The sequence below is a fragment of the Ammospiza caudacuta genome, chromosome 25 (genome assembly GCF_027887145.1).
Source record: "Ammospiza caudacuta isolate bAmmCau1 chromosome 25, bAmmCau1.pri, whole genome shotgun sequence".
Taxonomy (NCBI): domain Eukaryota; kingdom Metazoa; phylum Chordata; class Aves; order Passeriformes; family Passerellidae; genus Ammospiza; species Ammospiza caudacuta.
This window is the reverse complement of record NC_080617.1, coordinates 1,212,461-1,354,355: the sequence shown is the minus strand read 5'-3', so window position 1 is coordinate 1,354,355 and position 141,895 is coordinate 1,212,461. Positions and strand designations below refer to the sequence as shown.

Below are 141,895 nucleotides of genomic sequence, written 5' to 3'. Positions count from 1 at the left end.
GCCCTGCACTGTCCCTGTCCCTGTCCCTGTCCCTGTCCCTGTCCCTGTCCCTGTCCCTTCTCCTGCCCCTGCCCCTGCCCTGCCCTGCACTGTTCCTGCCCTATCCCTGCCCCTTCTCCTGCCCCTTCTCCTGCTCCTACCCTGCCCTGCCCTGCACTGTTCCTGCCCTATCCCTGCCCCTTCTCCTGCCCCTGCCCTGCCCTGCCCTGCCCTGCGCTGCCCTGCCCTGCACTGTCCTTGTCCCTGTCTCTTGTCTCCGTCCCTGCCCTGCCCTGCCTGCCCCTGCCCCTGTCCCTTCTCCTCCCCTGTCCCTGTCCCTTCCCCTTCTCCTGTCCCTGCCCCTTCTCCTGCTCCTACCCTGCCCTGCCCCTGCCCTGCCCTGTTCCTTCCCCTTCCCCTGCCCCTTCTCCTGTCCATGGCCCTGTCCCTGCCCTGTCCCTGTCCCTTCCCTTCCCCTTCTCCTGCCCCTGTCCTGCCCTTCCCCTTCTCTTTCCCCTGCCCCTTCCCCTGCCCCTGTCCCTGTCCCTGTCTCTGCCCCTGCCCCTTCTCCTTCTCCTGCCCCTGCCCTGCCCCTTCTCTTTCCCTTGCCCTGTCCCTGCCAGCCCCGCTACTCGGCCGCAGTGCTGCAGAGGGGAGCAGGGCCATGGGGGATCTCCAAACTAAACTTCTTCTTTTTAAAAGCTTTGAGGCCCAGGGCCAAATTCAGAGCTGATGCTCTACCGTGGCACAAATTTCAGTCTCCCCTTCTCTCCCCCTTTCCCCACACAGAGGTTATTTTAGGCTAGGAGTTATTTTAACGCACACCTTTCCTTTGGTGCATAAATTACACTTATTTATATTGCTTTCTGCATCAGCAGCCAGGGGTAAGAAGTGCCCAGGGAGCCTCAGCAAACCTGACAGGCTCTGAATCGTGCCACCTTCATCAGCAATGCTGAATTTGCCCCGTGGCATCCCAGGCATGCAAACATCCTGACTGCAAGGGCCAAGACAGGATATGGATGTGCTCAGCACCCCTGTCCTGCAATGTCAATGGTCCATGGTGCCCTGGCCAGGCTCAGAAAGCCTCTGTGAGGTTGTCCTGGGGTTGGAGAGGGTAGAGCAGAGCCTGTGAGGCTCTTGCAGGGCTTCTGCCAAGGGAAGGGTGGAGATGTCACCAGACTTCTCCATCACAGCAACATGGGCTCCTCAAATATCCCTGCTGGAAGGGGCTCCCAAATATCCCTGCTGGAAAGGGCTCCATGAATATCCCTGCTGGGAAGGGCTCCATGAATATCCCTGCTGGAAAGGGCTCCCAAACATCCCTGCTGGAAAGGGCTCCATGAATATCCCTGCAGGAAAGGCTCCATGAATATCCCCACTGGAAAGGGCTCCCAAACATCCCTGCTGAAAGGGGCTCCCCAGATTTCCCCACTGGAAGGGCTCATGAATATCTTCATGGGAAGGGAGGGTGAGAGCTGCAGGGTTGTGAGCCAGGCTGGGACACCTTTCTGCCATGGCAGGAAGGCTTTGGGTCCAGCAGATGGTTCAAAGCATGGCCTTTAACACAGGACTGCTGTTTAAACAAACTGGGAGCTGGCTCCCAGCTGACAGCTCCTCTGGAGCCCAGGTATCTGTGTGCATCTCTTGCAGGAGCAGTGTAAGTGCAGTCAGCTCAGCCTAATTAATGAATTGTGCCCCTGCATGTGCATCTTGCCTTCAGCTGAAGGTAAAGCCCAGCTCTCAAGGTCTAACCAGGTGGTTCCCAGGTTAAACCCCACCTGGGTTCAGCCTGGTTAAAGCTTCTGAGGGTTTGACCCTGGGATGAGGATGTGCAGCCCACGCTGTGTCTGGGCTTGTTGGATTGTGAGTGACAATTCCCAGGCACTGCAGTGGACTCTGCACTGAGCCACATTTCCTGCTCCGAGCGCTGCCTCCATCCTCTGCTAAGTGTACCCAAGTTTTAGTGTTTAATATTTAAACATGAAAGTTCTTTTGAGACATTTAAAGCGGAATTATTAACAGCCCCATGTAGAACTGACAGGTTAACAGTGCGACAATTAAAAAGAAAGGTTAAATACATTTTCTTTTCAGACCAACTGCTGTTGCCTAAGACTAATAAATCCACCAGGAGATGGTTTTTAGAGAGTGTGAGTGGCTGTGTGTCAGCTTTTATAGGCTGGAGTTTTTCAGAAATCACCACACTTCTCTTTCCAGGCAGCTACAGGTTTCAGACTATATTTAGCAGACGGGGCTTCTTCCAAAGAGTTGTGTGAATCAAGCTGGAAATTAAAAAAAAAATAGAATATAAAAAAAGCAAACCCTACTGGCTGTGGGGCTTTAAACATTCAAGCTCACAGTTTGCTTGGCTTTTTTAATGTACCATGATCCTCTTTTGTCTTGATGGCTCTGAAAACACAGGGGCTGGAGAGCAGCAGGAATTCTGCCTCTCTGAGGGATCAGTTCAAGTACTGAACTCCTGCTTCTCCTTTGGCAAATTGCTGTCCCCCCTGGCTGGCAGGACACGGCCTTGGGAAGAGCCAGGGTGACTTTCTGGGGACAGTGAGGTGCCAGCGGGGACATCCAGGCCGTGGAATAGCCCCCAGCCCCTCCTGGGTGTTTGTGGGCAAAGTTCAGCCCTTTCAGAGAGACATTTTCCACCTCTGCTGTGTGCAGTGACATGAACATTCCCTCAGTGTGATTCCCCTGGGACTGCACAGAGATGTGTGACAAGCAGATTAAAGGTGACCCTGTGACAGCTGAGCCAGGTGGCTCTGGGGGAGCAGGTGACCCTCAGAGGCCCCTGGAGCTGCCCTGGGACTGTGGAGTTCGGGATAAATCCATCTGTGCCTTTGGAAGGTGGGGACAAGGACTCAGCTCCCTGCAGAGCCTGGAGTTGCTGCAGGCTGGGGAGGGGCTCTGGCTGTGCCCTTCCCCATTCCCTCCCTGTCACAGGGCTTGCAAGAGTCTTCAGGGTGAAGAGAGAGACGAGAATGTTGACCTCATGTTCAGAAGGCTTGATTTATTAGTTCATGATATATATTACATTATAACTATACTAAAAAGAAATAGAAGGAAAGTTCTCAGAAGGCTAGCTAAGCTAAGAATAGAAAAGGAATGAATGACAAAGGAGCTCTCTCTGATTCTGTCCCAGAGAGAGCTCGGTCCTTGATTGGCCGTTAATTGTACACCTCCAACATGGGCCAATCACAGATGCACCTGTTGCATTCCACAGCAGCAGATAACCATTGTTTACATTCTTTTTCTGGGGCCTCAGCTTCCCAGAAGGGAAAATCCTAAAGAAAGGATTTTAATGAAAAGATGTCAGTGACACCCTCCCCCCAGGAGTTCTCTCCTGGCCCCCCACAGGACCCCAGCCCAGCCCAGCATCTCCCTCCCTACAGTCACATCTCCCTTCCAGCTTCTCTTCCAAGCTCCACGAGCCCCTGCTGGCCCAGGCTCCTGATGGACGTTGGTTGGGACCCAAATTTGCCACCATGAAGGGCCATGTGACTTACAAGCAGAGGGGAATATTTACTCGCCCTGTGCTTTTAGCATGTTAAAAAACACTGCCTGATGTTTTAAATGAGCTCCTGACAGCAGCACTGGACGTTCCAGACTATTAGAAGCACATCAGAGGAAGGCATTACAGGATGGCCACAAGCCATGGTTATAATCAACCTGGGCTTGATTTATTAAACTCTATAGCAACCCATATAAATTGATTAGCCATTTATTAAAATGGCTGTTAATCATGGATTATCCCTTTGTACAAATTTAGAAAACTGCCTGGGTTACGACCAGCCTGAAAGAGGGGGAGAAGCCCAGGGTTAAAACTTTGGGGAGAGCACCAGGCTCCCTTCCAGGCTCCATCCTCTGGGGTTTCCCTCTTCCTGCCCTCCCCCAGGCCATGGAGTGAGCATGGAGAGTGAGACAGCAGTGCCAGCTCTGCCCGGGGGTCCCAGCAGTGTCCCCATGTCACAGAGGGACACCCCACGGCATGGGCAGCACTCCTGGTCAGCGTTCCTGGGGGAACCATGGTGAGTGGCAGCTCTGCAAGGATCCAAACCATCCCTGGGCATTGAACCACCCTCGGAGCTGCTGCTGTGCAGAACCTGGGAGCAGAGGCTCCTGGAATGGTCCAATGTATATTTCTGAAAGGTCAATGTGACAGCATTAGAGGGGACCTGGGAAAGCTCCACTGCCACCTCAGCTCTGCCCTATCTGTCACCAGCACACTCTGGTGTCAGCTTTTCCAGCCTCAGCACATCCCCAAACTCCAGCCTGATCTGATCTTCCCTCTTCCCACATCCCCCACGGATCCACAACACCAAATGTGACAGGAAGGAGCTGCTGCTGTCACCGCAGCACTCATCCCATCCTCCCAGCCAGGCTGTGTGAGCACCAGGGCTGCCCAGGGCTGCCAGGCTCCCCCTGAGGAGCTGCACTGGAGTCAGTCCCACGGTGTCTTTAACTCACTGTGTGCAGGGAGCAGGCAGGGCCATCCCTCGGGGCACCAGGGGGGCAGTGTGGCCATTCAGGACACCCTGACCCTGCACTGGGGCCATTCAGGACACCCTGACCCTGCACTGGGGCCATTCAGGGACACCCTGACCCTGCACTGGGGCCATTCAGGGACACCCTGACCCTGCACTGGGGCCATTCAGGGACACCCTGACCCTGCACTGGGCCCATTCAGGACACCCTGACCCTGCACTGGGGCCATTCAGGAACACCTTGACCCTGCACTGGGCCCATTCAGGACACCCTGACCCTGCACTGGGGCCATTCAGGGACACCCTGACCCTGCACTGGGGACATTCAGGACACCCTGAGCCTGCAGTGGGGACATTCAGGAGCACCCTGAGCCTGCAGTGGGGCCATTCAGGACACCCTGAGCCTGCACTGGGGCCATTCAGGACACCCTGACCCTGCACTGGGGACATTCAGGACACCCTGACCCTGCACTGGGGACATTCAGGACACCCTGACCCTGCACTGGGGACACTCAGGACACTCTGACCCTGGGTGGTGCTTTGGGCATCCTCAAATGGCAGCTGGAGCTCCAGAGTGGAGCTGCTGTGTCCAGGGATTCCGGGCAGCTGGAGAGCCAGGCTAGTTTGGGACACAGAGAACTCCTGGATGCTCTGATTCAACAGGAGTCAGCCCCTGCAGAGAGAGGAGTTTTCCCAGCCTAAATCATCACACAATTATTGGATGGTTGAGTTGGGAGGGACATTAAAGCCCATCCCGTTCCACCCCTGCCATGGGCAGGGACACCTCCCACTGCCCAGAGTGCTCCAAGCCCCAGTGTCCAACAAGGATCCTCAACATTGTTCCTCAGCATTCCCTGTGGTTCTCACCCAGCCAGTTTATGGCAAACAGCCTTGAGAACAGTCTGGGAAGGCTTTGATGATGCCTGTGCTGGGTCCCGTCAGTGCAATTGCAGCTGCCCCAAGCTGGCAGGAGCAGGACAAGGGATGTTTCCACGGGGTTTCGTTGCCAGGAGCAGGACAAGGGATGTTTCCATGGGGTTTCATTGCCAGGGTGTGCAGAGCAGAGCTGACACAGACCCACAGGGCTCCCAGTGACTTCATTAAAGTCACTCTGCAAACAAATCACCCTGGAGGCAGGAATGGGGTGAAGCTCAGGAGAACAGCACTGCCCTGCAGTGGGGCTTGTTTCTTTGGAGATGCCATGGTTTCCAGCCTGGGATCAGAAACATTCCCATGAAATCCCTTCTGACACTGGATTTCATGGCAGCTTTGTCACCTTGGAGCTCTGGTGGCTTTGCCAGGTGATCAGGCAGAGATGCAGGAGCATCTCCCACCCCAATTGCTCTGGGCTCAGCTGTGTGACCCCACTGTCCCCAGCCATGCCCAGAGCTTTCACTGGGGTGTGTGTGAGGGGAGGAGCACCTGGAAGGGGTTGGTGCAGCTGGAATGGATTGGTGGAGCTGGAAGGGGTTGGTGCAGCTGGAAGATCTTTGCCCATCATTCAGCTGAGAGCAGGAAAGAGAGTAAACAAAACACATCTCGGCCAATTCCAATTCCACAATTCCAGTTTGTCCCTGTGGCCACACGTGGCGAGGCTTGGCTGCTGTCAGGCACCTCAGGAGATTTGTCCATGCAGGGACTCTCTGCAAAATTCATCTGAATTAAGCAAAAGCCGAAATTTCCAGTGGATTAGCCAAACTGTATTAAGCCCCAGTGTGAGTTATGCTAAATGAAATGGAGACGATGTTCATTTTAAGAAGGCTCCCGTGCATGTTTGAGGAACATGTAATCATCTTGGTTATCTCCCTGGGGGAGAACCAGGGGGAGAAGCTCAGGAGCTGGGGGTATGTGAGTGCCTGCTGCTCATTCCACAATGCGGGAGAGGGATGTGTTTTTCCCACCCTGAAAAGCTGAGGGGGGCAGGAAGGACAGTGGCCATGGACACTGGGCCACACTGGGGTTCAGGGCTGGATTGAGGAGGGGTCTCTCTGGACCCCCCAAAGCTGAGCCCCCAGCACAGCTCCATGGCAGCCTCTGAGGAGCAGCAACACAGAGGATTTGCCATAAGAACTCCCTTCCCCTGCCCTAATCCGTGTCACTTTAAGTACAGCAGAGAACCAGATCTGACAGCTGGTTGGGTTTACCCCGGCACCGAAATCTCCATGTGAAATACTCTGGGCTTTGAAGCCCTGTTCATGCCCCAAAGTGAGAGCAGCATTAACTCCCCAAGTGCAGCAAATAACCTGACTGACACAAATGCACTTATGTGGGGAAGAGGAACAAGCTGTGCTACCAGCAACGGCTTTGTACCTCCAACTAAATCCATTCTTGCCTTTGTGCTGATACAACTAATCAGCAGTTAATATGCAGTCCCATCAGCACACGGAGTAACAAAGCTCTGTTTCCCCAAGATCTGCATTTCATGCTTGATTGCGAGCTCCGATCAAATCCTTTCCTGCCGTTCCAATGGGTTTTGCTAAATTCTCTCCCCTGGTGTGGAGTCTTTGATAACTGGTGAGGTAGAAGCCCACGCTCTGGCCTGTTGTTCAGACAAGAAATGCTGATTGGGAGCATTTAGGGGCTTTCTCTCTTCAACCTGACCAGTGTTTTCACAGTGTGGATAAAACCTTAATTGTATGTGAGACTGCTTTCCTCCCCCATCAAATCTGCTTGAAACTGCCAATGGCTTCAAAAATTATTAAGGTCAGAATAAACATGCAGGAACACTCACGCATTCATTCCATCATCATATAAGCTTAATTTCCTTAGGCAAGCAGGCTAAAAATATCCCCTGTGCCCAGAAGAGGTAATTACACCGCACAGAACTCCGTAGGGTCGAGCTGGTTTGAAGTGGTGCCCTGACACAGCACACCCAGCCATCCCTGCCCACCCCACACACCTCCCACAGCCACTGCAGCTCCCACCCAGCACGGGGGAGACGCTGGATTCTGAATTCCCCCTGGCATGGGTCCCAGTTCCCTGTGCCAGGATGGGCAGGGCTGGCCAAGCCTGGCCGTGGCTGGGGAAGGTGTCCTCTGGGATCATGTCCTCACAAAACATTCCTGTCAGGTTGGGTTTGGGAAGCCAAGAGCTGTAATGGTGACAGACAGCTCCAGATATTCCCCTGCAGTGCCTCACCCCAGAGCTGGCACCCCCAGGGCTGTCCGAGGGCTGGCACGGACCAAACCCAGCCGTGATGTGGGGCAGCTGCAGCTGGGCTGGCCCCGTGCTCCAGCCCTCCTGCTGCCCTCCCTCCTCACAGGGCACGGGCTCCTGGCCAAACAAAGACAATTCCCACCAAAGACAATTCCCACCAAAGCTCCAGATCCAGCTGGCCTCTCTTTGCAGGGAGAGAGGAGCCCCGTGGCAGCTACACCTACACTCATGCAACCCCTTGAAAATACACTTGATGGCCACAGGTGCAGTCTGAGTGTCCCTCTTCCCAATAATTCATACAGAAGCCACGAATTATAATTGTTCCTAAAATGACTTTTCACCAAAATAAGCCCTCTCACCCTGGGGTGTGCAGGCTGCCCTGGGGCAGTCAGGGGCAGCAAGGGGGGCTCCCAAGGGGGTGGTGACTCCACTCCACACACCCAGCTCCAGACACGAGACTGGCTTTGCCCAGTGACCCCAGTGAGTTCCTGCAGCCAGTCTCCTCTTGGCTGGAGTCAGTTCTTTCCCTGCAGGGCTTTGTGTGGGTGATCTCTCAGGACAAGTCCTTCCTGCCAGGCACAAGGGACCCTTCCCCAGCTCCTGCAACTGTGAATTCTCCACCCGGGGCCAAATCACATTTCCCATTTGAAGCTCTCCACACAGGTAACTGGGTTTGGCTGTTTGATGCCATTTCCTCTTAGACAGTCCAACACAGAGTAATTAACCCTTTAGGAGGAGCCCCTCTCCCTTAGCATCTCACTCCTGGGCACTGCCATTGAAACACATTGGTTGCAGGAGGAGCTTTTCCAGTTGCCTGGAGAAAACAGCTGTGGGAGTATTTTCTTTTAGCAGGGCATTTTCACCATTCAAAGAAAGCAGACAATTTAAAAAAATAAACACAGATCTGCCACAAAGCTGAGGATGAAATTAAAATTGGACAGGTTGATTATAACCTGTCACAGCCACAAGCCAATTAAATTCCTGCAGCAGGGCATGGAGGGACCTGAACGTCCCTGAGAGGAGTTCCAGGGCCTCTCATCCGAGCTGCAAACTTTGGTCAGCTGTGCTGGGTTTGCTGAGCCCCAGCAGCGGCAGACAGGCTCATTCCTGAGCTCTGGGGCTGCCAGGGAGGGTCAGCACAGCCAGGCCAGGCTGGACACGGCCCTGGGGAGCTCCCTCCGTGCCAGGGATGCTCTCTGAGCTCAGCTTCTACCACCTCTGCACCTCCTGAGCTCTGCTGTTCAGTGCCTTGGGGGGAACCTGGGCCGTGGCTGAAAACCACCCTGAAGGAAAAGCTTCCCTGCACCTCACAGGGAACTGCTTAAGGAAGATAAAGCTCCAACTCTGATCTATTCCTAGGGAATTTCCATAAATCATGTTATTTCAGAATGTTTCCCTCTGAGAATGAAGGCTAGAAGGGGTCCTCTGGTTTCATCTTTTTCCTGGCAAGGGATTTTTGCAAATCAGCTTTTCGATAGCTGGATCAGTTTGTGTGAATTCACAGCTTAATGCAAGGAGGATGCTTGGATTTGTGTGTGCAGTGTGGGCAGCGTGTTAAATTCTGAAAGAGCTGGAAGTTGGATCCATCTCAAGGAACCTCAGACCAGCAGAGCCCTGCACACTCCAGATCCTCTTTAGCCAGGCAACTCTTTCCATCCCAAGGTGAATTTAATCCCAGCCATGCCATGGCCACCCCATACACAGCAGAGCCCTCAGACCCCATACCTGCAGAGAGCCCTCAGGGCCCAAACTGCTCCTGCTGCCCATCAGGAATGGCTCTGCAGCCCCAATCCCTCTGTTTGTGTGTCCTGGGAGCTCTGTGGGTCCAGGAGGGTTCCCTTGCTCCTTCCCCAGCGTCCCTCACGTTCTCCTCTCAATGTTTGGGAGCAATAATGGATGTGCAGAATGCAAGAACTAATTAGAGTGTCTCCTGCTTTCTGAAAGGAAGCAGAAACCACAGCAAATGAAATTCCAGCAAAAATGGGGTCAGCTCAGATTAAACTCCCTTCCCATTTATCTTTGGTCTTTAGCATTAAATTTACCATACATATTAGAAACAAATTTTAATTTTCCACAGCATTGGGCAATATCTTCTCCTTAAAGCCTGGCAGAACATTCATTAGCATCCTCTCCCTCCAGTTCAGTGTGACTGTCTCCTCATTTGCACATAAATGTGAACTTTGCTGCCTGCACAAACTTGTCTGAGTGACACCAAAGTTCTGTATCAATACTCAGCTCACACCTCCCCACACACTCTGTGCCTGCCCTCCACTCTGCTGGCTTGAAATAATTCACAAAAGCTCTGGGAAGAAGATGCTGCTGGAAGCACCAGTATGGAGAGACAGAAGTGAAGGTATCAGTTGGACTTCCTGCCTAATTAAAGCAGAGTTCCCACCTTAAAGTCAGGCTTTAGAGTTAAGCCCATGGCATGAGAAGGTATTTCCAGAGGGCAGTTCATCCCTCTGGGCAGCTGCTGGGAGCAGGAAGGGCAGCCAGTGGTGAGGATCTGTGAGGAGCCAGCAGGGCTCAGACCCTGCTCCTTCCCAAGCTGCCCCGAGCCTGTCAGACCCCAGAATCCTGGGAATAGCCCAGGTCTCATTCCCATGGTGTCAGAGTCATTCATCTTACCCAGCCTCAAGGGGTGTGGGGGCAGGACAGCCCTCCATGGGCAGTGGGCACACAGACATTGCCAGGATGTGGCTCCTGAGGGCTTCAGGGATGATCCACACCTCAGCTCTGCTTCCTCTCCAAGCACAGGGCTCTCACTCCTATGGCACACTGACACACGATGAATTTCATGCCCATCCCTCCATAGACTACTGCATTTTGATAAATAAACACTGCCCTGTGTATCCTGCAGCTGGAGGAGGGGATGTGAGCTGTAGAGAGGCATTTCCCACCTGCAGCAGAGATAATGGCACGTCCCTGTCCCCAGCCCCACGAGGACAGGACCCACAGAGGGCAGAAATGCCATGGAAATCAGGAAATCAGGAAATCAGGAAATCAGGAAATCAGGAACATCTCAGCTCACTGGGAGACAAGGGCTGCAGAGCACTGAGGGCATTCCAGCTGCCAAGCCCTGGCCCAGCTGTGTGGGGTGGGAGCTGCCTCAGGGCAGGAGCTCCTGGCTCTGGGTCCCCTCACACACCTTTGTCCTCTGCTGTGGTGCCACCACAGTGACAACCCCACAGCACGGGGGGACAGCTGTGACAACCAAGGGGGCTGTGCCAGGAGCCTCCAAGAGCCTGACATTCACCAAGTACTGACCCTGACATTCACCATGTGCTGACCCTCTCAACAGCATCCAAATGCTCCTGACTCCAGCAGGGCAAAGAGGAAAACAGCAGCAGGTCTTACCTGGCACTGCCAGGGCGTGAAGTCTTTCCCAGTGGATCACAACAATCCCCAGCAGCAGCAGGGACCCGCCTGACTGGGGTAAAGTTCAGTGTCAGCAGCTCTAATCCTAATTTCACTCCCCAATCCTCCTGCATATGAGAAAGAGTGAGAAGAGGTCTCAGTATTGGGATTCTTCCCTTGTAGAAGTGAGAGAAGTGAGGGTGGAACACAGAGGAATTATGAGAGGGCTTGATGGTGCTGCAGATATGGGGAGAGAAGAGCCTGGGAGGAGATGGGGGGTAGGAGATAGATGAGATAAGCAGCCCTGTGCAGAGCTGATGGATAGAGAGGGACTGTGGTTGCCTTTCCTACCTCACTCTCTTAAATATTGATCTGGAAGGGTTCTTGGATCCGTGTCAGTGAGCTCTGATTTAATCTCCCAACTCTGGCTGCCTGTGCTCTTTTCCCAGTGGAAAATCAAAGGCCTTGTACCTACAAATGCCCATTTTCCACTTGGCCAGAGCTCTGCTGAGGGGGAGCCCCGCTGCCTGCAGCTGTGCGCAGATGTGCAGGGGCTGTGCCCTGCAGGATGTGGGATGGTGCCATGGCACAGGGGTGGGGACAGGCACAGAGCACTCCTGGGACACCAAAAGGAACATTTTAAAGTTTTCTGCACCCACTGCCCTTTGATGTGTCTCTGGTTCAATCCCAGCCCTGATGTGCCATTTCTGCAGCCTCTCTGAACCCGAGGAATTGGGATTTTCCCCCAGTTCCTGTCACAGACATATTTTCATAAAAATCCTTCCTTTAGGATTTTTTCCCCCTTCTGAGAATCTGTGGCCTCAGCAACAAACTGTAAGCAATGGTTATCTGCTGCTATGGAATGCAACAGGTGGATTGGTCTTGGGTGGATGTTTGGATTTACTGACCACTCACGGCAGAGCTGGGTCTCACTCTCTGCCAGGACACAGACCTTTGTTATTCATTCCTTTTCTATTCTTAGGTTAGCTAGCCTTCTGAGAACTTTCTCTATTTCTTTTTAGTATAGTTATAATGTCATATATATCATAAAATAATAAATCAAGTCTTCTGAACATGAGGTCAACATTCTTGTCTCTCTCTTCACCCTGAAAAACCCTTGCAAGCCCTGTAACAAGTTCCCAGTTCAGGTTTCCTGGCTGCAGAGCAGCACAGCCAGGGCGCTGCAGGCGCTGAGGGGCTGCCAGGGAGCAGCAAAAGCCCCCATGGCAAAGCAGGGCCCAAGCCCCTGTGCTGGAAACAACCGTGCCTGCTGCTCTCAGCACTGCCTTCCCCTCACCCTGCTGCCAGGGCTTCCCTGGGCTGGGATGCTTTCTTATCTGCAGGGAGGGGATGGGGAGAACAAAACTGTTCCCCCAAGATAAAGAGTGCAAGCGCCTGCTTTGTTTTCTGCTTTCCACATCAATGAGAAGCAGTTCTCCTCCAGGGACAGCCCTCCCCAGCCTGCAGCACAAAGCAGCCCTGGACGTGCAGATGTGAAGCTCCAGAAGATCAGAGCTGGGGCAGGAGGGGAAGCAGGGCCAAGGCAGAGCCCGAGGCCATGGACAGGAGTTACACCAAGGTCAGGCCTTGAAGTTGTGGCTACAAAAGCAAACAGAGGCAGAGCAGCTCTGTTAAGATTCCCCAAAAGAAAAAGAAGAAAGAAAAAAAAAAAAAAAAAAAAAAAAACATAGGGAAAAGAAAAGAAGATGGCACAAAAATCCAGGCAGAAGCTGTCACTTGAGAAAATGATTCTTTTTAAGCCAAAGATAAATAATATATAAATAAGGCTTTCTGCTGCTTGAAGATACTAGAGTTGATCAGAAGCTCAAATACCTCAAGGAAATGAGCTTTGTTCACTTGATTTCTTCCTCTGACTGCTCCTTTTATCCCTGTTTCCCCCTTTTACTCCAGCTCTCAGTGTGCTGTGACACTGTGCCCTTCTGAACAAAAAGCTCCCCCTCCAGATGGGCCAGCACTGACTCAGGTGTTGCTCAGATTTCTCCTAAGCCACAGTTCAGGAGACAAAATCTCCAATTTCCCTTCAGTCCTGGGATCCCAAGAGGTCAGGGAGCAGGTGAGGGTATGACAGGCTGCACCAAGGTCCTCCAGGGACTCTGTCACCTCCAGGGACAAAGGTGAAGATCAATCCCCGGAGCTGCTGCAGGGCTGGAGCCCCTCTGGAGCCAGGCTGGGAGAGCTGGGGGTGCTCCCCTGGAGAGGAGAAGGCTCCAGGCAGAGCTCAGAGCCCTTGCAGGGCCTGAAGGGGCTCCAGGAGAGCTGCAGAGGGACTGGGGACAAGGGCAAAACTGGTACCTGCCTCTGTTTTTCTGCCAGAGTCCCTTTAGGCTTCACAGCCTCCCCCTAGTCTCCTTTTGCCCCCCAGTTGCTGTTATCAGCAGGATGGGGCTCAGAGCTCGTGACACACCATGAACAGCCTCGTGCTAAATGCCAGGAAATTCTGCAGCAAAAGCAGGCAATCACTCTGGGCAGCTTAATCTTTGACTGCTTAAATTAAGATCTTTTACAAGGGCTTTATTTTCAAGGAAAGAGTGATCAGCTTGTCCTGAAAATGAGATTCTTTTAAAGTGTTTCATCTGCATTACCCACGTTTGACAAGTCTGACATGATGGAAGCCCTGGTGGAGGATGTACTTAGAGGGCTTGGTGTAAATTCCAGGCAGGGAATGGATCTGCAGCCTACTCCAAGTCAATTACTGCCAATGCCCCACCTCTGCTGCTTCCCACAAGCAAATAAATCCTGAAATTTTTGCTACATTCCCATCCCTGCATTTTTCTTTGCAATTAAGCGCTGCTTTATTTCATGCTGTGTCTGTGCCCTTGTGTGAAATACATCATCCCAAAGCAGGAGTGAGGCTTTCACTACGTCCCTGGGAGCCACCAACCAGCCCAGGAGCTCTCACACCAGTCAGACCAGTATGGCATCACCTGGGGCTTGTTAACCATGAAAGCAGTGGCTCCCCATTCTACTAAGGGCAGGGGAAATTCGGCATTTTCCTGTTCAGTAAGGAAGTGACAAAACCAGTAATGGTGCCCTTGGTGAATGGCAGTGATGGACACCCCAAGGAGCCCACTGGGAGACCAGCCAGGTGGGACATGCAAGGAAGGAGCATTTTACACATTCCAGTTTGTTCTGCCCTTTTCCCTGCTCAGTAAGGGAGGGAGGCTCGCGGTGTGGCATGGGAAAGAGCAACCAGGAGGCAATGGGGCCATTCCCAGTGTCACTGCTGTGCTGGATGGAGCCCCCATATCCCACTGTGCTGGATGGAGCCCCCATATCCCACTGTGCTGGATGGAGCCCCCATATCCCAGTGGGCACCGCTGTGCTGGATGGAGCCCCCATGTCCCAGCAGGAAGGGCAGTGCTTGTCACCAGCCATGAAACCAAGGGAGTGAGCAGTGAGGGTTCCACCATCTTTCACTTTCAGGCAGTTGGCTCCTGTTTAAATGAGAATCTTAATTTTTACCTTGATTTGGGCTGGGCTTCCTTGTATTTAATTCTAGCACAGAGATGCAGGACCAGGGCCCAGAGTAACCTGGTCTAGAGGAAGTTCCCTGCCCATGGCAGGGAATGAGATGGGATTTAAGGGCCCTTCAACCCAAATCATTCCATGATTCTCTGACCTTCTTGGGCTAAGCTTAAGCACAGGAGCACTGATTCCTCAAGAGGAAAGCTCAGACTGCTCCTAGAAAATCACAACCAGGCCCCTCTCTGCACCCTGGAGCCATAAATTATCCAGGTCCTTTTTTTCCCTTCTCTTTTCTTGCTCTTTTCCTCCTGGATTAAATAAAAGCTGTGACAATGAGCTCAGACTGTTGGTAACATTAATCACACCTGGGTGCTGGGTAGAGCTCCTTTGTCACACAGCATTTGACACAAATCCTGGCACTCCAAATTTCAAAGTGTCCTCAGGAAAGACTGGTCTGGGGGGAAATGGAAAAGGATGGTGAAGAAGAGAGGTGGAGGGGGCGATAGAAGGGGGAGGATGGAACATGTCAAGAAGCCCAAATATTGTGTTTCTGCCGGTCCCACCAGGTTCTCCCAGTCCCACCACGCAGCCGAGTTGTTGCCATGCTGGTGGGGCTTTCCCAACTTGCCCTGGCCTCCAGGAAGCCCACCCAGGTGTGGAGTGCCCAGCCCTGAGCCCAGGCAGGGTGAGGGTCGTGAGGAGCCTTGCCCTGAGCAGAAGTGCAGAATTTCAGGGGATTAGTGGGGGTGGAGAGGATCACAGGAGCGTGGTGGGAGCAGAGCACTGCCTGACCCCACTCCCCATGGACAGCGTGGGAAGGGGAGTTGTCCTAGGGCGAGGTTATGATGCTGTATCCCCATTCCTGTGTTCTGTTCATGCTGGATATCTGTTCTGTGCCTTCCAGACTGGCTCTGAAGAGCGAATGTTTTGTTTTGGTTTTGCTCTCAGCCGCTCCCCCATGGCTGGTGGGACACACAGACAGGGCAGTGCATGGTGCTGCTTTTGCTTTTTGCTTTGCTTTTCCCTTTGCTCTTGCTTTTTTGCTCCTGCTCATTAGTCAGTTTAGCTAAGCAGTCTAAATTTTCCCTGGACTGTTTCTCCTTTCCCTTTTTTGGACCCACTCGAACCTGCTCTGGGCTGGGACCTGGGAACACCGAGAGTTTGCACCTTGTGGCTGCAGCAGCTGCCCCAGCACAGGAGGGACTGAGAACAGAGCGACCACCCCCAGAGAGACTTTCTGACTTTGTCATCTTTGTCAGAGCGGTGACAGAGTGGTGTCACCTGCTATTGTTCATTCTGTGTGCTGGGGGTGCTGTGCCTGTTCAATAAACAGGTTCTTTCCACTTCTCTCTGAGGAATCCTTCCCAAACCAGTGTGGGGAGGGGCTGTGTGGGTTTGCTTTCTGGAGGGGCCCCTTTGGAGGTTTTCTCCCAAATTTGCCCTAAACCAGGACAGGAGTCCATCATTCCAGCCTGGTGGAGCATCACCAGCTCTCCTCAATGAGGCACCTAACAAAAGAGGAGGAGCATTTATCCTGCTCAGTGCCAGCCACTCTGTGACAGCTCCTTGCACACAGCCCTCACTGTGCTGGGCTGGGATGGAGCTGCCAGCCCCAGGAACGCTGGGAATGCAGGGCAGGAAGCAGCAAAGTGGGAAAACCCAGCTGGGAGAGACAGGCAGGGCTGGGGCACAGGGCAGAGTCACCAAAGCAGCACCAAGGGGTTTGGGCCGTGTCCTGCACTTGTGGTGTCTGTGTTTAGCAAAAATTCAGCAGTTGAGCAGTCACCCTGCGGGGCTGAAGAGAATTTTAAATGAAGCAGTAAGAGATATCCACAAGCTCTGATTTTCCAAATAATTTTCTGAATTTGGCCTGTTTCTTGCTGTGGGCTGTGCAACACCTGTGGCTGGCAGCTCTTAATAGCAGCCTTCTCATGCTTCCATCGGGATCTTGGGATGAGCAGTGGGAATGTCCCATCCACCTGCAGTGCTGCTGGAGATGGGTGGAATACAGCTCCATGTGAACTCACAGCAGCTGGAAAACATCGCCCTCCAACACAGGCTGCCACTCAAAATAAGGCTTAAATACCTTATTTGCAAATACAAAGAACAGGAAGAAAAAACTCCCAGCTGGAGGGAAGCAGCTACTGGATAAGAGATGTGTGTCCATTCTGACAATTCCTGCAGGGAAACAATTGTTTTAATGAAATAAATCAGAGAAACGCAGAATGGGCTGGGTTGAAAGAGCTCTTTACAGAGCCATAGAGCCTCCTCACAAACCCAGCAGGTTTTTACAAGTCCCTTCCTGCAGCAAACACTTCAAACCTCCAGCACCTCTCCCTTGTCACCATCCTGCCCTGGGCTGGGGCAAGGTCTGACAGCAGCAGAAAGTGTGGATTGCGTTTCCTCAGCGTGCAGGAGAGGGAGGGAGGGATGAGGGAATCGTGCCTGGTGGCCCAGGGAGGAGCTGCTGGGAAGACAGCAGTTTTCACACGAACCCACAGGGGGTTTATTTGCCTCCTCTGAAATCCAGTGTGTAATTAACTGATCTTTGATAACATTTGCCTTGTCAGGAGAGAATTCAGATTTTATCTTGTCTGACAGCAGCATTTATGGTGTTAATGCTGGGAAAGAAAGGGAGACGCTGTAATTGTGGAAACCCTATTTAATTTGAGGATTCTGTTATCTTGTCACCAGGGCTGAGATTTCACTAATAGATTCTGACTCTGGCAAAATTATACGCTCAAATAGATGGGATTTTAACAGACAAGATCCCATTGATATTTCTGTGAAGATACAGTGGCTGCACTGAGTGTTTAGAGTCGTGGTTTTGCTTTGGGAAATCATGGGAGGAAAGGGGTCAGAGCAGAGCTGGATCATCCTGGGATGGGAGCAGGGCATCCCCAAAGCAGGCAGGGCACAGAACCCCTCTGGTAAAGTCCTCAAAGCACCAGCTGTGCGTTGGTCATCCCTGGCGTGACCAGGGCAGGAAGGACGGGCCCTGGTGTGCTCCAGGCTAGATCTATATGCAAAGGTGTTTCCCTGGAAGGACAAATACCCACAGAATTTTCAATACCCTCCCCAGCAAATGGGCAATCAATTATTTCTACTCATGGCAAAATCATAAACTCCAGACTCCAGGAACCCGTTGCATCTCCATCAAGATTATTGATTATCTTGCAGTTTGCTAACAACTGCTCCTGGGAGATCCTCTCCCTTCAGCCCAGCCTGATTCCAGCACAAATCCTGCACAAAGCCATCACCGCTGCATGTTGGGTGTGCATGTGAATGTGCAAGGCTTTGCAAGACCCTGCTTGCACTTGAAAACATTTGCCTGGAAGCCCAAAGGGGCTAAAGCTGCCTGAGCCCGCTATCAGGCAGGAGCAAGGAGCAGGAGTCTGCTCCCCAGCACGGAGCACTCAGCTCCAATGGCATTATCCAGCCATGCTGGATTTACCCAACGCTTTTATCTGCCTCGCTGCTTTTCCCCCCTTCCTCTGTGTAAGATAAGAGCAACACTAAAAAAATAAATAAATAATCACAAATAGCCTTGTTAGTAGATATTGGAGAGGTTTTATCACTTTTACTTATTTATTTATTTACAGCTGATTAATTCTTATCGGCGATGCCAGCTGTCAGCAAGACAAATGTGACACCCCATTAACACCTGATTCCCTGGGAACGCTGCACGGATGAGCGATGTTGTTTTGGTGAGACACCCGCTGCTTTGGCTCAGGGCCCCGAGGTCCGGGATATCTGCCTTCCCCAGGAGCATCCCAGAGCATCCCGGGCGCCGAGGGAGCGGCCCTGCCTCCCCTTCCCTCCATCCCTGCCTCCCCTGTTTTCCCTCGGGATGTGAGAGCAGCGTGTGCTGTCTGCTCATCCTGTGCGGGATTTTTGCCTCCTGGAGAGAGTTTGAAGTAGCCGTGGGCTGCAGTTATTTCCTTTATTGCCCTGTGGAAATGGAGTTCGGGGTGGGACACGCATCAGGCTCGGCAGGCAGAGCTGGGGAAGGAAGGAGCAGCGACAGCACCGAGAGCTCGGGCAAGAGGAGCTCCCATTTCCCTTGGAAACACATCAACAGTGTGTCACAACATCCTGCTCAAAACACATAAAACATCGACTGAGAGCCAAGAAGCTTTTGTTTTCCTGATGAAATATTGAAATTTGCAGCAGGAAGCAGGCAGAATTCATGGGGGAAAAAAAGATAAAAATCATTCTGCCAAAAACTTAACAAATTCCATCCTTGGCAGGGAAACCTCCTAATCACAGTTCCCTCTCAGGTCAGAATCCTAAAATGGTTTGGGAAGGGACTCAGAGACCATCTTGTTCCGACTCAGGGACACCTTCCACTGCCCCAGGCTGCTCCAAGCCTCATCCAGCCTCGTCTGGGACACTTCCAGGGGCAGCCACAGCTTCTGTGGGCACAGCTTCTCCTCAGTACAAGTTCTAAACTTCCACTGCCCCATGTCCCCAAGTGCCACAAGCCTTGTAAACCCCTCCAGGGATGGTGACTGCACCACTGCCCGTGGCAGCTGTGTCAGCGCTTGACAACCCCTTCCAATGGGGAAATGTCCCCACACATCCAGTCTAAACTGCCCCGGTGCTTCCTGGGGACGTTTTCTCTCATCCCATGACTTCTTACTAGGGAATAAAATCCTTTCCTTGGGGAATAAAAGGCTGTTTGTTAAGAGAGTTCCTTCTAATTCCAGTGAGACAAAAATTAAATTCCCAGAAAGATCTGTTTTGCTCCATCTTGCTTGCTTTCTACCAGTTCTGTCTATAATGGAGTCACTGGGATACTTTTGAAAGCACAGAGTCTTATCTTAACTTCTGCTCTCTTTTTGGAGATGATTTAGTGCAGCTTTCTTATCTGAACAGAATTAAAGGTCTTAGAAGGTGCTTGTAATCCTCCTCAGCCCTCCAAAAATACTACAGACTTTAAATAAGTATAATTAAAGAAAATTAAGAAAAAAGAAAAGAGGGATGGTAAAATATTGTTCTTTTGTGAAGGGGGGTCAGAAAGCAAACAAACCTTCCACAGGTGGTTGGCAGAGCAATGAGGAAGGAACCAGAGCTGCTTCCAGGGCAGATCTGTTGTTATTATATTTCCAGAGTCCCAGCTCTCAGGCTGCCATAGCTCTCAGCTGTCCTATCTTCTATCACATTGGGGTCACCAATTGTTGCATTCATATTTTTGTTATCTGATTTCTAGAGTCCCATACCTTCTGGGTGCTTTTCTCACACACAACTCTTCACAGCAGTGTTGCTCCTGCTGCTTCATCAGGGCTGCTCCAAGGCCCTCCCTGACCGGCCAACCCACCCCCTTTTATCCCAGTTATCTTCATTAGCCACAGCTGCCACCCAGTTAAGGACATCACAGCTGCAGCCCATTTAGAACAACTAGGATCGGGGCAAGGCCACTTAATACAATACATAGATTTTACTAGGACTCCTACTATACAGATCTTGGGGCAAGTCTGTGGAACCCTGCTCTGCAGTTGGCTCTGCTTGGTTTGTGCTGGCTCTGTCTCACTGCTGGCCATGGGGACAAGGCTTTGCCCTAGCACAGAGCCCTCTCTTGGCTGGGCTCTTGTGTCCCCAGGACCTTCCACGGGGACACCTCTGTTTGGGACCCCTCCATGGGGGCTTTTTGCTGCCAGTCTCAGGGATACACCCGACAGTCAGGCTGAGCATAGGATCTGCCCCTCCCCGTGGGTGTTTCTGTGCCTTATCTGAGGGGTCAGCTCTGTTATTGCAGGGCTGGAGCTGCTCCTGCTGCCACACTGTCCGCTCTGCAGGAACACTGTATTAGTGAGCCACAGGACCCTGTGATCCCCACCCAGCCCTCACCTGCAGCACAGCTCAGGTGCTGTGCTCACAGAGAGAGCTCACAGCTCTCTCTCCCCTCCTTCCAGTTCCACTGGGACCAAAGCTGTGTTTGTGCCAGGCCTGGTGCCCTCCTGGCTCCAGGGAGAGCCCTGAGCCCAGTGAGGGGTGTGGAGCACAAACCCCTCGAGGAACTCATGGGTCACTGCTCCCTCCCTTGAGCACTGGGGAGCCAGGCTCAGCCTGCAGCAGGGCAGATTTGTGTGAACTGGGGCTTTGTTCTCCACACCAGGAATGCTCTCAGTCTGCCTCCTCTCCTCTTGGAACAGCAGAGCCAGGACAAGGAGTAAAGGTTTTGTCCTCCAGGTGGAAAAGCAACCAAGAGTTAACGCCACACATTGGCAAACATTTACTGGATGAGATTTAGGGAGAGTGGCTGAGTGTGAGCACCCCAAATCCTCACAGAGCCCTACAGGTACCCACTGCTCACCCCAAATCCTCACAGAGCCCTACAGGTACCCACTGCTCACCCCAAATCCCCGTCCTCCCTGTCTGCCCTCTCTTCCCCCATAGCTCCTTGCTGGGAGCACCATTTTTGTAGGTCACAGAGGAGAGTTGAGGTCACTGGCAGAGGAGTCCCCCCGTTATTTGGTAACCCCTGCTGGCAGAGGAATCCTCCCGTTTTTTGGTAACTCCTGATGGCAGAGGGCTGCTGGGTGCGGAGGGTTTCACCCCGAGGGCTGATCCGGGCAGCCCGGAGCGGTGCCTGGTGTGTAGCAGGTGCCAGAGGAGCTCTCCAGCAGCTGGGGCTGCTCCATGGAGGCGTTACTGGTTCATGGAATCGTGCAGCCCTAGCACCAGAAGAGGAGAGAGGGAAGGGCTGATGTGAGATTTGGAAAGAAATGAGGATTTAATGAGGTGCAAAGAGGCCACGAGGGAGGTTTCTGCTCTAATGGGGAGAACGTGGGGTGGGAGAAGGAGCCGGGACCGCCCCAGCCCAGGGGTGCGAGGGGAGATTTGAAGCAGAGCTGAAATGCTGGGGGTGCCCCAGGGGCACTGCAGGGGGACAGAGCTCCGGAGATGTGAGTGGAAAAGGGAAAAAGGCCACATGGAGAGCAAGCAGAACCCATTGCCTTAATGGGATCAAATCTTCTGCTCAGGATGACTGAGCAAGGCTCCTGTGCACATAGTGAATTATTGGTTTTTTTAAGAACACATCTTCCCAGGCACACAAAACCAGGGACAAAAGTTTGGAGCTATTTCCTTGAAGAGTCCCAGCGATCTGAGTGATGATGAAAAGATGAAGGGCACAAGTGCAGGTGGTAAATCAGTCCAGAGAGTGCAGCCCAGTGCTGCAGCCCTGCCCTCCCTTTCCCTCATTAAACACTTTTATAGCCCAGGCTGGGGGCAGGTGAATTTACATTTAAACTTTCCTTCCCCCTCCGTGGTGGCACTTTCTGCCTTCTGCTTCTTTGAATCAGGAGATGCAGAATTGCCAAAGGAAAATAAAATAAAATGTCATCTTTTTTATTTAATATTTAACTGCTGCTTAGACTCCTCCAAGAAAAGACCCTGATATTACTGTTTGGATTGAATTATGATGGCTCTGCCTGAAAGTTATATATTGCTGGTGCTCCACTATTCATTAATTGCAGCTTTTCCTGTCAAGATCTACATGTACTTCTCAGCTGGTGCCTTGCCTGTGCAATGCCTCAGATAGGGAGGGAATGCAAAAAAGATGCCTCTTAATTGTTTGGGGATTTCAGACACAGCTTTTAAAATGTCACTGTCGGCTCCTGAACGATGGCATCCTTTTCCCTGTGAGCTCTGGATTGCCAACAGATGTTCCCAGCCCCGGCTGCAGCAGCTCCAGGAACTGCAGAGGAATAAACAGCAGCAGGCCCAGGCAGTGAGCCCTGGGGATGGTTCTGTCCTGGGGAGCAGGGACAAGGCCCAGGCTCGGGGACTCGGGGCAGCCTGAGCACCACTCGCTGTGCCAGGGCTGCACGAGGGGCTGGGCTCTCACAGAATGCTGGAGCTGCCAGCAGGCAGGTAAGTCTGGGGGAAGGAAATCAATTTAGGGAATTTTCTGTCCGGCAGCTTGAGGGTGAGCGTTCCTGGGTCACATCCTCCCTCTCCAACAGGCCTCAGCTGGGTCTGAGGGCACCTCAGCTCCTGCTCTGGGGGATGGAGGTCAAGCCACCGTTCCATGGGATGGGGCCCTGCTCTCCTGGAGGTCCTGAACACCCACCTGCCCATGGGAAGCAGGGAGCTGATCCCTTGGTTTGCTTGGCTTGTGGGTGCAGCTTTTGCTTTCCCTATTTAATGGAATTTATCTCAACCCACGAGCCATCCAGATGTTACTCTCCTGCTGTGGGTAGTGAGCGAGAGGCCATGAGGGCTGGGTGTGGCTGGGGTTAAACCATGACATTTCTGCAAGCAGGACACTCCTCAGGACCTGAGGTGGTGCAGTGAGGAAGGAAAACCCACAGGTTTCAGCAGAGTTGGAGACAGTTAATGCCTGTACTGCGGAGAAATTGCTCCCAGAGCAGCTGCAGCTGCCCCACGCCTGGAAGAGTCCAAGGCCAGGTTGGACACTGGGCTTGGAGCACCCTGGGACAGTGGGAGGTGTCCCTGCCACGGCAGGAGTGGGACGAGGTCCCTTCCAGCCCAAGACATCCCGTGGTTCTATGAAGAGCACACAGAACAATGCCATGACAGCCCCCAGAGGCACCCCAGGGTCTGGGGGAGCAGTGGGGACATCCTTGGGGCACGGGGCTGTCCCTGGCTGGGAGAGTCTGCCCTGGAAGGAGCCCTGCTGCGAGCTCATTCCCCTGGCCATGGTGCTGCCAGATCTGCCCTGCCCCATCCTCTGTCCCTCTGTCCTTGTTCCCCTGTCCCTGCCCGTGTCCTTGTGTCACTGTTCCTCTGCCCCTGTCCCTCTGCCCCTGTGTCACTGTGTCCCTGTCCCCCTGTCCCTGCTGGCAGCAACAGAAGGGCACAGTTCAGCTGCACTCCCTCCCCAAGGGAAAGCCCAATGTCCCCAGATGTCCCTGGGACATCAGAGCCATTTCCTCAGTCACTAAAGGAGTTTATTATGGGGCAGGCAGGACCCCAGGGTGCAGGGACAGCCCTGCTCCCCTCGCTTGTCCTTCAGTTTAATGGGATACAGACATAAATCATAGATCTGATACTGCACATGAGCTCTGGCTATATTTTTTTTATAAAGAACATTTGCTCTGATTTATACAGCCCTGGGTTTTGAATTAGTCTAGCTTGAAAACTGAATCAAATCTTTCCATCAAGTCTGGTTTTTTGCATTATGAATGGCTTAGCTGTTTAGTAATGGAATGCCAATCAGCCATTGCTGCTCTCCATGGGCAATGCCGAGAGGATCATTTCGGAACATAGACTCTGTGATTACCTGAAATGAACTGTAAAATTGTATTTTGTTTAAAGCTTTCTCTTCTGCTGGGAGGTTCCTGAGCCGATTGTGGAGTCACCGTGGCGGTGGCGGGATGGGGTTAGAGCAGGAGGGGACACGGAGGGAAGGGGCATTGCTGGAGCTCCTGCCGGAGTTCCCTCAGTATGCAGCCTGCAGGATCGCAGCCTGAGCCGCAGGGATGGCCGAGGAGCTCAGCCCAGTCACCTCTCTGGATGGACACACAGTGGGATCATGGCTTTTCCCCACGTCCTGCCTGCTCTCCCTGCCTGGGGAAGGAGAACCAGCAGGAGCAGCTCTCCTGGCCCAGAGGCTGCTGGAGCTGTGGATCCAGCCACGAGCCTGGATCCCCTTACAAACCTCAGCTGCCCCAGAGCTGCTCTCTGCCTTTGCAGGCAGGAAAAGGCGCAGCAGAGCCCCCAGTCTGCACAAAGCTGTGCTGGGAGCGGGGCCCCATATGGGGCTGGGGCAGCTCCTGGCACAGCTGGAGACCCCCGGGGACAGGCAGGAGTTAGGAGACAAGGAAAACCCTGGAATGCTTGGTTCCCATTGCCACCAGCGTCTCAAAGCCTGGCCGGACACAGAACAGCCTCCCATGGACATGGAGCTGACACAGGACCCTCAGCCAACACCCCGAGCTCAGACCCCCTGAGCCCCCTGAGCTGCTGCACCCCACCAGGGCATGAAACATGAGAAATACTTAAAAATCCTCAGAGTCAGCCAGGCTGACCATCCCCAGCAAAGCCCACCCTCCCTCCAGGCTGAATTTGTCAGAATTCAGCTTTAATGAAGCTTCCTCTAAGGAAGGCCCTCGACACCAAGGTGACAGAGCTCCCCACCTTCAGCTCATATTTTTACTTTGTCACATACACAGGAGCATAAAAAATAAGCTGTTTTTCAATCAAACAACCCAAGGTTGTCCAAATCTTTCATATTCAAGCCGAGTGAATTATTCAGTGAATAATTTTGCTGTATTTAATGAGTTCCAGTTTGATTTGAGGATGTGTAAGTTTACAAACACTCTCTGTCTGCTCCCATCCATCTCAATATGAGCCATTCGCTGAGGTATTCCTTTAAAGCCACGTTTAATGGTTTTGGGTTAGGTCTCATTAATACAGAAATGATTTTACTAAAGAGCTCACACACTAAACCCACTCTGCAGAATACATCAGCAAAAACACTTTAAATGGGCTGAAATAAATAACTTTCTGGAGCTTTCATATGCAGCTCCAGAACATCTAAGCTGATATATACTTGAATGGTTACATCAAATCCTTGTTTTGCAGAGAAAACTGATGCAATTCCACGTGAGATCATGTCAGGCCAGGCTCAGGGGCACAGTTCCAGGCTGGCAGTGGGGAGGGAAGGGGCCCCTGTCTCATCTCAGCTGTCCTCATGTAAATTTGGGTGTTTTGGCTGGTGCCTTGACCCCCTTTTCCAGCCTCCCTGCATGGCTTTTGCCCAGTGCAGAGGAGTCTCCCCTTCACACACACAACCACAGGAATTCAGAAAAATCAGAAGGAAAAAAATAATATTAACGTGAGTATCAGACCCAAATTGGCTGTTTGCTGCAGCTTTGGGTCTCATGGGGGACTGGGAGTTCTGGTTGAGGCTTTTCCTGCCATTAAATCTCGTTTTCCTCCCCTGTCCTCTGCCACTGCTTCCCCATCTGATGGGGCTTCTCTCAGGTCATCCCTGGAGACTTTTTCCTCTGCTCAGCTCCTCCTGACAGAAGCATCGTGAACCTCAATTCCTCTGTCAAATTCTCTGAAAAATAACTAAAACATTCAAAAATTACAGAGGTGGGAGAAAGCAGAGATCCACACCCTGTATTCACAGCGTGGAGTTTCTTTAGAGCTCAACTGCCTTCAGAAAACGAACAAAACACCTGCAGGAAGTTTCCAATTTACAAATTGTGTGCAGGATCTCACCAGGAGTGCGTGCCAGTGGTCAATGAGGGGCACAGCAAAGAGTGGGGCTGTCCCTGCCTCAGTTTCCCTGCTGGAAACCAGGGCAGGAGATTCCAAACCCTTTTTAGTTCAATTCCCTTTGAGGGTAACACACAAAGAGCTGCCCAAGAGCAAAGCAGTCACTATGAAGCGGCAGATTCTGTACCTGGGAACAATTCCCGGGTGTTTGATGGTGCCAGGAGATTGCCTCCCCGGGGCTGGGATCCCTCCCAGCGGGACGAGTCATGGGCTGCGATGGATCGCTGCACTCTGGAATCAGCGGCAGCGTGTTCCTCACAGTGGGCAGCTCCTTAAGCTTTTATCACAGCAGGGCGATATCGACAGCCTCTGAGCCTCCCCTTCCCGAGCCCTTGCAGAGGGATGCGTTCAAATCCTCCGCCGCTCAGCTCCCCGCAGATTTCCATCCGTGCTGAGCTGCTCACGGGGCTGTGTCCCAGCAGACAGGGGCTCTGGCTGAGGGGCTGTGCCCGAGGCTCAGCAAAGCAGCTACAGCCGGTGGATATCGGGGGGCAGCGCCTTTGGATGGGGAGAGACACCCAGGGATTTCCTACAGCTGGGAAAATCAGTGGGAGCTGCAGGATGACACCCCAGGACCCCACAGCCTGCCCACGCTGGTGACTGTCAGGGAGGGTCTCATCCTGGGACCAATTCCATGGGGATGAGGAAGGGGCCCCAAAGGTTCCCTAATTCCTAGGGACTGGCAGGCTTGGCGCTGCAGTGTGGTAGGGAAGAGGCTAAAAGATAAATCTGGACAAACACAAGGTTTGATAGTTCACCCCTGCTCCACCGGCCTCCTCCTCTGGGTCTCTGCTCTGTCTCAGAACTCCAGCCAAGGGTCATTAAATCAATGATTTCCTGGTATCCAACCGCTCGGGTCAAGACCTTGTAATGGCCGGGCCGGGAGCGCAGCCTGCAGCACAGCCGCTATTCATTATGGGATCGTTGTTATTGACGGGGCACTCACCATCCCCATCGATCCTGGCACACGGACAGGGCCGGGCTCGGGGCCGGGCTCGGGGCCGGGCTCGGGACTGGGCTCGGGGCCGGGCCGGGCTCGGGGCCGGGCTCGGGGCCGGGCTCGGGGCCGGGCTCGGGGCTGGGCTCGGGGCCGGGCTCGGGACTGGGCTCGGGGCCGGGCTGGGCTCGGGGCCGGGCTGGGCTCGGGGCTCAGGGCTGGTCTCAGGGCTGGTCTCAGGGCTGGGCTGGGCTGGGCTCGGCTCGGGGCTGGGCTCAGGGTTGGACTCACCTCACAGCTCCCCACTGACGGGCAGGAGCACAGGCCCTTCCTGGAACCGCAGGCTCGGGGTGGAACGGCGGCTCTGACAGGGACGCGCCCGGATTTTGGTAACTGCAGGGCTTGGGAAGGGCTCTGCTAGAGGAGAGACGCGAGCTGGGGAGCTGTGCCCGGCAGGGGCCTGCTGGAGATGCCCGGAGGGCACTCAGGGCCCAAATGGCCCTGCATTGGCACCGTGCACTCATGTGGGGTCCCTCCGGACACGGAGGGGCCAGAGTGAGTCCAGGGAAGGGAACGGGGCTGGGGAAGGGCTGGAGCCCCAGGAGAGGCTGAGGGAGCTGGGCAGGGGCTCAGCCTGGAGCAAAGGAGGCTCAGGGGGCCCTTGTGGCTCTGCACAGCTCCTGCCAGGAGGGCACAGCCGGGGGGGTCGGGCTGTGCCCCAGGGAACAGGGACAGGAGCAGAGGGAACGGCCTCAGGCTGGGCCAGGGCAGGCTCAGGGGGGATTTGAAGGAAAATTTCTCCATGGAAAGGATCGTCAGGCACTGGCTCAGCTGCCCAGGGCAGTGCTGGAGTCCCCATCCCATTAGGGGTTTGAAAGCTGGGTGTAGGTGACCTTGGCAGTGCTGGGTGATGGTTGGACTCGATGATCTCAGAGAGCCTTTCCAACCCAAATGATTCCATTACTCAATCCTTCCTCCTAAAACATTGCTGAACGTACTGTTCCAAAGCTCCTGGGTCACTGGAGCAGGGCTGCCCACGTCCCACAAACCAGGCAGAGCTGAGGTCCTTGCAGAGGAACTCTCCCCCTTGCAGTCAGCTCCTTGTCACCTGCAGACATCTCAGGGCACAACAGGGCCCTGTGTGCCCCTGGGAGGAGTGGGGTGCACAGATTCCATCTGTCCAGCTTGATTCCTGTGGCAATTCCAGAGGCTCTAAAATCTGGTGTTATTTGCACAGAAAAAGCCAAAGCTTTGGGTTTCACAGTGACTTTCACAATAACTTTCTGTTGAATGATGCTGCATTCAGGCCCCAGGAAAGGGGACATGAGCAGCTGGAAAGACAAAAAAAGCCAAAAGATACTTCTAATTGTAGGGTTTTTTTCACTGCTCTGAAATGTTTCACCTCTGAAGGCAGAGCCTGGATGGGTAGGGAAGCACAGCCAAGGTTATCAGGAGCCCTCAGCATGGCCTGGGCAGAGCTGTGGCCTCGCAGGGAGCAGGGTAGGGCTGCAAAAACAATGTCCTGTCATTGTCACTGTCCACACTCAGCTTTTGGGGCTGAACAAAACCTCTCGGTCTCTCCACTCCACCCTAAACTCAGTCCCTGTCTGTCTCCCCGCTGAGGCCTCCAGCTCCTCATGTGTGTGCATCACCAGATGAGATAAAGATTGAGGTGTAAGGACAGATGGAGATGGATTGGGGGAAAGCTGCCCAGCCATCCATCTGCTCCTGCACCCATCCATCCTGCCTCCTGAGCTCTGCTGCGCTGCCCACGGCCGGGAGGGAGCTTTCCTCCCGGATGAAGACTGAGAGGAGATGGATAAATGGCTGAGTGGATCTTTATTTAATGCATCCATCTCTCTTCTCCCAGACTGACCCATCAGACCATCTCCACATTTTTCCTCTGCCTGTTTATGCTCAGAATGCCTGATCCATCCAGCTCCCAGTTAAGGATTTTACAGCTCCTCTCATCAAAGAGCAAATGTGTTTGACCCTTCTCAGCACCATAAAATTACTTGCATCACTCCTTGGGTTCGTTATGGTTTTAATGGAGAGGAGCAGAGCCTGAGAAGGAGCAAATACCAGGTGCTGTCCCCAATTAAATGTCAGCTTCATCATCCCCAGGAAGGCATGAGCAGCATTCCAACAGTTAGGCAGGGTTCAGCAGGGGGTGCATGAGAGACCCAGCCCAAAAAATCCCATAAAAGCCCCATAGCTCCCCTGGCATCACATCCATTGGGATGGCTCCAGCTTTTCCATTGCTGGGGAGCAGCAACCCCCACAGGGGAGGAAGGGCTCGAGATTTGAGTCTGACACCTGGAGTTGGGGCTGATTTAAGCCCCGCTCCCTCCCCTCTCCAGGCCATGTTGGGTAACTCAGGATGGCTCAGAACACATGGCTGGGAACGTTCCCAATGCTCTTCCCTCCCTGGATCCCTGCTCCCACTCCAGAGAGAAATGAGCTCACTGAGGGCTGCTGCCCTGAAAAGGTTGCAGCCAGACTTTATCACACCTTAAAAACCAAGAAAATTAAAGGAAAAAATATTGACTTGGAGGCCACTGAAGTCCTCAGCACAAGACTGGGGCTTTAGAAAATGTCTATTTGGTGAAAATGAACTTCTGCAGAGGAGGCTGCATCCAACCCCCTCCTTTTTGGCTGCCTCTGGCACATTTTTGTCTTTGTTCGTGTTTCAGCCTTGATATTTGCAAAATAAAAGACATTTCTGGTTTGAAATGATTCTGCGTTTCACAATGTCGAGCTGATTATCGTGAAATTAATTATTACAAACAGAAAGTTAACACAGTAGAAACGGATACAAAAACCTCCCCAAAATTGCCGAGGGAATTATTTGCACAGATCAAAAGCAATTTACTCTGCCAAGCTTTTATGTTGCAAATGGTTTTTGAGAGCTCCTCTTCCCAGCCCATCGTGGTTGGCAGGGGAGCTTTGCTGAACCTAAAATATTTGGCAGGGCAGGAAAATTTTCCCTCCTGCAGTGTAAGTGAGGTCAGTCCCTGGAAGTGGAGGGATCACAGGGAGCAGAACCCAGGGCAGCCCCAGGAAGGGACTGAGGCGTCCCCCTGTTCCCAGATCCACATCTAATACCAACCCTGCTAATGAAAGGTGAGGGGATGAGGGTGGGAGCACCCGGCTGGACGATGCAGGAGCCCTGCACAGCAAGGAGGGTGCCTTGGGTGCAAAATATTTTGGGAAATGCCCTGGCAGGCAGGAGGGGCCGGCAGGCATGACAGGGCAGGGAAAGGGCAGCTGCCTGTCTGCTCATCTCCTGTCCCAGGCAGTTTGTCCTTCATTTCCTGAGCTACAAATTCACTTGGACACATGTTCTGAATTTAGAAACAAGCACATTCAGTGGAATTCATATTTTATGAGGCTCCTTTTAGGGGCATATTGTAAAAAAAAATGACTAAATCTGATTTTTCCATTCTCTTCAATCTCTTAAAACTTTCTAACGAGTGTCAGGGAACATAAAAGGACCTGCTTAGGCTGTGCTGTGAACCAGGATTCAAGAGCCTGTGAACATCCCAGAATTTACCTGTATCAAAGAGACATTTAGAATTGGAACATGGTTTCCCCACAGCAGCTCAGAAGAGCTTTGCCATTCCCCCTGGCTCAGATCTGGGGAGGAATCCAGTTAAACATTAGAGACCTGCAGCTCCAGGAGTGTGTTCTAGCCCTGCTGGGTGGTCCTGGGCATGGGGTTTCCATCTTCTGCTTTATTCTTCATTTAACCTCACAAACCACATACACAGAATCACATCCAAATGAGGTGAGGCTGTGAAGTCCAGCACTCAGACCTCTGAGAGCTCAGATTTGCCGTTCTAATCTCACAGATAGAGGTACCTGCACATCCCTGCACTCCAGCTGTCCACGGGCCTCCCCCCTGCAGGTGTGGCTTTCCCAGAGGATAAACCAGACACAAGATGTGCAGCAACCCCTCTGCCTTGCCTCAAAACCTTCTCCCCAGAAAGGGAGGGTCCCCCAACCATAGCTCCCCTTTGGAAATACAGGCAGGATGTGTGTCTTGGGCTGTGTCTGCATTAGCACCAATGTCAGCAGAGGTTGGGAGGGTGCTCTGCAGTGCCCCAGCCCTATCCCATGCTCTGGACATGGCTGGGGTGCTCCCAGAGAACCTTCTCATCCAGGAGCTTGACAGGAGCCAGTTCAAGATCTCCAGGATGGCTCCAGAGTGTGGACAAAACTGAAGGAGATACATCTCAGTCCATGGAGATGCCCAGGAGGGCCAAGTCCCCATCCCTCACCCCCAGCCAAAGCTCAGAGGTTTGGGAACTCAAGTGTGCAAACTTTCTCTCTACCTTCTCCAATCTACAAATCACCCTTCAGACATTTGAGTTGGGGAAATAAATAGTCCCTGCCACAAGCAGCAAGAGATAAAGTTGTAAGTGTTCAAACGTGTGTCTAATCCCCTTAATAGATCTCTTGTTATTAATATCAGCACTTGCTGTGGCTCTGCCAGGCTCTGTCATCATTCCTGGGGCTGACATCTGCAGGTGGCCTATCTGCCCCATCCAAACACTTTTCATATTTCAGACTCTGGCCAGTCTTTGCATTCAGCACAAAGGAGCCAAACACCATGGGAGCCACTGAGACATAAATCTGCCACCCATCCCATGGGGAAACAAAGGGCTGGAGGGACAAGGGAGAGGGCCCGGGGTCATTTGGCAGTGACAACCTCCCACACAGCTCCAGGCTGGCACAATTCTCCTGTTCACTGAATGTTGGAAGGTGCATTTGCTCAGGATCTGTGTGGGACGGTCCTGGGCGCAGGATCTTGAGACCTGGAGAGGCTGGAGAGTGTCCAGGGCAGGGAATGGAGCTGGGAAGGGTCGGGAGCCCCAGGAGGGTCTGAGGGAGCTGGGCAGGGGCTCAGCCTGGAGCAAAGGAGGCTCAGGGGGCCCTTGTGGCTCTGCACAGCTCCTGCCAGGAGGGCACAGCCGGGGGGGTCGGGCTGTGCCCCAGGGAACAGGGACAGGAGCAGAGGGAACGGCCTCAGGCTGGGCCAGGGCAGCTCAGGGTGGGCACAGCAGGAATTTCCCCATGCAAAGGGGGCTCAGGCCTTGCCAGGGGCTGCCCAGGGAGCTTTGCAGTGCCCATCCCTGCAGGTGTCCAAGGAACAACTGGTAGTGGCACTCAGTGCCCTGGGCTGGAGACAAGGTGGGATCAGCTGGGACTCGATGACCTTGGAGGGCTTTTCCAACCTCAATGATTCTGTGACAATTTGGAAAAGAGCAGCGTTGACCTGAGAGTCTCCAGAACAAATCTGGCCCATTTGTGCCCTTACAACCACCCTCCCTGGGCACTCTGAAGGTCAAGTGGCCGAGTTTCCTGTTCTGCTTTAATCACCACTGGGTTTTTAAGAGACAACAGAGAGCAATCGAGGAGCCTCCATGTCCTTCCCAGAAGTTAACGGGCCCTGACACCTCATCGTGGCACTGAGAGCTCCGTGAGGAGCTTCCAGGCTGAGCCTGCAGCTGCCACAGCCCCGGTGCCCCCGTGGGTGCCCAGCTCAGCACCTTCCACCCGCGTGGAACGTGGGAGCTGCTCGCGGGGCTCGCAGGGACTCACAGCCCCCCTTCTGCAGCTGAGCTCGGAGCTGTGCCCAGCAAAGGGCAGCGCTGCCCAAGGAGAGGGCAGGGGACAGAATGCAGCGAGGACATCGGGAATGCAGCGTCCTCCGAGCACATTCCAGCCTGCTTGAACAGCCACGTGCGCTGTCACCAGATGCTGCCCGCAGAAAACTGCTCAGCATTAATTCACAGCAGCTTGGCTCATAAAGCTGGGCCAGGCTCAGGAATTGAGCTCTGTATCCACTTTTCATGTCCCCTGTCCCTCTTTCCGTGCCTTTGTTGGGATGCCAAAGCCAATCAGGAGGTGCTGAACCTCCCTGGCTCGTGTTCATTTCTGGTAAATAATGACCATTAGTATTCAGGCCAAAGACCTCACAGCATTACCCAGTTCAATATTTGCTGCCCTGTAACAAAGGCAATCCATTTCACATGCAGAACGTGGGAGTGCAACCTTTTGTTACTTGAGTTTCTTAAATTTTTATCTCAGAAATCAATGAAGGAATTGGAATTCCACATCTCATTTCATGGCCCATAGAAAAAGAGGGACAGCACAAGGGAAAATTATGAAAGAGAGGGAAAGGAATGAAAAACAACACCTGAGCTTATCCAGATATCCTTATAAATTCTTTAACAATTTAATTACTGGGCATTCTCTGCTTTGGTTTTAAAGCTCTGAGTGAGTGTTGGGGTTATTTTGTTGTGGGTTCCTCCCCCCACACACAGAATCTATAAAATTGCTTGTGGTTTGTAGTTGATCTTCTTGAAAAAAGAAATTATTCTCCACCCAATTAATCTAATTAGAATGTAATCAAGTTGTAGAGATCTGTGCAGCAGTGTGAGTGATTAGGAAAAATTACCTTTCTGCAAAGAGTTTAAATTTAATTTTAGTTCCACAATCTGAAGCCCAAATAAAGGAAAGTGTAACTTGCACTGCAATCATTCGTGCCACGCTGCCTCTTTCCTGGGAGAGCAAATTCCAGCTGGACCCAAACAAATTCCCCTCATGTTCCATGGCTCAATCCATGCAAAACCAGTGGGTTCCATTTTCCCGAGGGAAGATGCTCAGGATCACACGAGGGTGGATGAGAGCTGCACTGAGGGGGGACAGGGTTTGGGTGGGGGGTGCTCCAGAGGTGACTTCTGTGAGAAGGTTCTAGAAAATTCCCCAGTGTGATGAACCCAACATCAGCCTCCAGCTTATGGGGCCTGAGGGAGCGGCTGGAGCTGTGCCAGGGGAGGACAGGCTGGGGGACAGGGACAAGTCCTGCCCCCAGAGGGCTCTGGGGCACTGACCAGGCTCCCAGGGAATGGGCACATGGCCTCACCTTCGGCCTTGAAGGAAAGGGGTGAAGGAATAAGAAAAAGAGATGGTGGGAGGGGGGGTGAGGGGGGAAAATGAATTGCTTAAAACTCCCATATCTCTTCATTACCTCCTTCATTACCTCCTGCTTGCTGCAAGTGGCAAGGTTCATTTCCCAGCTGGCAGGGCCCCATTGCCTCGGTGTGCAAGAGCTGCTGATCCCAGCAATGTTCCCTGGAACCGCAGGGGGCCCAGCCGGGGCTGTGCAGCCAAATCAGCATGACCAATGTCCTCATGCAGGAAATCCAAAATTGTCCAGGGATGGATGGATGGATGGATGGATGGATGGATGGATGGATGGATGGGGGATGGATGGATGATGGATGGATGGATGGATATATGGATGGATGGATGAATATATGGATGGATGGATGGATGGATGGATGGATGGATGGATGGATGATGGATGGATGCGTGATGGATGGATGGATGGATGGATGGATGGATGATGGATGGATGATGGATGGATGGATGGATGGATGGATGGATGGGGGATGGATGGATGGATGATGGATGGATGGATGGATGGATGGATGGATGATGGATGGATGGATGCGGGATGGATGGATGGATGGATGGATGGATGGATGGATGGATGGATGATGGATGGATGGATGGATGGATGGATGGATGGATGGATGGATGGAAGGATGGATGATGGATGGATGGATGGATGGATGGATGGATGGATGGATGGGGGATGGATGGATGATGGATGGATGGATATATGGATGGATGGATGGATGGATGGATGGATGGATGGATGGACTTGGAGTGTTGGCTGGGAGCAGGGGCAAAGAAGGAGATGGCATCTGGTGGGAGATGGAATCACAGAATCCCAAAATTATTGAGGTTGGAAAAGCCTTCCAACACCAACCTATGGCTGACGCCCACCTTGTCCCCAGCCCAGAGCTCTGACTGCCACTTCCAGTTGTTCCTTGGACACCTCCAGGGATGGGCACTCCAAACCTCCCTGGACAGTCCCTGCCAAGGCCTGTCCATCCTTTCCATGGAGAAATTCCTGCTGTGCCCACCCTGAGCCTGCCCTGGAGCAGTCTGAGAATCAAAGAGGAGATCCCTCATGCAGAGAGAGCAGGAGGGGAGGTTGCAATCAGAAATCACATGAAAACCTTTCCTGTTTTTGGTGACACCTGGCCAGGTGATGCTGCACCGGTCATCTGAGGGGCTAATTTGTAAGAATAATCTTTCTCCTTTTTTGGTAATAATAAAATGTGCTTTTTGCAGAGAATCCTCAGAATTCTTTTAAAATCTGCTGTGTCTCTGCACACCCCCTCAGGCTGGGTATGGCCAGAACAGCCAACACCCTGTTCTGAATGAAAACAGCAGTGAGGTGAGGCAGCATAGTCTGAACACAGAGAATATTCTCCTTTTACCTCAGGGAATATTACTTTTTATGGATTTTTCCTGGCATGTATTTGTAGCTTGTTCATGTTCTGTGCTCCGTTTCCACAGGAGGCAACTTGCAGGGTTTTTCCTTTGGCCTTCTCTTGAAAAAAATAAGGATTTAAAAAAAACAAGTTCAATATTCCAGTGACAAAAGGAAGGTGGGAGCTGCTGGCAATGATGAAACAGCCTGGATGTCACAGACACCCCATTTTTATTGAGTTACATGTTGTGAACTGAGATCTTCATCCTGCCAAGAGCTCCCCAGGGTTGGCAAGGTCTCGGTTGGTTTCCCAGCCTCCTGCTCCAGGAACAGCCTTGCTAGAAATGCACTGGAGTGCCCTGATTACAGCCCCAGAACACATCTCCAGAGAGCTTCACTCCTGCCTCGGGATGCATGTTTCAGAGAAGCGGTGTCAACATTTGGGATTTCCATTCACTGAATCTGTGTTCCTTTGGAGCTCACTGGGAGGTAGCTTCAGGCATGGTCTGTGGGTACCTGACCTCTGCTTTTGAGGAAAACTCTGACTTTTTCATGTTTCTAGCCTGTTCTCCTGCACACCCTCCAAGGAAAGGCTCTGTGACAAGGCATCTTTCCTTCCCTGGCTGGAGCTGTGCTCACACGTGCATCTCACTCCTAGGGACTCTTTCGGAAATCCTCAAAATCCAATAAAATTGGTCCCTATCCCAAAAACCTTGAAACCTAAATCCATGAGAAGTTCAGAGAGGGAAGGAGAGACAGGCACTGAGAGGACAATGATTTATCCAAGGTCACCCAACAAATCAGTGGCAAAAGATGTTCCAACCCCCACAAAAGTCCCTCATAGCACAAAAATATTTTCTTGTAATGCAAAAAATCCTCTTTCCTATATTTAGCTGCAGAATTACTCCTAAAACACATTAGTTCTCCAGGCTTCTTGGACAAAATAATGTTATTAGACCGGATGCCAGTGGAGGAAAAGAAGATTTGACATTTCACTGAAAATTGCACCCAGGACTATTAAGGAAGGGGAACTTATTTGGATGCACTGCAGGCACGAACTCTTCAGATTTACACTTTTCAGTCAGAGCTGCCTGCAACCCTTCTGCAAAATCTGAGGAGAATTTCATATTTTTCCTCTCCTCTCCTTCTCTTTACTCTGAGACAAATCTCCAGGAAAATTCATTACACGGTTTAAGCGATGGGATTTATCATTCCATTCAGCTTTCCCAGCTCGCAGCTCTCCTCGCTGTCACACCAGCGAGGTAATTCTAATTTGTTTCTTTCATATTTCACCCGTGATGTGCGACTCCGGATGACGGGGAGAAAATAGAGATGAGAGCAAGGAATGGCTCAGGGCTGCACGGGACGAGTTTCAGCAGCTGCGTCACTGTCTGGGAATGGGGAGCCTCAGGAACAGGGGAGACGCTCCAGGCCAGTTCATGGGGACCTAATTCCAGCCTCTAGAGGGGCTCCTGCAGAGCATGAGGCAGACTAGGAGCACAGGTGGGTTTGTCACCTGCCACAGAGGAGGTTTTTCACCCCAGAGAGGGGCTCTGTCCCAGCTGTCTGTGGGGGTGCTGCATTCTCTGGCATCTTCACATGGTCAGAGCCCTTCTTCCCACCTGGTGTCTCCTCCCTGCTCCAGGGTGGAAGTAAAGCCTTTCACTCCAGGAGCACTTCACACCTCTGAGTGATGGGGAATCTCTGCTGGGCGCTTGATATCACCAGGACATCATTACCAAGACAGCGTCACCAGGACAGCGTCACCAGGACAGCGTCACCAGGACAGAGTCACCAAGACAGCGTCACCAGGACAGTGTCACCAGGACAAGGTCGCCAGGACAGAGTCACCAGGACAGTGTCACAACGACAGCGTCACCAGGACAGCGTCACCAGGACAGAGTCACCAAGACAGCGTCACCAGGACAGGGTCGCCAGGACAGTGTCATCAGGACATCATTACCAGGACAGGGTCACCAGGACAGCGTCACCAGGACAGAGTCACCAAGACAGCGTCACCAAGACAGTGTCACCAGGACAGCGTCACCAGGACAGAGTCATCAGGACAGTGTCCTCCTGAGACAGGGCCCCCTAACTGAGAGTAGACAGGGCAATGCCAGCAGCTGGCTTGGTCTCAAACACCCTGGAGCATCAGGGAAAAGCCACCAGAGCTTGAAGGCACCCAAGGCAGCCGTGTGCCCAGGACAGACACAGCATCCTCATCCCTGTCCCCCATCATGGCCCAGGCTCCAGGTCCCATCTCAGGGGAGGTGACAATCCCTGCAATCCTGTCCCACCTCCCTCCTTCTCCCAGCCCAGAGGGGACCTCCACAGGTCACTGTGCAGCAGGTAAAGCCTCAAGTGGAAGGACCAGTTTTGGACAAGACCCTAAATCTGGCCCAAGTACCATTTTCAATAAGTCGTTGATTAGGCTGACCTTTATCCTGTGCAAATAATAAATTGATTGTGTTTCCTATTAGCCTTGTATAAATACATCTTCTAAAAAAACACCCTGGCCATACACCCAGAGAGTTTGTTCCTCTCTGCCTGGAGTTATCACCCCATAAACAAGAAGCTGCTCTACACGATCACCTAATTGATCCATTTTGCCTGATTCCCAATAAGCTATAAAAAGGTACATTTGCTGTGGGGAAAACTAGGGTTTTTATCATCTTCTGCCTCATCTCAAGGGAGGATGAAAGGAAGAAGCCCACTTTATGTTTGCTAAAATATTTAGAACAAGCTGTGAAAGATAGAAAACATTTTAGAACAGCTGTAAGTTATATTAATATGAGAGCCCGTCCTTGAGAATAAACCGCAGTCCCAGGCAGGTAAAAAAGCTATTAAAGAGATAAAGAGATCTTCCTTTGAATTGACACGTATCTGATTTGATTGCAGCACCATTCCCATGCAGTTCCAGTGTTCCTTCTCCACTAATACCGAATTAATTCATTTTGATTATTGTTATTATGGCGAATGGCAAACGGAATTAGCGGTGATGAATCAGGCGCTCGTGGGTTGGGTTCCCACCTCCCGCCGGGACACGCCGGGCCCTGCGCGCGCTGCGGGGCCGTAAAAATGATGGAGGGCAAGGGGAAGGGAATCATCTGGCAGATTAAAAAGATTGCTTGCAAGGTAATGCCTGCCAGCCTTTGTACAAGACCCAAGATCATCCCTGTGATCTGCAGTGAGAGGCAGAGGAGGTTTTTCCCTGTTTTTCCCTGTTGAACTCTAGTTTTGGCTCGAGGGAGGGTGGTGTGGCCGGGGCAAGTGCCAGGGCTGAGCCTGGCCTAGCAGAGCAGCCAAGGGGCAGCTGCTGCACCTGCAGGGGTTGGCATTTGAAAGGCAAATTTCAACACAGAAAAGGGAGCAGGTCTGGGGAGCAACTCCAGAGCTGCTGCATCGCAGGGTCCCTTCCTCTTGCCCAGACCAGGTTTGCAATCAGCTCCTGGATTTCTCTCCTGCTTGACTTGAACAGACTTGGGGTTTTCGCTCCTCTGCATTACCAGGATAAGGGAGAATCATAAAATGAAAAAAATATTTGAGTTGGAAGAGACCTTTGAGGACCATCCAAGTCCACCTTCCAGTATCCCAGGTGCCTCCCAGCACCTCCTACCTTCTGCTGCAGGCTCATCCAAGCCTGGTGGTAGTGTCTCTAAACCTGGTCCTTTGCATAGTCAGGATCAGCTCTGTCCATCCCAGAGCTCCAGAAGCAAGGACAACTTTGAGGTGCTGACATCCCCATGGAACAGATGCCATGCCTTTGTTCATTTGTTTGTTTGCAGACACAGGAATGGTGCAGAGCTGTTCAGCATTTCCAGTCCTCCCATGCTGAGCTGGAGAAGCAGTGGAGCTGTGTCTGCCTGTGTTTAACCCAGCAGGAGAACAGGGAGGGCTGTGGAGGTGGATGTGCAGGAAGGAGCACCAGGAGCACAGTCCTGGGTGGTACAGGATGGGGTCTCCCATGTGCCACAGCCACCACCTGCTCCCATTCCATATCTGAGCCAAACTGGGGAGCTCCAGGGATGTGGGAACACGGGGAGGGTGGCAGGGGCAGTGAATAGGGGCAGGGAAGGTGCATTGCTGATCCCAAGTGTGGTGGTCCTTTGGGGCGAGGTCTGGGAGGCATTGATACCTCGGGGGTGTTTATTACAGCAGCAAAGCAGAGTTTGGGGCTGAGGGAGGGGGTGGCTACATCTCCCATTTCCCAGTCTCTCACCAGTCTCAGCATCACCCCGCCTGCTTCAGGAGGGGTTTTCTCTCCCTGTTAACCACTGCAGGGCTCCAGCATCCCTTCCCTCTGTGCATCCATCTCGGCCCCCCTTTCCCGTGTCTGGGGATGCAGCTATTTCTGTATTACAGGGAAGTTTTAGGAGCAGAATCCATTAGGGGCTCATTTACAGCCGGAGCCCTAAGGCAGACACAAACCTCGCCTCAGTGAGATGATGGACTCATCCATCAGCAGCTCCTCGCTGGCCTGCTCTGCCTGGGAGCAGCTGCGCTGAGCACCAGCACCAGCCCACGCCTGTCCTCTCACTCTCTGGGCAGCCTGAGATGCTCCAGCTCTCCCAGACCCCTGTGAGCAGCAGCTCCCACAGAAAACCCCCCAGCACTGTCCCCACGAGCTGAAGGGAAGAGGTTTCCCCTCCATGCCCTGAGCTGAACTCTCTGCAAACTCCTGGGCTGGGTCCTCCCAGCTGGGTCACAGGGATGGAGTTTTAATCTCTCTGGGACAAGGGGAAATACCCAAATTGTGTCCAAACCTTGCCTTCCTGCAAGGAGCTAGCAACAAAGTCAGATCCAACTTGAACTTCCTCCCAGCTCCCATTTTGATCAAACTCTTATCATTTCTCAGCGGCCATTTGTGATAAGGGTATAAGAAGAACTTCCCAGATCAGATCAAAAGTCCATCAAAGCCAATCTCCTGAAGGGCTGGCACGGAACAGGACAGGCCATAAACCATTCCCAGTTCTGGGCATTTGCAGATCAGGGCCTTCCTGAGCCAGATGGAGCTGGGAGTAACTTGTGTTTAAAAGCCCTTGATAGCCCTTTCCTGGCCACATTTCTCTAATGACTTTCCAAATCCATCTCTGTGTTTGGTGTCCCCTGGCCCTGCCATGAGTTTCACAATTGGATCAGGCATTGTCTGAACCTCCTTCCTCCAGAAGGGCACAGATAAAGTTATCTTGCATTTCATCTGTTGCTGGCACCAGTCTGGACTCTAATCTTTCTTAAATCTTTGCCAGGAAGTGCAAGTCATGCCTGGCCAAAATCTGGTCTGGGGCAGGGTCCGGGTGCCCAAGGGACCCCCAGATGGATCCCCCTGGAGTCATCCATCTCCATAAGGTACAGCCTCTCCCTAAAATCTCCCTAAATCTGAGTAAAGGTGATCCTATTAGGACCATCCCAAAGGTTTGTACTTTCAGACCTCATAACTTTTCCTATTACTATCAGGTTCCTGATCTAACAGGACAGAATAAATTATTTTCTTAAAAAGATGGAGAAGCAAAAGGAATTAAATTACATCTTTCAAAGTTGTGCCTCAGGAGAGGAGTTTGTGCTTCCCTAATCAGGCATGAAGAGAAAGCCAACCCTCTCCAGAGGCTGATGTCCTTGGTTCATTTTCAGCTGGAGGTGGCACAGCTCTGTCCCATCTGGCTGGTTATGGACTGGCTCTGATTAGATAATGTCAGTCTGGCTTTCCAAAATTTCCATCAGGCCTGGATGAAGTAAAACACAAACCACAAGTCTCTCCAATCCTGTTTTCAACCTCCATGGGCGGAGATGCTCATGTAAGAACACTGGGCTGTTCCCCTGAAAATTTCCAGAGGGAAATTGAGGACTGAAGCCCATGGGTGATGTTCCCTGCTGATCCAGACCTTGCAACCGTTTGGCCATGAACAGAGTTTTAGTGCTGAACAGTGACACTTTGGTTTATTGGTGCTCTCTCCATGCACCCCAGGTGGTGGCAATGTTCCTTCTGGTGTTTTCTGGAGTGGATGACAAGAAAGGAAGGATTGCAAGAAATAAAAAGAAGTTCCTAACAACGAAAGGGATCAGCACGCACCTCGGTCTCCTGATGTTATACACTGCTGACACAGGCCCTGCACTGCACAGATCTGTAACTTCCTTTAAATTAGCAATTCCACAGACACAGTAGGAGCTTGCATAAGAATTGTCCATAAAGGGAAGAGAGTCACAATATCAGCCTTGCATGAAACCCTGCTTTCTGCTTTTTAATTAAGATTTCAAGCTTGTGTCTCCCCTGAGGTGCTGCGGGAGGTTTTGCCAGATACAAGCAGCAGCCGGGGTCCCTCTCAGTAAATTGGCTTTCCCAGCTCTGCTCACACACTCTTCCTCACCAAATTCCCAGTGCCAAACTCGGGGTACAGCAGCCACGAGAAGGCAAAGCCCACAGGTTGGGGCTGGACCCTTCCCTGCAGGTTCAGGTCCTTTTGTGGCTCGCCTTTCCAAGCAGGGTCTCTGTGGAAGCAGTGGGACGTGGGGTTTGGTCCATGTCACTCTCAGTATTGGACAGAAGTGCAGCAGCTCCTAGGATGACATTTCCAGTGTCAATACCTCTGTTTATATATTTTTAAAACCATTCTGCATTCTGCTGTGTTCTCTCAGCATTCCCTCAGAGCTCCTCTTTCCCTGGCTGCTCCTGCCTGCCGTGTATGCCTGAAGCTGGAAAGGGAAATCAGAGAGACATGAGCAATCAAACAAGTTATCATGCAGAATTAAAGGCAGATGTTGGCATTTCCATTTGTCCTGGTCCATTTCCCCATCATACATCCATTCCCTCCCCTCGAATCCCAAAGCAGTGGATTATGAACACCTCAAAGGCGAAGCAGGGAACCCAGGGCTCCCTGTGGAGTGCAGAGCGGCCCCACAGACACGGGGGTCACAGCCAGAAATCCCCGCCTCCCTCCCTCCTACATCACTGCCAGTTTTGGGCTGGTTCAGGAGGCAGCAGACGCACCCCAGGCAGCCCAGCCCGGCTCTCCCCGGCTCTGGCAGCCGCAGATGTGCCAGGAGCCTTGGCTGTGCGCATCCATCCATCACCGTGCGCATCCATCCATCACTGCCGCTAACGCTGCCCCTCCCGAGGAAACCCTTCCCGAGCGCACAGCTCACACCCGGCAGACAACACCAACCACATCCCTGCCGGCTCCGCAGCGGGGCAGGACCGGCCCTGCCCGTGCCCCAGAGCGGGGATTCGGCTGCGATTGCACCGAACCGGGTCCCCACCATCGCCACCTGCGACACACAGCGAGAGGCACAGCAGCGAGCCGCTGGTGCCAGCGCTGGCTGTCACCCGGAGGGGACACTGACAAAGGGTGCCCCGGCAGCGCCTCTGAAGGCTTCACAATTACACCCATAAAGAATTTAATGCGCAGTAAAAGCAGTGAGTGAGTTATCGAGGGCTGCTGTGGAGTGGGAAGCGAATGTTTTGCCCTACAGATGTTCATAAAATATTTAGTAACTTTAAAAAGAGGAGGTAAAAATGCAGCTCGATAAACCACTGTTCCAAGCGGGTCCGCTCTGGAGTGCAGGATTCCTCTCAGACTCATTAGCTCCCAAAGCGGCGTTAATGGGGCAGGGGCCGCTCGTTCCTCTTCCCCCACACCACGCAAACAGCTTTATTTAGAAGCTGAGATTGGAGCCCGGCTCCTCCAGTAACGCTGGCCTGGATGCAATTAGGCATCAGCAGAGCAAAACTCCCCAGTCAAGGGAGAGTGGAAATCCAGGTCAGGCAGCTTCCTGCCCACGGCTACCTGCTCCCAGCTGGAACAGAAATGAATCTGGGGAATGAGATGCTGCAGTGTGGCCTTTCCAAGCGTCTGGGTTTGACTGGGGCCAGAGGTAAATGTGTGGAAAGTTTTTTGGAAGAAATGAGTTGGCTGTCCTTTGCAGCGAGCTGGGGGCTTCACAGAATCCAGGAGTGGTTTGGGGTGGAAGGGACCTTAAATCCCACCCAGTAACACCCCTGCCATGGCAGGGACACCTCCCACTGTGCCAGGCTGCTCCAGGTCCCAATATCCAACCTTGGGCACTGCCAGGGACCCAGGGGCAGCCACAGCTGCTCTGGGCACCTGTGCCAGGGCCTGCCCACCTGCCAGGGAAGAACTAACCTAAACTTCCCCTGTCAGTCTGAACCCATCCTCCCCTGTCCTGTCACTCCAGTTCCTCATGAACAGTACCTCTCCAGCTTCCCTGGAGCCCCTTCAGATGCTGGAGGGGGCTCTGAGGTCTCCACACAACCTTCTCTTCTCCAGGCTGGACAGCCCCCACTTTCTCAGCCTCTTTTTGTGCCCCCCTGCCATGGGGACGGACCAGTTGCAGCCACATGAGGAAGACCTGTCAAGTGCTTCATCCCCTTCCCCTGCTGGCCTTGCAGGGGGTTTGCTCGGGCAGTGCCTGCCCCCATTTCCAGGTGTGGCAGCTGAGCTGGGAGCAGATGCCAGTGGGCCAGCCCTGGCAGGCTGAGCTGCCAGCCCTGGGCTGGAGAAGCCTCAGAGCATCTGCCTTCCACAAATGAGGGAAGAGCAGGAGATCTCCAGGCTGTGTGGAAAAGCCCTCCTGGGAGCAGCAATGGTGTCACTGCCCCGAGTGTGGGGGCACAGGGAGCAGGGCAGAGCATCCTCACAGTGCCTCAGAGAGACAGGAGCAGGAAAAACCCCAAACTGCTGGTTTGGCATCTGCTCATCCCAAACAAGGATGAAAAATTCAAAATACACAGGGGAAAAAATAACGCGAGAACCAGAATCCCGTGCAATTTCCATTTGGATGTGTCAAAACAACTTCTTTGGCACAGCACCAACCTGCCTCTGCCCACACTGCTGGGGGACAGCCACCAAGGCTAGGGGTGGCACCCCAGGAGCCACAGAGGGAAAATGATCCAGCCTTCCTTGAGAACATCGTGGTTCTGAGCATCTCCCTTGGGGCACACAAACACCTGAATTCTCATTTGGCTGCAGAAAATACAAATAATCAGGAAAAAAGCATTTTGACAGGAATAAAATATATTCTTTAGGCAGAAAATCTTTTCCTTTAATACAAGTGTGTGATTTGAGTGAAAGGGAATTAAGTGCCTAAAAAAAGAAGTTCTTTGAATTAAGACTCATTTCAATTTAAAGCTGTTGAAAGGCAGAACGCCAGGTGTTGTGCAGAGGTTTCTTTGTTCATTGTCACAATTCAACACGGATTTGCAAAATACTTTGACTAAATCTGTTCTGATTTTTCTGTCAGAAACCTTTCAGGTGACAATTTTTACCCCAAAATCTCCACTTGAGGCAACTCAGACAAAACAGTTTAACATCAGCCTGGAGGGAAGAATTTTGTTCTTACTTCCCTAAAGAAATGTACACTTCAAACACTTGCAGGAGATATTTTTCAGAAATCTCCAGTTTTACAGAAACCCGGTAGAGCAAGGATGTTTGCCTGGAAAAATCTTGGTCAAATCCAATGTATCCCATGGTCATCCCCAGATGGCAGCATCTGTTTTAAGGTGTCACCACTCCAAAATTCAGTCCTGAGCAGAGTGCACCAGAGCAGGTGCAGACTCCCCAGCTGCAGACATGCGGACCTCACTGCTGGTGCCCAAGCAGAGCCTGGGTATAGTAGGAGTCCTAGTAAAATCTATGTATTGTATAAGTGGCCTTTCCCCGATCCTAGTTGTTCTAAATGGGCTGCAGCTGTGATGTCCTTAATTGGGTGGCATCTGTGGCTAGTGAAGATAACTGGGATAAAAGGGGGTGGGTTGGTTGGTCAGGGGGAGTCTTGGAGGAGCCCTGATGAAGAAGCAGGAACAACACTGCTGTGAAGAGCTGTGTGTGAGAAAACCACCCAGAAGGTATGGGACTGTAGAAATATGATAACAACAATATGAATACAACCATTGGTGACCCCGACGTGATAGAAGATAGGACAGCCAAGAGCTGTAGATGAACATGGCCTTTGAGTTAAGGAGCCGTGAGAATATGGCCTTTGAGCAAGGAGCTGTGTGTGTTGTAAATGGCCTTTGAGTCATGGGGAAATGTATGTATTGTACTTGAATATCTATATTGTATTTGAATATCTGTAAGTAAAAGAAAAGGGGGAAATATAGTAGTAGTCCTAGTAAAACCTATGTATTGTATAAGTGGCCTTGCCCCGATCCTAGTTGTTCTAAATGGGCTGCAGCTGTGATGTCCTTAATCAGGTGGAAGCTGTAGTTAATGAACATAACTGGGATAAAAGAGGGTGGGCTGGCTGGTCAGGGAGAGCCTTGGAGGAGCCCTGATGAAGAAGCAGGAACAGCACTGCTGTGAAGAGCTGCTTGTGAGAAAACCACCCTGAAGGTATGGGACTCTAGAAATCAGATAACAATGATATGAATACAACACCTGGGGAGCTGCAATGCCCAGGGCTGCCCGCTCCAGGCTGTGCCCCTGACACTGATGGGGCCATGTTGAACTCCAGCAGCTGAGCAGAGCCTGGCCCAGACCCTCCCTGAGCTCAGCACACCCTGGTGAACCCTGTGCTGCCCCTCCCTCTGTCCCTCCAGGAGGGGTTGTTGGCTCAGATGGGATGGAAGGAGGGTGGAAACATCTGTGTACAGCCACAGCCTTTGCCTCAGGAAGGATCAGCCTGCCCTGTAGGCTCCTGTGAAAGGCTGAAAGCTGATTTATCATCAACAAGCCCCTTTTCCTCACAGCCATCCTGAGCTCATCCCTCCTGAGCAAGGAACTCCCTTTTTCTCCTTGGATTCTTCCAAGGTGACAGGAGTGGCTGCTGCCTTCCCAGTGGTGGGTTTCATGTTATGAGTAGAAAAGTCGTCCATTTTTTAAAAAAAAAGTTGTAGAGTTAACAGGTTAAACCAAATGCTGATAAGTTGGAGTTTTAACTATTTGTTGTTAATAATTTCATGTTGTAATCACCTGTTGTTAATAGTTTTTTCTTTAATTACCTGTTGTTGATAGTTAGAAATCCCCCTTTGTCGAATATCACCCTGCTGCTTCCTGGAGGATGGCACCCAGTACTGTGAGGAGGAGGTGGCATCGGGGTTGGCAGGCAAGCGAGGAAACCCCTCACCAAATCTAGCAGGAAAAACCCCTAAAACAATGAGCCACCATGGAATTAAGACATCTAAGTGATGTCTGGAGGTGAGGAACAGACTCCAGTGTCCACTTAACCAAAAATATGTTGGCTGGACAGAGGACCTCGAATGTCAAATTGAAAAACCGGGGAATCTCCTGGTGCTCTGGTGAGCACAGAAGCCCCAGCTCTGCCTGCACACCAGTGGACACAGCTGCACTCTTCCTCCTCCTCCATGCCACTCCTGGGAGCACCGGCAGCGTGTGCACCACCCATCTGTTCTCCCCACCCGAGCTGATTTTTAATAAAGGTGTTAAAAAGGAGAAAGATCACCTGCTCTATTTATTTCAGGTCAGACCTGCTCTAATGGTGCCCAAAGCCACCCTGAGCTGGGGCCAGGGGTGCTGCTCCTGCAGGACCTCAGGGTAAAGAGACCTGAGGGGTCCAGAACTCTTAAAGTTCAGGCCTTCCTCTCACACTGTTGGCTTGGCATAAGTTTGTTTACTGACGTTTAGATTATTTTTTTCTTTTTCTGCTTTTTTGTTTTTAATTGGAAAAGCTCGATTAGACTTGCCTTGTGCTTTTCCTGGATGTCTGCTTTGGTACACCTCGTTCCTGGAGGCAGCCCAGGTGTCTGTGGGTGAGGCACTGAGGGAAATCCCTGCAGCCCAGAGCGAGGGGGCTGCAGGACTTCACTGAATCATTTGTGGAGCGTTTTCTCCTGGCAAAAAAGTGCATTTTGGATGGCAAAGCAGGAGCACTTCCAAGCTCACTGGTGGAAAAAGGGGGCTGTAGCCAAGCGCTATAATTCAAAGCAGACCCTCAGCTGGCCTGATTACAGCAGAGCTGCCACCAAACCTGTGCTGGCTTAGGGATTGAGGCACCATCCAAGCAATCCCTGACAGTGCTGGACTTGCTGAGCTCAGCTCAGCCTATCCAGGTTTGCAGGATTTCATGCCACATTGTCTTAGTTTGAAAAGCCAGGTGTCTGTTAAGGAAGGCAGAGCCTCCCTTGAAATGGAAAATGTAAACCCTCTCCCTCTGAATTATTGTAATTTTGAAATTATTTAAATTTGAATTAAGGGGCTCTCAGGCAAAGATATGGGAGCAGGAATAACAGTTTTTTATTAGAGATTTTTTTTAATATTTAAAAATTCAGTAATAAAAAACAATGCTCCCAGAGTGAGAGCAGGCCCTGGCACGCTGTGGCTCAGGCTGGTGGCACAGCCCCATGCCATGGGGGCTCAGCCCTCCTGCAGTGCCAGCTGTGGCTCTGCTGCAGCAGGGATCCTGCACAAGGGGGGAGTTTTCCTCTGCAGCTCCAGGGCTGCTGCAGATGGGCCTGGGCTCCCTCTGGCCATGCAGGGCAGCAGAAAGCTGCTCCTCTGGCAATGCAGGGGGCAAAGGCTGCTGTGCTGTGCCAGGCTCAGATTGCATCCAGGCAGGAATGCTTGGCTCCTGCCCTGGGCGCAGCATCTGCCCATGGGATGCTGGAATTGGATCAGCCCTGCAGGGACACTCAGTGGCCATGGAGAGCAGAGATCTCCTGGAGGGAGGATTGGCCGTGGGAGAGATGAAGAAAACTGCCCCAAGAACAGCAGAGAACTGCCCCAGCTCTGCCAGGTGGGCACAGAACACACAGCCCCAGACACATCATGGTGGAGAGATCCACCAGTGAAAAATGGGGACTCCACCTGCTCCAAAACCATCAATTCTGAATGTAAAAGCAAATGGAAATGTTAAGGTTGGCTTGTGTTCAGAGCACAACCACAGGCCATCCCTGGACCACTAGGAGCTGTCAGAGGAGGAGTCAAACATCCCAGCTTGGACTGTGAGCTGGGAGGAACCAAACTGGCCGTGCACATCTCAGGGTCTTGCCATCATTGTTGTTGCTGTTATCGGCATGGCCTTGAAGCAATGCAATTTTAAAAACCCACGAAAACATGAATGGTCCTTCTAGAACGGGTTCACGTTTTCCTTGGCTAATGGCCCATCCTGTGATTCCTGTTGAGCCAAATCCTAAATTCTAAGAAAAACTCCATCATCTCCCTTCTGTTTGAAGGGAAACTGCCAACATGTCTCACCCATAATCGTCTGGATCTGAGGAGAGACGTTCAGATTTCTGGCAGGAGGCAGGGAGCCAAGTCCCATTGATCTCCAGTGGAAACCCTCAGTGAGCAATCCCTCGCTCCCTGGCTGGCAGGGAGAGCCAGGCTTTGCCTGCGTGGCTGGATTTGTTCTGCAGCTCTCACACCACCCAGTCAGAATTCCGGTTGCTACCCTGTTATTATCTCTGATTGAGGGGGATGGGAGAGGGATTTCAGGCATTCCACTTGGAGTGATGTGCCTTTACAGGCCCTTTTTCATTTGTTGTCCTCAAAACTGAGTTTCCTGGGAGGGTTTTCACCACTGGAGCAAAGTCTCACCCTCCTTTACTCGCTTTAGGCTCAGGCACAAGTGGGTCAGGGTAATGACTCACTTTCAGTATTTAAAGCTAGCCCAATAAATCCCTAAATGACTTTCTAACGGTGCAGTAAACATAATCAATGCACATTAACAAAGCACTGGGAAGCCAAGAAATTCTTTGGGGGGTAAAACACATACCATGAATCTTTCCGTGTTGTTGTATCAGGCAGGAACCACTGACTCCCTCATTGTGTTCAACAGAGACAGATGGGAAATATTTTCTAAAGCCATTCCTAGGCCAGCCCAGGTTTTTCAAAGAGAATTTTTTGGAGCAGAAAGGTCTAGGCCTAATTTTTTAGATATGTAAATTATCTAAGATTCAGGTAATGTACATAAAGGGGGTTTTTTACAAATGGCAGAGAATTTGAGGTTTAAAGGACCTCTGGAGGTCTCTGGCCCTCCTGAGAAGACTTCACTGTTATCCCAGGACCTTGTTCAGGCTGCCTCTGAATACCTCGGGGACGACAGCTCCTCCCTCCAGCTCTCCCAGGGCTGCACAACCTTCCAGGGTAGGGAACTGAATACTGGGAAGATTTAGGGGCTTCCAAACTGAGAGTATTCCTTTTACACCCAGAGGGGGAAATGGGCCCTTCTCTCAGAGCCGGATTCTGGGTGGGTTTCACTCACTCTGACACAAACACAGGAAAGTCAAACACATTTATACACCTCCAGCTCTCTCCATAATCCTTACTGTGGAAAAAACCCAAACAAATCATTCATGCTACACCAGCTCAAAGGGAGGCTGTGGAAAGGCTTGAACACGAGCCAGTCTCAGGTCAGGACACAAAATCCTGCCCCTGGAGCACCCTGAGCTCCAACCAGCACCCCCAGTGACTCCTGACCAGCATCCCCAGTGACTCCTGACCAGCATCTCTAGCCACTCCTGACCAGCATCGCCAGTCACTCCTGACCAGCATTTCCAGTGACTCCTGACCAGCATTTCCAGACACTCTTGACCATCTCCAGCCACTCCTGCCCAGCATTTCCAGTCACTCCTGACCAGCGTTGTCCCAGGATCCAGAGGCCCTGACCACCAGCCCCAGCCCCTTCTTGTGCTCTGAGCTGCACAGACACGTAGCCAACTCCCTGCCCAAAAAACCCCACAGTAAAAATAGACAAGACAGATGGAGGCACAGATTTCTGGAAAGACACACAGCAGGTCAGGAGCAGAGTTGCAATGAGAGAGCAGGGAAGTAGCAGGTCTGAGATCCCACAATTTAAGCTTTTCCTTTGGCTCTAAGGCACAAACCATGCAGTTCAAAATGCCCTGGCCCAGATGCTCCAACCACCTTGAATTCAGAGCCCAGAAAGCTGCAAAGCCTGAGTCCGACACAGAGCTGAGACGCCCCAAAACAGCTAGAGGCCCAAAGTGCTTCTCCCAAGACCCATAATTCATTAATGTCTCTGGTTTTTAGCCTCCTGAGACAATTTTTTCTGAAGCTGGGCATCTTTTCCAGCTCCCTCAGCTTTCCCTGGGCTCTGACTCATCACCCCAGCCCTCTCCCTTGGAAATGAAGATGTGTTGCCATTGCATCATTAGCTGTAATGGCAGATAGTGTTACTGATAGCTACCCTTAATTAGCAGCCCAGCAATCACACTAACTCTGCTTTGTGTTCCTTACTCCAGCTCTGTGTTTGGGTTCACAGAACACTTACAAATATTATTAATAGTAGTTGCATCAATAATAACCACGGTTGTGAGATGTTTATGTAGCATCCATCTGCTCTGAGATCCATGGTGACAGATAACGCCGCAGCCATCTGGCCTTGCTGGGTGCGCTTGGCTCCTGCTTATCAGGATGGCAAATCAGCCAGCCCCATCTCCATCCCGGCAGCTCCCACTGGTTCTGACTTGCCAGCAGCCCTAAATGACCTCCTGAACTGCAGACACTCCTGAGAGGAGATGGGAACCCCCAGGCTGAAGTTGGGAGCACCAAGATGTGAAGAAAGAGCTTCTCACTGTAGCGTGCACAGAGAGGGGGATCTGCAAACCCACAGTGAAATAGGGACAGGCACCATTGCAAACCCACAGTGAAATAGGGACAGACCCCACTGCAAACCCACAGTGAAATAGGGACAGAGCTCACTGCAAACCCACAGTGAAATAGGGACAGAGCTCACTGCAAACCCACAGTGAAATAGGGACAGGCACCATTGCAAACCCACAGTGAAATAGGGACAGGCACCACTGCAAAGGCACACAGTGAAATAGGGACAGGCACCACTGCAAAGGCACACAGGCACTCCCAGGGCAGTTACAGACTTACTGAAAGCGCTTCTTAAGGTAACCCTGGCTCGGGTGTGCCTTTGAATGGACTCCCCATGCCCTGGGCCCTGGGTGCCCTGCTGTGAGGCCCTGGCACAAGCACAGCGTCACAGGGGTAAATGTAACACCTGGGACACATCCCATAATGTCACCCATCCGTGTCACTGCTGAACAAAGGGCAGCATCTGTCAGTGCACCTGCAGGGAGGCCCAGGCTCTGCTCCAGCAGGCCCAGCAGTGGCACAAGATGATGACACACAAACGAGCCCAGTGCCTGCTGGAAATGGCTAAAAACACCACAAAACTGGATCTTTTTCAGCTTCTGTCTTATTTCTTCTCCCCTGTGCCCAAAGCAAGAGCTCCAGGGTGAAAGGAAGAGCAGTCCCCGTTCTCCCAAGAAAGGAACCCACAGGAAGGAACCTCTGGAAGAAGCACCAAAGCTGCAGCAGTGACATCTCAGGAGCTTTGGCCTTGAGCACTGTGTCCTGAGCAGGATTTCCATCCAGCTCTTGCTCAGGAGGTCTCCAAGCAGAGCAGGTCTGAAAACCACGGCTCTCAGGAGCAGCCTGGCAAAGGATTAATGCTCATTCCTGCTTCCCACAGAGCCCCAAGTGCCCCTGGATGGGAGTTCTGCTGTGGTTGGGCAGAGCTGCAGGAAATGACTTCCAGAAAATCCCCAAGGGCAGATCTGGGCTCTCAGGCCCTGCAGGGACAGACAATGTGGCAGCCAAACCAACCTCCCAAAGCCTTGGGATCTCCACTTTGGCTTCTACAGAGCCTTGGGAATCTCCAGTTCCCTTCCAGAGTTTTGATCCTCAGTTCCCTGATGCCATGCACTGATTTCCCTGCTGGAGGGCAGGGATGATGTGTTTGCTGCCAGCAGGAAGCTCTGCTCTGCCCAGGAAGGCACTCAAGGAGCACTTGCAATTTTGGAGGAGTCCCTTTGGTTTCCTGCAGCCAAGGCACCCCAAAGTGGCCGGGCTGCTGGAGCCCTGCCAGGTCCTGGTGGCTGGAAACATTCATGGCAAACTGGGCATCTCCTTTGGACAATCTTGACCTCCAGAGAGCTGTACCAGAGCAAATTCCCAGCAGAGCCTTCGTGCCAGCTGGAAAGAGATGCTCTCTGATCCAGGAGCTCCAGAGGATTTGCCCATGAAGAAATCCAAGGCAATGCAGCCTAATTCCAACTCAGACAATCAGCTATTTCTGTGAAAATAGCAGAAATCCTCCCCAGAAGCCTTCCATTTACAAACCTCACCTGAATTCCTTTTCTACACTCTTTGAGGGAATTTTACAAGTTTTGAGGGCTTTCACAACACTTTCTGGTTTCAGCCAAAAATATCTTTTCTCATTAGAAACTGCATTTGAAGGTAAAAGTGCTCATTCCAAGATAAATATCTGTCAATTCTTCTCATCAGACAAGGAAAAAGATTCAGGAAATTTGGCACTTTTCTCTATAGATAAGAACACTTTTGACCACACAATCTTTTTACCAATGGGAAAATCCTTCATGTAAAAGTGTGTCTCATTTCCTGAGCCACATTCCTAAGTGCTCCATATTCAGGAAAAGCAGCAAGATTTGGTTTACCCTCACTCCCAGACACACAAAAATCTCCACCTAAAATAAGGGGAAATAACCACATATGTTTAAAAGGGGGAAAACTTTCAAATAAATTCTCCTCCTTTTTTTGCTCCTACCAGCTCAACTGTAGCTCTTCAAAGTTTCTCCTCTCATGGAGTTGAGTCATTAGTCTTCAGATAAGTGATGCTTGAGCCTTTGATTAAAATGACTGGGGAGCATCTCTGCGCGATTAAAGGGAGATAACACAATAAAAGGAAGAGGACTTTGCACCATTATTATGGCAAATAAGTGCAATTCCCAACCTGGGAGCAGCATCAACATGTCTAATGTAATAAATGCTTCCCCTGCTGGAAACATGTTAAATTAGACTTTGAGATGTCAGCCTGAGTGTCCAAAGGCCTCAGAGCCCCTTGGGGCACTGTGTGACCGCCAGGCTGGTGTGACACACACGGAGGTGGCACTGCCCATGGGGCACTGAGGGAGCAGCTGAGGAACACCAGGGCAGTCTCTGCCAGCTCTCAGATAGACCCACAGATGGATGGAGAGGAGGAAAGAGTCTGGGGAGGCCGAGGGACAGATGGGAATGTGGCACAGGCTGCCCAGAGCAGCTGTGGCTGCCCCTGGAGCCCTGGCAGTGCCCAAGGCCAGGCTGGGCATTGGGGCTGGCAGCACCTGGCACAGTGGCAGGTGTCCCTGGGCTGCAATCAGCTGCCATTGAAGATCCCTTCCCACCCAAACCACTCTGGCATTCACATTCCTCAATCAAGGATGGAAACCAGCACCAAAACCCATTGCAGCAAATGGAGAAAGGAAAGGAAAGAATGATTGCCTGGCTGGTTCCAGGTGCCCCCAGTGCCATTTGCCACAGGGGGTTTGTAGGCTGGCAAGGCCTGGTTAGAGAGGTTTGGGCTGTGCCAGGGTGCCCAGAGCAGCTGTGGCTGCCCCTGGAGCCCTGGCAGTGCCCAAGGCCAGGCTGGGCATTGGGGCTGGCAGCACCTGGCACAGGGGGAGGTGTCCCTGCCATGGCAGGGGTGGGACAACAGCTCTGAGGTCCCTTTCACAGCCCATCCTGATTTCATGATCTGTGCGCCAGGAGAGGCTGGCTGCACCTGTGCAATGCTCCTGCAGGTCTGCCCAGGTCAGAGCCACTGGCCACAGGTCCTTGCAGGGAGATTCCCTGGGGCTTGGGCAAACAGCGGGGGAACAGCTTTGTTTAGGCAGAAGAAACACCATTTCCATCTTAGCCAAACTAGAATTAGGCTCTGAAGAGGGATAAAAGCCACTTTTTGTCCAAAGAAAATGTCTACCCAAGGATTTAGCCAGACCTACCCGATCTGGCTCCCTGATGGAGACCAGCCAGGAGTCTCTGCTCTCTTCTGGCAGAAAGAATCATTCATTCCCTCCCCAGGCACAATGTGGGGCTCCATTCTCTGATTCAAGGAGCTGCTGTAGTGCTGTAGCTTGTAAAAGTGCAGACAGATAGTTCACAGACACATCCTATTTGTGACTTAAAATACACCAGTTTATCATGCAAATGATATGTCAACAGAATAGCTGCACTTGGCAATACTTCCTGGAGTAAATTAAGCAGTTAAACATACCATGTGTAATATTAAAGAGGTTATGTGTTACATATAATAAGCACTCGAAGCCAAGTTGTCAGGAAGCCAAGTCTCCTCAGAAATCTGAAATTCAGCTCGCAGGAGCCAAGGTGCTCCTTCCCCCTTGAGCGGGCAATGTTTGGGGAAATGGGGGCTCTGCCAGAATGCCTCAGGCACTGTGCTCCCAGCTGGGCTCCATGGAGGGTTTATCCCTGGGATGAATGGTCCACTCTCAGCTCCCTGGTGGGCATTTCAGGAGCTGGGGCACACTCAGGGCTTGCTCTGTACATTTTTCATAGCTTGTGCTCTGTGCATCTGGGAACTGTTTGCAACGGCAAAAATATTGCAGGATCCAGTCTTCTCAAGGCTTTGCACTTCCTTCAGGGTGGGAATACCAGGCAGAAAAAAAAAAAAAAAAAAAGTCTTGGATTGTTTCAGCTCTGCAAATTGCTCCCTGAGGCAAGTAATTGTTGTAAAAAATATACACAAATATTCAGATTCAAGTTTAAGCAAATACCAGGACATTGGGATTTATTCAATGTCAGCAGCCCCCAAGCTTGCCTGCTTATTTCAGACCCCTCTACATCAGCAAATGTTTTCTGTTTCACAGAAATTCAAAGTCAAACCTGGGGGCTCACAGGGCTCAAAAGGGTAAAATAAAAATGTTCCTTGCATGCCCCATGAACTAGCTCATTACGCTCTGCTCTCCACAGTGGGAACAGCTCTGGTGATTTATGGGGAATCAAAGCTAAAATCCCATTTGTTTACCGAGGTGATGCCTGTCTCCAGGCTGTTGTTTTAAAGGGATGTAGTGGAGTGAGGCATGAGGAGTTCCTCAGTTCCCCTTGCCTGGGCTCTGCCCCACCCAGACCCCAGCCCAGACCTCCCCTTCCCCAGCCCTTCCAGCCTCTCCCAGCTCCCCACAACCCAGTGCACCCAGTGTCTTCATGGACACCTCACTTTGAAAGAGAAGCTCATCTCTGCCTCAGACTCCAAATTTCAGGACTGCTGTGAGCATTAAGGGTAATATTTTTCACACATCCTACAGGCTCATCCCTCCTCCTGCACACCCATGTGCACATTCCTTATGGTTTGCTTCCTGTCAGGGCCGCAAGGGCCTGAAGAGATGATAAAGTTTCTGTAAAGTAGGTGTTTCTCAGCCATTTTCCACAGTTCATGACCCTGCTTAAACCCCTGTGAGAAACAAAGAATAATGCATCATAAACCCCTGCAAAAGGCTTGGTTTGAGTTAATTGCTTCAAAAACACGCGGTGATGAGAGATCCAGAAATACAACTGGACAAAAACCCCTCTGCTGTTAAAAACACCACCCTGCTCCCGGGCTGGGCTGTGCTGGCAGAGCCCCCCAGGCACTGCAGCTCCTGCAGCCTCTCCCTGCCAGCATGGGAAGATTTGGGAAAGGATGTTCCTCCTCCCTGCAGGTGTAATGAGGCCATCAGCCAGATACTGCTCTTGCTTTGCTGAATTAAACCATCACACTCCTTGATTTTCCCTCCTAAAGGTGTCATTTCCTATTCATTAGTGTTTTTCTAGCTCTTCTTTGAATCTCCCCCAAGGTTTCCGTGCCCTTTTGGAACCAGGGCTCCTGAGCCAAGCTCAGGTTTATTCCGGCCTTCCTGTGCAGAACTGGCTGGTGGATCACAAGTTGCTCATCAGGGACCTTCTGTCCCCAGGGCTTTCCTGGACCATCAGTTTCCCAGTCCTGCAATGATCCTTTGCATTCTCTGGCTCCACAGCAGGACATCCTTCCCCAGATTTAGCCATGTGGGAGTTGTGTGAGCTGCTCATCCAAGCTGTGTCGCTAGAGAGAAACAGAAACAGGCATTTCCCAGAAGAAATCCATCCCACTTCCAGGGTTATCTAAGGTCCAGTGAATAATTCCTGCTCTGGAGGTGCCTCCTCTCATCCCAGGACCAGCAGTGCCCCCCCTGCCTGACCTTTCAGTGGCCTCAGCTCAGGGAGATGAATTATCTGACATTTGGCCGTATCAAATACTGTGTTTACTCGACCCAAGGCTCAGTGTCATTAACAGGGCTCTGAGAGAGCCCCTTTTCCTCCCCAGCCTTTGTGTCACTCCAACATTTATCCATGGAGATTTTACAGCTTCTTCTCTTTTCTCCCCCTGGCTCCTTCCTGGAGCCATTAAATGGGATGGGGTCAAGACCAGCCATTTCAGGTCTCCAGGAGAAAAAAAGCTCTTTGCCTGGAATCTCCTTTTAAGACTCCATTTGGAAACCAATTACAAACCCCATTTATTTGATGTGCACCGTGTTGATTTTGGATGGCCTCACTTTATCCATTATGATTGTCCTATGACATGAAGCCAAATGCTTTTGAGAAGTTTGGCCGACGTAAGAACCAGTGTAGAGGTGACTGATGAGCCTGAGCCTGCTGGGCTGGGAGGACACAAAGGATTGGCACACCCAGGGCTCCGACCCCTGAGCGACATAACTGCAAAATTCCATCCACTAGGCTCCTTTGAAAATCCCAGCTATAAACCTTCCAGGCCCAATTCTTTCCCTGCAGAGCTCCCCTGGCAGCAGAGGTTGCTCAGGAACCTCATTCAGATGCTGGTGGGGACAGGGAGGGAAGGGTCCATCTCCAGCTGCACTCGGGTCTCTCCTTCCCAGCAGCAGACTCCCAAAAGGATTCATATTTTCCATGTTGCTAGTTTTAGGCTTTAACTTTGCAACACCCCCAGACTTGGAGACACAGCCCTGCTGCCTCTGCAGCTTAAATGCTTCCTAATGGCCTCAACCCCAAGATTTACACTGAGCCAACTCACTTTGAAACCCTTCCATAAAAACGCCTTCTGCAAACAGATTTGTTTCATTATCGTCAGGCCTGAAAGTGCCTGAAGTAACAAACAACTTCAAACTCCTTCAGATTTATTGTGGCACCAGGTTTGCACTTCGCTGCAGCCCCATGTACCTGGGAGCGTGTCTGAGTGGGGACAGGCAGGGGAGGTGGATGGAGAGCCCTGGTGCAATGGATCAGTGATTATGGTGCAATAAATATGGGATGGAGGATCTATGATAACATCTATTACGGCTTTATGAAATATTGATAGTGTCTGCATACATATTGCCTGCTGAACAGCTCGTTCTGGAGATGTTTAATGAAAGACATCTGTCGTTTTATCCTTGAATCTCCATGCAGGAGAAGGATGGCCCCGGTGAGGGCTGCAGAGCCGAGAGGAAATGGGCTGAGAGACTCAGGCGCACCTACCCAGAGGCATGGAGAGACACTGGCTGCTTTATGTACACAGAGCCTTTCATTTGGGGAATGAATTAACTCCATGCTCCTCCGAAATCAATCCCTGCACAGACAACTGCCTTTAATGGGGCCAATAAAAAGAATGCACAGACTGCTGTGGAAAGGGGTGGAAGAGACTGGAGACTCCAGAAAAATCAGCTCTTCCTTCAGACTCTCATCCCTGATCCTCCCCTCTCCCCACTGAATCCTGTGTGCAGCCCTAGGACAGAAGACTCCCCCCAGGGAATCCAATCCATGATACACAGTCCCCCCAAATCCTGGAATCATAGAATGGTTTGGATTGGAAGGACCTGAAAGCCCATCTCAATCATCCCTGCCCTGTCAGGGACACCTCCCACTGTCCCAGTGTCCAGCCTGGCCTTGGGCACTGCCAGGGCTCCAGGGGCAGCCACAGCTGCTCTGGCAATTCCAGCCCAGCCCCTGCCCACCCTGCCAGGGAACAATTCCCAATTGCCAAGATCCCATCCAGCCCTGCCCTCTGGCACTGGCAGCCATTCCCTGCCTCCTGTCCCTCCATCCTTGTCCCCAGTCCCTCTGCAGCTCTCCTGGAGCCCCTTCAGGCCCTGCAGGGGCTCTGAGCTCTGCCTGGAGCCTTCTCCTCTCCAGGCTGAGCATTCCCAGCTCTCCCAGCCTGGCTCCAGAGGGGCTCAGCTCTGTCCAACTATACCCAAACTCAGAAGAGATTCGCTCCATTTTAGCACTACTGCTTTATGAAAATGAGAGGAAGACCTTGCCTTTTCCTCTAAATTGCACCACTTCCTACTTGAGGCTTCAAACCAATTTAGTGAACACCCTGAAAGCCCTCATGTGGACATTTCTTACACTGCTAACTTACATGGGGTATTAAATAGCACCTTTAGCTGAATGAATGGAAGTTTAAGTAGTGATGTATAAAAATAGATTCATACCCCTCGTGACCATTTATCCTGTTCCAGTTGACTGCCCCAGCCCAGTCTGGGCAGCTGCAGGCTCTCAGCTCACCCAGCTCCAAAGAGGACCAGAGGGACATGGTCAAGGGCCAGCTGAGCACTGCTGTGCATCAGGGCTGGGGCTGGCACTCCTCTCCAAGAGGGCAGAGGTCCAACTGGCCTGTCCCAGACTCGGATGGAGATGCCCTGTTTGAACGAGCACAGCACGGAGCCAGCAGCCAAAGCCAGGCTTGGTCCTTCCCATCCCACCCTCCTGCACCTCCTGCCACCCACGGCAGCGTTTGTTCTGCTTCTTCCCTCAACACCCCTTGTCCAACAGCATCCCCCCTGCTGCCACCTGGGTGCTGAGGAGCACGGGGACAGTGACACGGGACAGTGGCGCAGGACAGTGGCACAGGACAGTGACACAGGACAGTGATACGGGACAGTGACACAGGACAGTGATACGGGACAGTGACACGGGACAGTGACACAGAACAGTGACATGGGACAGTGATACGGGACAGTGACACGGGACAGTGACACGGGACAATGACAAGGGACAGTGTTACAGGACAGTGACACGGGACAGTGACACAGAACAGTGACATGGGACAGTGACACAGAACAGTGACACAGGACAGTGATACGGGACAGTGACATGGGACAGTGGCACAGAACAGTGACATGGGACAGTGTTACAGGACAGTGGCACGGGACAGTGACACAGAACAGTGACACGGGACAGTGACACAGAGCAGTGACACAGGACAGCGACGCAGGACAGTGACACAGGACAGCGACGCGGGACAGTGACATGGGACAGTGACACAGAACAGTGACACGGGACAGTGACACAGAGCAGTGACAGAGGACAGTGACACAGGACAGTGACACGGGACAGTGACACGGGACAGCGACGTGGGACAGTGACATGGGACAGTGACACAGAGCAGTGACACGGGAGAGTGACGCACAGCTCTGGTGTCCCTCCTGCCACAGTCTCCTGCCGTTCCTGGGACAGCAGCAGCAGGTTAGACACAGCGGCCTCTCCAGGGGTTTGTGGCTTCTCTGGCAGCTTTCCTGGCTCAGCACGGCTGCTTTGTGCCCCTCTGGGCCCTGGGGACAGGGACATGTCCCCTCAGCAGCGGGACCGTGTCACGCGTGCCATGTGCGGTGCCACACGCGGCTGGTGGGGGGCACAGCCAGTGACAGCACATCAAAAACACATTAAACAAAGCCAGCAGCCTCAGCTTGGGGGGTGGGGGCTTGGGGGGAAAGGGATTTTTATTTTGTTGTGTGAAGCGAATGAATAATTCATAGGCAAATCATTGACATGATAAATTCCTCCATTTCTCCTCTTTTGTGAATCGACAGCAAACAACTTCCCCATTCCTCCCCTCTGCATTTTCATTATTCAGAATTATTCACTAAACAATTGCTTGGAATAATTCTGGGGAGCAGATTCTCTGCCGAGGATGTCGCTGACGTCAGTGGAGCTGGAGCCAGCAGGAGCTGGGTTCAGAGGCCCTGAGCCCCCAGCACCAGCTTTGGGCTCCAGGTTTGAGCCACTGTCACCGACATCTTTTCATAAAAATCCTTTCTTTAGGATTTTCCCTTCTGGGAAGCTGAGGCCCCAGAAAAAGAATGTAAACAATGGTTATCTGCTGCTGTGGAACGCAACAGGTGCATCTGTGATTGGCCCGTGTTGGATGTGTACAATTAACGGCCAATCCAGGACTGAGCTCTCTCTGGGACAGAATCAGGGAGAGCTCCTTTGTTATTCATTCTTTTCTATTCTTAACTTAGCTAGCCTTCTGAGAACTTTCCCTTCTATTTCTTTTAGTATAGTCATAATGTAATATGTATCATAAAATAATAAATCAAGTCTTCTGAACATGAGGTCAACATTCTCGTCTCTCTCTTCATCCTGCAACCCTTGTGACCACTGTGACAAGCCACCTCGACCAGAGCAGGCACAGAGAGGCTGGATGCCCCTGTTTGCCCTCTCATTCCATGAGCAGAGATCTGCAAATCAGTTTTTCCACCATGAAGATTATATTTACAAATGACCAGAGGCTGGAATTGCTGGGATGCAGTGGGAAATTGCTGGGTGTCACCCTGGCACCCCCAGCAGCACTTCTGCCACCATGTCTCATCAGCCCTGCAGGACCAAGGGACAAAGTGGGATTTCTCCATTTCATCTGCTGCAAATGAGCCTTGCCCTTCCCAGGAACTCTCTGAATGCACCACCAGGCTCACCAGTGCAGCCCTGCCTTTGATATTCATGGGAAGTGAAAAGAAAACAACCCAGGGTTTGCTTTTTAATTTCATGGGAAATTTTGCAGGTGGCTTTTGCTTGGTTCTGCACTTCATTTATTCATTTACACACTGACCCAAACCCCGCATGAACAACTGAATGTCTCCAGAATACCACAGCCCTGACTCAGAAAGTCCTTGATATTTATCTGCCTGCAGTTTCCAATAAGTTAAACTCAGGTGACCTGAAATACCAAATTCCGAGGGAGCTCTTTGGCTGATGACTCCCAGTATCTGACAGGAATTGTCTGGGGTGCATTCCCTGTGTTTATTTATTATAAATGAGACACCTGACACCATGAGATCATAAGCAATTTCCAGCTCTCTCCAAATCACCGGTAGGGTTCCAGTTTGAAGCCTCACAATATCATCAATTCTGCTGCAAAACATTTCTGTGCTGATTGCCAGTAATTTGCAATGTGTAAGCTGGAGGGAGGGAATTGCTTGGAATTGCTTCCAGTTCTCCTCTTCACCTTCTAGTGGAAATCAGCCTGTGTGGAGCAGGCCAACCAGACTGTTGTGACCACAAAACCCTTAAAAATCTGGAGATCTGATTCTCCTTTGACTGTCAAAATGCAAATGTCATATTCCTGTTTCCAGTCCTGCCTCTGTGAGATGCTGACTCCTTTGGTCATTTCTTTGGTTTAGCATCTGCCTTCCCCACATCACACCCTGCATCTGGATCTAGGTGAATTCCTGTCACCACCTGTTTACAGATTAATTTCCCAATGAGATACAACATTTCATAAACTTGATTTCTGCAAAAATCTGCATAAATCAGGATCTTCCCTTGCTGCCAAAACCCTCTTGTCAAAACTTCTCCCACCACAGCAAGAAGGATCTCCCAACAAGGGAACACAAATGCAGAGCTGCTTCCATGGAGCCTCAGAAAAGTGCCCAACAGAGCAGGAAGGAGCTTCCTGTGCAGCTGTGTCCTGGTTTAGGGCAAATTTGGGAGAAAACCTCCAAAAGGGCCCCTCCAGAAAGCAAACCCACACGGCCCCTCCCCACAACCGGGTCAGGAAGGATTCCTTGGAGAGAAGTGGAAAGAACCTGTTTATTTAACAGGCACAGCACCCCCAGTACACAAAATGAACAATACCGGATGACACCATGTCACAGACATCTTTTATGAGAAATCCTTTCCTTAGGATTTTTCTGCCTGAAAAGCTGCGAGGCCTCAGGAACAAAATGTAAACAATGATTATCTGCTGCTGTGGAATGCAACAGGTGCATCTGTGATTGGTCTCATGTGGTTGTTTCTAGTTAATGGCCAATCACAGTCAGCTGGCTCGGACTCTCTGTCCAAGCCACAAACCTTTGTTATCGTTCCTTCTTATTCTATTCTTAGCTAGCCTTCTGAGGAAATCTTTATTTCTATTCTTTTAGTATAGTTTTAATGTAATATATATCATAAAATAATCAATCAGCCTTCTGAAACATGGAGTCAAATCCTCGTCTCTTCCCTCAACTTGAGACCCCTGTGAACACCGTCACAACACCACTCTGTCACCGCTCTGACAAAGATGACAAATTCAGAAAGTCTCTCTGGGGGTGGTCGCTCTGTTCTCAGTCCCTCCTGTGCTGGGGCAGCTGCTGCAGCCACAAGGTGCAAACTCTCGGTGTTCCCAGGTCCCAGCCCAGAGCAGGTTCAGGTTGGTCCAAAAAAGGGAAAGGAGAAACAGTCCAGGGAAAATTTGGACTGCTGAGCTAAACTAACTAATGAGCAGGAGCAAAAAGCAAGAGCAAAGCAGGAGCAAAGCGGGAGCAAGAGCAAAGGGAAAAGCAAAGCAAAAAGCAAAAGCAGCACCATGTACTGCCCTGTCTGTGTGTCCCACCAGCCGTGGGGGAGCGGCTGAGACCAAAACCAAAACAAAACATTCACTCTGCAGAGCCAGTCTGGAAGGCACAGAACAGATATCCAGCATGAACAGAACACAGGAATGGGGATACAGCATCATAACCTCACCCTAGGACAAGCTGAAATCCTCAGACGTTTCCTCTTCACCCCTTTAAATCCTCCTTTGGTGCTCCCGCCCCTCCAGCCTGTGCCACAGGAGCTCCTGGCAATGAGGAGCCCGTTCCCTCCCGTGTGGGAGCTCCTCACACCTCAGGGTCCATCCATCCCAGAGCTCCTCGCACTTCAGGGTCCATCCATCCCAGAGCTCCTCGCACTTCAGGGTCCATCCATCCCAGAGCTCCTCGCACCTCAGGATCCATCCATCCCAGAGCTGTGTGCATGGAGTCAGTGCTGGGCCGGCTCCAGCTGCGCTGCTGCAGGGGCAGAGTCCACACACAGCACACAGAGGGATCATCCCAAGGTTCTGCAGAGATCAGGACATGTCCAGGGGCTCGCGGCCTCAGTCTCACTCTCGTTAGGATGTGCAGCCCTGTGCTCCAGAATGTCTAATTTCTGTTACCAAGCAGCTTTTCCTGCCCATCATCCTCCTGGCCTCGTGTCTGGCGAAATCCAAACTCAAGTTCAATTCCCTGGCTGCACCACGGACCATCAATGAGCTGCTCTAGTTCAAGATGACCCTTCTCACTACAGGGGGTTGGGCTAAATAACCTTTATTTGTCCCTTCCAACGAAAACCATTCTGCCCAGTCGCTCCCACTGTGTGCTGGGGAATGGTGGGGACAGAAAGGATTTGACAGTGTGGCCCCAGACTGGGAGCCAGGGCAGGCAGATGTCCATCAGGGAAATCAAAGGGTTCTCCAGCTGCCCAAGGGAACCGTAGGTGGAAGTGTTTCAGGTTGAACCCTGTCCTTTGTTGATGGCAATTAAAAGCAGTGAGTGGTGCAGCAGAGCAGACTGACATAGAGCAGAACCAGTGACTGAGCTTGTGAGACCAGTGAATACAGACCCTAATTATTTCTGACCCCAAATCCCCATTCCCCCTTTACTGCGTGCAGTTCACTCCACTGGAAAAGTAGGAGTGGGCTGAGCCATAATTTCTATTTTATTTGCTGAGCAAACACCAGGCAGGGAGCAGTACTGGGCACCCCTGGGGACAGGGCAGAGGGGCTCAGTGTGGGCACTGCCCGAGCCCAGGGCAGCAGGGCTGGCACAGTCAGTGCCCAGGAAACACAACCCCTCACTGCAGCATCCTTTGATTTGGGCTCTGGAGGACATTGTGTCCTTCAAAGAGGCTAAAACAACAAACGAGATCAGACAGGACCTGGACATAAACCTCCCCAGCCCTGACTCCCCCACATCATCCTCTGAGACAGAGACCATGAGTCAAACCTGGCTCTTCCTCCTCCCCTCAGAACACCCTCGCTCCTCTCAGCTCTAATTAAAAGGAAGTGAGGGCTCCGAGCAGGAGATGAATCCTGTTGTGCAACGGGGCTGGGATGAATCATCCCTCGAGGGCATGGTCCTCCTGGGGTCTGGAGGGCCCTTCTGGCACAAGAGGAGGCCCGGCAAGGAGGGAGAGCCAGGACTGCTCCCAGCCAGCCCTCAGTGTGCCCTGTGCCAGCTGGCACAGCTGATGTGGTGCTCTGGAGCATCCTCATCTCCCCAGGAGAGGCTTTCACTGAGCTCTCGAGCACTGGGTAATGGAGATGCTCAACTCATCCTGCTCTGCCAAAGAGGAGCATGAGAGGGGGTACAGCTTGTCCCTGGCTGTCACCCCACAGAGGCTTTGCCCTCCATTAGTGACAGCTGATTCATTCCCAAGCAAGCTGGGGCAAAATTGGTGCCTCTGTGATGGGAAAGCAGCAGAAATTTAGCTCTGGCCTATAAATGACCCACTGTGGGTCAGACAGCACAGGGGGTACCGAGAGCTTGGGTCACACTGTCCATGGGGCCTGAGGGCTGGTCCATGCCAGGAGGGTTGTAAATGCACAGCCTTTCCTGGCCAGGAGCTCTCTCCAGCCCAGAATGGCCATTTCACTGTGGGAGGGAAGGAGCCACTGCCAGCACCCAGAGCTGTCCCTGCTGCGCTCAGGATGAGAGGTAGCACCACAGCTGGGAAGTTTGGGCACCTGGAGATGAACCCAAGCTTGCTGAGGTGACAGTGACAACACCACGGTGTCAAGATGGGCCCCCAGCCCTGGGGTGGAAGTGCCAGGGGTCCCCCAGCAGCTCCTGCAGGAGCAGGGCTTTTTCCTGGGATACCTGGGCGGGAGCAGGGCACCGATGGGAAGTGGCACAGCCTGGCACAGCCCCCAGCCCCAGACACCCACACAGGCTTCAGATGCCCCCTCCCTGCTGCCCCGTCCCAGCAGCACAAAGCACCAACCTGCCCTCCTGGGCGCTGCTCCCGCTGGGTTCTGTGAGTCACATCACTGATGTCACCTCCCCGCGTCACCGGAGCTCCGAGATGGATTTAATGAGCCTTTGTTTTCCTCAGCTAAGAAAAACCTCAAAGAGGCTCAGTCTCCAGCATCCTGAGGAGCCAGCAGGCCGCTCTGTCACTGTCTCTGTCCCCACAGGAGGACAGAGAACTGCCAAAGGGGCCAGTGGGCTGGCTGAGAGCTCCAGAGACCCAGGGACAACACCCAGGTCACTCCAGAGCACCTCTGTCCTCACCAGAACCTGCCACGTGCCACCCTCCACACAGGACAGGGCAGGTGAGCCCTGCTGTGCCCTGCACTGCTCTGGTGCCATGAGGGAATGAGGGACAGGGGGCAAAGGGGCAGTGCCACCGTGCCTGAGGACATGGGACAGCATCTGCAAAGGCCTCTGCCCGAGGAGCTGAAGAGTGTGACATTCCTGGCTGGAATTGTCACCCATGTGAGCTGACACACTGTCACCATGCTCTGCCCTGCAGCCCTGGCACCACCAAACCCAAGGGACAGAGCCACCCTGGCCACTCCCTGGGGCTGCCCAGCAGCTTTTGGCCACACCTGGGGACAGAATCCTGATTTACACCAATATACACAAGGAATTTTAAGCTTGTACTGCTTTAAATCCAGAGGAATAAATCACTGAAAAGCAGAAGGGAAAAAAATTCATGACAAAAATCGAGGGAAATGAAGATCACTCTTCTCTCTCCTATGAAGGTCACTAAAAAGGGAAACATCACATGAGGCCCCTGGGAGCCCAGCAGTGTAAATAGTCAGTGGACAGAGGGCATCTTCTATTAAAGAAAGTGTCTCGCTAAAATACGTAGGCATCACATCAATTATTGGATAATGAAATTCCAGTTAATTTGCTGCCTGGTCAGCCACAACCCTCCTGCCATGCTCCTGAGCAGAGCCAATAATCTTAAGAAAGAATTACATTGGTGTGGAGGCAGCTGGTCAGTGGAATTTGGGAAAGAGCAGCTTCTTCAGGATGGGGGGCACTGCAGCCCCATTGCCCCACAGCCCGTTCCCCCTTGTCCTGTCCCTCCAGGCCCTTTTCCAAAATCCCTCTCCACTTCTTGGAGCACTTTAGACACTGGAAGGGGTCTACAGTCTGCCTGGATCCTTCTCTTCTCCAGGTGAGCGTTTCCATCAGCTCCAGCTCCAGGCTGTTCCCACCTCACCTCAGCAGTGTCCTGCAGGGAGCAGCCAGCAGCAGATGCCCTGGCAGGGCACACGGAGGGGATGACCACACACAGGCACTTCCCAGGAAATCTCTTCCAGCCCTTTCCCATTTTCAGCTTTGCAGTGACCAGCCCTGGCTGGATCCTTTGCCCAGTTGCTCCCAGACTTCTCCTCTCCCCTCTGCACTCAGCTCTGCCCTCTCTGCTGGGGCTGCAGATGGGACAGGATTGTCTCTGTTCACTGGGACCTCAGGGGCTTCCAGAAAGGCCAGGAGACAGCCACCCCTTTGCTGCACAGGTGCCTTGATGCCAGGGAGGGAATGAGACCCAGGAAGGGGAAGGTTGGGGACTTTTCCTTCAAAAGAAGAACTGCAGTGTTTGAAAGCAACAACAAAGTGCAGGATGAGGTCTTGGACCCATGGCCTGGAGTGGGTATCCAGTACAAATCCCATTCTAACCCCATTTCCAGTACAAATCCCATTCCAACTCCTTTCCCATTACCCTTTTCCTTTCTCCCTCTGCTGCTGTGAACCATTGGCACTTCATAGTACCAAATATTCTGCATGCTCCATGCAATTTAAAAGCCATTATGTCAGCTGCTTTCTCCCCCCAGCTCTTGAGGCCCCCAGTTGCTGTGTCAGAATGTAATTAGCTTTTGATGGGATGTTAAGATTTCTTGAGCTCCTGTGGAGAGGCAGCGTGGGGAGAGGCAAGGCAGTGGATTGTGATTGTCACTCCCCGTGGGAAGCACTCGAAGACCCTGGAAGACTCATTTACAAAAATGTAAAATAAATAAATAAATAAATAAATGGATCCAAAAGCAGCAGACTCAGTAGGCATTGGTTTAATCAACTGAAATCACTACGATTTTTTTACCTCTCTGCTCTTTCCTGCTTGGAGGTAAATGGGAATTAACTCCCTCGTGACCGATGGAAAGTGCAGTGGGGAGGCCCAGCCAGGGCTTTATTCCACACCCAGCTCCTGGAAAGCTGGGAAAGCCCTTCCTGAGCTGGGAAAGCCCTTCCTGAGCTGTTCATCCTGCCTGTGGTAAGGAGGTGCTGCAAGCTTTGCTGCTTCCTCCAGCTGTTCCTTTGCTCCTCCATCCCCACTGGGACCAACCCCTCCATCCACACTGGGACCAGCCCCTCCATCCCCACTGGGACCAACCCCTCCATCCACACTGGGACCAACCCCTGCATCCACACTGGGACCAACCCCTCCATCCACACTGGGACCAGCCCCTGCATCCACACTGGGACCAGCCCCTGCATCCACACTGAGACCAACCCCTCCATCCACACTGGGACCAGCTCCTGCATCCACACTGGGACCAATCCCTCCATCCAGCCCAGGAGCAGCAGGAGACACTTCCCTAAGCACAAACCTGCCCCAAAGTCCCTGCAGACGCAGTGCCCTGATGTCAATACAGCCCTGGCTGTGCATGGTGCTGTGAAACACAGATGGATCCAATGCAATCCTGAGCCATTCCCATTGAATGCCAGTTCAACTGGATAATGGGCCCTATTGATTGCTGCAAGGGCCAGACCAATCTCACTTGTCCTTTCAATTATTATTGTGGCATTCTCTACATTATTTCTGCTCAGTAAAATTAATTCCTCTTTGCCCACCCCTGTTCCTGTGGATGGGAGTGTGTGCCAGTCTCATTCCTGCGGGGGTGGAAGTTAAGGAGACCTCTGCAAGGACTGGACTTAATTCACTTCTAAACTGTTGTCAGACAATTTGATAATTTTTTGTTTCTCTCTAATACTGTCACTGGCATTAGTGGATAGAAAACAATAGCTGCATCTGGTCACTTAAGGAGTCAGCCTCCCCTTCCACAGTTCTGCTGACATTTCTGTCTCCAGCCTGGACAGTAATGCGTTCCATTTTAATTTTAGCAAATGCTTTCTTTATGATCAGAGACATTTTTCATTTGTATGTGTTTGCATCTCTCTTAAAATTCAATACTTCATTTGGGGCTGCCAGGTTATTGCTGCTCCTCAAAATAAAACATTTGTGGCACAGGAATATTTCATATTATTTTCTCTGGTTTCCTCCACTCAAGAGCAGCAATTGCCTTTCCAGCTGCTCTGGGAGGAGCAGAGAGGAGTCAGACCCAGTCCCTGCCCTCTGCACAGAGGATCTGGAGGGAAATGGGGCTGCCCTGTACAGAATCACCCAAAACAATCAAAAGGAGAGGCTGAAGGAGATGTTTGTCCTCCTTTGGCCATCACACCGAAGCTCCTGGGAAAGACTTCCCAGCCAATAGCATTTTACATATAATCATATTTCCATGGGGTGCAGCAGGAGATTCCTCAGGTGGTCTGAATCCCTCCTGTGCTGCCTTCAGCCAACAAAACCAAGGGAAAGGCTCTGCAGAGGGGCTGCGAGGGTTTGTTTGCCCGCGCCTGCCTGTGCATGTCCACCTCGGATAATCCCAAAGCATTTGGGGAGGGAGCAGCCCCTGAGCCGCCCCTGAGCTCGCAGGGAGGGGAAGGAGCAGGAGGGAATGATTCCTGCGGGATGGAGGTGGCCAGCGCGGGATAGTTCTGGGAGGAGGAACTCATCTCTGATCTCCCCTAACAACGGCACAAAGGGTGCAGCCCTGCCGGCCAAGCCCAGCCCGGCCCAGCCCAGCCCAGCCCTGCTAAACCCAGCCCAGCCCTGCCCAGCCCAGCCCTGCTAAACCCAGCCCAGCCCAGCCCAGCCCAGCCCTGCTAAACCCAGCCCAGCCCAGCCCAGCCCAGCCCTGCTAAACCCAGCCCAGCCCAGCCCAGCCCAGCCCAGCCCAGCCCAGCCCAGCCCTGCCCAGCCCAGCCCAGCCCAGTCCTGCTAAACCCAGCCCAGCCCAGCCCTGCTAAACCCAGCCCAGCCCAGCCCTGTCAAGACCAGCCCAGCCCAGCCCAGCCCAGCCTAGCCCTGCTAAACCCAGCCCAGCTAAACCCAGCCCTGCTAAACCCAGCCCAGCCCAGCCCAGGCCAGCCCTGCTAAACCCAGCCCTGCTAAACCCAGCCCTGCTAAACCCAGCCCTGCTAAACCCAGCTCTGCCCAGCCCAGCCCAGCCCAGCCCAGCCCAGCCCAGCCCAGCTAAACCCAGCCCAGCCCAGCCCTGCTAAACCCAGCCCAGCCCAGCCCAGCCCAGCGCCCCTCAGGGGCCCTGCAGGAGCTGTGTTTGCACAGCCCGAGGAGAGGAGAGATCGTATTTTATATCAGCAATAAATGTCAGCAGCTAAAATCAGCCTTCAATTCCTAACTGTCGATTTTCCATAACAATAAAGGCTGGATACCGAGCTGGGCAACCCACAGGTGAGCTGGCAGAGCCAGGCAGCTGGGATTCCTTTAAACACTGTGATACCTGGGGCTATGAGAAATCTTGCCTCCTTATCACAGAGCAACCCCTCGTTAACAGTGGATTTCCCACCTCTGAGCGTGCCCTGGCATCTCAGGATACACAGGGTCAGACATCTCCCAGTACAAGAGCCCTCAAACCCAGGCACTCTTGCATCTACAGCATTTCCCCCTTTATTTTCTTTCCCAGTGTTTCTGCCCAGCCCAGCTGTAAATGACTGAAGTAATAAAGCTCCCACCATTTCCCCTGGAAGATTATTCCATGGTCAAACAGATTTTGCCATTAGAATTTTTTTCCTTCCTGAGGCAGTTTAATTTCACCCCATTATATCAATGTATGGAGAGAAAAGAGAAAAACCACAGGGGTGACAGAGAGGGCAGAAGGGTCTAGAAGGGGTCTGAGCAGGATGGAGCTCAGGAGAGACAGTACCATGAGAGCTGTCCCAGCCGGCTGCAGAACGTTGGATAATGCATCTCCATCTCCATCTCCTCCCCAGCCTCTGGAGGCTGTGCCTGCCCTGGAGAGATGCTCCCAGTGACCACGGGCTGCCAGCACAGACACAGAGCCACCGAATTCCGCCTGAAAACTGAACCCAGGGAAGGAAAGTTCAGGGTGTCGCAGCGCTGGCAGGATGTGTTCCTCCTTCCCTAATCAGGATGTGTTATTGGGGAGCGCTTAAAGCCAAGTCGGGGGTAATTACAGGTAATTAAGCGCTCTCAGTGGGGAGTGAGGCGCTCGGGGATGCAGAGGAGCTGCCCTGCGGCTCTCGGGGAAGGGGATGAGGCTGTGCCGGGCTCGGGGCTCCCCAGAGCACGCAGGAACAGCCCTGGAGGCCCGGCAGGCTCAGGCCTTTGGTGCATCCTTCCCGCTGCCAAAGGGGTTTCTGCAGGAGCTGGGGGAGAGCTGAGCCCAGGGAGCAGCTCCCAGCCCGACTGTCCCGAATGTGACGGGATGGGCCCTGTGACAGCTGAGGGGGCACAGGACCCGGGACGGGAATGAAGCAGCTGCTGGGACTGGGAAAACCCTGGCTGCAAATGGGAGTTCAGCCCGAGCAGCAAAAGCTGTGCCCAAAAGCCAGCAGTCACTCTCCACAGCATTCATCTTCCCTGCATTACTGGGAAAAGCAAGTAACTCCCGATTTACTCCGAGTTCCTGCTCACACGTGTGAGGAGTTCCATAAATGCCCGTTTTACACGAGTCCCCACACAGCCCATGAGCAGCAATAGGTGGAGCTCCAAGCGCTGCCAGCGCCCCGGGAGCAGAGCAGAGCCAGGCCAGAGTGTCCCACCCTGTCCCTGCGTGGGACAGGGCCAGCCTGGGCTAAATTGCAGGTGAAAACCCAGCACATCTCTACCTAAACATGGCCAGCCACTCACAACTAAACTTCCAAGATGCTTCCTTGCCTATCATAGAAGAACTGATAGGATTCCATGACCACACCCTAATGGTTGCACTGGCAATCTGCAGCCGAGTCCTCTACCTATTAATCCAGATACTTACGAAAAACTGTCATCAAGTACAGCTGATGCACAAGAAATCGACCTCGTCTCAACGATCCTCCCAGCCATAGTGCTGGTCATGCTCGCCCTACTGTCCTTACAAATCCTCTACATGACAGACAACATCAACGAACCTGATCTGACCCTAAAAGCCATCGGTCACCAATGGTACTGAACCTATCAATACACTCATCTCAAAGACCTGACATTGGACTCCTACATAATCCCCACTACAGATTTACCCTTAGGACACTTCCACCTGCTAGAAGTCGACCACCGTGGTTTCATCCCTATAAGCTCCACTGTCCGAGTCATCGTCACTGCTGACAACAACACACTTCACTCATGAGCTGTCCCCACTCATGAGCATCCCCTGAGCTGCCACAGACACAGCCAGGCTGCCAAAAGAGTCTGCATGGGGAAGATGAAACAGGAAAGCCTTATAAATATGATTGCCTGGCAAAAGATTTTGAGAGTATGGAAACTATAAGTGAGATTGAAATGAAAGCAAACTTTGAGATCCCTCAATTACTGAACAACTGGAAAACAATGGCATGGCCAGCTGAAGGTGATCCCCTTTGGATCAAACAATCCCCTCTGCTTGCAGACAGGCCCAAGGCTCAGAGCAGACCCTGCCAGCTTGGCAGAAGGGGCCCAAAGAGGAGTTTTTAGGGTTTAAAATGTAACCCAGTGTGGTAATGTAATGATTCTTATGGGCTGTATGTAAATGCTGTAGGATTTGTATCTTGGACTAGATTGGTTAGTGATAATGAGAATATTCAACACAGAAGATTTATGGTATTGTAACGGGAACCTCACACTCTTACTCTCTTATCCTCCTTTTACTCTCTCGCTCTCTCATCCTCTCTCCCCCTCTCTTCTTTTGGGCCAGCTCTGAGCTGTGGCTGGCAGCTCCCAGCAGGGCCCTGCACCCAGGCCCTTTGCAATAAACCACAAGTTCCCAGCCCTGGCTGCAGAGATCTCTGGTCTGTGTCCATCCTGACTGTCCTACCCCCGGCACTCCTAAAAGTCTGCCTGGGGAAGACCTTTGCTTTGGGAAGAACTTGTGCATTAATGAACCTGGGAGGGATTTAAAAGCCATGTGGATGTGGCACTTGAGGCCAGGTCAGTGATGGGTTTGGAAGTGTTGGACTCGATCTCAGAGGGATTTTCCAACCTAAAAGATTCTATGAGGTTGTGGCTCTTACTGCAGGTTCTGTGTCTGGCTGTGGCCTTGCTGTCAAACCTGGACTCCACACCTTGCCCAGTTACTCCAGCAGAGCCAGATTGCAGCTCTCTAATTCCAGTTTAACTCGCACTAGAGGTGCACAACCTGCACCAAGCTCCTTGGGGGATTGCTCTGCCTGTATGGATGTAAAGGGGGTGCTTCAGCCAGCCAGACCCCCACTCACTGTCAGGACTTGGTTCCTGCAGCAGGTCCCCGTGGCTGAGTGCTCCCTTTGCACCCCTCAGAGGAGTTCTGCAGAGCTCATCATCTCAGGAGACAAGAAAAGCCCCACAGCAGAGCGCTGTGCCTGCAGGAGCACCAGGCAGGGTGGAAATGCAGCATCCCTGGGCTCACACCTTGTTTCTGGAGTTTGCCATGCCCATGGGAACAGAGCCAGCCCTGCTGCTGATGCCAGGGTGCCAAAGGGAGGCAGTGGTGGCAGTCCCAGGGATGCAGGGCTGGGTGGGAGCAGAGTGTCCCCAGCCTGTCCCCGTGTGCCCACAGGGCTCTGGCAGGGGCTACAGGGGCTGCTTGGATGGAGCCTCTCCAAACCCCATGTGCCACTGTGGGCTGGGCTGTCTCCAGCTTGGAGAACCTGGGTGTCCCAGAGAGAGCCCAAAGTGGGGAGGCCATGCCATCTCCAGGCTTTGGACATGAGGAATGTTGGCTTCAATACCGACATTTTGCCTGAAGATCCCAAAGCATCTTGTGAGGCCCTCACCTGCTCCATCACAGCAGCAGCACATCCACCAAAGGCACTCAGACACCACTTTTGGGCTATTCCTGCCTGATTTCTTTATCAGGCCCTTCCCTCTAGGTCTGCTGCCACTTCTGTGGATACAGAGCTGTGCATCAAAAAAGGGTTAAAACCCCAAGGGAGCTGCTGATTACATTTTATGTAGTTCAGAAAGGCCAGTGAGGCCCCGGAACCAAACATTTTTCCTTTTAATGACACCCTCATGGATTAAGAGGGACCTGTCTCCCCACAAACATTAAAGCAATGGATGGATTACCCTGGCGACCCCACCTGTGCGCTGCTGGGACACCAGAGAACAGCTTGCAAAAGGGCCACAACAGCTTTGGGACAGGTGTGGCACAGGCAGGGCAGTGCCACTTCCCTCCACTGTCCCCAAACAGCCACCCTGGCAGTGGAGCTGGGCCAGGGAAAAAGAAAATGGAAAGTGTTTTTGGGGTGAGGGGAGGTGTTATTGCAGATGTTTGGGTTATTGCAGGGGTTTGCCTAAAAGGAGGAAGAGGGAAGGGGAGAGGAAATATCTACCAAGCTTTAGAAGAGGCAGATGGTGGCAGCGGAAGGGAAAGTGCCTGTGGGATGAGTCCTGTGTGTCACAGACATCTTTTGTGAAAAATCCTTTCTTTAGGATTTTTCCCCCTTCTGAGAAGCTGTGGCCTCAGCAGCAAAATGTAAACAATGGTTATCTGCTGCTGTGGAATGCAACAGGTGGATCCGTGATTGGTCTCCTGTGGATGTTTGGATTTACTGACCACTCATGGCAGAGCTGGGTCTCACTCTCTGCCGGGACACAGATCTTTGTTATTCATTCTTTTCTATTCTTAGCCTAGCTAGTCTTCTGAGAACTTATCCTTCTATTTCTTTTTAGTATAGTTATAATGTAATATATACATCATGAAATAATAAATCAAGCCTTCTGAACATGAAGTCAACATTCTCATCTCTCTCTCACCCTGAAGATCCTTGTGACCATTGTCACATCTCGTGTGAGTGGGATTAGTCCCAAACTTGCAGAGATCTCTGAGTGCTCCTGTCCTGGGCCATCAAAGCCTCGGGGTGCTCTGGGCAAGGCAGGGTCTCTGGCTGCCTGGGGATGGTCCCAGGGCTTTGGCAGCATCGTCCATCAGCACCCCCAGTGCTTTGCCCCGGCAGGCACCCAGCCAGGGCCCCTGTGTCACCATCCCGGGGGCCCAGCTGCCACCTGAGCTGTCCCCAGGCTGTGAGCCACCTCCAGCCAGGGCTGGCAGGGGACACAGGGACCCCTCAGGCACTGGCAGGGGATGCTGGCCCTGCTGGGCCTCGCCTGTGACTGGCAGGATGGAAATCTGCCTAATTAGCACCAGTAAAAGCAGCAGCAGCAGCAGGGGCCCGGGCAGCCCCTGCCAAGCAAACATGTTCAAATCAAACTGCAGCTCCTTTGCTCCAAAGTTTACAAGATGTTTCTTTCAAACCCTCATTAAGCCCTTCTGTCATCCCCCCTGTGCCTTGGTTCTGATGCCAGCACACAGAGCCCTGCTCCAACGCTGTTCTAACCCTGCCCCAGCCCTATTCTAACCCTGCCCCAATCCTGCTCTAATCCTGCCCCAGCCCTGTTCTAACCCTGCCCCAGCCCTGCTCCAACCCTGCCCCAGCCCTGTTCTAACCCTGCCCCAATCCTGCCCCAGCCCTATTCTAACCCTGCCCCAGCCCTGCTCCAACCCTGCTCCAACCCTGCCCCAGCCCTGCTGGGCATTGATGGCACAAGAGGCATGGAAGGGCCAAGGAAGTCTGAGGGATTGGATTTTCCACTGTCCAGGCCATCCTCCTGGCACAGCCACCTCTGCAAAAGCCCCAGGACAGTTTGGAAGTGGAACTGGAGACATTTCCTGGCCAGAGCAGCCCCAAGTGCAGCAGGACAGAGGCTGACCATCAGCCGGGGGGAGCTGATGCTGCCCACCCCGGGCAGGGCACGCAGGTCCATCCCTGCCAAGCTGCTCCTTGGCATCAGCAGAACGCTCCCACATGGGAACAGCCCAAGCCTTGAGCACAATTTTTGGAAAAAATTTAATTCCTTGGACTCTCATTAAGTGCTGGGCACCAAGTCCTGGCTCTGGGTGAGCACCTGGGCTGTTTCCCTGCTGCTGGCACAGCCCCACACTGTCCCCTCCCCAGGTGACACAGCCCTGAGGACAGAGCCAAAGCACAGCCCCACGCTCCAGGCAAATTTTGCTCCTGAGCTGACACCTGCCCTTTATCCTGAGGGTCTGGGAACACCTAACCAGGGTTTGGGGCCCCCAGGTTTTGTGCCAGGGGGTGGCATCCCTTGGCACATCCAGGGATGCTGGGAGCAGTGAGCAGGGTCATGCCCCAGGGGAGCCCAGCCAGCTCCAGGCACTGGAAAAGCTGAACCCTCTGCCAGGGTTCACTCAGAACTTTGGGCAGTCAGTCCTTTTCCTTCTGCTGAGCTCAGGACTGAATGCAGTGCAGCTCACAGGCAGCAAAGTGCCCCACAGAGAGCCTGAGAGGTGAGGATGGAAACGTCAGGAGGGGAAATTAAATGGAGAAACTCAGCTCAGCCCCATGCAGAGCGTCCCTGCTGCTGCCCTGAGCAGAGCCCTTGGAGCCCCCTGAGCCCTGCCTGGCCTGGGCTGGGGCACAGCTGCATTCCCTGCCCTGCAGGGTGGCCCTGAGCAGCACCCCTGCCTGCCCTGGCACAGGCTCTGCCGTGGCATCACCTGCAAGGAGCAGGGGGTAAAGGAGAAGAGAAAGGGCTGCAGGTCAGTGCTGGCTGATTGTGACATCCCAGTGACACTGCCAGCTCCTGGCCAGGGCCCCTGAGCTCAGCCAGAGCCAGAACCAGAACCAGAACCAGAGCCAGAGGCACAGCCAGAGGCACAGCCAGAGGCACAGCCAGAGGCAGAGGCACAGCCAGAGGCAGAGGCACAGCCAGAGGCAGAGGCACAGCCAGAGCCAGAGGCACAGCCAGAGCCAGAGGCACAGCCAGAGCCAGAGCCAGAGGCACAGCCAGAGCCAGAGGCAGAGGCACAGCCAGAGGCACAGCCAGAGGCACAGCCACAGCCAGAGGCACAGCCACAGCCAGAGGCACAGCCAGAGGCACAGCCACAGCCAGAGGCACAGCCAGAGGCACAGCCACAGCCAGAGGAACAGCCAGAGGCACAGCCACAGCCAGAGGCACAGCCAGAGGCAGAGCAGGAGCAGCAGAGCCTGGCAGAGGCTGCTCCCCTGGGTGCAAACAGCAGGAGATGAGGCACAGCCAGCACGGCTTGTCCCACCCAGAGGGAAGAGCACAGAAGGATTTTGGCTGGAAAAGTCTTTAAAGTTATCAAGTCCAACCATGGAGGCAGCAGTGCCATCCAAGCCTCCCCTCCTCCCAGGTTTCTGCAGCCCCAGCCGTTTCAGGGCCCCCTGGGCTGGGGGCTGCAGCAGCCCTGGCACTGGGTGGGACATGCTGGGCTCAGGAGGGATCTGTGCACAGGCACTGGGGTCAACCCACAGAGCTCCCCTGGCAATGCTCTCCAAGCTCTGCTAAACCTGTTTGGGTTTGGGAGGTGGGGGAAGGACCAGGAAACATCAGGTTTCAACACTCACAGGGTTCTGTTATTCCCCTTTTGATGCTACTTTTTATTTTGATAAAAAAATGCTTTGAGGTCTAACACAAATCTCCCTCTTGCCCACAGAGCCAATGTCAACACAGAGCTCTGTGAGCTCCTCAGGGGGAAACATTTAGAATTACAGAATGAAAACATAAAAATTAAAAGCACCGGCCTGATCTTTTCTGAGCTTTGCTCCTTCCTTCGCAGGCACATTCAGAATTTTTTCTCTTTTCCCTATGAAACTTGACATTTTGGGGTCCCAGAGCACCCACAGCTGAAGCAAACCCCAGCTCCCAGCGGGCAGTGTCCAAGCCCCTCTGCTCCCACCCTGGGTATCATCCCAGGGGAAAGACCCTGGCTCACTTTTCCTTGCAAAATCTCTCCTTTTGGAGCCAAGTCAAACACCTTCCCCTCTTGGCATGGGGCACACAGCCCAGCCAGGCTATCAGCAGTATTTAGTTAATGCTGGAGAAACCTTGGATCAAAAGGAAAACAACATTTTCCCACAGAAAATGCAATCTCCAACCCCTTCCTGTGCTCAATTAAAGCAACGCCACTAATTAGGCTTCCATCTACCCGTCCCACACGCTCTCCCGGGCCAGCAGTTTCCTGCCCACCCTTGTGCAGCCTCAGGCCAGCCTTTCTCCAAGTGAAAAAACCTGTGAAAGGCATGAAATTGGGCAAGGACAGGTTTGCAAACAACCGCAGCTTCTGGAGCTTGGCAAGATTTGATTTCAGCAGAGAAACTCAAACCAAGAGGGACCTTTGCCAAATGGTCTGGCACCAGGGCAGCCAATGCAGGAAATTCAAGGTATTTGTGTCCCAGCCTTGCATTTTCTCTTGCTGTGGGAGCAGGGAAGGGGGAATTCTGTCCTTCACCCTGCGTTTTTGTGACTCTGAGTGGCTCCAGCCAGCGCCACTAAAGCATCTGCCTGTGTGGATGCGTTTGAGGCGCACTGGGGGTATGAACCTGTTTATTTGTGTGTGTTTGTGTCCCTGCACTCGGGCTGTTTGCTGGAACAGGCTGCACTTCCCCCTGCATATGTCTCTGTGGCTACGTGCCTGGCTGCGTGGGAGAGCTTCCCGTGGCTCCTGGTGCCATTCCCAGGCAGCCCAGACAGCAAAAGGCACACGCTGCACTGGGGAATTATTAGTGAGGGAAGCAGTGGGGAAGGGCTGAGAAAGGGTTAATCTGCAGAAATAATCCAGATGGGCAAAGAAGTGCCACAGAGGGTGTTTGTGGTGGCTCCTCCCAGAGAGGTGGAAGAGAGGGGACAGGAGCTTTGGGAAGGGTGAAAGGGAGAGCCACAGGGTGGGAGTCAGGGGGCAGGTGCACCCCAGGCTTCCAGCCTGCACAGTTTCTTCCCTGGAGTTTTAAAGGGATTCTTCCCACTGAGCCTTTTCTGGCATCAAGGCAAGAGGCATCGAGAGCAGCAAACCGTCCCAGCAGCACCTGCATGGCCCCAGGAATTCCAGCCCCTTAACACTGGTATCTCACAAGGCTTTTCCCAATGGAAAGGTCCTCCAGTTCCTCCCAGAGCAACTCCACACAGCAGCCTCTGAGATGAACAACTGGGATCTTCAGCTCTGCAGTCCTGATCCCAGGATGACCAGCTGGGATCTCCAGCTCTGCAGTTCTGAGGGAGCCCAGGGCCTCCTGTCCATCCCCAGCCCACCCAGGCCATGGAGCAGCATCTGGAGTTCCCTCCAGGACAGGGGTCCCTGGGGGTCCATCCATTACCCTCCTATCAATGCCCTTCTCGGTTCATTTCTTTAACAAATCTTCCGTGTGCATCTTGGTGGAAACAGCCCAGAGATAATAACAGTAGATATGGGTTGACCTATGGGATTCCTGGAGTGATCAAACTGTCAGATAACAGAATAAATCTTTCTCGTGGGCTGGGATTAAATCAGAGAGTGTTGGCTGCTGCAGCTTCTTATTTATTTGTGTTCTCTTAAATTGCATTTCCCTTCCCCCCATGAAGAGCACTGGCACTGGCTGCCTGCAGCTGTAAATTACTGCAGACCTTCTGGTGAGTTGAGACACCGAGTCTCTTAACCTTGCAAACATCTCCTGCTTCCTTTAATGGCCTCTGAGAGCTCCCAGGAAAGAGAAAGCAAAATGAGGGGCATGATTTGATGGTAAGTTCATACCTTGGCCTTGCCCCGGTCTGGAGATGCCCTGCAGCCCCTCGCTGTGGAACTCCTGGATGTTTCATGGCCATGGATGCAGCAGTTCCTCTTGGCTTCCCCAGCCTCCTCCTGGCCCTGGTTCCCTGCAGCACCGTGGGGCAGGGGCAGGGGCTGTGCCTGCAAACAGCTCTGGGGAGCTGGGAATCACAACCATGGAACCACAGAGCCATTCAGGCTGGAAAAGTCCTGTAAGTAAAGGGGGAACAGGGTGCCCAGAGCAGCTGTGGGATCCATCCCACCCTGGATCGCTGGCAGTGCCCAAGGCTAGGCTGGACACTGGTATAGGTGGCCATTGAATCCTATTTGTATTGTATAGGTGGCCTTTGAGCCATAGTAAAACCCATGTATTGTATAAGTGGCCTATGAGTCTCAGTAAAATCTATGTATCGTATAATTGGGTGGCAGCTGTGGCTAATGAAGATAACTGGGATAAAAGGGGGTGGGCTGGCTGGTCAGGGAGAGCCTCTGAGGAGCCCTGGTGAAGCAGCAGGAACAGCACTGCTGTGAAGAGCTGCGTGTGAGAAACCCACTCAGAAGGTATGGGACTCTAGAAATATAACAACAACATACTGGGGCTGGGAGCAGCCTGGGACAGTGTCCCTGCCATGGCAGGGGTGGCACTGAATGGGCTTTGAGGTCCTTCCAACCCAAACCACTCCATGATTTAGGATTCTAAGATCATCAAGTCCAGCCATGAACCTGGCACTGCCAAACCCACCACTAAAGCACATCCCTGGAAGGGGCCATGGCCCTGCTCTCCTGCACAAGAACATTCCCAGGGTCCCCATTTGCTCTGGCAGGGCAGCACCTGGATCACTGGGCTCAGGCAGCATCTCTGGAGCTTGGCTGGAGATCCCATGACAGCTGTAGGGACAGGACCAGGGGCTGGCTCAGGAGGGGTGCTTGGAGAGATGCCCAGAAGGGTTTGGTCTCTAGGGGCAAGTCAGGAGAAAATTCTGACAGGGTAAAATATGTCCTCCTTTAAAAAAAGTTAAAATAAAATAAAAAAAGGAAAAAAGTACAAACCAAACCCAAACCAAAACAAGGTGTGAAATTTGCTGTGAAATGATTCTGGAAAAGTTTCTACATTTCAGTGCTTAAATCCCTGTTTCATAGGAGGCTCCTGCTGACCCCCTGGCGCTCTTCCACCTCCACAGAGTGAGCTGCAGGGGAGGTGGAAGGGAGATCCAGGGAAGTTGGGGTGTATGTACATCAGGATGTCAGTCCAGGCCTACATAGAAAAAGCTCTCACACTTTCTAATCCTTCCTAGGAGCAAAAATTTTCTGAATCCCACCCCAACAGCCTCCACTGCCAGAACCAGTGAATTCCCAGGGGTCTGCAGAGCCACCAGCACATCCTCAGGGGCAACTTCCCCATCCAAGCCCTTCCCACAGCCATCCAGCCTCCCTGCCATGACCTGGACACTCCTTGGTGTAAATCCTGAGGAAAAAATCAGGCTATGGGACCTAGCTCCCAGCCAGACATTTCTAATGAATTTGATTTTGTAAAAACAGAAATCCTGGAGATGCAGAGTCAGCCAATCCCTCTTGAAACCTCATCAAGTGTCCCACGGAGCAGGGGGAGATGAGCTGCTCCGTATTCCCTTTTTGTGCTGTTTGAAACACCATCCCTTCGGGAAGGGACATGCAGCATCATCATCCCCAGGGTGGCAGGGAGTGCTGGCAGATGCTGTGCCCAGCACAGGGGCTGCCCTCAGCCTTTCCCCAGGATGCCACATGCAGGGGAGCAGCCCAAGCACTGCAGCTCAGGTAAAGTCAGGCTGGGTTTAGGAAGGCAGAGGTGCAGCACTGAGAGATCTCCAGAACGTGCACAAGGAGCTGCTGGCAAATCCACTCTTGCCTTACCTGCAGGACCATCCTCCAGCCCACCAGTGGGTCAGAGCTGCCAAGAAACTCCAAGGGGCATTGCTCAGTCCACTGGCTCCACCAACACAGTTTCTCTGGGGTTGGAAGTCCTCCCATCGCTTTCTTCACCTCCTGGGAGCGTAAAAAAATTATAACTTGGCCATTGGCCCTGAAATGCAGAGGGTCTGGCACATGGAGACCTGGGTGCAGAGCCATTAATGTGGAAGGGCTGACTGAGCTCCCATCGTGTCCATCAGAGATCCCCTGTGGACCCCAAGGCTGCTCAGGAAGGGGGAGATAATTCCCTGCTGCTGTTAATCTGCAGAGACACCTACGACAACAGGAAAATCACAGGTTAAAGCTGCTCCACTCTTCCAGCAGGAACACCTTCCCTGTCCTGTGAACCTCGAAGACATGACACACAGAGGAAAGCTAGATGATTAATTTCTTTTTCCAAACCATGTCCAGGAAAAAAAAAATCAAAGTTTTTAGCTAGAGGAAAACTGTTTTGGCAGCCCAGCCCTCCAGGAGCTGTTCTGGAGTTCATTTTAGTTGACTGAGTGTGCTCACACATCTGTGATTAGACACTCTACAGATATTTTTGTTAACCTCCCTATTTGAAATTCTCCCCAAACTTCCAGAGCAGGATTTTCTTGTCCAAGCATTTGTGTTTTGTATCCGTGCTGAAATACTGCTTTATAAATAGCAAGAGCTTTATCTTGACTCTAACCAACAACCTCAACTTAAAGCTAAATGCATAATTTACTGCAAATTAAACTTAATGGGACTGGAATAATTATGTTGACTTTTGGAAGTACTTAAGGATAAATACATGATTAGATATTTTGCACACCGTGAGGAAATATTTATTTCAAAATACAAATTCTTCCCATTGAGTCTTTGGATGGAACATTTAGAGGTGACATGAGCAGCATAGAGATTACAGCCCAGTTAAAGCTGCTTAAACAAATTCTCCTACAGGACTTGGAGCATTGGAGAGGTGGGAATTCTCTGTGCCATGGGATCATGGCTTGTGGATGTGGGCACATCCCTGCCTGGGGCTCTGCAGCCTCTGCTCCCTGTGCCTGCTGTGGATGAGGAGCCCTGGGCTGCCCATGGGAACAGGATCATCCCGCCCAGCCAGCCCTGCCCAGGCCTGGCCCCAAAAACAAACCCAGCAAGGAGGGACAGGCCCGTGGCTGGGTTTGTCCCGTTCCAGCCCCAGGGCCAGCTGGGCTGGGTTTGTCCCATTCCAACCCCCAGGACCAGCAGTGGGCTGGGTTTGTCCCATTCCAACCCCCAGGGCCAGCTGGGCTGGTTTGTCCTGTTCCAGCCCCAGCTGCTCTGGGTTTGTCCCGTTCCAGCCCCATGGGCAGCTGGGCTGCGTTTGTCCCGTTCCAACCCCCAGGGCCAGCTGGGCTGGGTTTGTCCCGTTCCAGCCCCATGGGCAGCTGGGCTGCGTTTGTCCCATTCCAACCCCCAGGACCAGCAGTGGGCTGGGTTTGTCCCATTCCAACCCCCAGGGCCAGCTGGGCTGGTTTGTCCTGTTCCAGCCCCAGCTGCTCTGGGTTTGTCCCGTTCCAGCCCCATGGGCAGCTGGGCTGCGTTTGTCCCGTTCCAACCCCCAGGGCCAGCTGGGCTGCGTTTGTCCCATTCCAACCCCCAGGGCCAGCTGGGCTGGGTTTGTCCTGTTCCAGCCTCAGCTGCTCTGGGTTTGTCCCGTTCCAGCCCCATGGGCAGCTGGGCTGGGTTTGTCCCGTTCCAGCCCCATGGGTAGCTGGGCTGGGTTTGTCCTGTTGCAGCCCCAGCTGAGCTGGGTTTGTCCCGTTCCATCCAGGCAGGCGTGGGCAGCCCCACAGGGCTCTGCAGTTCAGGGTCAGAGGATGAGGATGAGGTGAGGATGAGCCCAGCCTGAGCCACAGCAGCTCTTGGCCTTGCAGGGACATCCCAGGTGATAAATGGGCATGTTGAATTTGGTTTCATTTTAATTAATTCATCTGCCAGGTCAGTCAGGAGGGTTAACACAGCCTCCCTCAGCCCTGCCTCTGGCCTGCCCCTTGGCTCGAGGCAGCTTCCAACATGCCACATCAAAAGGAACAAGCCCAACCTTTAGAGGGCTGAAGTGCCATGAGCTGCTTGGAGGGACAGGGATGGGGGCTCCAGGTGGGACCCCCACCCTGGGAAGGGTCTGGCTTCTCCTGCAGGAAGAGAGGAAGAGGAATGCTTGTCCACCATTCCCTGACAGCCTTGGGCCTGGCCCTCTGCACCGGGCTGGGTGAGCTCTGGGCACCCTCCTGACAGCATTCCCCGTGTCCTGCAGAGGTTTTGGGGCTCTCCAGGGGCAGGATGGCCACGGTGGGGGCAGTCAGGACAAAGCTGAGCATCCTCTGGGAACAGCAGCCCCTCGGGGCAGGTGGAGAGGGATGGCACAGCGGACCCCACCTGCCACCTCTGTGCCAACTGCTGACACCCCTGGGCTGGAGCTGAACTCCCCAACACTTCCAGCACTGTCTGTCAGCCAGGATTAGGGAAAGAGCCTGTGGATGGAATGAGAATATCCAGGTCACCTCCAACAATACCATGACATTGGCTTAGGGAAATTATTACCAGCTCTACCAGGCATGTGTGCTGCAGATAACAGCACAAAGGAGGCATTGAGCTGGCAAGCAATTGCCAAGAGTTGGGCACTGGACACGTATTTGGATGGGTTATTGACATGCAAAGTGCTCCCTTTAAGTGGCTCTGATCCATCCAGGCCTGGCAGAGCAGCAGCAGGACCTGAGTGCCTCAAGCCATGCCCATGCCAAGCTCTCCTGGCTCTGCAAAACAGGGACAGGGGTCCCACCCTATCCCATCCCATCCCGAGCTACCCCCAACAGGTCACTCACCAGGACACTGATGAATCCAGGGTGGGACAGAAGGACATCTCCACAGGACATCTCCACAGGATGAGCACCTGAACTTCTGCTCCTGTCCTGGCTCTGGGGCCCTGTTGGCTCTCTGGGCTGTCCATGCCTCTTCCAAAAGATGCAGGAACGAAGTAAGGAAGGACACTGATGCCACCCACACCCCTGAGCTCCTGGGGCCACAGAGAACCTGGAATTACCAAACTCAGTGGCCACCACCCTTGTCCCCACAGAACTGCTCCCGTTTTTACCTTCACCAGCCACAATTCTCGGATCCTGCTGGGAGCAGCTCTGTCTCTCTCTTCAGACCAGCCTGAGCCCACCCTGCCCTCCAGGACAGCCCTGGGGACACAGAGCTGAGCCCCAGGGACACCCTGCCAGGGCTGCACCCACACACCCAGAGCCCTTCCCAAGGGCAGGGCTTGCTTTTGATTTGCATGATCCCCATTTTTATTATTTATCAGTAAAGTGTAATTACTGCTTCCTTCACGAGCCTTAATTAAAGATGAAAAACAATCCTGACAAGTCAATTAGGTTTTTTTTCCTTGGTCTCCATTAAATTAAGACTCAAGTGTTACTGGAAGTGTTTCATATCACAACACATTTAACTGAAGGCTGCTTCGTAATAAATAAATCACTGAAGACAATGCAGGAACTTTTCCTGAAGGCTCTTCTTACAACAGGATTTCGTTTTCCAGCTGGGAAATGCTCTGGTGCTCTTTTTGCTCCACAGCACCTCTTCCAGCAGGAGCTGTGGGCAGCCAGGGTGGCTGTGACCTCCAGGAGGGCACCAAGCACAGCTCTGGAAGCACAAGGCAACCCCATCTCCTCTGAGCCATGGGGGCTTTGCAGGAACCTGGCCCAGCAAATCTATTCCCAAAAATGCCCTTTAAAAGATAGAGCTGAGGGAGAGGCTTTTTCTGCACCTCAGGGCTCCCCACATCACAGCTCCCAGCTCAGAGCCAGGAAAGAACTCCAGAGGCCATCACAAATTTGGAATATTTATTTATGCAATTAATTTTCTTAAAAGGAAAGAAAACCAAAAATAATATCATAACAAAATAATAAAAAAACCATTAACAACAGCTGGATGTGTGTGGTACAATCCACATCAGACACGTCCCTCCCTCAGTCCCAATGCTCCATCCTCGTCCATGGTGGAGCTGCCTCATGGTCCCAAGTCCCTTTGGCACCAGGTCTGGGATGCTGCCAGCTTTTAGGATCACTTTGACTGCATATAGACAAAATTGTTCCAATTTGGTGTTTTTCTTGGGTTTTAATTTTTTCCTTTTTTTTTTTTTTTTTTTGTTTTTATTTAAAAAAAAAAGCACCACTCCAATCTGTAATACCAATAAACATTATCCATCTTAAGAACAGTATTTATATTTTTATATATAGATTTCTATATATAGATTTCTATGTACAAGATGTCCTTGCCTCATCTCAGAGGAGCATGTCAGTAGGAGTTGGAGATGGGCTGGGTTTTATAGCACTTGGATTTCAAAATCTGCCCTTCACCAGAGATGCCCTAAAAACCCAGAGACACCAAGCAAGGATGTATCAAAATAAAATAAAAAGGGAAAACTCTTGATTTTAAAATATATATACAACTCCTCCAGTCTCTGTAGGACTAAGTGGGGTTTCACCCCTCCTCCTTTTCCTCTTTCTGGCAATACTTTACCTGCAGAGCCCTGTGGGATGCTCCCTCCCTCTGGACCACAGGCAGGATTTAGCCTAGGCAGCAGCATTGCTGGACAGCCCCCAGAGCATCCCACCCCGTTCCCAGGGATTTTGGAGGCTCAGCTCAGCCATTTTCATACAAAACCAATCAATTTCTGCACCCAGCACGCAGCACCTTCCCTAGGACAGCACGGGCAGGTCTATGGAGAGATGGGGACTGGGAAAAGGACACAGATTTATCCCAGTGTGAGTACTGGTGTAGTCAGGTACTGGTTTTACTGGACCATTTGGGGGTAAAAAAGACCTTTTGGTGACAAGACAGAACGGGCACACTGCAGATGAGACAGCAGGGATAGCAAGAAGGAAGGAGTGATGTCATATAGCCCTTGGCATAAGTTATTGTCAGACTGTGAATTCCTCAGGGAGGAGGTGGCAGAACCAAGGGTCTGGGGTGGTGCTGAAATCCCCATCACCACAGCAGTGGCACATTGTCCAAGGGCAGAGAGGGCAGGGATGGCTCTTCCTGCTCTCTTCAACCCTTGGGAGGTGGATGGAAACATCTCCTGGGTTTGCTCCTCCAGCCATTTGAGCTGTGCAGCCTTCCTGATTCCCTGGGCAAGGCTGGGCAGCCCCAGGCAGGCAGGGCAGGGAAGCTGCCCCTGCCCTGGGCAAGCACGGCTGGAGGAGGGAACACAGATGGGGGTGAAGGGGGCAGATGGATCAAGGACAGGGCTGCCCACATGAAAACTGCAGCACCTGGAGGAGTTTCTCACCTGCTCTGCTCCATCCCCCCCAGAAGTGATGGTGAAGGGCTCAGCCTGGCCTCAGGACAGAACCAGCCTCCCCTCAGTTCCCACACCTGGATCCCTTGGGATGCACCTTCCCAAGGCCATTTATTTTATTACAACCAGGCTGAGAGCAGAATCTCTGGAATTACCACAACATCAGATGGAAAAAGTGCCATTTCACATCCGCCTGCAGCAGGATGGAGCTAAAACACCCCAGGTACCTTCAGCCACCAGCCCCGGTGGCACAGGAGTGTGGGGACCTTCCCCTGTGCAGCCCCAACACACAGCCATGGCTTTGGCACAGCTCAGCCCAAAATCAATCCTGCTGCCCCACCAGGCCCAGCAACTGCCCAGGGGTGGCACCCAGGGAGTATTCGGGATGGACCCGAATTTTGAGGATTTTGCTTCAAATGCAGTGATGCACAAAGGCAGGGTTAAAAACAGACCCATGGGTCAGTGAGACATCACAGGAAGAATTCACTGCTACAGATGGAGAGGAAGGTGTGGAGATGCTGGGGAACCATCCCCTCCAACACTTTGCAAAAGCACCAGGAGGGTCCAGGTCAGTCCCTGCAGAGGGACATTGCATGGCCAGTGCCCCCATCCTCATCCCTGTCTGTCCAGGGCTGGATACACAAAGGGTCAGAACTCACAGAACTAACAGAGGATCAAACTCATGGTGCCTAGGGGCAGAAACTCAGAGCTCCTGGGGGGGCTTTGCTCCGGCTCAGAGTGAGCCCCACCGAGGGAAAACCTCCAGCAGCCTCCAGGCTCCTCGAGGAGCAGCTTCAGTACCACACACAAAAGAGCAACATCTCCCAGTGTCCATCCTTCTGTGATGGGAAACAGCCTCAGCTCCTCGTGGCCTCCTCTTCCTCCCCTCCCTGGCCTCCTCTCCAGCAGCTGCAGAGAGCCAGCAGCACCAAGGCCAGGCTGCGACTCCAAGGAACCGGCTGAGCTGGGGGATCCACCCAGGGCAGGGAGGGAAGATGGAGAGCGGAGGATGAAGATGGAGAGTGGCCAACACATCTCCATGTCCTTTTGTTTCCTGGAGGGTCCTTGGCTGTCTCCCTGAGCAGGGACACAGTGCCCAGCTGGGAAGCACGGCTGGCACGGCCCTGCACGAGCCCTGGTGCCCCTCTCGTGGCCAGGTGCTATCTGCTCTCCAGGGACTCCAGGTATTCCAGTGCTATGTCGTAGCAGAAGTGGTACTGCTCCTGTTCAGAGAGAGGAGAGAGGGTGTTAGGATCCGGAGGGAGCTGTTTCCCAAAGTTGTGAGGAGAAAGGAGAAACACATGTCACCAGCCCTCAGGAAACAACTGCCAGCCTCCCAGGGCCCCCTGACAGTTCTGCTGAAGCCACAGCCAGGAAAACTCCACTCCTGGCAAACAACACCCACACTGGGGCAGGGGCATGGTGCCCCAGATCCAACAGCTCCACACACACTGAAACACAGCATTTTGGGGACACACAGCACCATCATCTGCCCCAAGGGAGGAACCAGAACTGCAACATCCCCTTATTGTGAAAATACCTTTATTCACCATCCCAGGTACAACCAGCACTGGGGGCTCAGCAACTTAATCACCTCAGTGACTGACATGTGTCAGTCAGATGATGGAAGAGACGTGGGAACAATGGAGTCTGGGGTCAGAGGTGTCCACAACAAAACCTTAGGTAAGAAATCAAGGAGTTTTTGTTCCTGAGTTCAGCAGAGGCCAGAAAAGGGGAGAGCACCCAGGCAAATATCCATGGTTGGAGCAGATGGAGATACCCTGCCCTGGCTGCCAGGACATTCCTTTATCATAAATTCTCTTGCCCAGCAGGACCAGGCTCCTTCTCCCATCTTTTGTGAGACATCCAAGGATGGTGTCAGCATCCTCCCACCCTTCACTCCCTGTCAGCTGCACAAAGGGAAAGCCCAGAGTGGCTGACTCCTGGTTTTGAAACAAAAATCCCTGAACTGGGGCTTGTGGCTCATCCATCCCTGTGGACCTGTTCCCATGCTCTCCCACCCTCGGACAACTGACAGCACAAAATCCTCAGGAGAGCTCTGACCGTGGCAGTGCCCATCCCAGGAGAGCAAATCCCAAACAAATCAGGATTTTGGTGCTGCTACAGGCACTGGGACATCAGGTGGGTGTGAGAGGAGGGAGGGAGAGGGCAGAGCTTCTCTCCCCAGATCCTGGCCGCAGGATGGGGATTGCAGCCTGAGCAGTGGCACAAAAATCCTGTTATCCCCCACGGGATCCCAGGTGGGAGTAGGCAGAGGAGGAGAGGGACTTCAAAGCAAGGAGGCTGCGGCAGCCCAGATTAAAAGCACATAATGCTTTTTGGATTAAGGAAAGGGATTGTTTCCATTTATCATCATATAAAAATAACCCCCGGGGCAAACACAGGGGGAAGGGGTGCAGGCAGCAGGAAGTGCTCTCTGCTGGGCTCAGCTCCTTACACCAGGCATGGATCCAGCCTCCCAGTGACTCTGGGAGATTGAGATTCCCAGAATAGCCAGTTCAGGTTCATTTGAGGCAGGAGGAGGCTTGTGTCCTGATGGGAAATGTTACCTTTTCTTAATACCCTTGCAATTTAGCCCAGTGGGTCTGGTGGCTTCATGCTTGTCACATCATCTTTCCATTATCTGCATCTGTCCCCCTGCTCCCCTCTCCCCTCCCTCTCCTTCTCCTCTTTTAATTCCTAATGCAAATCACATCCCCTCCTCAAAACCATTTCATTTTGCAACTTAGGGATTTTATAATCTAAACAGGGTAAACATTTCCAGCTGACTTGCTTTTAAAACATCATGAGGCACCTGGATCCCTCCACCACGGGGACAGACAAGTGCCGCTCCCTCCCCTGTTCCATCATCAGGGCCTGAATTAGGGCAGGGGCTTTTTGCCCTGACCTGCTGCCAGCTCCAGCCTCCTCCCAGGACACATCACTCCATTCCTGCTCCCAGCAGCTTGTGCACCCATTAATTTCACTCCAAGTGCTGCTCATTCCCTTTCATATTTCTGACAGGAATTTCTCTCACTCCACACCAGTGCTGCTCCCAATACCACAAACCTTCCAAAGAACCACAGTTACATCCCGTGGGTTAATGTGACCCTGCCTTACAGCTCCTGGGGAGGATTTCCAACAATCCCAGCACTGACTCCAAGGCTGTGCTGCCACAGCAGGATGAAGACGAGCCCAAGGCTGCTTTGAGGAGCTGCCTCACTTCCCAGCCCACCCCAGCACAGTGCTGCCGTGGGGATGCCCATGATGCTGATCAGGATTTGGGGTGGAAAAGGCAGCATTTTGGGAGGTGAGCATCCCCAGCATCTCTCCTCCGTGCCAAGACCAGAAGCCAGGGTGGACAGGGAGGATGTGGTGCTTACCAAGGTCTCCACCATATTTGGTTTGTAGTTGCGGAGGGTCTTGGCAGCAAAGAAGACATCTGCCATGTTGTGACACTTGATCATCTCCAGGATCATGGTGGAGGCACAGAAGGTGCCACTCCGGCCACCTCCGTTCCTGGTGGGACAAACACACGTGTCAGGGGTGACAATCAGGTGGCATCAGAGCACCTTCCTGCTCCCTTCCAAGTCTCCCTTTCTCTATCTGACCCTGCATCCCAGGGGATGTCCCAGAGCAGGGGCTGTACCTGAACCTGCCCCATGGGGTGGCAGGACAATGATCCTGCCCTCCAACCCTCACAAGAGCATGAAAACACCCTTTTGGATTACCAAGGCTGGATCTTGGACATTTGGGCTCAGGTCCCAGCCCTGCCATGGATCAGCTCCTCGTGACCTTGGGGAAGTTGCCATGTCCCTCCTGCCCTGCGCAGGGTGACCCTGGGCTGGTGACACGGTGCTGCTGCTGCTTGGAGGAACTGACCCACCATCCACACAGGGCACTGGGAACCTCCCCAAATCCTGAGCTGAACCCCTGCTCCCACACCACCACACCTGCAGCCTGACAGCAATGGGAACATGGGAGAGGAAGAGAGAACACTATGCCAGAGCTTTATAAAGCATGTTCTCAAATTATCCTTCAGCTAACGAAGATGGACAAGGCTGTAATTAGTTTTTGATTAAAGGCTTCACTGCTGTCTTTACCCATCTGTGAAGGTGCTGGGTCCCATCTGAGGGGAACACACATGGTGCTCATGAGCCAATCCCACTGGGAGGACAGGGCTTGGAGCAACCTGAGGTGTCCCTCCCACTGGAACAAGATGAGCTTTAAGGTCCCTTCCCAGGAAATCACTCTATGGTTCTCTGTCCCCCTCACAATGAGCAGCAAGTGGTGGGAATGGCACAGCTCCTGCCACGTCCCTTCGGTGCTCTGTTACACACAGAGGATGTGGGGACAGGGCTGGGACCTCTGCCAAGGGTGGGGGACCAGCACAAAGGGCAGGTTGGTGTCACCCCTGCTGAGCATCCATCTCATGGAGGAGGTGACCCAAAACACATGTTGTGGCAGAGGCAGCCCCATCTGGGGACAAAGTCACCCCAGTGAGGGCTTTGTAAGGATCTCCAGACAGTGCTGTGGACATGGAATCTGGAGGCATCTCTCCCTGGGCAGAGCCTGCTCCTCCCCAGCTGACACTCACAAGCAGTGCACCACAGTCCTGCCATCACCACTTTCCTTCTGCCACCTCTCCACCTGGGCCAGGAGGTGCAGGAAGGACTTCTTGGAGTCCGGGGTGTCTCGATAGGCTGACCAGCGCAGGTACTGGAAATGCCGGACCATCAGGTGCCCCTCCTGCAACTGGAAAAGTAAAACTCATCAGCTGCAACCCATGGGCTGCCCTCATTTGCCTCCATTGGAGATCTGACAGAGAGCAGGAGATATTTGATGGGGGGAAAGAGGGGTTTGCCACACATGGACAGTAGAGGCAGAGAGGAAAACCCTTTCCTGCTGCTTTAACGTGGATTGTTCAGCCCTGACCTCCAGCTCACACTCATTCCACCACCCCATCCCACCCAGGAGAACTCCACTGTCATGGTTTATTTGACCTCACAGCATCTTGGGCTCTCTCCTATCTCCCAAAACCTGCTCCCAGGCCCCTGAGCCTCCTCGAGGCTTCTCCATCACACCTTCTCCTTTGCATGCCCAAGATCCATGGCACATAGTTCTGTTGTGCTCGCTGTAAACCAGGAGGCTGCTGAGAGGCTGCCACGGAGGCGGGAGCTTAATACCTGGTAGTCTGGTTAGTTTGGGAAGCTAATCTGGTTAGCTGGATCCAGGAGGAGGATTACATGCACAGAGCTCAGCACGCTCTGACTGGACAGATGTGGGACTCCTGCTCAGGAGCACTCAGAGCATCCCACGTACAGGACAGGATGAGACCACGGTCAGCCCCCCAAACACAACCTGGGGCTCACAGCTCATGTGTGGGGAGCACGTGGAGGAGAAAGGGGGGGGTCAGGCACAGATGGGGGACACTCAGCTCTGGAGGCTCCATCCACACAGTTTCAGGTGGCTGCTGAGTGGGATAAGCACCAGACCTTCTCCACCAGCACGACCAGGTGCTCCCGTGGGGGAGTTGGTATTCCTGGGGACTGAGAGTTGGGGGCATTTGGTGCCCACTCTAACCTGCACATTTCCAAAAGGGGCTTTTCTGAACCTTTTTGGGAGCTTTCCTGAACCTTTCTGGGAGCTCTGATGTGAGCTGGTGATGTGCCTGTGATAGCCTCACCACCCCACCCTAGGCTCCAGTTTTTGCTTCCAGCTGGAAGCCAGGAAAGCAGAGGAGGAAGAGGAAACAAATAAATGGAGTTAAAACAGAAGAAAACTCCTTTGACAGCCTGGGACGGAAAGTTTTGGGATCTGCTTTAAGTGAGGTGAAAGCTCTGGAGCACTTGTGACACCCCCAGTGCCCATCTCCATTCCAGCAAGGCTTGGCACAAAGTGGCTCCATGCATTTCCCAGCCCTGCTCCAGCAATCTGCTCCCTGGAGGAATCTCCTCGTCGATCCAGAGATTTCCATCACGCTGCATTTTAATTTAGCCCAGAGTATATCCTACCACCTGAGAGCTGAGCATATTTGGTGTAGGATTTTGTGCTGACACCCAGGAAATGCCAGATGCTCTCTTGTGAACCAAAACTCTCTTTGTGTTAAGAGTTCAGATAATCAGGATTTATCTCCTCTGGCCCCAGCCACCCTGCCCAAGCACCTTCCCAGCCGGGCTGTCAGCCAAGCCACACATTCCCTTCCAAGCTCCCTAATTCCCATCTGCCCAGTGACCTTCACTGGGGCACTGGCCTCAGCCTCTTGGCAACCATTAGGAGTTTAAAGACATCAGGGATGCCATCTCCTCCCAGCTGGCATTTACAGGTAAATCAGCTGCTTCTTTCTGCGTACAGCTCTGCATCCTTTCCCTGCTGCCCTGCATTTCTCTTCTTTCAAGACAAGCTTAACCAGCCATGCAACACTGACAAAGGGTAAAAATCTGTGTGGATCTTCTCATCCTGCAGGGAAAGGGCTCTGCTGATACCAGGGGAGCTGCCGTGCCCACGTGGGGAGTGCCCATCCTGTGCTATGTGTGTGGCAGGGCAGAGATGGAGCTTCAGGCAGGAGGAGAAAGGTCTTCCAGCAGTTTTCTAACACCTTTCAAGGACCTGCGAACTTCAGAAAGGTTGGATGGAGCAATGGCAATTTTACAAGTTCCTCTCTGCAGGAGGAGAGTTAGGCTGGAGACCCCAGCAGTCAGGAAAGATCCTACTGCTCTCAACAACTCCCTGAAATGTTGAAGCCCGGTGGGGTCAGCCTCTTCTCCAAGGTAACAAGTGATTAAAAAAGAGAAGACAGCCTCAAGCTGCATCATGGGAAGTTTAGATGGGGTATTGGGGTAAAATTTCTCCACCAAAAGAGTTGCCAAGCCCTGGCACAGGTTGCCCAGAGAAGCTGTGGCTGCCTCTGGATCCCTGGAAGTGTCCAAGGCCAGGCTGGATGGGGCTTGGAGCAACCTAGGATAGGGGAAGGTGTCTCTGCCCATGGTAGGAACAACATGGTGTTCAAGTTCCCTTCCAACCCAAAGCATCCTGGGATTCTGTAACCCATATAAAGCAGCTCACCCGTGTGATGTTCTGCACTCGGAAGAGCCGGGACACGATGTCCTCATCCGCCACCCCTGAGATGTATTCCACCTCCATGGGGCCGTAGTGCTGCAGCCCTGGCTCGGGCCAGTACTGCAGGCAGGGCTGTGGAGAGAAGCACAGCTCATCAGGACTGAAATGTGGGCTGGGACACAGGCAGGGGCAGCAGGAGACACCAGTGAAGGCAGGGCTGGTGCTGGACCCTGGGGGCTGCTGGCACGGGGTGGCCCCAGGGTGGAGTGCTGGACCACAATGCCATTTCTCACTCAGAACATCAATGGCTGGAGGATCTCCCAGCTTATTGAGGGGTCAGAGATGAAAGGTCAGGTCCACCCCCAGCACTCAGCCCCCTCAGAGCCCCCTCATACTGCACAACAGCTGACACAGCCTGCAATGGACACTGCTGTTCCAGGAGGATGCAGGATGGGCTGTGCCCCAGTTCCAGCACAGAGCTGAGCCTGCACAACAACAGAGCAGGGCTGGGCTGCTCCCAGCTGGCTCTCCAGCCCTGCTGGTTTTAGGAGCCACTCTGCCACCAGCAGTGACAGCAACGTGGGATGTCAGTGCTCCTCATCCCATGGCCAGGACATCCCACTAAGCCAAAGCAATCCCAGCCTGCATCTCTGGGGAGCAACTCCCCTCCCTGTGTCCATCATGGCACTGATGGATGGCTCAGTCCCTGGAGCATGGGTGAGATTGTTTTCACAGTGTGACAGCTGGGAAACCAGCACCGACACAAAATATACGATGTTTGTCACCACACTTTCACAGGGCATTTAGCAATGCAGGTCAGTCATGGCCTGGGCCCAACTGCACGGCAAACGTGTCTCAGGAATAATTGGTTATTAATAGGGGCTATAAATCTCTGAGATCTCTGAGCCTTCCAGACTCAGAACTATAATTTGGATATTAAAACTTCCCTTGGCAAGGCGTAGTTCAAGTGAGGGCTGTACCCTCAAAGTCACCTTTCAGAGCTGCCTGCTGGAAAGGTTGATTTATTACCTGTTGGTCTTATACCAGTAAACATTTATGATCCAGCTAAATATTGTAACCCAGACACCCCTGAAGAACAGACAGCGAGAGAGAAGCAGGGCAGAGTAATGAGGAAAAATGGCAGAGGGAAGGGAAGGGATTCTGTCCCTCTGCCCTGCTCAGGTGAGACCCCACCTGCAGAACTGCCTCCAGCTTGGGGAACATGGACCTGTTGGAGCAATGTCAACACCAATGGAACACCAATACCAACTCAAAGCCAAGGCAACATCAACATCAACACTAACGCAAGACCAATGCAACACCATTACCAATGCAACATTAACACCAATGGAACGCCAATGCAATGTCACCACCAATGCAACGCCAATGCAACGTCACCACCAATGCAACTTCAACACCAATGGAACACCAACACCAACTCAAAGCCAAGGCAACATCAACACCAACACAAGAGCAATGCAACACCATTACCAATACACCATCAACACCAATGCAACACCAAGGCAACGTCATCACCAATGCAACATCAACACCAGTGGAACATCACCACCAATGCAACACCAACGCAACTTCAACACCAATGGAACGCCAATGCCAATTTAATGCCAACGCCAACTCCAAGCCAATGCCAACTCTCAACACCAATGCAACGTCACCATCAATGCAACACCAACTCAAAGCCAACCCTACACCAATGCCAACACTATGCCAACACTATGGCAGTGCAACACCAACACCATGCACCCAGGCTGAGCTACTTCTCAACACCTCTTTGGCTCCAAATGGCCAGCCCTGTGCTTACAGGGGACAAATCCTGAGTGCTGCATACAGACCCGTGTCCCCTTGCAAAGGAGGAATTTCTGAGGGAGCAAGGCAAGGGGCTGCAGCACTGTCAGGGCAATGGGGACGGAGCAGGACAAAGCCACCCGTGGTGCAGTGCCAGGGCAGCAGCACTCACCCAGGCAGAGTTGGACTGGTTGAGCTGGTTGAGCATGACGATGGAGGTGCAGCCATAGTCGTACACCAGCCGCCAGAAGTCGGTGGTGGTGTTCTGCAGCGGGTGCAGGGTGACAATGAAGGCAGCGCTCTTGGTGTAGCTCTGTGGAGAGGAGAGACAAGCACCAGTAAGGACAGTGTCACGGTGGTGGCACTGGAGCCACTGCTGTCACACCCCAAAGAATCAGTGCAACAGATGAGTGGGACCAAAACCCTCTTCTCCATGCCTGAGCAGAGCTGGTCTCCCTGGCACAGCCTCAGTTCCTCCATGTCCTGATGATGCGGACATCCAAGTGATCCCTGCCCTTGGTCAGGATGAAAACACACACATTTTGCTTTCACAGGAAAGAGTATTTTGCATAAATAACTAGGGGAAAGATGCCACCTTTGAGCAAAGAACAAGCAGTAGCCGTGGCTCCCAGAAGACCCCAGACTCCAGCTGTGCACCTGGCCCTGACTGGAAGTATCACCCACAGCACTGAGAGCAGCAGAGACAACCACTGCCCTGGGCTCAATGTTGTTTTGTTTTTTTTTTTTTGTTTTTTTTTTGTTTTTTTGTTTTTTTGTGGGGAGGAAGAAAACCCCCCAAAAAAAGATCCCAGAGTGTGGCCACAGCTCTCTTCACAGAGAGCAGCAGGAAAACTTTCCCAGAAAGAATCCTGGGGAAGGCAGTAAGAAAGCTCAAAGAAAGAGAAAAACAATTCTTATCTCTATTTGTTGCACCTGTTGTTTGGCACATGTGGAAGGTGTTACAGAGATTGTTTACTGAACAGGGATTTCTTAATTGGACACTAGTAATGGGTGGTTTAGATTGATTGAATTGATGGTGATTTAGATTGAATTAGGTCAAAGCTGTGTTATGACTGTCTGAAAGGGTCACAGGTTTTTCTTTTAGTACTGTAGTATAGTAGTAGTAGAGTATAATATAGCCTAATAAAGTATTTGTGCAGCCTTCTGAAATCATAAAGTCAATGCACGTTATTCCTGCATCAGGGGCTCCCTGCAACAATACTAGAGATTGCAAGAAGGAAGTGGGAGGGAAGGAAATTACTGTATCTCAAGTTTGTGCTTTGAACAAGATACATCCCCTTGGTCATCCTGCTGCTGGTTTGCCAAGGGACAGCTGAGCTCAACACTGCATCAGGCACACCTAAATTAACACAGTTTGGCTCAAGCCTCTTCAGACCCAGAATCAGCTCAGCTCTGTGCTCATGGGGGTGCTCTGCCTGCTGTGGGACCTCCTGATTGAGCTCACAGAAATGACCTTATTGAACCATTCCTATGGCCCTGTCCATGGGCAGCAGCGAGACCCAGCACTCAGCAAGAGCTTTCCACCTTCAAGGAGGGGCATGAGAGCAGCAAGGGGAAAGAGATTTCACCATATGTTGCCCAGGCTTGCCTTGGCATCCTCCTCTTGGCACAGGTGTAAGTGACAGCAGGGTGTGGAGCAGGGCACAGCTCCACTGGCACCCGCACCACTGACGGGTGGCACAGGCCAGGCTGATCTGACAGATGGACAGACTGACTGAGCAAACCACTTTGGCACTTAAAGAGAATGAGACTTTTTTTTTTTTTACCCAAAGAGGGAAATCGGTTTTATCCCTTCAGCAAGAATTTCATCCAAAGGGTTTTGTCTGTCTATAAAAAATATTTCATTCACTGACCCTTTAGTAGAGATTAAGGGAGGCTCAGTGATGCATAAAGATAAAATGGAAATGCAAACAGCAAGCAAGCGGGAAACAAAACTCCCATCCCACTGCAGCACTAGGAGAGCCACTCCCCACCACCAGCAGCTCACTCTGCTTTACAAACTGCTTTTGCTGTGGGAGCAGGAATCAAGGAGATGGGATCTGCACAGAGATCCAGCAGGATAAATCACCCACAGCATGGAAAACATAATGCTCAGCTTGGTGCCAGTGCTCAGCTGTGACCAGGAGGGTCTGGGGAAGATGCCTGAGGTGTGGGGGGCTCTGTGCTGCCCATGCAAAGCATTTCAAGGAAAGGGAAGTGGGGCTGCTGATGAATGACCCCATCCCTCAGTGAGGGCTTGGAGCCTGCAGCATCCTCTGCTCTGTGATCATCAGCCACTAGGAGATTGCTTTGTCACCACGGGGTCCTTTCTGACTGCATCAGGGGGATGCATGCTGGCTCTGGGAGCAGTTCAGAGCCCCCTCAGTTGCATCAGGAGGGGCAAGAGGATCACGGGGGGGCTGGCAGCACATGGGGGGCTTAATGCCACCAACCCCCCAAAAGGTTCCTCTTCCTCCCCTGCTCCAGTGTCACTGCAAAATCCTGAAGTCCCTCTGTGCCTGGCTCACGAGAGCAGGAGAAAAGCTCTTGCAGGGTGCTGCTACGCAAAAGAAGGAGTGCAGGACCCCGTTGCACCATCCCAGCCCTTCCCTCCCTGCAGGCAGCTGCCATGACCCTTCCTGCCCACATGCAAAATGAGGCCATAAATCCAAACCGAACCAAGTTCTGCCATGAAAAGCTGCCTGAGCCCACAGGAAGCAGCCCCTTCCCTCCCCAGGGAGCACTCACGTCAGTTAAGGCCGCGTTGATGTAGTTGTTGCTGTCTCCATCCACGGAGATGAGGAAGGGAAGGCATCGGTCTGGCGGCAGCACGTCCATGCTGCGGTTGCGCTCGCGGTTCCGGGGCAGCAGCGCGATGCTGCACTCCTCCACGTCCAGGTGCGGCGTCACCGAGTTCAGGGTCTGCGGACACACGGGTCCCCTCAAAGCCCTGCCTCGTGCCAGCAGGGCTGGGCACCGGGAGGGTGAGGACAGGGGGCAGTTGTAGAGGTTTTGGGAGCTCACCTGGAACTCCTCTCGCAGCTGCGAGGAATTGCTCTGCGGCTCTATCCTCACCATCTCCTTGTAGGTGGGCTTGAACTCGCTGGCAGGGATGCTGGTCTCCCCACACAGACAGGCCTCCAGGATGGCATCGTGGATGAAGATGTACTGCTCCTTTGGGGAGGAGAGGGGACAGCGCTGAGCCTCCAGAGCTGGCTGGCGACAGTGGCCCCAGGTGTCCCCAGCTGTCCCCAAGGCCGCTCACCTCTGTCTGGATCATGTTGATCCTCCGTGAGCAGAGGGTCTTCACACAGTTGTAGATGTCCACAACGCCCTCGCACTCAGCCATGTCCAACATCACATCCAGCACGATGTAACAGCCAGTCCTCCCCGTGCCAGCACTGGGGATGGAGGGAGAAACAACAAACACATTCCCAGTCTGTGCTGGCATCCACACACAGCCTGAAAGGGCTGGGCACCGAGCAAGGCCTCTGTGGGAGAGGGCTCAACACACAGATCCTGTACCCGGCAGCCCCGCAGGGCTGCCAGGACCTCACACACCTCCAGAGCCTGGTTTAGCCTTTAACCTGCCCAAACACCCCTGCTGCAGCCCCAAGACTGCTGAAGGTCAGGTGGGCACCCATGTCTAAAGCTCATTTTTCATTTAAGGCTGCAGAACACATGGGTTTTGCAACAAAATCAACAACTAAACCATCTAAGTGCCAACAGTCCCCTGGGATTGCAGCCCAAAAGCACCAAGGAGGGCTCAGCTCTGAGCCCTGGGAGAAGCAGGGAGGCTCCCCTGGCATGAGCAGCTCTGGATGCACCAGGTGAGACCTTCAGGGTAAGAGTCTAAGGCCAGCAGGATACCCAGAGCAGTGGTGATGTCCCAGGCCCTGGCATGGCTGGAGTCACAGTCAAAGACCTACTGTGCCCTGACACAGCCCTCCAGTGATGTGCCAGGAACACAGCCACCCCCCTGTTCCTTTCCTACAGAGTCTTTTCCAGTGAAATACTAATTTCTGGGGCTCATGAATCACTCATCACGATTATCAGTGATTACAGGCCACGGGCACTAATCACACCGGCTGGTGAATGAACGCTGATGAGGCAGTTGACAGGGAGAAATCAAATAAAAAATAAAAAAATCCCTCCCACTCATCAGCTCCTCCTGGTTTGCCCAGAGGAGGAAAAGCCATTAGCCCATCATGTGGGAATGCCTGCTCAGGGCACAGAGAGCCACCAAAGCTGCTCAGATGTGTCACTCGTGTCCTCCCAGCTCTGGCATCCCAGAGGCTGAGCCCTGCAGGGACAGCCCTGTGGGTAACCCTGGGAACGGGGCTGTCCTGCTGCCCCCTGCCTCTCCCTTCAGCCAGACCCCCACGTCCTGACCATCAGCAGTGGTCAAGCTGCCCATTGCCGTTTCACCTTTGCCCACTGGGACAGAGCTGTCACCAGTAACAGGCTGGAGGAGCCCCAAAACAGTGCTGCTCCCTGCTTGTCCCCGTGCACCAGCCCCTGCTGCCACCAGCCCAGTGGTGACATTTCACAGATGCCATCACAGAGGGACATCAAGGCCAGGCTGGACAGGGCTTGGAGGAATCCGGACTAGTGGGAGGTGTCCCAGTCCGTGGTGGGGGAATGAGCTTTAAGGTCCCCTCCACCCCCCTGCCACCCGTGCCTGTCCCCACCTGCAGTGGATGACGACGGGACCGGCGTCGGGCGGCGTGGACGCCTTCACCCTGCGGATGAAGGCCAGCAGCCCTGTGGCGTGGTAGGGGACACCGTGCTCGGGCCACGACATGAAGTGGAACTGCTTCACCTCGTGCCGGGCCGAGTAACCCCGCTGCAAGGGAAGGGTGAGAGGGCAAGGTCACTCAAACACTTGATTTCCTCAGGAATCCATGATTTACCAGCTCAGGATCCAGGCAGATGGACCACACAGCAGTCACATGCTTGGGCAGCCCCACAGCTCTCTCCTCTTGGCTCCAAGAGGGTTAAAAACCACCAAGGAGAAAAAGGAGGAGGTGGCAGCAGCCTCAGGTGTCCCTGCCCTATAACCAGACAGTAATTTGACATTGCTGTAGATTAATGGGTAAATTGCACCGGTTCCATCTCCAGTTACCATGCTGCAGACTGATGGCTGCATCACCTCCAGCCCAGAGGAGAGGAACACATCCTTCACCCCCACCACACTCACACGAAAATTAAACACTCACTCACTGTCCAAACGAAGGTGGGACTGAGCTGCTCACCCGGCCAGGGTGCAGAGCCAGGGAAAAGGCAAAGGAAGGAGCGACTGCTGACCCCATACTGGGTTAAATAAACAGGATACTGGTAAATGCCAAGCTATGGAGTGTGAGAGGTGCCCGAGGGGTCTGTCCCCGAGGAGGGCAGGCAGGGCAGGGCCGTACCCTCTCCAGGGCGAAGGTGCGTACAGCGTACTCCGCCAGCGTCTCGGACTCCACCAGCGTGATCTTGATGTCCCCGTACATCTCAGAGTCATCTGGCCAGTACTTGGAGCATTTCACCTGCAAGGAGAGCACGGGATGGGGGGCTAGGCTCTGCAGAGGTGGCTTCCAGCAAGGATGAGATGGCATGGCATAGGAGCAGGGACGCTTACCCGGCCCACCTCCACCAGCTTGGTGATCATCACGATGCTGGAGCAGTGCTCCTGCCACACCATGCGCCAGAAGTCGTACACCATCTCCTGCTTGGGCCCTGGGGGACACAGTAAAAGCCCCCACGGATGGATGGGCACCACCAGCAGAACCCAGCCCTGGTAGTGGCCCAATCCTCTCTCCTGCCTCTGAGGCACAAACAGCTCCACAGCACCTCAGATCCCTTTTCCCCAGGGCTGTGCAGTGCCAAGGGGAGGCAGGAGGGGTGGGAGCAGCTCCACATTGGCCCCCTCCCTTCCTTTCCTGCTCCTGTAAGGTTTAATTCCACCAGGAATAAAACCTGGCTGCTACACAGGAGGTGAGGAACCACTGGCTGAGAGGGCAGGGCATGACTCACCTTGTGTGGCTATGAAGTGGTTGGACCTGTGGTAGCCCTGCAAGGGAAGCAGAGACATCATTCCCAAGCTGGGGCACAGACCCTTAGACACTTCCCAGCCACCCAACTGGTAGAAATTCCTCACAGCCACTGGGCTAGGTCCTGCAAGTCTACCACAGAAGGAGGAGGAGGTTCAGCAGCCATCCCACACTCAGTACACCCTGTCCTGGGATGGTGCATCTCCTGCATCCCACAAGAGGTTCATGTAATGCCCAACCCACACCCCTGGTCTGCAAAATCCTCTATCAGCACCTTGAGGGATCCATGAGCGCCACTCCAGCTCCTGCTGCCAGGAGAGCTCCATTAGTGATCCCCCCATTGCACAGCAGCCACTTGGTGCTGAGACAGCCCCACTCCCTTCCTTCATCCCAGCTGCTCAGCCCTTAACAAGAACATGCCAAAGAGCACATTCCAGCCAGGCCACTGCCAGAGGGATTGTGAACACAATGTCCCACACCCTGGCCACAGGTCCAGCAGAGTTAAACCACACCACACGCATGGAGGTGACAGTGGCTTCTCCATCCCCTGTGGGTCTTTTCACAGGGGACTTCTGTTGGTCAAATTCAACCCTTTCTCAGAGTACACAGGCCCTGCTTTCCATGCCCCAGTGCCACACAGACCTTGCTTTCCCATTCCCTGGACATTCCCAGGTTTATGGACACATTTTCCCAGCCTGCCTCTCCCTGATGGTATTTAGACCACACTGCCCAGGGTGAGGCCTGGCAGGAGATGGGAGCAGAGAAGGGAGGAGAGAGGGAAGAATCTACTTACTTCTCGGTTAATCCGAATCTTAACGATCCCATTGGGACACAGGTTTGAGAGAAAAAGATCAGAGATATTAGTGAGGCACAGAGCAGAGAGGGGTTAGAGCACCTGCCCTGGAGCAGGCCATGGAGAGAGAGGGCAGAAAGGACACGGAACAGGGACAAGCTGAGGGACACTGCTTGGGCACTGCGATCAGGCCACACTGACGGACACCCTCTGGGCAGGAGGGAAAAGTGGAATTTGCTGCTGCTTCCAGGAGATGCTGGAGCCTTCCTGCAGCTGCTCTGGTCTCAGCATCACTGGAGGTGGCAGGGGACATCGCTCTTGGGGACACTGCTCTCAGAGGACACTAGGGCTGGGCTCTACCCAGATTCACACACACCAGCAGGATTGAGGGGTACTCCAGTGTGAGCCCCTGATGGTCCCTTGTTTCTCTCAACCTCTGCATCCCCCACCCACGGAGAGGGAGATCCACGGCCACATAAGCTGGTGAGGGGGAAAAGGATAGAAAAGAAGAGACGGAATGAGAAGGAGGGACAGAGCAGAGCAGAGAGAGATGCAACAAGCAGAAACAGCTGATGAACACAAATAAATCAGGCAGGTCCTTCATGATGTACTGAACTGCCCACCCTGGGCTGTCCAAAGTCCTCCAAATGCTGCTGGACAAACCCTGAGAGGCCACAGGAAGCTCATTTGCAGCCCAGAGCCCCAGGGACACAGGCCCTGTCCCCACTTACGTCGATGTAGTTGGCGTTGATGTAGTCAGAGTTGGGGTCCCCCAGCAGCGGGTGCAGCTTCACGCGGTGACGGTCATCTGGGGAAAGGGGACAGGAACCATCAGTGCCTGCTCGCCCACCAGGCCACCCTGGGCAATCACTCTGGCCCAAGAATCTGCAGAATATGAGATTCTGAAGCTGTTTGGGGTGTCTAAGCCTTTGCTAAGGGCACTCACATGTGGACATGTGATCCTGTCTCCCTTTGGTCTTGTCTTTCTTCTTTGAAGCATCCCAGCCTTCAAAGAAACTCTGTAAGGAAAGGATGGACATCTCAAGCTCAGGGCAGGACTCTGGGGTTCCCCCAGCCCCAAAAGCTCCCTGGGGAGCAGGACAGACAGGGTGGTCCCTCCACCCCAACACCTGGTTCGGGCAGCCTCGTCTCCACCTCCACAGCACACTCTGCCAGCTACACACTCCTGTTACATCCACAAAACAGCCCATTTTCCAGCAAATTACAGACTTCCTGGCTTGTTTTTTTTTTTCCTAGGGTTGGTTGTAGTTTTTTTTATTCCTAAACCTCCCCAGTTCCTTTCTCTCCCCAGCACAGAACAGGTTTGTGTGTAATAACAGTGACATTCATAGATTGGCATAAGAGGTGGAAAGTGGAAGGAAATTACATGTTTTCTCCCCTCCCATAATATCTGAGTGCTTTCAAATGACTAGTTCCAAGAACATACAGCAGCTTTTCAAGGAGCACTAATGATTATCGCAAGCCCTGGTTTGTCCAATGCGTGAAAGGGGGGGGAGAGCTCCTGCTCCTGAAACAGCTGAGCATTAAACAGTAATTTCACTGGGAAATTTCAATCTCCAGACCTGTGGGACACTGACGAGTCAGGAAATGACCCCGCTGGCTGTGCTGAGGCAGAGACTTGTGAAATAACCTGCTCTGTTACAAGTGCTTTGACCTGGCCAGCTGGGATAGACATGATGCCACCAACAACTCTTGGGAAAGAAATCTCGCCCCCTAACATCACCCTCCACAGCATCTTCTCCCCAGTGTCTTTCTTCATGGTCTTGGAGCTGCCAGATTGTAGAGGATTTGCTTGTTCTTAGACTATGGCCATGCTTATCACAGGTCAAGTGTGCTGGAGAGCAGAAGGTGACACAGTGATGCCCAGGGAAAGGAAAGGGAAAGGAAGGAGCAGCCCTGGCCCATGCAGGAGAGCTGGGATGGTGCACTGCAGACAGGGCTGGTTTGGCTCATCTCAGGGACCTGCTCAAGCTGAGAAATAAGCCAGAGCTGCCAGCACCAGCCATTCAATCCTGCGTCAGGGACAGCCCCCATGCTGACAATGCCAACCCAGAGCTGTGAGCTCCAGCTCCCATCCAGAGCTCCAGGCCCAGAGCATCATCTCCTTGCACACGGATCCCACCCGTGTGCCCCCGTCCATCCTACCCCCTGCTCCCCCTGATCCCACCCGTGTCCCCCCGTCCATCCCACCCCCCGCTCCCCTGAGAGGCTGCCACAAGCTGTCCCCACCTCATACTCCTGCTTGAAGCCATAGCCCTCGGCCGTTTTCATCTGGTTGATGTGCTGCAGGAGGTCGGCCACGCGCACGGCCGGGTGCAGCTGCCCCGTGTGGTACGGGGAGCCCTTGCGGCCGCACTGCCGCCGCGGGGAGCCCCCCAGCAGGCTGCTGGACTCGTTCACCACGCTGCTGCGCTGGTCACCTGCACAGGAGGGACAGCCGGGGGCTAGCAGGGCAGCAAAACCCCGGGCTGCATCCCCATCGCCGCCTCACAGCCACAGAGGCTGCGGGAGACACACTGGGAGATGCGGCTGCTGCAGGCCCTCTCAAGGGACCACCAGGGCCCGGCCCGCAATCCCACTCCCACCCCCTGGTGCTCTCTACAGCTCCTCCTACACCACAAAGCCAAAAATGCCCAGCACAGCCTTGTAGGACCTCAGCAGGTCAATCAGAAATCAGTGGGCAAGGCCATAAGGGGATAATAACCTCATTTCCCCTCAGCTGGAACAATGAGCTCCCATGCAGACAAGCAAGAGCTCCATGCCCAAATATTCACACAAGATTCTAAGCTGAAAAATCACCATGCCAAAGTCTCCAGCACAGCTTAACTGTTCATTTCCCTCACTGCTAGAGACCAGCACTGGATTCCTCATGCTGCCACAAATGGAGCTTGCTGCTTTGATGGAGAGCCTGTGCAGTATTTACCTGGTTTATGCCTTTGCTGTGTCATTACCAGCAGAGCCAGACTAAGACATCACCTGTGTTTGTCAGGGCAAGTTCCCACACCAGATCCCAAAATTTGGGTTTGCACAAAACCTGATGCTCTGAGTTACTGCCAGAGAAGGGCAGGCAGGGATCCATGGAATGGTTTGAGTTGGAAGGAACCTTAAAGCCCATCCAGTGTCACCCCTGCCATGGGCAGGGACACCTTCCACTGTCCCAGGGTGCTCCAAGCCCTGTCCAACGCAGCCTTGGGCACTGCCAGGGATCCAGGGGCAGCCACAGCTGCTCTGGGCACCCTGTGCCAGGGCCTGCCCACCCTCAGAGGGAAAAATTCCTTCCCAATATCCCATCTAACCCTGCCCTCTGGCAGTGGGAACCAACAGGAGAACCCAGGACAGTGCCTCCACACCCCATGACCTGACCAATGGGCTCATCAGCTGCTGGGATTAAAGAGGAATTAATTAATTGCTGGCATTTGCAAGGTGCTGCCACAGCCACACACTGAGGAACCACTGGGGTTTCCATGAGGATCAGTGACTTTCTTTTAAATGCACAGAAACTGAAGTGGGTGGGGGGTACAGCCACCAAGCAGTCACCAAGTCATTAATTTCCCTTTGTTAATTAAGGATGTTCACAGGCAATGGAGACTCTCCCAGCCATGGCAGGCAGCCCGAGCTTCCCAGATCAGCCCCACCAGCCTTTGAGAGTTTCAAGGACAGCGACCAAAGGAAAAACACACCCAACCTAGCTCAATGTGTAAAGAGGAAGAAAGTTTGCCCTCTGGGCTTTAATGATCCATGAGACAACGGCAGGAAGGCATCAGTCCCGCGTGCAGGCGGCATCTTGCAGCTACTGTAACAGATGTTATTAGCATATGGCTGAAACTGGGGCAGCCAGAGAGTTATTTTACAACTAAATCAGCAAGGAGACACATCCTCTGGTGGGTGTGAAGTTATCAGTCTCCCTCTGATAGGAGAGCAGGGGCTCTTTAACCCTTCAATGCCCAGGCTGTGGGGGAAGGCTGGGGGAAAGCTTCCAACCTCAGCATAAACCAGGAGGTGGGATTCACCCAGTTCCAGGGTGCTGCAGCCAGATCCTGAAACCACAAATGGCCTCAACGAGCCCAGCCACAAGCTCAGATCTCCATGAGAAAACAGAGATCCAGCTCCCCACAAGAGCTTCCCCTTCAGCACAGCCTGGATGGTGGCAAAAGTTCCAACACAGATGAAATCCATGCTCTTGGAGATTTACACAGGGCAAGGAAGAACCTGCCAAGCCACACACAGTCTAAACCAGATGTAACACCAAGCCTTCAAGAGAATCACAGAATATCCTGAGTTGAAAGGGACCCACAGAGACCCCTGAGTCCAACTCCTGGCCCTGCACAGACACTCCAACAACCTCACCCTCCTGTGCCTCAGAGCGTGGTCCAAACACTCCTTGAGCTCTGGCAGGCTGTTTCTATGATATTTTGGGGTTACTGGGCACCTTTGTGGCTGGAAGGAAGCAGGGGGATGCTAGGGTCCCCATCCCTACCTTGCTTGCCACAGTTGTGGGATGGGAGCAGGGGGATGCCAGTTACCAACCTCATCTCTGTTTCAGAGTTGTAAAGGAGAACAGGGGATGCCAGGCTCCCAGGCTCACCTCTGTTCCCAAAGTTGTGCAGGGAGAACAGGGCATGCCAGGCTCCCAGGCTCACCTCTGTTCCAGAATTGTGGAAGCAGAACGGGGCATGCCAGGCTCCCAGGCTCACCTCTGTTCCAGAATTGTGGAAGCAGAACGGGGCATGCCAGGCTCCCAGGCTCACCTCTGTTCCCGTAGCCGTGGGTGTCCATGAAGGACAGCCCCAGGCGCTCGTCCTCCTGCAGCGTGCTCTGGTCGGTGAAGCTCCTGTCGATGGCACTCATCATGTGTGTCTTCTCGTGCCGGTAGTTTATGGTGGCCTTGGTCATATTCACAGGTTTCCTGCGATGGGGAGGAGCAGAAGTGAGCAGGACTCACCATCAGGCGCTCGAAGGTCTCCTCAAAGCTCGGATTATTCCAGGAGCAGGATGGATTATTTGCAGCAGCATGGTCATCACGCTTTGGTTCTCTGCTGTCCCAAGCCAGTCACAGGCACACATGCAGCATCCCTCGCTGGCTGCAGCAACTGCAGCTGCTCAACCTCAATGTCCCCTCCTGTCCCCTGCCCTTGGACAGCCAGGTGTGCTCCTTGTGCAGTCAAATGCTCTCTCCAGCCATCACATAGATATGCCCCAGCCCTCCCCAGCCCCAGTTCCTCAGACATGACTCCATGGTCTAGTGGCAAGGGCTGGAATGAGATGAGCTTTAAGCCCCTTCCAAGCCAAATCATTCTGTGATTTTAAAGCCATGTCAGGGGCCAAATCCATCCCAAGGGATGGGCTGGATCCCCCCTGAGTAAACCTGTGCTCAGCACTCACTGCAGAGGCTTTTTCCCCCATGCAGGGTCTCTTTAGGCACCTAATGAAAATGCTGGGAAATCCCAGGAGTTCTCACGGGGACAGAACCTCCCATCCCAAATTCAAGTAATTTAAAGAAAGCTGAATGAACGTTTTTGAGAGGCAGCATCAGGCTCCAAAGCCAGAGCAGTGATTAAGCCAGAAGGATGAACAGGAGATCTGAGCCCATGTCAGCATTGTGATGGGGCTGGAACACTGCAAGGCACTGCTAAAATCCAGAATTCAACTCAGAGTTGCTGACCCTTCCCCTTTACACTGCCTTCTGTCTCTAACAAGCTCAGCAGCATTATTTTCCCTGATCCAAAGAGACCCTTAAAATGCACTTGGCAGAGATAAGGAGTTGTTGGAGCAGCAGGGTGAGGGGGGTGGCCGGGAGGAGGGTAAAGCAGGAGAATGACAATTACTTACGGGTAATAGGAGTAAGAATAGTAGTTCCTCCTGGCAAGCGTGCAAAGAGAACAGCAGAAATTGCATAAGCAGCTTTTCTCCACTATTGGGAAGGGAGGTTACAGGGCAAGTCAGCTGCCAGAAACTTCAATGCACCATAAAGGAATCAGGCTCCCCTGTGGCACCCACAGGTTATTTACGCCAGGCAGGAGCTGGCATCCTGGCAGGAGAGCACAAGCACCGGCTCTCAGTGGGACCACGCTTGTGGTGGGTGTCCACAGCACCCTTGGCCAAGGGGCTCAGCCATAATTTTTAAGAAGGTTGTGTCAGATGTCCCAAATGTAGGGATTTCCCCCAGGCTGTTGGTTAGGGGCCCAGAGGGGGAGATGGCCTTGGGTTGTCACATTCCCAGTGCACCATTTACTAGAGACAAACATATTCCAAGGCTGCATTTCCATTCCACCACATCAGTGTTTCTCCAACAGCAATGCACTGTGGAGATTTATGAGCTCATCCCAGCTTCCCAATAGCCCCAAATTCAGGCTTCTCAGCACCAGATCTAATTTGTGGCTCTAGTTTATCCTTCAACAGGTTCATCCTGGGATGCTGAAGCAGAGCTGCTCCTCCTCATCCTGCCTGGCAGCACTGGCAACGGGAATGCAGCAGCCACACTCACAGCTTCCCACCCACAGCATCACTCCCCAAAACACAACAGCGCTGCTGGCATCTGCTCCATCAGGGAAGGAGCCAACGAAGCTGTGAGCCAGCCCCGCACCTCAAAGCATGCAGGGATGCCACAGCCCTCCTCTTCCAGCAACGTAAATCCACAAGGATCCTTCCAGGGTACACGCAGCCATAAAGAGCTTTGCAGATTTAAGGGGCCGAGGCTCTGCCCTGCTGTTTTTCTCTCCCTCTGGCTGTTCACGTACTTTGCTCCATCCTCCCAAGCCCCGTGTTTAATTGCTGTCCTTTATCCCAGCTCTGAGAGCCCCCCCAGCCCGGTGCTGCCTCAAGCCCTGCACAGAAGCAGCCACTTTTCCACTTTTCCAGGGCGTTGCAGCCACTTACACAGCAGCGGCCGCATGCCCAGCGCTCCCGGGGATGAGTGTCCCCAAAAGCCCTCGCCCTCCTCCCTCCCACCCCATGAGCTCCCCTGTGCCAGCCCCCCACAACAGCCACATCCATGCTGGACGTGCTCCTGCTGGCCTGGCCAAGGCAGCAGGGAAGCCCAGAGGCAACATCTCATCTCAGCAACATCCCATGGCTGCTGTTGGCAGGGAAGAGCTGGTGGGATGGGGACAGCTGGGCTCAGCACTGGGGCAGGGCTCAGGCACGGGCCAGAAGCATTTCCATCCATGCAGGATCACCAGAACAGCACAAAGCCAAGAACCAACAGGAAAAGAAGCAAAAAACCAAAAAATATGGGGGAGAGGGACAGTGGAACAAAGCTGGAGAGGGAGTAGGGACATCCCCAGGACTTTGCTGCTCTGTGCCCAGTTAGATGCACAGGCACATGGAGACTCAGCTCAAGGGAGTATCTGGAGGCTGCCCAGCGCAGCTGAATCCTCACCAGTAACTCCAGTTAGTGCTGGGGTGGTGGAGAAGAGCTGAGCAGGGAGGGAGGGAGGGACAAATAAAGCACTAGCTGCAGGCCAGGTCTCCTTACCCTTTCCTTATGGCAACGATGATGGCTCCCAGCAGGATAATCAGGATGATGAGCCCTCCAGCACAGATCCCCAGGATCAGGCCCATCTCCTCCGAGTGCTGGGACACCTCCAGGGGACGCTTGCTCTCTTTGCAGGCAGCTGCCAGGGGACAGGGACAGGCAGGAGGGGTGGGTGGATGAGGGTGATGTGAGCACCCACCACATTCCACTCCAGGGGGATTGACAACATCAGGCATGAAAACACTGAGATTTGTCCCATGGGATGCTTGTTTCTCCATGAACACAAGTTATTCAACCAAGATGCTACAGGGCTCTGCAGTGCCACACTGTGACCGTGGACAAGTCCCTCTCTCAGTTCCAGTGGGGTGGGACACTCCCTTTGTGCACATCCCACGTAAGATCATCCATCCCTGGATTCAGCATCCAGCACCACCATTCCAGCCCCACCTCCACCATGGTAACAGCATTACAAAGGAGAATTCAGCCAAGGGAAAAACCTCAGATGCCAAAGAGAGTGAGAAACAGAAGAGTGTGGGGTGGAGCTGGAATAACCCATCACATGCAGCCCAACCACCGCCAGTGCTGGTCCCAGCCCACAGCAGAGCCCCGACTGCCGGAGCCGCAGCCTCGGGGGGTCAGGGCAAAGGGAGGGCTCACCTTTGCGAGCGATCCGGACACAGTTCAGCCGAGTTTCCTATGGAGGTAAAAAGGAGGAGTCAGTGCTGGATGAGCTTCCCAGCAGCTCCGCTCCCCACTCTCACCCAAGCAAGGCCAGGTGGGCACAGGGCTGGTCCATTGGTGCCTTGGCTCCCAAATTGAGGGAGTCCATGGGTGATTTGTGCTGCAGCACCCAAAGAGCTCCTGGGAACCCACAGCCCAAGAGATGCTGCTGAATGATCTGTCCCCAGCATTCCCAGGTTTAGCTGGAGCCACAGCTCCTGGCACAGAGGGGATGGTGAAGCTCAAGAGCATGGAGAACCCAGCAGACGCAGCCAAGCCACAAGTCACCAATGTGCCACCAGCTACAGCTGAAACACGCCCAGGTTGTCATCCAGAGCTTCACGGGCTTGTCTTCCATCAGTCAAAGTTTCAAACTCCAGCTCTGCATCTGCTGCCTAGGTTGCCATGAGGTTCCAGCTTAAGTCTCCAATAGTTTTAGCATTTGCCATTTAGGGATGGGTTCAGCTAAAATATTCCATTTTTACATGCATCCAACTTCTGTTGCAAAATAAAAAGCACCACGTTGGCAGTACTGTCTTCTCCAAGCATCCTCCAGTCTCTCAAGAAATCAGGCACCAATGTGCTCCATCCACTTTCAGCCCAAGACCTGCCTATGCTGCATGCCCAGGGCAGGGCCAGCTACAGCACTGCTCTCCCTGGGATCTCCAGCTTTTCCTTCTCCTGCTTCTTGCTTCATCTGGCACAAAACCCATGAAAACCCCAGCTACAATCCAGCGTTTTTCCAACATCTGATGGCCACTGGGATAAATCCAGCACCTCCCAGCAGGAAAGATGTAACACAGCATCAGCCACCAGCAATCATCCAGCAGTGCCGAGGGAGCCAGAGCCAGAACCCTCCCTGTCCCTCTCAGCTCCAATTACAACGAAGCAGTGAGGTGTGAACGATCCCGGAGCAAAGAGAAGGACTCAGTAACCGCTTTCCAGCAGGACAGAGATGTGCAGGATGAGGATGCTCCCGCGGGTCTGACAGGAGCTGCTGGAGCAGGTGATGCCAAGAAGGGTCCCCACAGGGTCTCGGTGGTCCAGCCGGTGACGTGGAGGAATCAGCCCGGGGGGTGCAGGGGTGCAGCTCCACAGAGAGAACTGGCAGCAGCAGCAGGGAAGGGCAGCCCGGGAGCTCCAGGAGCTCTCTGGAGCTGGGACTGGCCGTCCTGCCAGCGCTGGGTCCCAGCAGTGACACACAGCTCTGGCTGCCCAAAGTCCTCCTCCAAACCAGGAGCAGCCCCAGGAATAGGGGCTCCCCTGCACTGGTGCTTGTTGGTGTCCTGGCTGGTACTGCAGTGGGTGGGGGAAATCAGAGTACTCCACCCCCAGCATTGGCATGGGGATGGGGACAGGCACCACCAGGGGTGCTGGAGTAGGACACCCACCCATCATCTCAACATGCCATAAGGGTGGCCTGGAGCACCAACTGCCCTGGCAGGACATGAGTGGCAAACCCAGAGGTGATCCGGGGGAGGGCAGTCTAATTTTTACCAACCCCCAGACCACAGCCTGCCCTTACCTGGTCCAGCCCCTGGCTGGAGCAGGGTGCCAGGGCTACTCACCCCTTTGAGGTTGCTCATGGCCTGGAAGTAGATGAGATAGGCCTTCTTGGGCTCCAGGGGCGGGTTCCAGTAGCCACTGTAGGTCTGGTTGTCCCCCACGGTGAAGGGCTTGGCCTCAGTGAGGCTGCTGGCGGGCAGCTCTGCCCCGAAATAGTGCACGGAGCCGCGGGACACGGCATCGTCGAAGGTGAGCGGCACCGGGAAGCATTCCTGCCCCCCCAGCTCCCGCTTCAGCTTCCTGGGCCGCTCCTCCTCCACAATGACCTGATAGGTGCTGTGAGGGCAGGCACAGGTTAGTTCTGGGAAGAACAATCCTGCCCATCCTTGGACCCTGCTGGATCACCCCATTTTGGGGTCTCACCCTCCTGCAGCCCCAACCTACCTGATGGGAGCCCCTCTGCCCTGTGCCGGCCGCAGCAGCACCGTGATGGTGCTCTCTGACTCGCTCAGTGGCGATGGCATGTCCCCATAGTCGAAGGTGGGAGCTGCAACAGGAGCTGGGGTGAGTCCTGGGGCTTAGGGGGAAACTGAGGCATGAGCAGTTTTGCCCAGGGCAAGGCATCACCCAGTGGTGTCATACGAATTATTGCAACTAAAGTAAAAAACCTCTGCATGTCTTGAACAAGAGTTGAGAGATGACCCCTGGGTGTGCACAAGGGAGGTTACCAACACCAGTCTAGCAGAGGGGAAGAAACCAAGAATGGGATCCAACCTCACTCAGCAGGACCCAAATGCTCCAGTCTTGAGATGTGCCCAAGAACAGCGCCACTCAGAATCACTGGCACAGTGTGAGCTTCCCCCACCCCATGGCAGAAGCACACCTGAGCCAGCCCAGCAGTACCCCCAGAGCAAGGTGGGGGACACCCCTCATACCTGGCATAACCTTGTGGTCCCCAAACCATCACTGCCAGCCACTGGGACCCAGCTTGAGTTGCTTTGTCCCAGTGCCCTCATTCACACTCTGTTCAGCCCATCTGCTGCAGTTAATGTGACGCCATGGACATGAGCAAAGAGCCCTGAGTACTGCAGAGCTTATTAACAAAGCCCAATTAATCCCTCGCTCATACACTGAGAGCTCAGACAGCACCAGCCACCAGCACTGGGCTGGCCAGGCTCCCCAGACAGGTACCCACCAGTCTGGGGACTGCCCATGGGCTCACAGCACAGCTGCCACCACCAAGGGCATCTTTCTATGGCAGCATCCAGCCACCAAAACACTGCCAGTCACCAACAGCACAGGAGCGAGCCGGGGGCTGCACAGCACCGTAGGACACCTGAGTGGAGGAGAAGCCCCAGCAGCAGGAAGGAGAGGGGAACCCACCGGAGATGTTGGTGGTGATCTCGGTGAGCGCCGTCTGGCCAAAGCCCTTGCCGGTGCGGGCGCGCACCGAGAACAGGTAGGTGGTGCCGGGGTGCAGGTTGGAGAACACGTGGTAGGTCTCGTTGCGCAGCTTGGACACCGTGCGCCGCGGGCCCGGCACGTTCACCGCGGGGTCTGAGGACTCGATGCTCTGGTAGCTGATCTGCAGAGACAGGGCACAACATCACCCATGGGAGACGGGATTAAAACAATGACAGGGCACATCACCCAGATTCAGGTGGAGAAGGGATGAAAATAATGAATTCAGAGGAGGAGGTGGTCATGGGGCAGCCTGAAGGCAGCCAGGGACTTTTTGAGATGAAACAAAAGCTGAGGTTCACTGGAAAAGCCAAAGGGCTCAGGAGCAGCAGCAGCTGCCTCTAATCCTCATGGCCGACAGCAGAGGTTGTCCCAGACCCCTCCAACACACCCCTCAACAGGACCCTCCCATGTCCCCATGTACCCCAGGTGCCACAACAGCCAGGATGTACCTCGTACTGCGTGATGAGGCCATTGGGCTCCACTGGCTCCTCCCACTTCAGGAATATCATGTCCTCCAGCGGGGTGAAGGTGAGGGACTCGGAGGCAATGCCGCCAGGCACTGGGGAAGGAAAGATGTGCTTGGATGCAGCTGGAAACCAGTCTGTAAGAAGAAATCCTCCAGGAAACCCCTCTGGGTGGCTGTGGCAGTTGTGCCCTGTGACCGAGCCACCACACTCGCTGTGCCATGTCACCCACCTGCAGCATGTGCCACCTGACAGGATTGGTGGCTCCCCAGGGAGACACCCAAGGCATTGATACACCTGGACCCACTGGTGACACTTTGGCATGGATGGGGGAGGTTCCCACACCAGCACAAACCCCACAGGTTTCAGCACCTCAGCCCAGGCACCAGCAGCAGCACAGGGTGCCTAAGCTTTCCAGCATGAGAAAAAGAAATAAATTCCCTTTTTCCCCACAAACCCAATTCCCCCCTGGAGCCATTAGCATCCTGTGGAGACACCGCCAGCAAGCAGCAGCATCCTCACATGCAGACGAGCCTGATGTGGCCCAGCCTCCCCTCTAATTAACACCACCACAATAATAACTGTAATCACTGACGGCAATCAGTGGTGCCGGGATCAATATCCGCTCCTTCAGGATGAATTTCTCCACCCGAGGCGGTCAGCAAGGAAAGGCAACAGCTTGGAAGCACCGGCAGCATCCCCCACTCCCAAACCTTGCAGGGGACAGCAGCTCTTCTCTCTGATTGGCTTTTTTCACAGCTTTTGTTCGGGTGTAATTACGGGACTGGGAGAGAGGGATCACCTCCCGAGCTTCCCACCGTGCAAACGCACCGTTTCCACCTGATTTACAAGTTAATTTAATCAGAGGCACTGTGTCCTACACATGTACTCAGGCACTTATTAAATTCGGGAAGAATTACGGAAACCTGTAGGGCAGTAAAGTGTGTACCTACAGAGATTGGGTTTTAATATACAGAACCTACACTATATATAATTATATGTTATTTTCTATTATTATATATAGACAATTACATCTTATTTTCTATTATTATATGTTGTATCATTGTTATTGTCTCTATAATGATTTATATATTATCTTAATATTATAATACCTATATATTCACATATATATATGTACACATATACATATATATGTATATATATATACACACACACACACATATTTACATATTCAAGTAGAGGTATCGTGCTTCCATCCCAGGCTGAGAGAGGCAGAGGATGCACACAACAGCTCCCAGGTGTGCACATACACCTCTGCTATCCATATTTGCACACATATATTTATTTATGGAATTATATATATTTATCCTAGCTTGCATCACATGCACCCTGCCTGCTTCCTCCAGGAGAAGTGGCTCCCTGCAGCACCATCACATTGCAGAGACATTTCCACAGGTCCCTGGGATTGAGTTTCATCATTTCATGCACACACAGAATGAAGTCTCCAGCTGTGGGTCACCTGGATCCATGGGGGGCACTGAAACACCAGCTGGACAATCTATGGACACAGCACACCTCCCTCAGTGTCCTGCCCACAGCCCAGCACAGCTCTGCCTGGGGTCCAAGAAGGATGCTGTAAACAACATGGTCTGGCCCAGTTACTTGGATTTTCCAGCCCCAAACCAGGGTTTACCACTCAGGATGGGGAGCCTGCATCTTTGCAGCCTACCAACAGCAGCCCCAGGGGATGCTGCTGCCAAAACTGGCCTTGTGCCAGAATAAACCACAGTTAAACCTATCATTTTTTAATGATAGGATTCTGAATCCTATCATTAATAAGCTTTCAGCACCTTGGTTTACTTGCAGGGGCAGCTGTTCATCCTGCAGTTCTAGGAGCTCAAACCCTCATCATCTTCCCAGGCAGGCTGGGCCAGACACATGAGGAGTATTTGCCACATATCCGTAGGAGAATATCCACAGATCCATCGCCATCAGACTGAATGTATACAAAGCCTCAAGTTCAATCCAAGGGGGAAGCCAGCAGCCCCAGTTAATTGAGGCACAGGAAAAAGCAGCTGGAGTGATTATAGTATAGCAAAAAGACATCTGGAGCTCCTGTATTAATATTCCATAAGCAAACAGCTGGAGCAGTCACAGCCCAGTGAGAACAACTGGAGCAATTATAGCTGGAAAATAAAGCTCTGGCAGGGCAGAGCAGTGTGCCCCTGCTGGGGCAGGCTGAGGGCTGGGGATGTGGAAAGTGTACAGAGGAAGGTGCTGGATTTAGGCCTTGAAGACGAAAAAGGACCTGGAGGTGCTTTCAGCTACTCTCCAGCTCTTCAGGTTTTGATTTCCAGCCTGGGAGACAGGAGTGAGCTTTGCACAGGTAATGGCAAGTCCTGTGCAGGGGAATTCCATGGCAGGTTTCTCCTCAGGGGTCTTCCAGGGCTCTGGAGGCAGCTCAGTCATTTGCAATTACTAGTTCCTTCCCTTTAATTGATGATTTTTTTATGTTAAAAAGTGCTTTGGAGATTAATTCCGTTCTTGCTTAACACATGTCTCTTCCGTGAGAGCCAGGGATGCTCCAGCCACACTCAGCAGTGGGAGAGGCCAGCTCTGGATGTGGCCTGTCACTGATGGGTGGCACTGGACACACAGAGCCAGCTCTGTCCTGTAGCTCCTGCCATATCCCTTGGATCTCCAGAGCCCAGAGTGACTCAGGCACTGCTGATGGCAAGCTGCAGACAGGGTGAGGGGCAGGTAAAGCCAGACATGGGAGACCTCTCCAGCAGCCTCAGCTTGAGCAGATCCTCAGGGAAGGGCTCATCAGAGCAAGAGATTCCAAAACCAAGAAGTCCTGGAGCAATGCTGGAGCATCCATCAAGGATGTCTGCCCACTCAGGTGACAGGGAATCCTGAACAGGGTGCAGCCAGAACAGGGGGAAACAGGAGCAAAGCTGCTGCCAGAAATTGGGGCCTGATCACTGCAGAGCTCTCTACACAAATCCAAACCCACCTGAGAGCAAACTTCACCAGGGAAGAGCACCAGGGAAGCCAAGAAAAGCTGCACCTGCCCTGGTGAACAGCACCTTCCCAGAAATGCAGCAGTGCCCAATCCATCAGAAACCAAGGAGATAAAAGATGTTACCTGAGTGCAAAGCATTAATTGTTTTAATTGCTGTTATTATGGCTGCCAGGCTTTGGTTCCTAAGAATGGGTGAGTGAGGACAACTTGTGCTGAGAGAAGCTGGGTATGAGCCAACTCCCACACCCTCCACTGGACCAGCCAGGGATAAAATTCCACTCCAAGCATGAAGGCAGTGTGTCCACAGTGACACCCTCATCCAATCCCTGAGCCTCCCAGGCCCCTGGCATCTCCCTTCCCCAGACACCATCAGTGCCCCTTTCTCTCACCTCCTGTTGCACACCTCTGGGGCTGCAAGATCCTTTTCACCTCCTCCTTGGCTCAGGAGATATTCCCATCATGCCCATAGGCCAGGAGCCAGGGATGCACACACCATGCCACAGGATAAACCCCAGCAGCTCACCAGCTACAGAGTTCCAATTTTGGGGATGATGCATCTCCCCGAGCAGACTCACCATCCTCATCCGTCTGGAATATCACCTCCTTGCCCTCCTTGCGCCCCTCAGGGTTGGAGAGGATGAGCTTGACATGGATGTTCTTGTAGGGCAGCAGATTTTTGATGGTGTAGCGGTTGGTGTTGCGCTCCATCTTCACACACTCCTGGAAGGTCTGGTTGTGGCCGCTGCCCACGAAGTAGCGGTAGCACAGGGACATGGTGTACGTGTGGCAGCGGGTCAGGTTGTAGCCCAGCGGCTCCCACTGCAACGTCAGCTGTCTGGACTGGATTTCAGAGAAAGCCAGGCCTTTGGGGGCTCGCATGGGCTCTGTGGGGAACAGAGACAGGGAGAGGTGAGCGAGGAGGCAAACTTCTCATGGATTTATGTGTCTTATCAGGGAAAACCCTTTTGTCCATAGGGACAAAAGAGATGAGTGCAGAGAGCAACCCTGACTGCAAAACTGGGACCACCCCAGCATAGAATGCTGCTGCCCTGCAGAGGGCTGGGGACATCTCTCAGCCACTAACCATGCAGCTGCCCCAGGCTCATCCTTCCCTGTGGGGGTGAAGCAGGGTACCAGCCCCATAAGCAGCCCCAGCTGCCCAGAAAGGTGCCCGCACCACAAGGGCCCTTGTGGTGCCATCACACCCAAGTCAGGCTCTTGAGACAAGAGGGACCAAGTGCCATCGGTGGGAGGGAGTTTAATCAGCTCTAATTGGACTGAATGGCAGAAGTTAATGAGGGGGCACCTCTGCCAACAGAACACACACAGGTGCCTTGGGCTAGCTCCTCTCCTCAGCACAGGAAGGAGGAGGGCTGGGGTGCCAGGAGAGCCGTCCCAGGGACGCCAAGGGGCCCACCTGCACACTTGGTGCGGCTGATGAGGGGCGGCCCCGGTTTGCCGGTGCCCCCCTCGCCGGGCCGGGTGAGCAGGACGCTGATCTCGTACTCCGTGTCGGGGTCCAGGTGCCAGAGCTTGTAGGTCTGCATGTTGACAGCGTGGACCTCGGACCAGGGCCCCGAGGTCATGCGGTACTCGATCTCCTTGCGCACGATGGGGCCGTCCCCGATGATGGAGTTGGTGTTGAGCTGGATGATAAGGTAGGTGGAGCCGGCCCGGAGCAGCTGGGGGGGGGCAATGGGGGTGGGGGGCTCTGCAAGAGAGCAAAGAAGGGGCAGCTGGAGCATCCCCAGAGCCAGGCCAGTGCTGGCACAACCACAAGTACCACGGTTTTATTTTATTGTTTACAGGCTGCAGTCAATACATTTCCAGTGTCTCTTCCCACACCAACCCACCACACTCAGGTTGGAGAAGGGAACTTTTGGGGTGACCTAACTGTGGCCTTCCAGTATGGGAAAGGGGCTACAGAAGAGATGGAGAGGGACTTTTTATAAGAGCATGTAGTGACAGGACAAGGGAAAATGGCCTCACACTGACAGAGAGTAGTTTAGATTAGATATTAGGGAAAGATTCTTCCCTGTGAGGGTGAGGAGGCCCTGGCACTGGTTGCCCAGAGAAGCTGCGGCTGCCCCATCCCTGGAAGCGTCCAAGGCCAGGCTCTGAGCAACCTGGTTGAGTGGAAGGTGTCCCTGCCCATGGCAGGGGGTGGCACTGGATGAGCTTTAAGGTCTCTTCCACCCCAAACCATTCTGTGATTCATGCTGCAGAGCACAGAACAAATTCAGATTCCCCAGCCAGAGGACATGGGAGTCACCCAAGTACAGGACAACACCATCCAGTCTTCAAACTTCAGTCTGTGCCTGTGCCCTCCATCACTTTCAGAAGGCTTCAAGAGCTGCAATAGGGTTTCATCTGATCAAACCTTAATTGTCTTCATAAGTCACACAGCCCAGCATGGTGCCGCACAGTTTCACCATAATTAATTAATTACCACCTACTGCAATCAAAAATAAATTATCTAAGGCCACCAGGAAAGGAGTTTCTGGTTTTATGCTGCACAGTCTGTGTTTAGCAACTCTTCCACAGTGAGAAACTGCAATCCCAGTGTTCCAGGCATCCCACCTTCCTCTGCACACAGCAGAGCAGGAGCGGCTCTCCACAGCACAGGGGGCAAGGGCAGCTCACCCACCTTTGACAATGAGCTCGGCGAAGTTGGAGACGCCGGCGCCGCGGACGGACTGCGTGACGCAGCGGTACAGGTCCTGCTCCGCCTTGGACACGGCCTCCAGCTGGAACGTGGCCAGGAAGCGCCGGTGGCTGATGTGCTTCACCGAGGCGGCAGGGACCACCTCGCCGCTCTGCCTCTGCCCACGGGACACGCACAGCGTCACAGTGGGCACGGTGGCACCGCCAGAGCCACCGGGGGTGTCCCCGCATGATTTCTGCTCAAAAGCAAGGGGATGGCCCTTCTCCCGCCGTGTCCAGCGGGGTTTTGTCCCACAGGAAAGCCGTGTGTGGGGCAGGCTGGGGCCGTTTCACCACCACCATTCCTCACCTGCATGAGGAAGCGCTCGGCCTCGGCAGCCTTGCCAGCGGCCACGCACTGGAAGGTGGCGTTCTGTCCCGCGTTCACCTCCACATCACCCAGGCGGGAGAAATGAGGCGCTTTCGCTGCCGAGGGACAAAGCAAGAGGTGAGGAAGGACCTGAGGTCCAAGGAGACCCACAGCAGCACTGCCACAAAAATCCCTCCCCACCCAAAAAACCACCCAGGAGCTGAGCCGAGCTCTGGACAGGCCCGATGCCCACCCTCAGAGCCTGGCTCCAAGTGAGGTATGTGTTCCTGTCCCCACAGAACCAGCCCAGGGAGGGATGAGCCTTTCTCTCCAGCACCCTGCAGTGCTGGTGCCAGATGCAGGGTATGGGATGATAGAGGGGGCAGGTCTCCTGCCCAGCCTGGAAGAAATAGGATGTGACCCCAAGAGCCAATGTGTTGGGACAGTCTGGGATTTTGGACCCCCACCAGCCCGGGTGGCCCCTCCTGATGGGGACACTCGAGCCTTGCATTCAATCTGTGCTTTTCCAAAGTTTTATAAAAACTAAAAGCAATGTTGCAGCTGGTGGGGATAGGGATGGAGATGCAAAAGGGACCTTAGAGGCGCCCAGGAGATGGAGGTCTACCAGTCCAGGTAACATCAGGACACCCAGGTGCCACAGGCTGCCCCCTGGCATTAGGCCCTCTACTCTCCCCAGGACCATCCCAATGGACACCAGCTCCAAGCCCTGCTGCCCAGCCCAGCCCCCCTCCCATCCCACAGCACTCACAGCATGGATAATTCAGGAGCAAAATGTCATCCAGGCCCAGGTAGCCCCTGCGCTCGCTGGAAACCACGGCCTCGAAGAGCACCTGCGGCACCAAACAGGGGTCAGCCGTGGCCGGGGGGCCGCAGTGGGGCCGGGGGGCTGCTGGGCCTCACCTGGTACTCGCTGGGCCAGAAGAGGCTGACTGCCAGCTCTGCCTGGTGCCACTGGCGGCCGTGCGAGCCCGAGGCGTTCCACACGGCGCTGCCCAGCAGGCCCCCAGTGACCCAGACGTAGGCGCTGAGCGTGCCGGGGCTGTGCCCGTCCCGGCTGAACATGAAGTAGCTGAACTGAAGGCAGTGCGTGTCATTCTCACTCAGTGCCTGGAAGAGCAGCTGAGCTTTCTGGCCTGGGGTGTGCTGAGAGGAGTTCACCATCAGGTAGGAGCCTGCAGCAGTGGGGGAGAAGGGGGAGAGAGTGGAGTTAACTGTAAGGATGGTGAAGAGTCTGGAGGGGCCATACAGGGGGTGCCTGAGGGCTCTTGGTGTGTGCAGCTGGAGCAGGGCAGAGCTCAGGGATCTGCAGCTCCTCCCGAGGGGCAGCTCCCATCTCTGCTCTGGGACAGGGACAGCAGCCAGGGCACGCCTGGGGCTGGGCCAGGGTAGCTCAGGCTGGAGATCAGGGCAAGGTTCTTACCCCAGAGGGTGCTGGCACTGCCCAGGCTGCCCAGGCAATGGGCACGGCCCCGAGGCTGCCAGAGCTCCAGGAGCATTTGGACAGTGCTGTAGGAATGCCCAAGATGGGGTCATTGGGAGGTCTTGGCAGGAGCAGGGCCAGGGTTGGACAGGATGATCCCTGTGGGTCCCTCCCAGCTAAGGAGATTCTATGACTCTAATCTCTCTGTTCCACCTCTCCTGAGCTTTGCCAGCAGGGAATTGACAAGGTGGAGGATATGGGACCACAAAGATGCCCATGTGCCCCAGGGCACTGGTCCATGACAGCCAGTGAGGATGTGCAGGACAGGAGGGACCTGGGATGGAGTCAGGAGCAGACATCCTCTGGGCACCAGCAGGACACTGCAGTGGGACCTGACTGCAGGATGAGTAGGGGAGGATCAGAGCTGCTGCCTGCCCAGGGCCCCGGGGTCAGGAAAGGCTCCGATGTTGCCCTCCCTGAACTCTCACAGCTTTGGCTGCATCAGTCCCACCCCCAGCCGGGCCCCAGCTGTTCCCCTCCATTCCCAGCTCCTCGCACCATTTACCACACAGTTGTCACCACACTTCAACTGTGCTCAGCAGGCACTCGCAGAGGGAAATCCTCCTTGGCTTAAGGAGCAGCAGCAGCATCCCAGCTCTCGGGGGTGCCTGGGATGTCACTCCCAGAGCTGCCCCACCACCAGCAGCAGCTGCTGGGATCCCACCTCCCACCATCACCAGCAGCAAAACCAGCACAGCCTTGAAGCCCTACTTATAGGGCAGGCAGGATGACAATCCCAAAGGGGATCCCTAAGGCAGCATCATTCCCTGCCCTGCACACTCCCGTGGCAGCTCCCAGAGATGTCCATCACAGCCATGAGGACATCCCATACAGGATGGATGGGATACAGGATGGATGAGAAGCTGCCACACCAAATCCTCCCCCTCACCAAAGGCAAGGGGATTATTAATCTCCATTTTAATACCAGCAGAAGCTGTAAGTAACAAAGCTGGACCATTTATTCAAGCCTACCATTGTTTCCTGACAGTCAGTGCTTTATTACCAATTAATTCTAAGCTCAGGCGCTTTCCTCCTCTCAACTCCCACTGAGCAGCTCCAAGAGAAGCCAAAGGAAGGTGAAGGGGAATTGCAGGGGGCACCCACCCATCCCCCTACAACACTTGGGGTTGCAAGGGGGCACCCATCCATGCCCATGCAGCATTTGGGATCAGAGGGGAGGCCCATCTACTGCCCCAGAGTTTGGGACCGGCACCTGGGGGGACCCCCAAAGCACCCAGGAGGACACAGCACCAGCTGGGGTGACACAGAACCAGATGCATCTCCCAGTGCACCCTTTAGGGACAGGAGCTGGGGCAAGGGAGAGAAATCCCTGAGAGGGAAATGTTCCCCACACCATTGACCTGTGTGGCTGCCTGGCCCTGCCAGCCCCTTGGGGTGGCTACTCAGGGTGAAATAAAACGATGACAATTTATTTCCTCGGAGTCCAGCACAGCTCGTTTCACCCACCGAGGGGAAGGCACTATGCCCATGCTTCTCTTTTTTCTCTTCTCATTTCCCCCAGCAAAATTACTTCTGCTCTAATGAGATCAGCCCCATTTGGTCCAGGCAACAGCAAAGTGGAGAGAGACCATTGACCCACCCCATGCCAGGGGACATCTCCCAAAAGCCACCTCATTAATGAATGGGCTCTTGTTAACAAACACAGACCCTTCCTCTGCCCTCCCTTTACAAACAAAAAGCTATAGGACCAAAATAAAGAGGCCAAGACTAAAATTAAACCACTGATGAGTTATTTTAAAAGACAGAGAATGCCCATAAGGTCACCTGGGAGCAGTGATGCACCTGAGCATCCCTCATCAGGCAGGGCTTCCCACACACACTATTTTCCCCTCTTGATTTTCTTCCTGGTGTTGCAGCATTGGAAAAAGCAGGTTCCAACCACTCACTTTTGTGCTAATTTTATCCTCCTCTGCTGTAAATATCTGACATTAGCCTGAAGCCCAGGGTGTAGGTTGGGTTTCTTTTATAAACATAAGAGAAGCAAAGGTACTTCAAACTGCCAGAGGGCAGGGTTGGACAGGATATTGGGAAGGGATTGCTCCCTGTGAGGGTGGGGAGGGGCTGGCACAGGTGCCCAGAGCAGCCATGGCTGCCCCTGGGTCCCTGGCATTGCCAGGGCCAGCTGAAGCCCTGATTGCCCATGGGAAGGGGCAGCTCTTCCCATCATGCTGCCCATCCCAAGGGTTCTGCCTGCCACTCCAGGAAAAACCCAAACAGCCCTGAAAGAAGCAGAGGGAAGAACTCGCTGCCCCCACTTCCCTGTCTCGATAAGGTTTTCCTCCTACAAAATCACTGAGAGATAAAAATAAATTAAAAAAAACCCAACTTCCAAGTGCTGTTAGAAGGCAGGGAAGGCAGGCAGGGTGACAGGGAGAGGGCGGCACTGTCAGACAAGAGGTGCCAGGGGAGCAGGTCTGAGCTCTGCAGCATCTGCCTCCAGGAATTCCCGCTGGAACACAAAGCTGACGTGTGCCGGATCCTGCTCTGTGTCACAGCCAGCACGGGAACCAGGGAACCGCTCACTCCCCATTCTGTGCTGAGCATCTCCCAAAGCAGCCCCAGCACCAAGGGCTGACCTCCCACCACCACAGGGTCCTTGGACAAACTGCAGCAATCCCCAAGGGAGCAAACCATCAGGCTTCGCTGCTCAAGGGGTTTATGGATTGCAGCAGGAGCTGATTGAGAAGCAGTGCTGGAGCTGAGAGCTGAAGGAGCAGCTCCTTGGATGGGGAGACATCAGAGCTCTTCAGGGTTGGGACAACAACTCAGTCCCCCCAGCACAGGGATCGGGTTGTGCAGGGACACAGTAGTTCCATGCACTGAGAAACTCCAATGCACAGGGGGTTTCCTAATATCAGTGAATTTGGAAGGAAAATCTAGGAAAAAGCACATTTGAGGAAAAAAACCCACCCACAAATATGTTGGTTTAATATTTTGAGTGAGGGACCTTAGAGCCTCTTTCAGTACCAAAAGAGGAGAGGGACTGCAGAGGGACTGGGGACAAGGATGGAGGGACAGGAGCCAGGGAATGGCTGCCAGTGCCAGAGGAATGGCAGGGCTGGATGGGATCTTGGCAATTGGGAATTGTTCCCTGGCAGGGTCGGCAGGGGCTGGCACAGGGTGCCCAGAGCAGCTGTGGCTGCCCCTGGAGCCCTGGCAGTGCCCAAGGCCAGGCTGGATGGAGCTTGGAGCACCCTGGGACAGGGGAAGGTGTCCCTGCCCATAGCAGGGGGTGGAACTGGATGAGTTTTAAGGTCCCTTCCAACCTCAACCAGTCTGGGATTACAAGCTCACACCTGCCTTACCCAGCTTCCTGCAGCTCCTCCTTCAAAAAGGGAACAATAAAGAGACAAAAAAAATCACGATTGCAACATGGGAGAGAGCCATTCATCATATTTAGGTGAAAGAGAGACAAGTCAAGAGAAGGGAGGGGGAAAAGCCCTAAACCAAACAAGAAAGCAAGAAGAGAGTAGGATGGCAAGGTAGCAGCAGGTGGCCAGCAGCCAGCACCCACTCCAATAAATCCTACACTCCTTGAAACTGGCTGATCTCCAATAAAAACTCATTTTAATCTGAGACCACGAGACTCCTTTGGAAAGTGCTCCCTGGAGAGGCCCTGGCACTGTGAAATCCTTCTGATCCCCTGAGCTGCTGCAAGGACCAAGGGGTGATGGGGCTGCAAGAGCCTCATGCACAGCTCCCCACCCAAAACAGGGTAAAACCACCCAAAAACGGGGTCCCTGCACCCCCCTGGTGCCCCATGATCATGAGCAAACAGCATTACCTGGTCTGAGGAGAGCTCCAGGAACAGGAATCCTCTTCCTGGGGTGACACTGCAATGCTCACACCCTCCAACCCGAGATGTCACATCCACTTCCCCATCAATCCTGGAGTTTATTCCTTAAACTCTTTGTGTTCCTTTAAGGCCCCATCTCCTGCCGAGCCACAGTTTTTTCCTCAAGCAGGGAGAGAAGCCCCACTCCACCCAACCCTCCAGCCCCCTGCAAGCCACCAGGCTTTAAACTCAGGCAGTTCACTGCAGATTTTAAATTACAGCTGAATATTGAGCAGATAACTAATTAGAAGTTTCAGACACTCCATCATGAGCCACCTCAAGCCCCAGCTCTGCTTTCCCCAGGAAACCCCCTGGACACACATCAATTAGGGTAGCTCAGTTTAAAGCAATTACTTGGAAAAATCATCCAGGGAGAATCAGGGATGTGCCAGCAGATCCCTGCCCTTGCCCAGCACCCAGGACATGCCAGGAGGGACAGGATGGAAGGAGAAGGTGATGGGGAAAGGTAATGGCAGAGTTAGTGGAGGGGGAAAAGCCAAATTAACCCCTGGCATGAACAAAGCCCAAGATAAACAGCTGGAGGCAGGTTGATGGAACACTAGAGAGTTTCCTATAAAGTAGGTAACATTTTAATAAACAGAAAAGGTGATTTTTACTGTTGAACTCTAAACAAGCTCTCCTTTTTTTCTGCCCATCCCCAGCACAGGACTGGCTGTTCAGGATCAGGCTGGAGCCAGCAGTCCCAAATAGAAGGAGCATCCCAAGTCCAGTGAACCTCACTGAGCAAACGGGCTCAAAGACAACTCAGGGGGGTCACAGCAGGAGAGAGTCCAGAGCAGGGAGCGAGCAAAGTCCCCAAATGCACCCACACCATCCTCCTGGAGAGGGGAGCTCCTCCAGCTGCCTGGCCAGGTCTGCTCCCCAGCCTGGCCAGCAGAGAGGACATGGACCCAGAAAATAACAGAACAGTTCTAAACCAATGAGATTTTTTTTTAAAGTCCATTTTAATTTTCTTCCTTACTATTCCCAAGACTTTGGAGATGCCTCCACCTAACAAGCCCTTCCCCACACTTGAAAACACCAGAAACAGGTTTTTCCCCCATTTCCCACATAAGCAGGCCAAAGCCAAGTCTATAACACTGCAGGAATTAAACCAGGAGGAATCACACAGTCCAGCCCTGGGGGACAGGACACAAAGGCAGGGTAGGGACAAAGGGTCCAGGGGGACCCTGGCACTCACCGTGAGGCAGCTCAGGCACCAGGTGAGGCATCAGGTAACTGCGCAGGAGCTCCCAGTCGAAGTCATCGTCCTCACCCTGGCTGTACTCACACTGGTTGGGCTCACTGTCCTCCTCGAAGGTGCAGCCAGCTGTGGGGACAGACCCGTCAGCCCCTGAGCCCCCAGAGCGGCTGCTCTCTCCCCAAAAGCCCTGGAATGCCCCACCAGGAGGGGACTCCAGGCGCTCCCCAAGGGCACTGCGAGCAGGGCTCTGCCCCTGGGTGCCACCAGGCCCCCACAGCTCCTGTGCAGCTTCACCAGTGACACAAGCCAGCAGGTGCCAGGGAGGCCCTCACAGCAGGAGCAGGATGCAGCTCCCAGCTTGGCTTCTCAGGGCTTGGTAAGCACAAGGGGTTTCTCCCAAGAAATATCATTTGGCTGTGGTGGCCACACAAAATTTGTGCTTTGACCCCAACACTCCACCTGTGGCTTGGGCCCCCGGGGGTCTCTCCATGGCGTGAAGTGAGCGTGGCAGTTCTGAGCCAGTTCCCCCAACCCTGAATGCAGCCCTGAGCCCCCCCTTGGCACTGCTGAGCCCTTTCGGCAGTCACATTTTATTATAGATTTATCTCTTGGGGGTCTGAGGGTGTTTACGCAGCACCTCCTTGGTGCACAGCACGCTCAGCTGAGCGCGGAGAAGTGCAGCAAATGCCACAAGGCCACTTGTTCCCACGGGAGGTGACACAGAGAGAGCCCCCCTGCCCCACATCCAGCCCCTCCCGTGATCCCACATTCCAGCCCTCCCATCATCCCCCATCCAGCCAACCCTGGAGCTCAGGCCGGCTTTGCCGTGGGGCCACCGGGGGCTGTGGCTCACACTTCCCCATTGTCCCATTAAAGCCACGATTAAGGGACCGGGGCACAGCGCTAATTAACGGGGCCGGGCTCACCAGGGGCCCCGGGGAGCCCTGAGCAAGCGGAATGAACAACAGCAAACATCCCCCAATGCACCGGCAGGAAAACAGACCCGGGCCAAGGGATTATTTCTGCTGTTTTCTTCGAATTTTATCCCAAATTACATCAGTAATTCCCCCCGCCACCTGGGGATCTGGCAGTTAATGGCCTCGCTGCTGGCACGGGTTGTGCCTCCCTGTGCTCAGGGATGCTTGGATGCAACATTTAGTCAAACACGAGTCCAAACACTGGGAAAAAAGCCCATAAGATGCTCAGGAAATTTCAATTCCCAACTCTTTCATATATAAGAAGGCATTTGTGGCTTTTTTCGCCCCTTTGCGCTCATTTTTTTAAAGCACAAGGGCACATTCCAGCTCCATCACCAACTGTTTTTTCCTCTCAGAGCCTTAAGAAACTTCTTTTTAAAAACCTGTAAGCAAATTCTCTCCTATTCATATGTCTGGAGGCACTGAGACATCACAGCTTTCTTAAAGCCCTTCCCGAAATGGAGCGTCTGCCCAGCCCACGTGCGGATGTGCCCCCGCACCGCAGCCCCTGCTCCTCAGCTCTCGCCACGAGACGTGTTGGATTCTAGAGTCTGGAACTTGGCTGCACTTTCTAACAGGAGGAAAAGCACAAATCTGTCAAAATTTTCCAGGAAGGAAGGGAAATAAAATAAATTTCAAAATAAAACACTGTCAGAGACTAAGTGCCAAGTGACTTAAATGAAAAAAAGGCCCAAGTGTTTCTTTCCAAGATCTGCTGAGCAGGATATTCTGGGAGGCAGAAATTTGTTCTTGGGGGATTTTTTTTGGCCTGATAAACCAGAGCAGAGTCAAACAATGTTTCAGTCTGGCAGAGCCCCATTTCCCAGGGAAAAGTGATTCCTTCACCCCCAATAAACTATTCCCAGCCACTGAAAACATAATGAGATATGTACCCTACTCCTCCTCCTGGCCTGCAGCCCCCCCACCCAAATCCTGCTGCCATCCCCAGCACAGCCACTTGCCATCACCCCACACCTGCATCCTCAGCCACCCATGAGATGATGCCCAGGCTCCAGAAGTTTAAAATGCAATTACAGAGCAGATATGTGCTGGCCAAGCTGATCCATCTCCCTCCTCAGACAGGTTTACTGCCAAGGCTTTTCCCGGCACGAGCCTTCCCTCCCATCCACGGCACAAAACAAAGGCAGTTCCACTGGCCACTCCATTTCCCTGACTAATCTGTCCATGATTTGTACACACAGGGAAAAAAGCCAAAGGGGCTTCACAGAACCTTGGTTTCCATGAGTTAGGGGATGCTTCTGGCACCATCTCTCCCCAGCCAAGGACAGGGCTGGGAGAAGCTCAACCTCCAGCAGACTCTCCCTCCTCATCACAAGATTAAGGGCATAAAAATTAACCCCTGAGCAATTAAATGCCAACAGCCCAACTCCACAGGGGGTGACTGGAGGTGCTCCAGCAGCTGTGGAAAGTCAGAGAGGGGAAACCCAGAGCAACCTGCAAAAAATTAATGTTCCATCACAACGTTTGCAAGGAGGGCAGGGAGGCTGCAACCCAAAATATCCACCTGCAGCAGTGGGAGGGTTATTCCATCCCAAGGGCAGCAGGACAAGGACTGTGGGAGCCGGGTGAGGCTGCTCCAGGTATGGATGCATCCTAAAAAGGAAGCAAGGAGCCCCCTGAGGTGGCCCCAGGCCAGGTGACAGCAGCTCCGGGCGCGAGGTGAAGGCAGCGAGGCAGGAGGTGCGATCCCAATGCAACAGCAGCTAAAAATACTGCAGGGAGCTGGGGTCTGCCACCGGGGGTGGGACGTGTCCCAGACACAGCCTGAACACCCCAGAGCTGCCTAAATCACCCCCAACACACGGCCTGCCCCATGCACAAGAGGCAGCCTGTGCCAAGGATGAGACGTGCCCCACTAAACACCCCAGAGCATCACACGTTCCTGGGCAGAGAGGGATGAGCACCAACACGGGGGCTTAACACCAGATGGACCAGAATTATTTTTAAAAATGAGATAAGAGGTGGTTTGAGAGATTTGCTATGGAGATGGGGACCAGTGCTGCTCAGCCTCCTCCAGGTACTGCTGCCACCTCCAGGGATCCACCACATGCCCAGGTGGAGGGAGCAGAGGGACAGGCACAGTGTAGAGGTTAAACACCATATGAAGCAAAATTGCTTGAAAGAAAGCAAAAAAAGGTGGCTGGAGGGGTTTGTCAAGGAGTCTGGTAATAAGCTCAGCATCCCCTTGGGTACCACTGCAGCACCAGGGCACACTGAGAGAGCAGAGGCATGGGCACCAACGTGAGGGTTAAACACCAGATGGATTAAAAATTCTTAAAAAAAAAAGAAAAGGAGGTGGCTTAATGGATTCACCAGGGAGAAGGACACCACTGCCACTCAGCATCCCTTGGGAACCACTGCCACCCAGCATCCCCCTCTACAGGGATGAAGAGGAGGAAATCTGGGGAGGGGAGGGACTAGTGATTCACAAAGAAAAGGGAGGAAAAGAAAGACCAAACAGCCAAGTACAAAGGACAGCATCTAATTAATTCTCCGTGGCCACCGAGGAACGTGGCCGCCTGCCTACAGCCCACCCCGCGCTCTTTCATCCACAGAGTCTGCACTGCTCTCGCTTCCAAGTTAATTACACACTTATACCCTTCCTGTTTAACCTCCTGCACCATGGGACACAATCCGTGTCTTCTCTTCCCTTCTACTGAGCAGCCTCGAGAAGGCTCCTGTGCCAAAGGGCAGCCCAGCCCCATCCAGGATTGGGATCACAGCCTGGCACCATCCGGGACTGGGATCACAGCCTGGCACCATCCGGGACTGGGATCACAGCCTGGCACCATCCAGGATGGCGGGATTGGGATCACAGCCTGGCACCATCCGGAACAGCAGGATTGGGATCACAGTCCGGCACCATCCAGGATCAGGATCACAGCCTGGCACCATCCAGGATTGCAATCACAGCCTGGCACCATCCGGGATTGGGATCACAGCCCGACACCATCCAGGACTGAGATCACAGCCCGGCACCATCCAGGATCAGGATCACAGCCCAGCACCATCCAGGATCAGGATCACAGCCCAGCACCATCCAGGATTGCAATCACAGCCCAGCACCATCCAGGATCAGGATCACAGCCCAGCACCATCCAGGATTGCAATCACAGCCCAGCACCATCCGGGATTGCAATCACAGCCCAGCACCATCCGGGATTGGGATCACAGCCCAGCACCATCCAGGATTGCAATCACAGCCCAGCACCATCCAGGATTGCAATCACAGCCCAGCACCATCCAGGATTGGGATCACAGTCCAGCACCATCCGGGATTGGGATCACAGCCCAGCACCATCCGGGATGGCAGGATTGGGATCACAGCCTGGCACCATCCAGAACAGCAGGATTGTGCTCTCCCCCACCCAAGACCCTCTGGGGTATCATCTGAGGGGAACAAAACACCAATAATGTCCCAAAACAGGGACAGGCTTTGTGAAAAACGGGCTCATACCAAAACTTCAGCAAGTAAAATACAGCGCAGCCAGGACACCCAGTCCTGATGGGAAAAAGCTCATTTTGCTCCTACCCTGGCTTAGCCAGGACTGGATCAGCCCCATGGTCAGCTCTGGGGTGCAGCATCTTGGGAGCACAAGCCACAGCACCCCATGGCACAGGCACCAGCCAGGGGAGATAACGCTGGTCATATTTCAGAGTCAAAATAAATTTTTTATCCCTGGCCTTATCCAGCAGCTCCAGTCCTCCACCCCAAATAATTCTCAGCAGGAAATGGGGTACCCGCAGGACACATGACATGCTGCCCTGGCAGTCAAGTGCAAACACCGTGCAGAGTGAAACCATCATCTGACCATAGCAAGATGTGGCAGGGGATGAACAGAGCTCTCCTACCATCAAATCCAAAGTTTTCATTGCCTCCCCAGGAGAAGGGATGGAGGCAGAGGCTTTGCAGTTGCACACCCCCAAATTATCATGCCCAAGACCTCTCCTCTTAAATGCACGTGAGGAAGATGCTCTTTGTCTGCACCAAAGGATGAAGCTCTTCACACAGGATAAATGGTCAATGAGCTGCTGTAAATGGGGAAACCGAGGCACAGAGGGGATGTGGTGCAGTCCCAGCAGACTGGCAGCCAGGGATCACCCCAGGGATGGCAGCAGGCCCAGGGAGCTGGGTGTGATACAGAACCACAGCTCCAGCAGATCCCACCAGGGCGCCATTCCTCCCCAGCACCCCGAGCAGAGCCAGCCTTCCACCTCCCAGCCCCCAGCTGCTATTTAAGGTGCTTTCCTTGGCACACTCCCACGGGAACTGCCCCGGGAAGGAAACGCCGAGAGCTGCTTCCCTCCGGGTGCCGGCACACACGGGGCACAGGGAGCACATTCTGCACCTCATCTAAAATCAGATGCACTTCCCAGCCAGTGAGATCCTGTACACAGCACCCCACAGGCTCCCAGGCGAGGGTAAGGGATCCAGGATCATTTCCATCTGCAGGGGGCTCAGATTCCCAGGGGTGGGATGTTACAGGGGCTCTTTGGCACTGAGGAATCCAGCTCAGTGGGAAAATCCAGACAGGGAGAGGTCCTGTGTGCCAGCACCCCAACATCTCATACTGATGGGGAATCCTGCCACACTGGAACACCAACAGCCTCATGGCCAAGCCCAAACATCCCAGGATTTCACTGGGAAAACCTCTTCCAGCCCAAGCAGAGGGGAGCTGAATCCCTCTGTAGCTGCACTTGGCACATGCAGAGGGCCTGGGGCACTGGCAAACATTGAAAGTATTTCTGTGCATCACACCCCGGAGATGATGACAAACCCCGTCCCTGCTCCTCTGCTCCCCACTTCTGCCAAGAGACACTTTTAGGAGAAATATCACTGATTTCTCAGCCCTGATAAAAGCTGATTGGAAGAATATGGAAAGCAGCTCCATTAGAATTCTCACCAGTAGTTTGTTTTGGTTCTCCAAATCATTTTAAATATTGTATTTAATAGAAAAATAATTTGCTCAGCTGTAAGAAACATCAATTTGCAACTTGAAGCCTTGTATATTAGCCAGAGAAGCTAATGTGTAAACATTAGCAGCTCCAGGAACGTGTGGGGTTTGGCCAATGCAATTCCAGGGAGAGAGCAGCCAGATATTAAGACGGAGGATTTGCATAATAAGTCACTTATGCCTGATAACCTCAGTGTTTGGAACACGCAGGACTAGAGAACAATATCCATCTGCCAGCAACTGCAGAAGACAAATCTCCTTTTTTTTCCTTTTTTTTTTTTAATTCTTGACTGGTAAAGACTCTTTATGGCTTTTACCTGCAGGTCCCCAAGGAGTTGTCAAAGTTCCCACAGTGAGTACTCAGTCCCAGCAGCCTCCAAGGAACCCCAGGGATGGGGAGAATTAGCAAATCTGGATTCATTACAGGCATTTTGAAGCAAATACAACTGAGAAAATACAACTCCAAAGGCTTTGCAATGCCACAGGGATGGCTTGTGCTTGGGCAAGGACCAAGTGTGCCATACATCACTGCATGGTGAAAATGCGTTCAAAAGCAAAGAGGGGAATAACTAATCTTGCCAGAATCATTCCTTGGGGAAAACCCAGCTGCCAACTGCAGCTCCACATGCCCTTAGCTCCACAGAGATCAGCACTCCTAGGGCCGGGGTGCTGCATCACCCTGCTGCAGGCAGCACCAGCAATGTCTCCCTGGAGTGCACCTCCCTGGCTGCTCTGGGGATGCTGGGGGACACAGCCCAGGAGGCTTCACCTCCATGTCCAGAGGGGATGTGAGGATTTAACATCCCATCCAAAGGCTGCTGGTGCCCAGCACCTGGATCCAGCGAGTGCTATTCCCAAGGAAGGATCAGCATCACTCTGTCACTCGAACCCTGCTCAAGAGAGGTCCTGCAGCACAAAAATACCCTCAAGCTGAACAGCCAGGAGGCCACTAACCCACTGCACAAGTGCTTTAATAATGAACCATCACTTAATTAACATCATCAGTGCTGCCTGGTGGACTCCATGGGAAAAAAAACAAGGCAGGAAACCTTTGGAAACCTCCATCCTGCCATTATCGATCACACCCGGTGCAATTACAGCTCACGGGCTGCAGAGCTGTGCGACACCTCAGGGAAAAAAATGGGAACAAATTAAAATAAACCAGAAAAGGCAGGGGAAATAATGCTCATTTCTCCCCCTCGCTCCTTTATTACTATCAGGTCCCCCAGGTGTCTGCTGAGGACCATCCACTCCTCATGCCAGGAGCCCAGAGAGACCAGGCCCGTGAGCCCCAAGGGGCACACACTGCTTTCAGTGTGGACACAGAGATGCTTCCATGGCAGGAATTCAGGCAGGAAAAGCAGCTGCCCTGGGACACATCAGTACCATGCCAAAGCCCTGGGGGACTCCAACATCAGCTGCAGAAATCATGAGAAAGAGCAAGTTTCCCAAACCAAGCCCATTCTGCAGGGGATAAGAAGGGGGCACCCCTCAGCCCCCCTCCCACAGCAGGTCCCGCATCTCTGCGGTGATGGATGCAGGAGCTCCCGGGATGGAGCCTGTGCCAGTGCTGGGAGGGCCTTGGAGGCAGCTCCAAGGATCTCTGATGGCATTGCAGGGCAGAGAACGGAGCCGGGGAGCCCTCGGCCCCCAGCAGGGACAGGGCCACAGCGTCCCAGCCAGCCCTAGGAGGGATACAGGTGGGGACAAGAGGAATAAGGCTCAGTGCCATGCAAAATCCAGGCCACCATCCTCCTCCTCCTTCCTTGTTCAGAGCCAGGAGCAGCAGGGTGGGCTGGCTGACGCGGGGCTGGGAGGTGACACCGTGTGACATGGGCACGGCCATCAGCAGCGCCAGCACTCGGCTGAACCTCTGCTGTGGCACACAGGTTAAAGGCAGGAGCCCTCGTGGGAGCAATCACAAGGAGCCGTGTGCCCAGCAGGTCTGTCACAGCTCTGGGGACACACCGGACCACGCCAGGCACCCTGCAGTCCGTGAATTTGGCTCAGCCATCCCCGTCAGTGCTGGCTTGGGCATCCACCTATGCTGACCTGGAGAGCCCTCAACTCATTCCAGCAAAAACTCTGGGATTGTACTAAGTGTGCAGGAATAACTGAAGAGTCCCTGCAGTGTCAGAAGTGCACACAACACCCTGCAACCCCATGGGAGAACCATGAAACCCCAATACCCAGCACTTCCACCTCCTGCCCCAGACAGAGCCCACCTGCCATCCCCAACCAGCCACCATCCCATGGGAAGGAAGGCAGGACACAGCCTCTCAGACAGAGAAATGTCATTCAGAGCCAGCAGGTCCCCCAACAGGAGCCTGGGTGAGAGACTAAATAAAAAGTTCAGCTGATATAAAGACAAATAACCCAATGAGGAGATGCAGTGCTTTAGTTTAATATTGTTATAATCCAGAGAAAGCAGGCTGGTTGCTTGCTGCAGAAAATCAATGGGATATTATCACTCAGCAGACAGATGAAAAGACAGTAAAAATAAGAAGAAATAATAACAGAAGTAAGAGAGTCCTTGGGAAGAGCCCCAGAAGGGCAGTGGCTGAACCTGCACCACAGGAAGAGCTCAGAGGCTGCCCTGGCATTGAGAGGCTTCCAAAGTCCCTCCCAAGCTGCTCCTTCCCCAAAAATACCCTGGAAAGCTCCAGCACCCACCTCCACAGGGGGAAGAGGCAGATGCCCCATTGGCACCATAACCACAGAACCAGATGTCCCAGTGAGAACTTTGAGGTGCCAGGGGTGCCCAGGACCACCCACCTGTGCTAATTCAACGAACCACATTGAAGCACCAGGTAATTAAGGAAAGAGCATTTATTATATAATTACCCAGGGTGTCAGCATACCTCTGCTAACAGGCAGGATGTGCTGGCAGGGAATGAGGACCTGGCACCCAAGGGTGTGGGGCTGCCAGCAGCAGAGAAGGACTTTGGAGAAGACACATCCTTGCATGGATCTGCCTGGACTTCCGGACCAGCCCTGAAAATTGCTGCTGCTCCCATCACAGCTGTTGGAGGAACCCAAGATTCCAGGGTCACACAGCACAGGGAGGGGCTGCACCCTGAGGAGCCCTACAGAGCACCCCAAAACCACAGAAGCTCCATAGACACCTCCAAATCCATCCAAGCTGAGGAATGCAGTTTGCTGTAGCCCATCCCTCTCCCTGTTCTCGCCTCCCTAAGCAAGTGGCCACAATGTTCCATCCCCTCAAGAGAAAAGCCATTCCCACACCTCCTGTCAGGACACAGCAGCAAGACCCCTCGGGCAGCACCCCAAAGTCAAGCCTCACGCTCTGGGGGAGCAGCTGGGCCATGGTGAGTGATTCATCTCCTCTTCTAGACTGGTGACATCCTGCTCTGGGGAGCCTGGTGTGCCCCGCAGCTGAGGGGCCAGAGCCACTCATGCTCCTTGGCTTGGCCAGCTGGGCTAATTAGGCTGAAGGCCTCCAGCACAAAGCAGCACACAGCTCCAATGCCCAGGGCTCACCAGGGCTTGTATCCTGAGCAGGGCCGTGGGCACAGTGGCCTCGTTAAAACTCATCAGGTCACTGATGTCCCCATCCCTCATCCTCACAGCATCTCCTGCCTCTCCATCCCAGCCACAATCCTGATTAACTTAACGACGTCAGGAAAGGTTGGATCCACATGGGGAGTCCAGGGAGCCAAAGCAGTTATTGGTCAATTTAGGGCTCCCCAGCACCAGGACAGCCCTGGAATGAGCAGGGATGGACCCTCTGGCAGTCCAGGATGGCTGCAGGGAGCTGGGGGGGCTGTGCCAGCACAGCCACCCTGTCACGGGTGATTTGACAGTATTTTTCAAGCCCAATTAAAAAAAAAAGGCATTAAAAAAATGTATACGACAAAAATACTCAGGAAGTTGCTCCAGCTGCAGCATACTCCCACTCCCCAGCTGCAGTGCAATGCTCTGCTCCACTGCATCCTGTCAGGGACACCCTGGGTGGGCAGTGGGGTCCCCAGGTAACAGGGGAGGCACATCCCTGCCCTGCCTTCAGCAACAGGGCTGCCCAGAGTCCCCCACCACCCCTGCTGCAGGACACTGGGGTCAGCCAGTGCCAAAAGGGGGCCAAGCACCCTCCCTTGCCCCCCTCCTGTTCCACAACATCGTCAGCACTTTGGGAGGCAGGAAGGTCAGGAAATAAATTTATGGCCAAAGCCAGTCAAGAGGCTTCTTCCAGCTGTGAATCTGCCACACAGAGTCAAGGTGACTCACGGAGACCCCACTGGGCCCCAATCTGCAGGAGCATTGCATTCCTGGCATTCCCACTGCAGCCCAGGCTCCTGTGGGAGCCAGCAGCACCCCAGCAGCCAGGCACCCCCAGGAACAGCCCCTGCAGCCCTCAGCACCCCATGGCACAGGGGCAGTTCTGCTGTCTGCTCCTGCAGCCAGCACAGAACCAGCACCCCGATTTGGGGTCTGGCAGAGGCAGCCAGGGACAGGAAACAGGAACAGCCCCAGGCTGACTCGCCACAATCCACGCTTGGATTCCCTCTCCAGGTGGGAGGAATTGGGGTGCAAAGCCTGGGCCCCTTAAACACGTAGTAAGCGTGTTCCCCCAGCAGTGCCCAGGCAGGAGCTGCAGAGCTGGGCTGCGACACCCAGGCAGGACTTGGAACAGCACACAAGCAGCTGAGAATGAGCTGCAGCCAGCAACCATCCAGCAAGCAGGAACAACACTTCTGATCTTAAAAAAAAAAAAGACATAAAATAACAGCTGCAAAGGGCAAGTGACATTTGAGCCCCCGGTGCTGGCAGCAGGGAGGGGCAAAGGGCTGCTCCACAGGCAAGGGCTCCTCTGCCTTTGCCTTGCAGCAGCTGGAAGAGCTGGACTTTGGCTTTTGATCCAGGCACAGGGTGCAGAGCCTGCCGCTCCCAGGGCCAGGAAAGCAACAGACCAGGAACACCCAGGAAAGTCCCGGTGACAGCTGCCAGCTCCACAGACACTCCCCAGAGCCGCCCTTCACCCGGCAAACAGGAGCAGATCCCCAGGAGCACTCCAGGCAGGCAGACACCCCCTCCCCACCATCACCCACCCACAGCCACCCCAGCACAAGGGGGAAAAGCAGCAGCAGCTCCTCCAAGCCACCTGCAGTGGAAAGGAAAAGCTCCATCTCCAGGACCTATTTATTTTGAGGCTGCCAACGAGGAAGCGATTAGCTTCAGGGGATTAACTGTTGGGAATCCTTCTTGTCCAGAGGGGAAAGTCTCAGTTTCACCAAGTACAAGGACGGATCTCCAGGCTGGAATGAGAGAGCAGGATCAAAAGAATGCTGCAAAGCAAATCCCAAGCTGCCATGGGAGAGAAGAGGTTTGGGAATCTTGACATTTAATCACTCAGTAACCAAAGGTTTGCAGACATGTCTAATAAGACAATTATAGTGCATGTTAATAATAGATTATTAAAAAGCTTATTTATGGAGGTTTAAGCAGGCAGATGGTAGGGCCATGGTGATAAGGCTCTCTCTTTCTAGAGCCTGTGCTACCTCCCAGCTCCCAGAGATGCAGCAGGGATTCGCCTTCCTCTGCCTCCAGCTCCCTGTGCTTAACCCTCACATGATTGCCCAAAGCAAAGCAGCAAACCCCTGCAGAGGGACTGCAGCCAGGAGAAGATTCTTATGGGGCATTTTGGGGTGCTCAGAGCTCCCAGCCTCTCTGCAGAGCAAGGACTGGGTGATGAAGTGATGGAAAAGTTCATCTCAGGTGCAGTCAAGGGAAAAACCAACATCAACAGGCAGCAAGGAGTTGGTCACAGCCAGGACGGGGTTAAAGCCACCAACAAACACCTGCCTTGGTTTTCCAGGGGGTGTCCCTCCTCCCCCAGAGCCCTGATCCCAATAGACTTTATTCTGGGAAAGCTCCCAAGGAGGCTGGAATAGGGCTGGTTTGTCTTAGTTTGCATAACAAAGGGGAAAATGTGCATTTCGGGCCAGGAGGTGATTCACCAGCATCCCTGTTCCCGGGGCCAGGGCAGGTCCAGGCACCCAGAGGAAAAACAGGAAACAGGAGCTCTAGAACAAGCAGACGGTAAAAATGAAACAAGTGCAACTGCAAGTCTCGATGGCGAAGGAAAAAACCCAGACGTTGCCAGGCTGTACCATGGAGCTGCAGATCCAAAGCCAGAGGGACAGGTCCATCCAGGAGCATCAGCATCACTCTGAGCCTCCCTAAATTCTGCTTCTGCCTCATGGACGGTAAAAATCCACCACACTCCAGTGTCCCTCTGCACACACTGGAGAGCCGAGGGCTCAGGAGCCAGAAACCTCTGCCCTGGGCACACTCGGGCATGTCAACAGGATTTTCCGGAGCATCTCGACACAGAAGCCTCAAGGGTGTTTGCACTGTCTGGGTGCTCTGGGAAAGGGCATGGCATTCTCAGGGCATTAAAAACACACGTAGGAGCAAACAAGAGAAAGAGCTTCATCCCCGGCACGACAGAACAGGCAAGAGGGAAAAAAAAAAAAAAAAAACCAAACAAAAAACCCCACGAAGCCTGAAACAAGCTGACAAGGAAAATGTAAGGTTCTCGCACATTTTATGCACTTGGTGAAGGCGGGCTGGGGAGAACAAAAATGCCTTGGCATCGGAGAGCACACAGCCAGCCAAGCGGAGGGAAACAAACACCGGGAAAAGCGCTGGAAGGGCAGCATCAGGCACCTGAGCACTGACCCTGTCCCCCAGCAGCAGCCGGGGCCATCTCTGCTCCTGACCCCCCTTCCCCGAGCACCCCCCGCGCATCCCCTCCCCGTGACCGTTAACGGGCGGGGGCTGCCCCGCCGCCGACCCCAATCCCCGCCCCGGGAGCGGCGTCTGCTCGGCGGCTCCCATTGACCCGAGCGAGCCGGCCCCGCCGCGCCGGGTCAGCGTCACCCGTGCCACCTCCTGCCGGCCCCGCCGGGGTCACCCGTGCCACCTCCCGCCAGCCCCGCCGCGCCGGGTCAGCGTCACCCGTGCCACCTCCTGCCAGCGCTGTCGCGGGGGACAGGGACAGGGACGCTGGGGGCCCCGTCCCCGCCCGGCCCCAGCAGCCGGCTGCCACCTCCCCCAGCAGCCTGAGAGCCTCCGGAGCCGCCACCAACGCCAGTCCAGCGCTCCCTGGCAGTCCCAACCTCCCAAGTGGAGGCTGCAAACCCAAATATTTTATTTGCTTAATTGCTGCAAACGAAGTCGGAGCCGAGCGCAAACAGCTTCCGCATAATTCCGGCAGGAGTGCCACGCAGCAGCGCGGCTGTGTCCCCATCGCGTGTCCCCGCCGCCGAAAACAGCCACGGAGCGCGGGCTGGGACCCCTGAGCAGCTCACCGCTGAGTTCTTGGGCGCAGCACACAGAAGCAGAGGTGCACCTTACCATGGAATCATTTGGGTTGGGAAACAGCACTGAGTCCAGCCATGCCCGCAGCACGTCCCCAAGTGCCACATCCACCTTTCCTGGCAGGGAAGGCAAGAGGGAGGGAAATACCGGAGCCTGCACAACCTCCTGCCCCCGGGCTTCCAGCAGGGAAAGGCTCCTGCCGCAAAGTGCCCAAGGAGGAGCGATGGGGCTGCCAAAGGCTGGTGCCAAGCACAGGTCCCCATCCCAGCCTGCCGACACCACACGATCCCCTGCACCCCTCAGTTTGGGGGGTCAGCCAGTGCCTCCCAACCTCACCCAAGTCCCCTCCGTGACAAGCACAACGGGCCGGCAATGACAGCTCAGTCACTGTGAAACCTTCATGAACTACAAGAAGTTGGAGGGCTGCAGGAAGGAGCAAAGAACACCCTAAGGCCGTGGTGGGCTGTAACCAGGGCATCCTGCTTTCTCCCTGTGCCTCATTTCCCCCACCTGTAGAAGGGACCACCTACGCCCCTTCTTCATAAAGGCACAGCTAAAAAACCCCATCTTCTGAAAATATCCACCGAGACAAGCAGTGTGTCCTCCCCAGAGGCCCAGAGCACGTGCAAATGGCTCCAATATATTTCTCCTAGCCCTTGCCCACTGTGCAGCCCCAGGGATGAGCTGGGCAACCTCCCCACAGCCGGCCAAGCCACATCAGCAGGATCAAACAGCAGATCCAGGTAAAAGCAGCCTGCAGTGGAGCAGGGGGGCTGGCAGCAGACCCCTCACCTCCAGCTGGATCCAGTCCTTTCAGCTCCCCTGCGGAGCTGAGCCTGCTCTGCATCTGCCAGGGAAACGGAGAAAACGCACTCCTGATTTACTCCAGGAGCAGGCTCGATCCTGCCCTTCGCCGATGCCGTTCTGCAGGGAAGGGACCCCATCGAGGGAAAAGGGTTTGCTTGGGAGGGGACCCTCCCCACAAAGCCACCCCAGCCCCCGGTGCTTCCCCACCACTGCCCCTCCAGCAGCTCAGCCCCGAGAGCCAGCACAGCACCACGCACCAGGGCTGGGCAGCAGCAAAGCCCAAATCCCCCTCTGAAACCAGGGCGGGCAGAGGCCCCTTACTCCACCAGCCCCCATCAGCTCCATGCCTCAGTTTCCCCTTTGCCCCCTGCTCGGCCCCGAAGCTCAGAGCAGAAGCACACAGCCTCTCCCCGCAAAATACAAACCCGTTCCCTCCCCATCTCCCCCACCCTGCAGGAGCCGGGGGAGCCTGAACGGCTTCGCATCCCCCCACCCACCGTCCCTCCATCCCCCATGCACGGGTCAGCCGCCGCTTGTTTTCTGCTGATGGGTGTCACTATTTATAATCTTTGGAGAAATGCCACTACCCAAAAAAACAAAATCAATGCACCACCACAGGGACTGTGTGCAGGTGAACAGCTTGGATTTAAAGGTAAAAAACCAAAGAACTAGGCAAAAATACACTTTAATGTGTATTTAATGTGATCAGCATCACCCAGGAGCTGGGAGCAATAGCACCAGGGAACCCTTGGAGTGAGGCACCAACTCCCGTGGCTCCGTTTCCCCAAAAAAGCGCTGGCAGCCCCCGGTAGCCCCAAATTCCCATTCTCCGCAGCGTCCAACCCCATTTCCAGCCTCCCGAAGGGACGGGGAGCCAGCCAGTCGTCGTGTCCCGCACGCCGCACCAGCTCTCCCCGAGCCCCTGCCCGGGGGTCCCGGGGGGGCGCAGGGCTCAGCACGGGTAGATCGGGGGAGGAATGGAACATTAAAAATACGTAAATTAATCAAATTAATCGATCGACCGTATCTCCGTACAACTGCCCCAATACCCCCCCAGCAAAACGAGAGCCGGGAGATTGCGATCGGAGCCGCCACCTGTTCCTACCGGAGGGTCCCCAGCTTCCCGCCGGAGCCGCCAGTGAAAGCACCGGGATCCCGCCGGGCACCGGCCGGGGGGCTCCTCTCGCCGCGCTCCCCCCGCCGCCACCGGGGGAAGTTTTCCCTGCCGGGGTGCGGCGGGATGGGGGGGATTTGGACGGCGGCCCCGGTACCGGCAGCGAGCGGGAACCGTGGGGCTGCGCTCGGCGGAGCATCCTGGGGCTGGGGGGCGCCGCCGAGACCCCCCGGCCGCCGCACTCCCGGCAGGGAAAACTTCCCCCGGTGGCGGCGGGGGGGAGGCGCAGGCGAGAGGAGCCCCCATACCAGTGCCCGGAGGGGACGGAGGCGGGATTCTGGCGATTTCACGGAGGACAGGGGTCCCGAGGCGGTTCGGACACCCTCCGCTGGGAACAGGTGGCTGTGGGCCGGGCGGGACCCTCCGTGCACCGGGGTCGGTGGAGCCCCGGAACCGCACCGAGCGAGCAGGACCCCTCTCCCCGGCGCACACGCCGCGCTCCGTTCCTACCGGCGGGCGTCTCGGTGTCCAGCGCGTAGACCCGCAGGGCGAGGGCGAGCAGCAGCGCCCGGGCGCTCCGCATGGTGCGGCCGGTGCCGGGACCGAGGGGGGGCGGCGGGGCCGTGGCCGCCGCCGCCGCTGCGCGCCCGCGGTTCCGGCGCGGCGGGGGCGCAGCGGGGCCCCCGTGCCCGCCCCGCGCCTCAAATACCAGCGGCGGCGGCTCGCGCCCGCCGTGACGTCACCGCCGCCCGCGGGGGGGCGCGGGAGGGGGGGGGGCGCCGGTACCGGGAACGGCAACGGCGGGCGGGGCGGCGGCGCCCCCTGGCGGACTCGAGCGGTGGCGCTGCGGGGGAAGTTTGGGAGCAGCGGCGGGAGCTACGGAGGCACTGGGGGGGTTCTCTGGTACCGGGGGAGAGGAGAG

General features: G+C 53.6%; 2 protein-coding genes across 3 annotated transcripts; one reads left to right on the top strand and one right to left on the bottom strand.

Moving 5' to 3' along the window:
- Positions 1 to 70,718: 70,718 nt before the first annotated feature.
- On the top strand, positions 70,719 to 71,206 carry LOC131568009 (cytochrome c oxidase subunit 2-like). The gene is given in 2 exon segments (XM_058819848.1): positions 70,719 to 70,854; positions 70,857 to 71,206. Coding segments are annotated over 2 exon segments (486 nt in total).
- A 13,451-nt stretch (positions 71,207 to 84,657) lies between these two features.
- PTPRU (protein tyrosine phosphatase receptor type U) lies at positions 84,658 to 141,632 on the bottom strand. Of its 2 annotated transcripts, XM_058819899.1 has the most exons (32): positions 141,484 to 141,632; positions 125,756 to 125,884; positions 120,119 to 120,390; positions 119,967 to 120,048; positions 119,198 to 119,313; positions 118,832 to 119,006; positions 117,602 to 117,895; positions 116,760 to 117,068; positions 113,184 to 113,293; positions 112,654 to 112,855; positions 111,715 to 111,817; positions 111,333 to 111,606; positions 109,702 to 109,738; positions 109,045 to 109,183; positions 107,400 to 107,429; positions 106,319 to 106,476; positions 103,800 to 103,990; positions 102,496 to 102,568; positions 102,281 to 102,357; positions 101,550 to 101,567; positions 100,740 to 100,776; positions 100,345 to 100,442; positions 100,136 to 100,252; positions 99,413 to 99,567; positions 97,987 to 98,122; positions 97,746 to 97,895; positions 97,470 to 97,643; positions 94,894 to 95,034; positions 92,922 to 93,047; positions 90,454 to 90,611; positions 89,240 to 89,375; positions 84,658 to 87,079 (listed from the first exon to the last, which is right to left on the bottom strand). In XM_058819899.1, the coding sequence occupies exons 1-32, from the start codon at positions 141,554 to 141,556 to the stop codon at positions 87,017 to 87,019; spliced, it is 4,353 nt and encodes a 1,450-aa protein (XP_058675882.1). In that variant the 5' UTR covers positions 141,557 to 141,632; the 3' UTR covers positions 84,658 to 87,016. The 2 variants fall into 2 exon arrangements, with proteins under 2 accessions (XP_058675882.1, XP_058675883.1); XM_058819900.1 differs by lacking the exons at positions 101,550 to 101,567; positions 107,400 to 107,429.
- Between the last annotated feature and the right edge of the window lie 263 nt (positions 141,633 to 141,895).

What these genes read in the sequence shown, in the direction of transcription:
- PTPRU (XM_058819899.1), bottom strand. Translation starts at nt 141,556, where the DNA reads ATGCGGAGCGCCCGGGCGCTGCTGCTCGCCCTCGCCCTGCGGGTCTAC. An exon ending in CGCCGAGCTCATTGTCAAAG is followed by an intron (nt 117,896 to 118,831) that starts GTGGGTGAGCTG and finishes GCTCTCTTGCAG; the next exon opens with AGCCCCCCACCCCCATTGCC. An exon ending in CAAATATGGTGGAGACCTTG is followed by an intron (nt 87,080 to 89,239) that starts GTAAGCACCACA and finishes CTCTCTGAACAG; the next exon opens with GAGCAGTACCACTTCTGCTA.